This window comes from Engystomops pustulosus, chromosome 7, assembly GCF_040894005.1.
Source record: "Engystomops pustulosus chromosome 7, aEngPut4.maternal, whole genome shotgun sequence".
NCBI classification, from domain to species: Eukaryota; Metazoa; Chordata; class Amphibia; order Anura; family Leptodactylidae; genus Engystomops; species Engystomops pustulosus.
This window is the reverse complement of record NC_092417.1, coordinates 93,610,612-93,754,790: the sequence shown is the minus strand read 5'-3', so window position 1 is coordinate 93,754,790 and position 144,179 is coordinate 93,610,612.

Below are 144,179 nucleotides of genomic sequence, written 5' to 3'. Positions count from 1 at the left end.
GGGGGGGGGGGATCGCTGTTTTGGCACCTCTGGGGATCGGGACCCCAGAGAAGCCTGGAGGGTGTACCTTTAAGATGGCGTCTGTGACGTCATCTTAAAGGCAAAGTGTCAGCCTATGCATCTGCATAGGCTGGCACTGATAATACCCTGCAATACATTAGTATTGCAGAGTATTATCAAGAACAAGCAATCAGATGATTGCTTGTTCATATCCCATGGTGGATCATGTAAAAAAAAGTAAAAAAAAATGTTTTTCAATAAAAAATTACTTTATAAATCACTAAAAATGCCCATAAGCCCCAAAACATATAAAGAGACATATAGCGCTCAAAAAAGTCTAAATCATTACACAAACCCCACATATATAGTATCAACGCGTCCGTAACAATCCATAGAATAAAACGAAATAACTATTGAACCCATATGATGAACACCGTAAAAAAAAACGTTAAAAACCCGCCAAAAATTATGATTTTTACCTATTATATCCCACTAAAAATGCAATAAAAAGTGATCAACAAAACATATGTACTCCAGAATGATATTGTTGCAAAGAACAACATGTCCCGCAAAAAACAAGCCATCGACCAGCTCTGTAGCCAAAAACGTAACAATGTTATGCCACTTGGAAGACAGCGATGCAAAAATGATAGATTTTTCCCCACATTAGGGTTTTATTTGGTAAATTTAGTAAAACATAAGAAAAAATATTCATGTCTGGTATCCCCGTAATCGTATCAACCCATAGAATAAAGATAACAGGATTATTAGGCTATACAGTGTACACGAAAAAAAAAAAAAGTAAAAAATCCAGTACAGAATTGATGCTTTTCTACTCATGACCTCAAAAAAAGTTCGAAAATTTTCAACAATAGGTGATACCAACCCCAAAATGGCAACACTGGAAAAAGCATCTCGTCCCGCAAAAAAAATGCCGTCACATGGCCCAAATAACGGAAAAGCGAAAATTTTATAGCCTTCAAAAGGGGGCAACCAGAAAACTAAAATCCTGGCAGCTGCAGGGCCCTCCTTCCCTTCTGCGCCTTGCTGTGCCCCCATAACACAAGTAATGTCCACATGTGGGGGGTCTTTGCACTCAGGAGAAATTGTAGAACAAATTTTATGGTGAGTTTTCTCTTTTTATCTTTTGGAAATGTGTAAATTTTAGGGCTAAATGAACGTATAACCGACAAAATTTGACCATTCTAAATTTCACCGCCATTTTGATTCAATTACTATGAAGATCTCAAGGGGTTAACCATCTTTGTAAATGCTGTTTCTGATAGTTTGTGGGGTGCAGATTTGAAAATGGGTTGGTTATATAGGGGGTTTTGTTGCTAAATATGTAAAATTTGATTTCAAACAGTATTTATCCCCAAAATAATAAATTCCGAAAATACAGAAAATCGCTATTCGATTTGTAGGCCGCGTGACGTCAAAATAAATTATCCAAACATTTCAAAAATTATGAAAATGTAAAGTAGACAAATGGGAAATGTTATTCTGCAAGTTATTTAGGTGGTAAATCTATCTGCCTGAAAACGCGGTGATTTTGAATTTCGAAAATGGCAAATTTTTCTAAAAATTCATCATTTTTTTCTTTTTTTTGTAAATAAACGCAAAATTTATCAGCCAAAATTTACCACTAAAATGAAGTACAACATGTGGGGAAAAAACAATCTCAGAATCGCTTTGATAAGTAACAGTGTTCAAAAGTTATTACCACAGGAAGAGACACTGGTCAAATTTTAAAAAAAAGTTGCGAGCCTTAACCTGCAAACAGGCAGCGTCCTTAAGGGGTTAAAGGACATCTACCACCAGGATGAAGGATTGTAAACCAAGCACACTGACATACTGGTGTGTGCCCCTCTGGCAGGATCTGCTCTTATTTAAGCTTCTTATGCCCTGTTCTTAACAAAAAAAGGCTTTTAAAAATTATGCAAATGAGCCTGAGGGCTCTAAGTGTTAAAGGGGTTATCCGGGTTTTAAAAATTACTGACCGGGCTAGGGAGGGCTAGTTAAACATAATAAACATGTACTTACCTTGTCCGGCGCCGCTGATGTCCCGCGCCACGGTCCCTTCGATCCATGCCCCTGTTTGTTTACAGGGGCACGGAAGCCGCTCACAGGGAGCTTCCGGTCCGCGATGTGGCCGGCTCCTCCCGTCCGTCCCCATCTCTCAGCGTTGTAAGCGCTTGGAGATGGTGCCGGATGGGAGCTTCCGGCCGGCCGGAAGCTCCCTGTGCGCACTTGTAATGAAACCGGCGCACAGAGAAGACGGGCCGCGGCGCCGGACATCGGCAGCACCGGACGAGGTAAGTACATGTTTATTGTGTTTAAATAGCCCTCCCCAGCCCGGCCATAAGTAATTTTTTAAACCCAGATAACCCCTTTAATGGAGACTGGATCCCCTTAGACTCATCTGCATAATTTTAAAGCATTTTTTCCTTTAAAAACATGAAGCTAAAAGAAGTGCGGGTCTTGCGATTGGGGGAACACATCAGTATGTCAGTTTGCTTGGTTTACAATCCCTTAAGGTGTCCCTTAAGGTGAAAGAAAGTGACTATGGGGATTGAGGCAAGTTTACTTTATTCTAATGATTTGAGGGGGCAAGAATGAACGGGCGTATTTAATTATTTTTAAGGGGTATGCATTGTATGTATTGAAATTAGCTGTAGAGGTGGTGCTGTATTTATAATTCATATTCTTTGTACAATTTTTTATTGTATGATGTTTTCAGCATTTTATGGTATTAGGGCACAATTTGTCAAGTTTGTCATGCAAGCAGCTTGAAAACCTGGGTACAAAACTATATGGAAACCTTTATCATGGCCAATTGGTTGTTATCTCTACCACAAGTAAATTTATTTATAGATAAAAGGTATATAGGATTAGATAAAACATTATGTAAAAGCATTTTTGTTTTATGGCCAGTTTTTCATCTGCATTAAACAGCATGCAGAGCCATATATTTTATTGGAAGGAGTTTGAGCTGAGATGTATTTTAACACAATTTGGAAACTTTTGTTTGTGATTCCAGACTGGGGTCATTAAATTGTGCTCAAGGCTTGACGGAAGGAATCTCTTTTTATCGCTCACCAGCCCCAAGCTACCCTGAATCCAGTACTGACAGATGAGAGAAGCTGTTATGATGTGTACAGCGCATGATGATTTTTTTTGGCAAATTTAACAAAATGCTATTAATTGTATGTTTTATCTACATGGGTGGGACGAGGAATCTTGTTACCCAGACAGAAAAAAAAATTGTGCCCACACAAAACATTAAATCATAATGAAGGGACCATGTCAGCAGCTTCCTGGTGGTCTAACCACTGTACATATACATATATATAGTGACTGGAGGTTGGAATTTTCTCTCTTGCTCTCTCTCCTTCTCTTCCAACCTCCAGTCTGGGTAGCAACTATCCAGGGTCCGCTCCAGGTTTCAGTTGGATACTGGGCAACAGAGCCTCAGTAGGCCCATTTGCAGTGAACTCACATGACGGCATTAAAAAGTCAATAACTAAAACTGTCATCTGTTAATAGATAATAGATTTATCATCCCAAACAGCCCGCTCATGGATATATTATAAACACCCCCAATGGATTCATTATATACATTATATACTTTATATACAGACATTATATACTTTATATACAGACTTTTTAAAAATGTTGCAAATTTCACATCTGGATCTAGGTAATAATGCATTTCTGGAAGAGAAAGAGGGACAAAATGGTGGCACACGTAGCAATCCCCCTAAGACACAACCCCAATCATGCCCTGGCCACGCCCCAAATTTTTACCATAAAATCATAATAATAATCATCACCTCAATAACAATATTAAATAAATTTATTTATTTGGAACCCTCAACCTCCACACTCCACCTGCAATAGAGATAGAGAGCCTCTACACTCACCGGCCACTTTATTAGCTACACCATGCTAGTAACGGGTTGGACCCCCTTTTGCCTTCAGAGCTGCCTCAATTCTTTGTGGCATAGATTCAACAAGGTGCTGGAAGCATTCCTCAGAGATTTTGGTCCATATTGACATGATGGCATCACACAGTTGCCGCAGATTTGTCGGCTGCACATCCATGATGCGAATCTCCCGTTCCACCACATTCCAAAGATGCTCTATTGGATTGAGATCTGGTAACTGTGGAGGCCATTTGAGTACAGTGAACTCATTGTCATGTTCAAGAAACCAGTCTGAGATGATTCCAGCTTTATGACATGGCGCATTATCCTGCTGAAAGTAGCCATCAGATGTTGGGTACATTGTGGTCATAAAGGGATGGACATGGTCAGCAACAATACTCAGGGAGGCTATGGCATTGCAACGATGCTCAATTGGTACCAAGGGGCCCAAAGAGTGCCAAGAAAATATTCCCCACACCATGACACCACCACCACCAGCCTGAACCGTTGATACAAGGCAGGATGGATCCATGCTTTCATGTTGTTGATGCCAAATTCCTACCCTACCATCCGAATGTCGCAGCAGAAATCGAAACTCATCAGACCAGGCAACGTTTTACCAATCTTCTACTGTCCAATTTCGATGAGCTTTTGCAAATTGTAGCCTCAGTTTCCTGTTCTTAGCTGAAAGGAGTGGCACCCAGTGTGGTCTTCTGCTGCTGTAGCCCATCTGCCTCAAAGTTCGACGTACTGTGCGTTCAGAGATGCTCTTCTGCCTACCTTGGTTGCAACGGGTGGCGATTTGAGTCACTGTTGCTTTTCTATCAGCTCGAACCAGTCTGCCCATTCTCGTCTGACCTCTGGCATCAACAAGGCATTTCCGCCCACAGAACTGCCGCTCACTGGATGTTTTTTCTTTTTCGGACCATTCTCTGTAAACCCTAGAGATGGTTGTGCGTGAAAATCCCAGTAGATCAGCAGTTTCTGAAATACTCAGACCAGCCCTTCTGGCACCAACAACCATGCCACGTTCAAAGGCACTCAAATCACCTTTCTTCCCCATACCGATGCTCGGTTTGAACTGCAGGAGATTGTCTTGACCATGTCTACATGCCTAAATTTTGCATGTAGTTGCCGCCATTTGATTGGCTGATTAGAAATTAAGTGTTAACGAGCAGTTGGACAGGTGTACCTAATAAAGTGGCCGGTGAGTGTATGTTATAGGTTATGGGATTAGCAGTTTTCTATAAGTGGATTTTTTGTAACTAAAAGACTTACTGTTATACTGTGGCACAGGCTTAATGTACTGGTATATAGAAATACATCTTCTCAGAGATTATTATTGAGACTATTATTATTATTACTATGGAGACGATTATTATTATAAATAATAATAATAATCGTCTCCATAATAATAATAAAAATAATAATAATAGTCTCAATAATTACAATAATAATCTCTGTGAAGATGTATCTATATATACCAGTGCATTAAGTCTGTGTCACATTGTAACAATAAAACTCTTAGTTACAAAACATCCACTTATAGACGCCCATAGCCTAGTGGATAAAGGCTCTGTCCTGTCTCTCTATTGAGTGTGGAGTTTGTGGGTTTAAATCGCAGCCTGGGCAAAAATGTATTTAATTGAATTAAATAGAGATTCCTTGCGCCTGGGGAAGCCCTGGGAGATGTAGAGACGCCATATATGGACAGATGGTGATGTCTCCCTGATGATGTGGTCCCTGCTCTCCACTAACCTGACAAAAATGATTCCCTGCCAGATGTCTGTAGAAGTCATTTAGTAACACAAGTTCTGGCTTTGAAAGTATATACTAGGTGGGACACAGAGCTAGGACAACCGCAGCCAGCACGGGACCTGGAGGGAATATACAGGGCAATCTCCCAGCTGCTCATGACCGCGGGACAGAGGTGAAAAACCGGGACTGTCCCGCCAAATCTGGGACGGTTGGGAAGTATGTGTATAGTTTTCAGAGACGTTAAAACAAACAATTACACCCAATATAGCTATTGTGACATTTCTCACTTATTTCAGTAGATGTCACCACTAGAACAGACACAAATACAGTGTCATTTCATTGCAAAAATATATAATAATTAACATTTTTTTCCACTTTTTGGTCTGTTTATAATTACTGTAATTAATATAGTAGATGCTTGTATGGCCCCTTATACTAGAGGTCACTAGAGGGTGTTGACATAAAGAAATATTTGTACTTTCCAACTGCAAAGGGATCAGTAGAATGTTGCAATGATTATGCTAACAATTAATCAGAATGCATTGACAAATCTGTCGCTTTATAAAAGCATTAATGAGATTTTCCTAATTACAAATCCCCTATAGCTGCATAGACCTCTTTTACAAAATGTGTAAATATGGCTGCAAGGCAGACTCTAAATCTGTCTGCGCTGCTTTTATTGCCTGTTGTCAAAACAGGACCACAGATTGCAAGGTGTCCTTACCTAGACCCCAACGTGTATCCGCCGGGGGTGCGCACTAAGAGCGATCATACCTCTGAAGTTGATTTTATGCTTGATAAATTTTATGATGTTGGATTAAATCACATTTATGATGTGACATGACTACCATGGACTTAACATTTGCTTTATTGACTTTCCAGAGTTTTCTACAGAAAATTGCAGTCAAAGCGCTTAGTAACAGGACTGTCTGGTTGTTGTCCATACTGCAAGTAGACATAGTCCCATATTAGGCTACATGTACACTGACGTATGCCCGCTTGGCTATAGCATACATCAGTTGCAATGGAGAGGAGGAGGGGTGACCCCTCCCCTGTCAATAGCGATCCACAGCGCACGAGCTGTAACACGAGGAAAGATAGGATATGTCCTATCTTTTCCCCATGTATGGAGAGGTACGGTGTGCACATGTGCGGCACCGTATCACTCTGTGCGACCATTGCTGGTCTATACAAACGTCCCCCTACGGTCGTGTGAATGCGGCCTTAGTCTGCACCTTGTAGAACAGTTTATTGTGTTTTCTTCTATACACATCACACTGCGCTGCACAGATTTGGAGAAGTTACGAAATACGGAAATACTGTTCAGTTTCTATTAAAGTCATCCTGGCACTAGGGGGTACTATTCTTGGCACTTGTGATATTGTTGCTTGTATTTGGAATAACACTGCTGGGTGCATTTGTGGGAGAAATGTGCCTGTCGCTTATGGGGGCTAGCAGATACATGTGCTTTGGCTTACACTTATGAGTAGGAATCTGTAACAACAAAGACAGACAGTCTGACCATTCAGGAATCTAGCGGAAGGGGGTGTTATTTATGTTTGTTTCTTCTTTTTGTTTTCTGCTGTTATTTTTTGGGTTGTGTTTTTTGTGCCTAATTGATCTCTGTTTCTTTAATGTGTTAACTCTATCAATTCACTCACTGTCAATTTGCGCCTTATTCCACTTTCCAAAGAAACTTGCTTACATCAAGTTTTTGCTGGCACAGTTGTGCACCTTTTTTGCCGCACTGCAGATGATTTGCACCAAAAGAAGCGCAAATACAAACAAGCACATCTGCCCTTCTAAGATAAATAGGGCAGACTTGAGGCAGCCAACAACATCTCTAATTTTAAACAAATGGAATAGGCGCAAAAGAAAGGCACAATGCGCTAAAAAAAAGGTGCAACTAAAAAGAAAAAAAGAAGAGAAAAACTAAGATATGATCCCCTAGGAATGCTAAAAGGCAAATCCTGTTGTTGCGGCTCTGTTTGTAATAATAAATCAGTATTTCTGTAGCACCATCTTATTCCGCAGAAATTTAAAGATTATGAAAAAAAAAATAATGCATAGTGAGTCAAAAGTCCCAGGACTCCCTTTTACTTCAGAAATTAAATGGAAAATGACATAGTTGAATACTTCAGCAAGTAATAAGTGATAGAGGGCTATTTTTTTAGATGATTTCATGGAGAAGGGTCCCAAAAACTGATTGCCACAGTCAGATGTACAATATTTCTTTTGAATATGCATGCATGGTCACAAGTTACCATGCATTTGGCTGGATTGCATCAGTTTTTCTACACTTCTGAAAGTGTAAGCAAATGAGAAAATGTTAACACAGCTACTTACACTTCCAGGAATAAAGAAAAAACTGATTCAAACCAGCCAAACAGAACAAACTGCACCAGTAAAAAGTAGGAGGAGGAGTAGCTCCTTTCAATTATTTGTCTCAACTAGAGATGAGCGAACATACTTGTCCGAGCTTGATGCTCGTTCGAGCATTAGCGTACTCGAAACTGCTCGTTGCTCGGACGAATACTTCGCCCGCTCGAGAAAATGGCAGCTCCCGCCGTTTTGCTTTTTGGCGGCCAGAAACAGAGCCAATCACAAGCCAGGAGACTCTGCACTCCACCCAGCATGACGTGGTACCCTTACACGTCGATAGCAGTGGTTGGCTGGCCAGATCAGGTGACCCTGGGATAGACTAGCCGCTGCCCGCGCTGCTCGGATCATTCTGTGTCTGGATGCCGCTAGGGAGAGAGCTGCTGCTGGTCAGGGACAGCGTTAGGGTGCTAGTAGATTACTGTTAGGCAGGAGTGATTCAACAAGAACCCAACAGCCCTTCTTAGGGCTACAATAACGTTATACTTTTTTTTTTTTTGTTTGCTTGTGGCTGGGCTTGCTGGCACTAGTAGTGCAGCTAGTACCATATTGTGAGGAATTTGCAGGGGGACTTGCTACCGTTGTGTTTAGCTCTTAGTGACACACATATCCACCTCAAACACCAAAGTGGGAAAATTTATTAGGGGTTGGATTTCAATTAGGCACAGTCTGCCATTTCCTTTTTATTTTCCTTTTATTTTTTCATAACTCAGCGTCATCTCATCAGTGTGCTTTCATACTTGGCTAGAAAATAGCCAAAGGAGAATCCAAACGGCTTACTTACGCCTACAATAGCGTTATATATATTTTATTTCTGGTTGATCTGCTGGTGGCTGTCCTTGCTGCAGTGCATATACTAGCCAATTGTGAGGAATTTGGAGTGAGACTTGCGACCGCTGTGTTTAGCGCTTAGTGACGCACATATCCATCGCAAAGACCGAAGTGGGAAAATTTATTAGGGGTTGGATTTCAATTAGGCACAGTCTGCCATTTCCTTTTTATTTTACGTTTATTTTTTCATAACTCAGCGTCATCTCATCAGTGTGCTTTCATACTTGGCTAGAAAATAGCCAAAGGAGAATCCAAACGGCTTACTTACGCCTACAATAGCGTTATATATATTTTATTTCTGGTTGATCTGCTGGTGGCTGTCCTTGCTGCAGTGCATATACTAGCCAATTGTGAGGAATTTGGAGTGAGACTTGCGACCGCTGTGTTTAGCGCTTAGTGACGCACATATCCATCGCAAAGACCGAATCTCCAGATTGCTTAGCCTGGAGATGCTGCCCTATAGGCTAGTAGAGACCGAGGCCTTTCGCAACCTCATGGCGGCGGCCGCCCCTCGGTATTCGGTCCCCAGCCGCCACTACTTTTCCCGATGTGCCGTCCCAGCCCTGCACCAGCACGTGTCAGACAACATCATCCGTGCCCTGACCAACGCCGTTTCTGACAAGGTCCACCTGACCACGGACACGTGGACGAGTGCTGCCGGGCAGGGCCACTATATATCGCTGACGGCACATTGGGTTAACTTGGTGGAGGCTGGGACCGAGTCTGACCCTGGGGCTGGTCATATACTGCCGACGCCGAGGATTGCGGGGCCTACCTCGGTCCAGGTCTCAAAGGCCTACTATGCCTCCTCCTCCTCCCACCCCTCCTCCACCTCCTCCTCCGAACTACTACCCGTGGGCATGGCGCCATCAGTCGCTAGCTCTAGGCACAGCAGCAGTGCCGTCGCTAAGCGACAGCAGGCGGTGCTCAAACTGTTGAGCCTAGGCGATAAAAGGCACACCGCCCAAGAACTATTACAGGGCATCACGGCGCAGACTGATCTGTGGCTGGCACCGCTGAACCTGAAGCCAGGCATGGTTGTGTGTGACAACGGCCGTAACCTGGTGGCGGCTCTGCAACTCGGCAGACTGACACATGTGCCATGCCTGGCCCATGTGTTAAATCTGATAGTTCAGCGTTTCCTCAAGACATACCCCAATCTGTCAGATTTGCTCACGAAGGTGCGCCGCATCTGTGCGCATTTCAGGAAGTCCAGCACAGATGCTGCCACTCTCAGGGCAGCGCAGCGCCGCCTCCAACTGCCCGCTCACCGACTGTTGTGCGATGTGCCCACGAGGTGGAATTCAACATTAACCATGTTATCTAGAGTTTACCAGCAGCGCAGAGCGATTGTAGACTGCCAGATGTCAACTTCCACCAGAACTGGTAGTCAGGTCAGTCAGCTTCCTCAAGTCTACAATGAGGAGTGGACGTGGATGTCTGATATCTGTCAGGTGCTGAGTAACTTTGAGGAGTCAACACAGATGGTCAGTGGCGATGCCGCCATCATCAGCCTCACCATCCCGCTGCTTGGCCTGTTGAAAAACTCTCTGATCAGCATGAAGTCGGAAGCTTTGCGCTCGTCACAAGAGACGGGGGAAGAAGATTCCCTTGTTGATAGCCAAAGCACCCTCAGGTCTGTTTCTCAGCGCATATCGGAGGAGGTGGAGGAGGATGAGGAGGAAGAGGAGGAGAATGTTGGCGAGACACAAGAGGGGAGCATTGCTCAGACCTTCACTGTTCAGCGTGTATGGGCAGAAGAAGAGGAGTTGGAGGAGTTGGAGGAGGAGGAAATGGGCAGTCAGGCCAGTGAGGGGAGTGAATTCTTGCGCGTTGGGACTCTGGCGCATATGGCAGATTTCATGCTAGGCTGCCTATCCCGTGACCCTCGCGTTCAAAGAATTTATTCCAGCTCCGATTACTGGGTATTCACTCTCCTGGACCCACGGTACAAGCAAAATCTTTCCACTCTCATCCCTGGAGAGGAAAGGAGTGTGAGAATGCATGAATACCAGCAGGCCCTGGTGCACAAGCTGAAACAGTATTTCCCTTCTGACAGCGCTAGCGGCGGAGTGCGTAGTTCTGCGGGACAAGTAGCGAGGGAGAGTAGGCGAGCAGGCAGCTTGTCCAGCACTGGCAAGGGTACGCTTTACAAGGCTTTTGCCAGCTTTATGTCACCCCAGCAAGACACTGTCACCTGTCCCCAGTCTCGGCAGAGTATGGCTGATCTTTACAGAAAGATGGTGAGGGAGTACGTAGCTGACCATACCATCGTCCTAAATGATCACACAGCTCCCTACAACTACTGGGTTTCAAAGCTGGACATGTGGCACGAACTGGCGCTGTACGCCTTGGAGGTTCTTGCCTGCCCTGCCGCTAGCGTCTTGTCCGAGCGGGTTTTCAGTGCAGCTGGTGGCATCATCACCGATAAGCGTACACGCCTGTCGACTGACAGCGCTGACAGGCTGACGCTTATTAAGATGAATAAAGCCTGGATTTCTCATAATTTCCAATCTCCACCAGGTGAAGGAAGCTCAACCTGAATAATTTATGCACTCCTCCTCCTCCTCCTCATTTTCCTCCTTCTCCTCCTCTTTGTACACTAAAGCAGAGGAAACTGGCTATTTTTTGACAGGGCCCACTGGCTCTAGCTATAGTACTTTATGCATTTAATTTTTCTGGAGGGCCACCTACCCGGTCCTCTGTTTTAAACAATTTTTGGGAGTGCCACATACAGGCACTCAATCTATTCAATTTTTCTGGAGGGCCACCTACCTGCTCCTCTGGTTTGAAAACTTTTTTGGACTGCCACATACAGGCACTCAATCTATTCCAGTTTTCTGGAGGGCCACCTACCTGCTCCTCTGGTTTGAAAACTTTTTTGGACTGCCACATACAGACACTCAATCTATTCCATTTTTCTGGAGGGCCACCTACCTGCTCCTCTGGTTTGAAAACTTTTTTGGACTGCCACATACAGGCACTATCCAAATTAAATTGTCTCCATAGCAGCCTCCACACGTTGTCTCCATTGCTACCTCCAAAAGTCGTCCATATAGCTGCCACCATACATCGTCCCCTTATCAAACGAGGTGTGTCAGGCAGAAATTTGGGTTGTTTTCATGGATTCCACATCAAAGTTGTTAACTTTGTCGCCACCCTGCTGTGTTATCCACAAAATATACTGGCAAACTTTTATGATTAACCGATATTATTTCAGCGCTTCTTGCGCATCTGTTTACATTCCCCTCACCCGCCATATCCCAAACTTATAAGAACGCTACTACACTTGATCTTATACAAAAGGTTCTTAGAAGTGCTGTTTGGGGAGTAGCCTAGAGACAGGGGCTTGGATTGGCGAAAGCTCGCCTGGCAGCGGAGCGCCAGCTCCATGCCAAGATTCAACTAACATAGTTTTAACTGCAGCACCTTTAATCTACTACTAGTTCACTGCCTCCATACATGGTCCCCTTATCAAACGAGCTGTGTCAGGCAGAATTTTGGGTTGTTTTCATGGCTTCCACATCAAACTTGTTAACTTTGTCGCCACCCTGCTGTGTTATCCACAAAATATACTGGCAAACTTTTATGATTAACCGATATTATTTCAGCGCTTCTTGCGCATCTGTTTACATTCCCCTCACCCGCCATATCCCAAACTTATAAGAACGCTACTACACTTAACTTGGTGCAGGCTGGGACCGAGTCTGACCCTGGGGCTGGTCATATACTGCCGACGCCGAGGATTGCGGGGCCTACCTCGGTCCAGGTCTCAAAGACCTACTATACCTCCTCCTCCTCCCACCCCTCCTCCACCTCCTCCTCCTCCGAATTACGATCCGTGGCCATGGCGCCTTCAGTCGGTAGCTCTAGGCACAGCAGCAGTGCCGTCGCTAAGCGACAGCAGGCGGTGCTCAAACTGCTGAGCCTAGGCGATAAAAGGCTCACCGCCCAAGAGCTATTACACGGCATTCCACATCAAACTTGTTAACTTTGCCGCCACCCTGCTGTGTAATCCACAAAATATACTGGCAAACTTTTATCATTTACCGATATTATTTCAGCGCTTCTTGCGCATCTGTTTACATTCCCCTCACCCGCCATATCCCAAACTTATAAGAACGCTACTACACTTGATCTTATACAAAAGGTTCTTAGAAGTGCTGTTTGGGGAGTAGCCTAGAGACAGGGGCTTGGATTGGCGAAAGCTCGCCTGGCTGCGGAGCGCCAGCTCCATCCCAAGATCCAACTAACATAGTTTTAACTGCAGCACCTTTAATCTACTACTAGTTCACTGCCTCCATAATAATAATAATAATAATCTTTATTTATATAGCGCCATCATATTCCGTAGCGCTTTACAAATCATAGGAAACAAATACAAATGTAATGTAACAGAGCACAACATTTGTATGGAACAACAGGAGTGAGGTCCCTGCTCGCCAGAGCTTACGGTTTATGAAGATGATGGGGTAACACGAGGTAAAAGAATATTTAATGGTCAAGCCATTCTTCTTAGGGAATAGAACAAAATATAATAAATGGAAGTGCAGTCGCTTGAACCACTCAGCCGTCATCTTATATACCAGGTCCAGGGTGAATGGGACTGCAGAGAAGTCTGGTGCCTGTTGGTTGCTGGATAACAGATGGGAGGACGACACAGGACGGGTTAGTAGAAGAGTTAAAACTTCATGCAGTTAATGAGTGTTATAGGCTTGCCTAAAGAAATGGGTTTTAAGAGCACGTTTGAAACTTTGGAGTTTAGGTATTAGTCTGATAGTCCGGGGCAGAGCATTCCATAGAATTGGTGCAGCTCTAGAGAAGTCTTGGAGACGCGAGTGGGAGGTCCGCACTAGGGTAGAGCTTAATCTAAGATCACTGGCGGATCTAAGAGCACGGGTTGGGCGATAGACTGAGATAAGAGAGGAGAGGTAGGGGGGTGCAGCATTATACAGAGCTTTATGGATGAGGGTTATTATTTTAAACTGTATTCGAAAGGAGACTGGCAGCCAGTGCAGCGACTGGCATGAACTGTAAGCATACATGGTCCCCTTATCAAACGAGGTGTGTCAGGCAGAATTTTGGGTTGTTTTCATGGCTTCCACAACAAACTTGTTAACTTTGTCGCCACCCTGCTGTGTAATCCACAAAAAATACTGGCAAACTTTTATCATTTACCGATATTATTTCAGCGCTTCTTGCGCATCTGTTTACATTCCCCTCACCCGCCATATCCTAAACTTATAAGAACGCTACTACACTTGATCTTATACAAAAGGTTCTTAGAAGTGCTGTTTGGGGAGTAGCCTAGAGACAGGGGCTTGGATTGGCGAAAGCTCGCCTGGCAGCGGAGCGCCAGCTCCATGCCAAGATCCAACTAGCATAGTTTTAACTGCAGCACCTTTAATCTACTACTAGTTCACTGCCTCCATACATGGTCCCCTTATCAAACGAGCTGTGTCAGGCAGAATTTTGGGTTGTTTTCATGGCTTCCATGTTAACTTTGTCGCCACCCTGCTGTGTAATCCACAAAATATACTGGCAAACTTTTATCATGTACCAATATTATTTGAGCGCTTCTTGCTCACCTCCTTTGGTTCCTCTCTGCCACCCATTGGTTTGAAGCCTGAGTCCATTTAGGGTATGTCGCCATGCCACTCTCTAGCCTGCTGCCGCTGCCTCTGCATGCCGTCCCCTATAGTGTCAGGGTCAATTATTGGATGTTTTAGATGCTATCTAGCTTCATTCTGTCACTCTGTCATGGCCATGCTGTTGCCCATAATTTTGGCATAATGGTGCGATTATGCAGCCTCAGAGGCATCCATGCATGCTGCCCCTGCTGTTTCCTGTCCATTTCCGTGGTGTTTCCATCCTTTTCTGAGGTTCCCAGGTGTTTGGCCAAGCTTCCCTGTGCAGAGCCTTGGTTCCCTTGAAAAATGCTCGAGTCTCCCATTGACTTCAATGGGGCTCGTTATTCGAGACGAGCACTCGAGCATCGGGAAAAGTTCGTCTCGAATAACGAGTACCCGAGCATTTTAGTGCTCGCTCATCTCTAGTCTCAACCCATTCACACCTGCTTATGGTTTCCAAAACTGCAACTGAAAAACTGACCATGTGGATGAACCCATAGTCTAGGGGTAAAGGTAGTAGGTTCATGTAGGAAGGACTCCACAGCATAATACAGCAGCAGTATAGTGTATGGGATTTATAAAAAATACAAATATTAAGGAAAAATTGAAAGGGGAAACAGATTTCAGTTACAGATTTATGACCTGCAGCATGTCATGTAAATGCTGCAGATCAAATGTGAAAGTCAATTTTTGCAAAGCTTGGGCTTTTCCCCACTGTGACATAAAACGCATTAGAAAACAGAAGATTTTGGCTGGTTTTGGATGCCTTTAAAGTTGAATTACTCAAATTGGCAGTTGAATTACTACATTTTCAAACGCACCACAAAAAGCATATATGATTTGACCCGAACACGTGGTAATTAGGAGCATGTGTTTTGCATTGTTAATCATTATCATTAACTTTGAAAGCTAAAACAGATGATTAGAGATGAGCGAACATACTCGTCCGAGCTTGATGCTCGTTCGAGCATTAGCGTACTCGAAACTGCTCGTTGCTCGGATGAATACTTCGCCCGCTCGAGAAAATGGCATCTCCCGCCGTTTTGCTTTTTGGCGGCCAGAAACAGAGCCAATCACAAGCCAAGAGACTCTGCACTCCACCCAGCATGACGTGGTACCCTTACACGTCGATAGCAGTGGTTGGCTGGCCAGATCAGGTGACCCTGGGATAGACTAGCCCCTGCCTGCGCTGCTCGGATCATTCTGTGTCTGGATGCCGCTAGGGAGAGAGCTGCTGCTGGTCAGGGAAAGCGTTAGGGTGTTCTATTAGAATAGTGTTAGGCAGGAGTGATTCTCCAAGAACCCAACAGCCCTTCTTAGGGCTACAATAACGTTATACTTTTTTTTTTTTATTTGCTTGTGGCTGGGCTTGCTGGCACTAGTAGTGCAGCTAGTACCATATTGTGAGGAATTTGCAGGGGGACTTGCTACCGTTGTGTTTAGCTCTTAGTGACACACATATCCACCTCAAACACCGAAGTGGGACAATTTATTAGGGGTTTGAGTAGAATTAGGCAGAGTCTGCTGATTTTTTTTTTTTTTAGCTGTATTTCATTTTATAGCTCAAACTCATCTTGCAAAGCAGTGTGCTTTCAGTGTAGGCTACAAAATAGCCCTAGGAGAACCCCAACGGCTTACTTAGGCCTACAATAGCGTTATATTTTCCTTTTTTTTGTTTGCTTGTGGCTGGGCTTGCTGGCACTAGTAGTGCAGCTAGTACCATACTGTGAGGAATTTGCAGGGGTACTTGCTACCGTTGTGTTTAGCTCTTAGTGACACACATATCCACCTCAAACACCGAAGTGGGACAATTTATTAGGGGTTTGATTAGAATTAGGCAGAGTCTGTTGATTTTTTTTTTTTTTTTTACCTTTATTTCATTTTATAGCTCAAACTCATCTTGCAAAGCAGTGTGCTCTCATTGTAGACTCCAAAATAGCCATAGGAGAACCCCAACGGCTTACTTAGGCCTACAATAGCGTTATATTTTCCTTTTTTTTGTTTGCTTGTGGCTGGGCTTGCTGGCACTAGTAGTGCAGCTAGTACCATACTGTGAGGAATTTGCTGGGGGACTTGCTACCGTTGTGTTTAGCTCTTAATGACACGCATATCCACCTCAAACACCGAAGTGGGACAATTTATTAGGGGTTTGAGTAGAATTAGGCAGAGTCTGCTGATTTTTTTTTTTTTTTTACCTTTATTTCATTTTATAGCTCAAACTCCTCTTGCAAAGCAGTGTGCTCTCATTGTAGGCTACAAAATAGCCATAGGAGAACCCCAACGGCTTACTTAGGCCTACAATAGCGTTATATTTTCCTTTTTTTTGTTTGCTTGTGGCTGGGCTTGCTGGCACTAGTAGTGCAGCTAGTACCATACTGTGAGGAATTTGCTGGGAGACCTGCGACCGTAGTGTTTAGCTCTTAGTGACACGCATATCCACCTCAAACACCGAAGTGGGACAATTTATTAGGGGTTTGAGTAGAATTAGGCAGAGTCTGCAGATTTTTTTTTTTTTTTTACCTTTATTTCATTTTATAGCTCAAACTCATCTTGCAAAGCAGTGTGCTTTCAGTGTAGGCTACAAAATAGCCATAGGAGAACCCCAACGGCTTACTTAGGCCTACAATAGCGTTATATTTTCCTTTTTTTTGTTTGCTTGTGGCTGGGCTTGCTGGCACTAGTAGTGCAGCTAGTACCATACTGTGAGGAATTTTCTGGGAGACCTGCGACCGTTGTGTTTAGCTCTTAGTGACACGCATATCCACCTCAAACACCGAAGTGGGACAATTTATTAGGGGTTTGAGTAGAATTAGTCTGCTGATTTTTTTTTTTTTAGCTGTATTTCATTTTATAGCTCAAACTCATCTTGCAAAGCACAAAATCCAGTTGTGTGCTGTCAGTGTAGGTTAGAAACTAGCCATAGCAATAGGATAGCATCGTTTTGTTAAAAAAAATAAAAAACGAAAAAAAAATAAACACAAAATGTTTTTTTTTTTTCAAGTTTACACTTTAATTTGGAAAATGTTTAACCCGAGGGCTAGGGGTAGAGGACGAGGGCGTGGACGTGGGCGTCCAACTACTGCAGGGGTCAGAGGCCGTGGTCCTGGGCGGGGTGAGACACCACTTGCTGATGGGGGAGCAGGGGAACGCCGCAGAGGTACACTCCCTAGGTTCATCATGTCTGAAGTTACTGGGACTCGTGGTAGAGCACTGTTGAGGCCAGAACAGTGCGAAGAGGTGATGTCGTGGATTGCGGACAATGCTTCTAGCCATTTGTCCACCAGTCAGTCTTCCACGCAGTCCACCCATGTCACCGAAATCGGCACTCCTCCAGCTCCTCTACCTCAGCCTCCTTCCCCCCAGTCTGCCCCCTCCCACCAAAATTTGGCATTTGAACCGGCATACTCTGAGGAACTGTTTTCTGGACCCTTCCCACAGTCACAAACCACTTGTCCTGCTGCTGCTGAGCTATTTTCCGATGCCCAGGTTTTCCACCAGTCGCAGTCTGTGGGTGATGATGACATTATTCACGTAGTGGAAGAAGTATGTAAAGAGGTGTCGGACGATGAGGAGACACAGTTGTCAGACAGTGGTGAAGTTGTTGTCAGGGCAGGAAGTCCGAGGGGGGAGCAGACTGAGGGATCGGAGGATGATGAGGTGACAGACCCAAGCTGGGTTGATAGGCCGGGTGAACACAGTGCTTCTGAGACGGAGACGAGTCCTATAGCAGAACAGGTTGGAAGAGGCAGTGGTGGGGCCAGACGGAGAGGCAGGGCCAGAGCTGGTGCATCAGCGCCAAATGTTGCCCGTAGTCAAGCTCCCGTGGCGAGGGCTAGATTTTCAGAAGTCTGGAGGTTCTGTAAAGAAACACCGGATGACCGACGGACTGTGGTGTGCAACCTTTGCCAAACCAGGATCAGCAGGGGTTCCACCACTACTAGCTTAACTACCACCAGTATGCGCAGGCATCTGAATGCTAAACACCCCACTCAATGGCACCAAGCCCGTTCACCTCCGGCCGGGCACACCACTGCTCCTTCCCCTGTGTCATCTGCTAGTCAGCCCCCTGCCCAGGACCCCGGCCCAAACACCTCCCGTGCGAAAACCCCATCTTCGCCTCCACGATCCTCCACAGCATCCACCAGCGTTCAGCTCTCCATACCCCAGACGCTGGAGCGCAAAAGGAGGTATAGCGCAACCCACCCACACGCCCAAGCCCTCAACGTCCACATCTCCAAGTTGCTTAGCCTGGAGATGCTGCCCTATAGGCTGGTAGAGACCGAGGCCTTTCGAAACCTCATGGCGGCGGCCGCCCCTCGGTATTCGGTCCCCAGCCGCCACTACTTTTCCCGATGTGCCGTCCCAGCCCTGCACAAGCACGTGTCAGAGAACATCCTCCGTGCCCTGACCAACGCCGTTTCTGACAAGGTCCACCTGACCACGGACACGTGGACGAGTGCTGCCGGGCAGGGCCACTATATATCGCTGACGGCACATTGGGTTAACTTGGTGGAGGCTGGGACCGAGTCTGACCCTGGGGCTGGTCATATACTGCCGACGCCGAGGATTGCGGGGCCTACCTCGGTCCAGGTCTCAAAGGCCTACTATGCCTCCTCCTCCCACCCCTCCTCCACCTCCTCCTCTGAATTACCATCCGTGGACATGGCGCCATCAGTCGGTAGCTCTAGGCACAGCAGCAGTGCCATCGCTAAGCGACAGCAGGCGGTGCTCAAACTGCTGAGCCTAGGCGATAAAAGGCACACCGCCCAAGAGTTATTACAGGGCATCACGGCGCAGACTGATCTGTGGCTGGCACCGCTGAACCTGAAGCCAGGCATGGTTGTGTGTGACAACGGCCGTAACCTGGTGGCAGCTCTGCAACTCGGCAGACTGACACATGTGCCATGCCTGGCCCATGTGTTAAATCTGATAGTTCAGCGTTTCCTCAAGACATACCCCAATCTGTCAGATTTGCTCACGAAGGTGCGCCGCATCTGTGCGCATTTCAGGAAGTCCAGCACAGATGCTGCCACTCTCAGGGCAGCGCAGCGCCGCCTCCAACTGTTGTGCGACGTGCCCACGAGGTGGAATTCAACACTAACCATGTTATCCAGAGTTTACCAGCAGCGCAGAGCGATTGTAGACTGCCAGATGTCAACTTCCACCAGAACTGGTAGTCAGGTCAGTCAGCTTCCTCAAGCCTACAATGAGGAGTGGACGTGGATGTCTGATATCTGTCAGGTGCTGAGTAACTTTGAGGAGTCAACACAGATGGTCAGTGGTGATGCCGCCATCATCAGCCTCACCATCCCGCTGCTTGGCCTGTTGAAAAACTCTCTGGTCAGCATGAAGTCGGAAGCTTTGTGCTCGTCACAAGAGACGGGGGAAGAAGATTCCCTTGTTGATAGCCAAAGCACCCTTAGGTCTGTTTCTCAGCGCATATCGGAGGAGGTGGAGGAGGATGAGGAGGAAGAGGAGGAGAATGTTGGCGAGACAGAAGAGGGGACCAATGTTCAGTCCTTCACTGTTCAGCGTGTATGGGCAGAAGAAGAGGAGTTGGAGGAGTTGGAGGAGGAGGAAATGGACAGTCAGGCCAGTGAGGTGAGTGAATTCTTGCGCGTTGGGACTCTGGCGCATATGGCAGATTTCATGCTAAGCTGCCTATCCCGTGACCCTCGCGTTCAAAGAATTTATTCCAGCACCGATTACTGGGTATTCACTCTCCTGGACCCACGGTACAAGCAAAATCTTTCCACTCTCATCCCTGGAGAGGAAAGGAGTGTGAGAATGCATGAATACCAGCAGGCCCTGGTGCACAAGCTGAAACAGTATTTCCCTTCTGACAGCGCTAGCGGCAGAGGGCGTACTTCTGCGGGACAAGTAGCGAGGGAGAGTAGGCGACCAGGCAGCTTGTCCAGCACTGGCAGGGGTACGCTTTACAAGGCCTTTGCCAGTTTTATGTCACCCCAGCAAGACACTGTCACCTGTCCCCAGTCTCGGCAGAGTACGGCTGATCTTTACAGAAAGATGGTGAGGGAGTACGTAGCTGACCATACCATCGTCCTATATGATCACACAGCTCCCTACAACTACTGGGTTTCAAAGCTGGACATGTGGCACGAACTGGCGCTGTACGCCTTGGAGGTTCTTGCCTGCCCTGCCGCTAGCGTCTTGTCCGAGCGGGTTTTCAGTGCAGCTGGTGGCATCATCACCGATAAGCGTACACGCCTGTCGACTGACAGCGCTGACAGGCTGACGCTTATCAAGATGAATAAAGCCTGGATTTCTCCGCATTTTCATTCTCCACTAGGTGAAAGAAGCTGAACCTGAATAATGTATGCACTCCTCCTCCTCATTGTCCTCCTTCTCCTCCTCTTTGTACACTAAAGCAGAGGAAACTGGCTATTTTTTTTCCAGGGCCAACTGGCTCTGGCTATAGTACTCTATGTATTTAATTTTTCTGGAGGGCCAACTACCCTGTCCTCTGTTTTAAACAATTTTTGGGAGTGCCACATACAGGCACTCAATCTATGTAATTTTTCTGGAGGACCAGCTACCTGCTCCTCTGGTTTGAAAACTTTTTTGGACTGCCACATACAGGCACTCAATTTATTTAATCTTTTTGGAGGACCAGCTACCTGCTCCTCTGGTTTGAAAACTTTTTTGGACTGCCACATACAAGCACTCAATCTATGTAATTTTTCTGGAGGACCAGCTACCTGCTCCTCTGGTTTGAAAACTTTTTTGGAGTGCCACATACAGGCACTCAATTTATTTAATTTTTTTGGAGGACCAGCTACCTGCTCCTCTGGTTTGAAAACTTTTTTGGACTGCCACATACAGGCACTCAATCTATGTAATTTTTCTGGAGGACCAGCTACCTGCTCCTCTGGTTTGAAAACTTTTTTGGACTGCCACATACAGGCACTATCCAAATTAAATTGTCTCCATAGCAGCCTCCACACGTCATCTTTTTAGCTGCCTTCACACGTTGTCTCCATTGCTACCTCCACACGTCATCACCATAGCTGCCTCCAAAAGTAGTCCATATAGCTGCCTCCATACATGGTCCCCTTATCAAACGAGCTGTGTCAGGCAGAATTTTGGATTGTTTTCATGGCTTCCATGTGAACTTCTGCTGTGTAATCCACAAAATATACTGGCAAACTTCTATACTGGCAAAACTTCTATACTGGCAAATTATTTCAGCGCTTCTTGCGCATCTGTTTACATTCCCCTCACTCGCCATATCCTAAACTTATAAGAACGCTACTACACTTGATCTTATACAAAAGGTTCTTAGAAGTGCTGTTTGGGGAGTAGCCTAGAGACAGGGGCTTGGATTGGCGAAAGCTCGCCTGGCAGCGGAGCGCCAGCTCCATCTCAAGATCCAACTAACATAGTTTTAACTGCAGCACCTTTAATCTACTACTAGTTCACTGCCTCCATACATGGTCCCCTTATCAAACGAGCTGTGTCAGGCAGAATTTTGGGTTGTTTTCCTCATCAAACTTGTTAACTTTGTCGCCACCCTGCTGTGTAATCCACAAAATATACTGGCAAACTTTTATCATTTACCGATATTATTTGAGCGCTTCTTGCGCACCTCCTTTGGTTCCTCTCTGCCACCCATTGGTTTTAAGCCTGAGTCCATTTGGGGTATGTTGCCAAGACACTCTCTAGCCTGCCGCTGCTGCCGCTGCCTCTGCTTAGTCCCCTATAGTGTCAGGGTCAATTATTGGATGTTTTAGATGCTATCTAGCCTCATTCGGTCACTCTGTCATTGCCATGCTGTTGCCCATACTTTTGGCATAATGGTGCGATTAAGCAGCCTCAGAGGCATCCATGCATGCTGTCCCTGCTGTTTCCTGTCCATTTCCGTGGTGTTTCCATCCTTTTCTGAGGTTCCCAGGTGCTTGATCAAGCTTCCCTGTGCAGATCCTTGGTCCCCTTGAAAAATGCTCGAGTCTCCCATTGACTTCAATGGGGCTCGTTATTCGAGACGAGCATCGGGAAAAGTTCGTCTCGAATAACGAGTACCCGAGCATTTTAGTGCTCGCTCATCTCTACAGATGATGCTACTTAACAAATTCAGTAGAAATAAAAAGTTTACCTGCATTATATAAAAAGACACATAAGCATGTTTTTCTCCCCAGGGCCGGCGCTATGGGTAGGCAAAAGTGGCAATTGCCCCTGAAAGGGGAGAGTCTCTTCTTTCAAATGAATCTTGAATTGTGTTTCTAGGTGCTATGGATCCAGAGATATTCAGGTTTAAAGTGAGAATATCAGGTGCCATTTTTATATATAAAAATCCCTGACAACAGCAGTTAAACAGTTATTATCTCCATTTTCCTAAAACTTAGTAACACAAATTTAGATTCATATAAAAGAGGAGACTCTCTTCTTCCATAAGAAAAAAGAAGTGAGGTTCTATGTGTCACAGAACCAGAGGTACAGCCCTCTGAAATGTAGCCCCCTCCAGATTCTTATCCATCAGGCTACAGGGAGAATTTGGTGGACACAGGAGCTGCTGCACCTCACAGATAATGGAAATATTCACTTTATGGGGGTCATTTACTAAGGGCCCGATTTGCGTTTTCCCGACTTGTTACCCGAATATTTCCGATTTGAGCCGATTGTACCTGAATTGCCCCAGGATTTTGGCACATGCGATCGGATTGTGGCGCATCGGCGCCGGCATGCACGCAACGGAAATGGGGGGGGCGTGGCTGAACGAAAACCCGACGTATTCGGAAAAACCGCCGCATTTAAAAACCGAAAATGTGTCGCTTGGGAAGCGCTTACCTTCACCTGGTCCAGCTCGGTGTATTCCAGTGCGTTCAGATGATTTTCAGCGCAGCAGCGCCACCTGGTGGACGGCGGCGGAACTACCTTCACCTTCATAAATCCCGTCCGGACCCGAATCCTGAATCCTGTCCAGAGAACGCGCCGCTGGATCGCGAATGGGCCGGGTAAGTAAATCTGCCCCTATATGTTACTACATATTGAGAAGGAATAATATCAACTAATGTTTATGTTTTTAACCCTTCTCCATCCAGAACTATCTGAGAACACACTTTCTCTCTTATTCCCTTTTACTTTGTGATAGTTTTTTTTGTTGGGAAAATTGACTGATACGATGCACATTCGATCCTCTTCGCCTGATGTCGCTACATATTAACACAGCGACCCAGAACATGTCCATAAAGTTATATGTAACACCAAAAACACACACATGTTCTGGAATAAAGTTTTTATTTCTCACCATCCTCCATTACTTACACCTATGTTATGATGTTCTCACTCTCATTCTTATGAAGCGCGGAGGGTTCTGTTATTGTGCGGTTAATACAATGGCGCACATCTAAAGTGACTTTATTATCTCATTAGCTTGGTTAATGGATATATAGTTATTTATTTGGGTGACTATTGTGTAAGGAACATACAATGATACTGTATATCTGTGTGAATTTTCTGCAGTTCCATTTGCTGCATATTTTGGTGAATACTGTATATTGGTGTGGGGGTATGTATGATCTCCTCACAACTTACTGTTTTAGGAAATTATATTTTCTTTATATAAGTATTCTGGATTTGTACATATTTTAGAGGAAATTTTGAATGTTAATTGCCAAATGCATGGCCTGGTTCTCTGCTTTCAAAATTCTATAGGTTTTATGGTGCATTTACTTTTTATTCTGTTTTATTGGATATATTTTGCAGGTTGTGACTGTAAAAATTTCTAGCTGCAAAAAGATATCTAGTTATTACAGTTTTAGTGATATTATGTGGATTTATTTATGTGTACAGATCAATGTGGGACATTTGTGAACTCTACACATGTCCATCTATTACATTTAGGAGATGTGAAGGTAAATATTTTCTGTTTGGAGCACATTTGTTGCCATCAAAGTCAAATTTTAAGTATTTTTTTTGTAAAATGTTTCAGTTCGAATCAAAGTTGCATGAAAGCGTCTTTGTCTATAAACTCTTTGATGCAATTTTGAAAATGGGGCAAGTGTCTGCTTTCAGAAAATATGGGTCCCTCTCCCCAATGGGCCTCACAGTCCTACCAGTAATTTTTTGGAGTGTGGGAGGAAACCGGAGGACCCGGAGGAAACCCACGCAGACACAGAGAACATAAAAACTCTTTGCAGATGTTGACCAGACTGAAAGGCTGTAGTGCTAACCACTGAGCCACCATGCTGCCCATCAATCTCCCTATCATCTATCTATCTCCTATAAAATTCTCCAAAATTACAGTTTGTTTTACCATACTGGGGGGAAGGGGTGTCTCTTACTGACTGTGACTGGTCATAAAATAGTTTTATTTTGGGGCCCCACTTTTAGTTTTGCCCAGGGCCCCACTTTGTCTAGAACCGGCCCTGTTTCTCCCTATCTGACATGAAATGAGATGAATCCTTTCCCCTTTTAAGTCATCTAGATTTACCAAAATGATTTATATTTGCTAAATGCTAGAATAATGAGAAAGAATTTTTTAAAGGAAACTCACCATCTTGGATCTAATGTAAAATGTTTTATTGCCCTAATATGCAAATTAGTTTAAAAGGCTACTGGGGCATGGAGTAGACGGAGCTGAAGCTACACAGTGCGGCTACACGACGCCTCAGTAGACTATTTTGATCCTCCCAACCAGAGATCTTCAGCACGTAGCTCCTGGTAGCTGCACACACTTGTCCGTGCTTTGCATAGATTATGTATGCAGAAACGGCAGCTGCGCATACTCAGCTCCAAAGTCGGAGCTACTGCGGATGCGGCTTCAAACTGTACAATGTGACATTGCAAATCTGTTCGGATGGCGCACCTTCCATTCTATGCCTGGCTGTGTGGGGTATCAGTACATATGGGGTATCAGGACACTCGGAAGAAATTGGGTATCAAACTTTGTGGAGCCTTTTTTCATTTAATCCTTTGCAAATTTTAGTTCTCCACCCAAAATGAATGTATTGTCCAAAAATATTGCAATTTTTTCATACATTGGGTTTGAATTTTTAATTAATTTCCCTAAAGAAATGCTCTAAAAAGTGATTAAAAATTTTACACACTCTAAAATTGACAGCATATGAGTAGAGATGGGCGAATTTGTTGAAATTCGGTTCGACCCGATTCACCAAATTTTTTGAAAAAATGTAATTTGACCTGAATCGAATCATGACGATTCACATTAAAAAACAGGTATTTCCTGGCTGCAGAGCCTGTAGTTGTGCCATACTCAAATATGCATAGGGAGCGTGGTTTGGTCTTCAAACAATGCTGTGTTTTAGTATGAGACGCACATGACAGCCGCCACTCTTAGAATCACATCACTCTTTAATTCCATGGGCACTTACAGGGGCCAACTTCACCAAATAAGTGAAGCGGGAACGCAGCCTGACAAGGTAACGTCTGTGCCAGCTCGAAAGGACTGACTGCGCTGAGGGCCAAGATCCCACTATAACATCAAAGATTGCACTCTTGTTACACTGATATCAGATGATTCCATAAATTACGGCAGAACCTGTTCTGTTAAACGCGGATACATATTTAAAAAACCCCAAAAAGAGTAGAGAGGGTGTCGGCAGTAATTTTGCATTGACGTCACTGATCATTTTGCCCTTCATTTCATCCATCAGTGTCCACTTTCAATTGGTCAATAATCCATCAGTATTGCTAAAGCCAAAAACAACCAGTAAATAGGATATTTGCATGTCCTCTGTGTTATGTATCCACTCCAGCTTTTGGCTATCAATCCTGAGGCTTTTCATTCCTTCTGAAAGAAGAAATGAAGGGGTAAACCAAACATAGTGGCAACTTCATATAGTGGTGGAGGGTGAAAACAGCATTATGTAAATCACAGGGTGTTCCAGGGAGACAGCGGTCAGTTGGGAGCAGCATGAGTAGGCCGCAGAGTGGCACAATGACAAATTATGGAGGTGGCAGCAACCTGGTAGGCCCCAGAGTGGCACAATGACAGAGTGTGGAAGTGGCAGCAGGAGCATGAGGTCAGAGAGTGGCACGATGACAAATTATTTAGGTGGCAGCAACATGATAGGCCAAAGAGTGGCACAATGACAGAGTATGGAGGTGGCAGCAACATGGTAAGCCACAAAGTGGCACAATGATGGAGCGTGGAGGTGGCGGCAGCAGCAGGAGCCCACAGAGTGGCACAATGACAAAGTGTGGAGGTGGCAGCAACATGTTAAGCCACAGAGTGGCACAATGATAGAGTGTGGAGGTGGCGTCTGCAGTAGCAGCAGTAGCCCGCAGAGTGTCACAATGACAGAGTGTGGAGGTGGCAGCAACGTGGTAAGCCACAAAGTGGCACAATGATAGATTGTGGAGGTGATGGACAATTCCAGTCCCTGGTAAAAATGATGGGAGGCAGATGGAGCAACTGCCAGCAGATGTGTGGCATCAGGCGGGTGGCAGCATCAGAATAGTGGCTGAGGCAGGTAGTAAGAACGCAGAATCATTTCTCAACGTTTGGGGGAGGTGTCATGGCTGATCTAATCTGATGCATAAGGCATTGGTGTGTTGAAATCCTGGCCCCCGCTGCACTGAACACCCGCTCTGATGCCACACTGCTGGCTGGGCAGGACAGCTTCTCTACTTCAAACTTCAAAGTTGCGGCCACGCATCAAGTTTGGCTGACCAGTAGTCCAGGGGATCCTCTACCTGGGGTGGTAAAGTGCTGGGGTGGTAAAGTAGGCCAAGCGGCTACCCTCCTCACTAGGCAGGTGAAGGAAGTTGCTCATTAAGGACACCAGACTTAAGCTGCTGCTGATGGAGCTGCTACTGCTCCTACCCTCCCATCTCCCCACAGCAGCCGTAGCAGTAGTATGTGAGTGATCACTGCCTTTTTGAACTGTAGCAAGGGTCCAAGAGGGTGGAGAGCCAAAACTCATCCCTCATCCTGATGTTGACTATTCGGCTGTCACTAGTTAGATAAAGCAGCATGCTGCGGGCCATCTGCGCAAGTAACTCCGAGGGACTCTCGGCCTCCATATCTACAGTATACTGCCACGGTGCTTCTGGATCATCTGCCTCATCTTCCACCTCCTCTGGATGCTCCTGCTCCTCCTCTCTTGTCACCTAAATGAAAAAACCACTGATTTCACCAAACTCTGCTTGTACTCCAAATTCCTCCTCCTCCAGTTCATCCTCCACTGGACTCATGTGGCCATGAGATGTAGTCACCACTTCTACAGTGTCCTGACCAGAGAGATTTTGAAACATGAGTTCCAAGTTTTGAAGCAGTGTAATGACGTTATTCATCCCTCAGTCCTGGCGATTGACAAATAATGTGGCCTCTTCAATGGGCCTGAGCAAACGGCAAGTGTCACACATGAGCTGCCAGTGGCTGACATCAAAGTTACACAGGGGAGTATTCCGGTCCGCTTGCATCATCAAAAAAATCATTAATGTCTGTTCATATTGGCGGTCTAAATATGGAGGCTGAAATTCCAACGGGTGGAAACATCGCATATCAGACTATGTTGGGGGAGGTCGTTCTGCCGCTGCAACTCGAGTAGGGTGTGCTTGGCTTTGTAAGAATGGCTGAAGTGCATGCACAATTTCCTGGCCATTTTTAGAATGTCTTGCAGATGGGTGGAAGACTTCAGGAACCTGTTGACAACCAGATTGAACACGTGCGCCATGCAGAGCGCATGGTCCATCCCTCCTCGGTGCAGCGCTGACACCATGGTTCCGATTTTCAGTTGTCGCGGAGAAAGCCACAGATTGATTTCTTCTTGCATGACGCGGAGCGTTCACCCAAGCAAACCAGGCGTTGAACTACGTAACACCGCTGTGCCCTGCACATGTGGTATGATGGAGCAGCACTTAGACTTGTGGAGGCTGAGGTGGTGGTGGAGAAGGAGGAGGCGGACACTGGCGCATGAGCAGCAGTTTGACAACGTGGAGCAGAAAGCGGGGTCTCTTGTTCAAGTTGTTGATGTGGCTGGGCGGGAAGGACATTCACCCAGTGGGCCGTAAAGGACATGTACTGGCCCAGACCATAGTTACAGCTCCACACGTCTGTGCTGCCGTGCACCTTGGAAGAAACTGATAAGCTCAAGGACTGGCCAACCTTCTGTTCTACATATTTGTGAAGGGCTGGCACCGCCTTTTTGGGAAAAAAACTTCGGCTTTGAACTCTCCACCTCGGTTTTGCACAAGCCATTAGTTCTCTGAAGGGTGCAGAGTCCACGACTTGGAAAGGGAGGGACTGCAGTACCAACAACTTGGACAGGAGCACGGTCAGCTTCTGCATCTTAGGATGGCTGGACGCATAGAGTTGTCTCTTTGTAATTGCCTCATGCAACGACTGCTAGCGCCATGCGCAGTGAGCAGGATCATTTGGACCGGGAGATGATGTCAAAGACAAACAGCTCCCTTCGACAGAGGTGCTGGAGCCTTAACTGGCTGAAATGGCATGTGTGCCCCTACGTGTTGCAGCTGTTGCTGCGGCAGCAGGATGAACCTCCAAATCTGTACCACGTTTCTCCCAGGTCATTGGATGGTGACGCTGCATGTGTTGACGCAAGGCCGTGGTGCCAACGTTAGCTCCCTGGCCACGCTTCACTTTCTGCCCGCAGATTCTACATATACACATGCTCGGCTCCTCTGGTGTCTTAACAAAAACTGCCACACCATCAAGGTGGTGATTTTACTGCCAACACTCTGCACCAAGTGACTACTAACGCCGCTGCCTCGGTGAGCCCCTGTGCCACTGCTTACTTGGACCTGCGAGGCGGGGTTTGTACCCCACGGCCGTTTGGCTCTCATCCTCGCACTGCTGCCACCCTGATGACTGGTCTCAGTAGCGACTTGCTGCTTGCTTCGCTGCCTGACGTGCAAGCTGACACCTTCTTCTCCTGACGACGATGATGAATCCCTGGCTTCACCCGGCTCCCAGGTGCAATCAGCTACAACATCATCCATTTGTGTTTCCCTGTCACTGCTACTGTATGCACAGCCCGACTACTTGTAATTGCAACTTATTCTTCCATGCCACTCTCCACATCTCTACGTTCCCGCCTACTGCAGGGGATGTCTGCCCCACCTCTTCACTGCCAAGTAGCTGCTGATTGTCCTCAAGGAGTTTGTCCTCACTGTATAGTGGCGCTGAGCCCAGACCACCTAGTAGATCTCTGGCTGAGGGAAATGAACAGGACAGAGGCTGGTGGAGGACAGCTGAGTACCGCTGGCCTGCTTCTGGGCCATGCGAACTAAGTGTTGTATCTGACAAACCCACGGACTCTGGGGTTGTCAGATGTCATCTGGGAGGAAGTGGATGACCGAGTCAACCAATTGACAACCTAGATGACAACGGCAGTTCTGGCCTCACAAAGTCACCCCTGCGGTGACGTTCCCTTCCTGCTATTTGGGGTATACAGATCCCCCAAAATGGACACCCTGAGACACGAACAGAAATCACTACAGAAAGTATGTGGATTTTACACAGATTTCTTCCTATTCACTTCAGCAACAAAAAGAAATGCTATTTGGGATATACAGATCCCCAAAAAGGACACCCAGGGATACGAGAAGAAATCACTACAGAAAGTATGTGGATTTTACACAGATTTCTTTCTATTCACTTCAGCAACAAAAAGAACTGCTATTTTGGGTATACAGATCCCCAAAATGGACACCCTGGGATAGCAGCAGAAATCACTACAGAAACTATGTGGATTTTACACTGATTTCTTCCTATTCACTTCAGCAACTAAAAAGAACTCCTATTTGGGGTATACAGATCCCCCAAAATGGACACCCTTGGAGCAAAAATCACTACAGCACAGTACAGTACAAGCAGCTGGATGCTACAGACAGCACATGCAGTGTGAAGTGCATGTAAAAATGGCTGCCTGTTTTTATAGGGCTGTGTGACATCACATAAGCCTGGCGGTCGCTGATTGGCTTACCGGTCTGCATATGTGATCAAGGGTGTTCCTTTCTCCTTCCCAGAGTTCTCTGCCCCATGTAACACATTGGGGCACATTTACTTACTTACATTACATCATGCGCCCGAGATCTTGCATCTGTCCCTTCCCCACTGAGGTCCGCCGGAGTTCACCTTCTTCTTCCCGGTGCTTGTAAATGCATGGCTTGCAACACAATTTACGATGTTAAATCCTGCGCGTTGTCCAAATCGTCGGATCGTCCAACGGCCCGCCCCCGATTTGTGTCGCATGAAAGCCGACGCCAATGTGCCAAAATCCGATCGCGTGCGCCAAAAAGCCCTGTTAAATGCGGCGCTAATCGGAAATCGCCAGGAAACCCGGTGAAAATGCGGTCCGTGTTTAATACATTTTGAAAAATACACAAGAGGTATCAGACAAAAGAGGTATAAGAACTTGTTTAACCCCTTCCCGACACCGGCACCGGGTCCGGGTGCATGGAGAGGGCTTGCGGGCCGAGCCCTCTCCATAGCCGGTAAGTCTTTGCTGCATATTGCTTTTACTGCGATCGCCGCCGGCAATGCTGCCGGAGGCTTCAGAAATATGGCGCCGCATGGGCGCCGCCATCTTGCCGCGGATCATCGCTCCCCGATGACGTCACGGGGAGCGGTGATCCGTTGCCATGACAGCTTCGGGTCTCACGGAGGCCCGAAGATGTCTTGTTTTAACACATTCATTACAATGTGCTATCAGCACATTGTAATGAATGAGGAGTAAAATCCCCATATACTGCCATATTGCAGTATGGCAGTATATGGTAGGATCGATCAGACAACCTAGGGTTAAAGTACCCTAGGGAGTCTGAAAAATAGTAAAAGTAAAAGTAAAAAAAAGTTAAAAAAAAAAATTATAATAAAAAAACCTAAAAATTCAAATCACCTCCCTTTCCCTAGAACTGATATTAATATTAATAAACAGTAAAAATCATAAACACATTAGGTATCGCCGTGTCCGAAAATGTCCGATCTATCAAAATATAATAACGTTTTTTCGCTGCATTTAACCCCGTCCAAAGTCAAATATGAAATTTTTTTGCCATTTTGGAAAATATAAAAAAATTTATAAAAAGTGATCAAAAGGTCGCACAGTCCTAAAAATGATAGCAATGAAAACGCCATCAAAAGTCGCAAAAAATGACACCACCCACAGCTCCGTACACCAAAGTATGAAAAAGTTATTGCTGCCAGAAGATGACAAAATAAAAAAATTTTGTACAGGAGGTTTTAATTTTTTTAAATGTAAGAAAACATTATAAAACCTATACAAATTTGGTATCCACATAATCGTAGCAACCCAAAGAATAAAATAGACATGTCATTTGGGGTGCACAGTGAAAGCTGTAAAATCCAAGCCCACAAGAAAACGTCGCAAATGTGTTTTTTCACCATTTTCACTGCATTTGGAATTTTTTTCCAGCTTCCCAGTACGCACCATGGAATATTAAATACCATCACTACGAAGTGCAATTTGTTACGCAGAAAATAAGCCATAATAGAGCTCTTTATGTGGAAAAATAAAAAAGTTATAGATTTTTGAAGGTGGGGAGTGAAAAATGGAAGTGAAAAAACTAAAAAAGGCCAAGTCGTTAAGGGGTTAATGGTTCAGTCATTGTTTATAAGGGAAAATAATAAAATAATTGAATAAATAAAAATACTGCTGCTGAACCAGCCATTAGCTACCTTCTTAAATACAAATCTTGGTATCTGCTGTTTGCCCGATAGCAGATGAGAGGAGGACACAGGGTGGATTAGTAAACAGAGAGTTGGAGTTTCAAGCAATGTGATAGGCCTGTGTAAAGAGATGGGTTTTAAGAGCATGTTTGAATATTTGGGGGATGTGTATAAGTCTGATAGTCCGGTGAAGGGCATTTCAGAGTGAATGTGACCATGTGACACCTGTAATGAAACAGTATGGTATAGGTAGCACATGTCCACATTAACCCTTTTATGTCCTTGGACGTAAATGCATTTCCAGATCAAGTTGTATTTCCAGGGCCTGGGTGTGCATTTACCTCCTCCGTGACAACTGTCAACGGTGACAGGAGTGTGGGACCCCAGCTGCATGCATCAGCCGGGTATCCCCTATAACAGCTTGGATCGCCGCTATCCCAGCTGTTTAACCCTTTATGCGCCTCAGTCAAACATGATCACAGCTCCTATAGGGCGTCTATGTATGCCCCTGTCACAATAGTCCCCCACGTGCCGTTTTTGGGGGGGGTCGATCATCTCTGTGGACATCTGGACGTAGTCCCCAGAGCTGGATGCAGCAGCACAGTTACAGATCCTGTTGGAAACAATAAGTCCCCTAAATGCCCCGTAAATGGACAAAACCGAACATACCATGTAAAAAAGGGAAAATCACCACACAAGCAGTACATTATATTGACAGTACAGTAGATTATATTGATAATATATTGTTACATCTGTAATAACCCATACAATAAAATAAAATCATTACTACACCCATACAGTGAACATCATAAAAAATAATAAAAACACTGCAAAAATTTGGATTTTAGCACATTCAGCCAAACAAAAAATTGACCAAAAAGTCCCACAATGATTTCAATAAAAAGCACAACTCATCACACAAAAAATAAGCGCTAATACAGCTCAATCAACAAAAAAATCTACGGTAAATGTTAGAAGATGGCGATGCAAAAACAAGTGATTTTTCTCTCCAAATGTGTTTTTATTCAGCAAAATTATTCAAACGTAAAAGGAATATAAAGGGGATATTGCCATAAGCATACTGAACCAAAGGACATAAATATAATCATATCTATGCTATACAGTGTAAAAACCAAAAATAAGTTAACCCCTTGCCCGACCTTGGACAAAACTATAAACAGTGATAGTGGGCAGGAGTATGGCTGTATGCGTTGGCCGGGATTGCGATAGTCGATAGGCGTCTATAGGGCTTCCTCAGCTGCCCCCACCACGATTACCACCCCCTGTGCACCAGGTTTGGTAGTGGTGAGAGTCTCCATGGCAGCCCCAGGGTCTGATGTAGGACCACTGGACTGTCTTCAGCTGTTGAGTGAATGATCCTGTTATCGACAGGATCTGTCGATGTGCGTGTCAGCATATGTATTTGCATAGGTTGACTACTCTAATACACCGCCATACATCAGTATTGCGGTATATTAGTTTGAATAAGCAATCAAATGATTGCTTTTTCAAGTTCCAGAGTGACACAGTAACAAAAATTTACAAAAAGTGCTACAAATTTCTAAAAATAAAAAAATAAAATAAAAAATTCTAAAAGTACAGATATATTATAAAACTTACACACATAACAAAATCACCAAACAATCCGCATATATATGGTATTGCCATAAAATAAAATTATTTACTGAACCCGTATGGTGAATACAGTAACAAAAATAATTTAAAAAATGAGGAAAATTAGGATTTTTGCGCATCCAACTAAACAAAAGCAATAAAAAGTGATCAAAATGTCACATCTACACCACAATAATTCCAATAAAAAGTACAACTAATTCTGCAAAAAATAAGCCCTAATACAGTTAAATCAGCAAAAAAAAGAAGATGGGGATGCAAAAGCAAGAGATTTTTTTTCTCCAAATGCATTATTATTCAGAAAAATTATTCAAACATAAAAAAGCTACATAAATGGGATATCGTCAAAATTGTACTGACCCATAGAACATTAAAAACAATATATCTATGCTATAAAGTTTATAAAACAAAAAATAAAAGTAAAAAATCTGTATAGATTTGTTTTGCATTCCTGACAAAAAAGTAAATAAAATGTAATCAATGGGGTATAGCCACCCCAAAATAGTGTATACACCTTGATGTAGTTTTCAAATGGGGTAACTTTTTAGGTCTTTCTCTTGTTCTTCTATAGACTCATAGCCACATGCCACATAGCACCTGAAATTTGTTTCAGAAAAATTTGCCCTCAAAAAGTGTGATTCTCCTCTGTGCTCTGTTATGGCCCCCTTAACTGGTTTGTCATACTCATGAGAAACTTCATGAGTATGACATGACATGAACATGTAAATTTTAGGGCTAAATAAACATTTTATTGTCAAAATTCTACATAGAGCCTCCCTTTTGTTTTATTTCATGTTCGATTCTTCGAAAGGTTAAAAAGCATAACAAGGGCTTTTTTGAATAGTTTGAGGGATGCAATTTAAAAATGTGGTACTGTGTTTGGTATTTCTAATAAATAGATATATAGAACTTTTAAAACCCCCTATAAATATGAATACGCCTCCAAAATAATTGAATTTTAAATTTTTGTGAAAATCTGGAAAAGTGCTGTTTGGTTTGTTTGCATCCTAACATCCTAATAAAAAAAAATAAAAAAAGCATAAAAAAAGATGCCAGAATAAAGCAGATGTATGGTTAATGTTAGTTAGCATCCAATTTGGGAGGCTGAACTACCTGTATGATGAGCATAACATTTAGAAATTATGTTAAAAAATTAAAAAAATCTTCACAAAATGTTTTTCATTAATAAACACATTAAACGCATTTTTCATAAATAAACTTGTAGTAATGTAATGTGGAAGTAACAAAGTAACAATAGAAACTGTCCATTTTTGCTCTTTTAATGCAGGGAACCTGCACAGCAGCAGCCTCCTGCCTTCCTCGCTAATTTGGTGACAGTTAAATACAATTCCTGGACAGAAGAGTCTTTGATACAAATTGGTGCAGACAGCACATAATAACATGGCTTGGTGTTTTCCAGGCATAATAGTGAGGGCACCAACAATACAAGCCAGAAACAGACCTGGGGGCTTCAGTGTTCAGGTCTCTGCAAATCACAAAATCAAGCTGAATGACCCTCCCGGCGCTTCTACCAGGTAAAAAATAGTTTTACTTTTAACAAGGATACACCAGAGGGCAGTGTTTCATAAAAGTTGACAAGTTTAGGGTAACATTATCTTGAATCTGGGAATGATTATTATGAAACGTTCATGCAGCCATATTTAGTTATTATTTATGTTTTTTGAGAGAAAATATGCCTATGCAATAATATTTTTAGTTTTATCAGATTTCTATCAGTGACAAGCTGACAATTTTCCATAAGATTGCAGTCTGATTGTACATGTATTTATAAAGTGTCGGTGCCAGTTTATTGTCAATGTGCACCTAAAGGGGCGTGCTAGCGCTTAGACTGAATTTGCACCATATTTATTACTGACATGCCCACAATTCTGTCTGCGCCACAATTCTGCAGCATGACCAAAGTGCACCAAAAAAGATGGTGCACAGAGAAGCGCAGGGGTCGCCAGATTAATGAAGACTGTGCGCCAGTTTTGATTAATCTGGCGCACTCTGCACACTCCACAGGAAAAATTCACATAGTATAGTTTGCACTATATTTGATAAATGTAGCCCAATTGTCTATGGCACTCACAGAAGTAGGTGAGTACGCTCCGCTATTTCCATTAGCACAAAAGAAATGAATAGCTGCTCTGTTCATTTGCAGGTAAGAACCTAGGGCTTTGGTTGGGGATGTGTCAACACACGGCTGCAGGGTACAGTCTCACGTACCACTAGCGCTGCATTTCTAGAGTATGGGGGGCAGCCTTGGCCTTATCACATGTGTTTCTATGGAAACCAGAACTCACTATCTTAGTTTTATTGCATGACACTGGGGCAGATTTACTTACCCAGTCCATTCGCTATCCAGTGGCTCGTTCTCTGCCGTGGATTCGGGTCTTCCGGCGATTCACTAAGGCAGTTCCTCCGACGTCCACTTTTTAAAAAAAATGTGGTGGTTTTTCCGTCGGGTTTTCGTTTGGCCACGCCCCACGATTTCCGTCGCGTGCATGCCGGCGCCGATGCACCACAATCCGATCGCGTGCGCCGAAATCCTAGGGCAATTCAGGGAAAATCGGCGCAAAATGGAAAAATTTGCATAACCCGCCGGTAAAACGCGATTTGGGCCTTTAGTAAATGACCCCCACTGTGTTCTGGTTACCGATCGTATGTGTATCCATAGAAATACATGTATATTAGCGCTGCGTCTATAAACATAGCATAAGCGGTACATGTGACCGTACTCCTAATGTTACCATTAAGAAAATGCTGATAACATGAATAATAACAGATGACAATATTTTCTTGGGTCCTCCGGTTTCCTCCCACACTCCAAAACATGCTGGTAGGTTGATGAGATTGTGAGCCCCATTTGGGAGAGGGACCGATTTGCATAATCTGTGTGTGCTATATAAATAAAGGAATTATTATTATTATTATTATTATTATTATTATTATTATTATTATTAATAACCACCCCCACCCTGGACTCACCACAGAACATACAGAAGACTTGGCTCATTGACACCATGGAAATAGCAGTACACAGAATGAGAGTTGTCTTACAATAGAAGGTTATTTAATATCTGCAGTAGTTATCAGACACAAAGCACATCTCCACATTGTGCAATTAAAAACTTACAGTCACTTACAGTATGTCACCTAAATAACAATGTCCCACACTGCACCCCTAAATATTTACCCTCCACAACACAACTAACCACATTCTGCCCTCCATGTATGTCAATTATACCCCATAACTAAACCACAATGTGTACTAAAGGGGCTGTCCTGGTGTTCGTTTTTTAACAGAAGTCCTGGTTGCATGACAGCAAGAAATAATCTATACTTACCTCTCCCCTGTGCTCCTATTATTGCCAATCTTTGAATGCTTACAGAAGCTCAGGAGTGATGTCATAAGCATTGCTTGCACCCACTCCCGGTCCTGGTTGCGGCCTGTGTCAGATTCACAAAGGCTGCAGGCATAGACTTCAATGGAAACATAGTAAGGTTGTAAAGATGACTGCTGAGCTTCTGTATACATACAAAGACTGACGGTGACAGGAGGCACAGAGCTGGACCAGAGCGCAGGAGAGAGGCAAGTATAGCTTTACTCTTCATATAGCACCCTCACTTTATTTGATTCATTGTTTTGATGTTCTTCTCTGGGCCTCCAAAATACTACTATACATATAGCCTCCCCAAATCAACACTACAAATAGAGGCCCTCCAAATCAATAATATAATGTACATATAGCCTCCTCATCAATAATATACATATTGGCCCCCAAATAAATATACTGTACATATGGGCCCCCACATCAAAAATATACTGTACATAATGCCCCCCCAATCAATAATATACATATGTGCCCCCAATCAATAATATATTGTACATATAGGCCCCTGCATCAATAATCTACTGTATACATAGGCCCCCCAATCAATAGTATACTGTACATATAGGCACCCCAATCAGTCAATAATATACATATATGCCCCCAATCAATAATATACAGTACATATAGGCCTCTGCATCAATAATGTACTGTATATATAGGCCCCCAATCAATATACTGTACATATGGGCCCCCGCATCAATACTATACTGTACATATAAGCCCCCACAATCAGTAAAATACATATATGCGCCAGTCAATAATATAGGGTACATATAGGCCCCCACCTCAATATACTGTATATATAGGCCCCCTAGTCGATAATATACATATATGACCACCAATCAAGAACCCACTCAAGCACCCAATCAATCAAGTACTATTATTGGCAAGGTCCTCCTGAGCCGACAGAGGCCCTTGACATGCTGAAACAGGCCAGTCCAACCCGGTACGTTACTGCCTAGGAGTATTGGGTAAATGGGAGAAGATGAGAAGAAGAAAATTGTCCCTTTTGTATTTTGAGTTTTTGAAAAATTCTATAAAAAAATTTCAAGATTCAGGAAGCGGTTTAGAAGTTGGTAGACTTGCTTTTCGTTGATCTAAATGTGCAATAAAAATTGCTCCAAAATTGAGAGGCAGAAAGAAAAGGGTGTGAATGTCAGAAAAAACAGAGTTTTCTGTGGAGCTGGCACTATAAATCTGTTGGAAAAGTATTAATAAATTCCCCTCACAGCATCTACATGGGATGACCTGAAATCCATGGCAGTTTTATATATCTGTCCGGTAAAGGCAAATATGTTTATCTATAAAGAACAGTGAAGTCTATATTGCTTGGCTGTATAAACTCTTTTTTCCAGCGTGTACTTCTTTGGAGGCATAATAACTGGCTTAATATAATATTCATCATTTCTCCGGCCATCAAAGGTAAGACAAGCTTCATGCGCAACTGGGGTATGTTTGTTGCCTTTAATAATGCAGAAAGTTGCAGCTCCTACAATCCAGTTCCATCAAGCTATTGGGAAAGAAGCAGCAAGCTGTGTGTGGGAGAGAAAATCTCTCTAGTACCTGATCGCTGATAGGAGTCATCATGGCGTAACCAGCGGGTCTTGTTAGATTCCTGCAGAGATAACTGCTTCAGAGGATCAACCCATTATCACAAGCGTGTGATTCTCTTCTCCAGCTCTTTCAAACACCCTTGAAACTTTAGTTTAAAATTCTTTAACATCTGCCTCTGAACTGGTATCATTCCCCACAAGAGCTCTGCAAGATTGTGGGTGGGGGCTTTAATCCATTGTTTTTTTTAGAAACTCTCACTTTCTTAAAGATGCATTCTATCACAAATTGATGCCTTCTGTATCTTGTGCTTTGTTATCACCAGCCTCCTTTTATTATCATCTGGGCATTGAGATTTAATTTAATGCACCTGCCATATAAATACTTTTTTTCAATTGGATGTTGTTAAAAAATGTACCTGTAAGAAGAAAATTTCCCATACATGTAGCCATGTTGTTTCTTAGAAATTAGATTGTTGTGCTTGGATTAAACCACCCCTGTGTCAATTGTACAAAGAAAAACATGGTTTTCCCATATTCCCATATTTCCTATGTTGTCCAGGGGTTACTGCAGGTTCCAAAGCCATCCTGTGCTAATGGCAGTTATATTCCTGTTATCTGGCAGGTCTTAATGTAGCGTTTGTGATCACCACTGTTAGGGTATGGGGGTGGTCATATCCAAGGACAGCTATCTAGTTTTTAAGGGACAACATGCCCATATTTATTGTAAATTATCTTCACACATGTAAATGTTTTTAATAAATTGTAATTGAATGCACCCTCAGAAAACAGAACTGAACAGACATGCTGAGTTCAGTTTCTGAGTATTCGGGCCAGACTTTGCCATAAGCACACAATGCGAGTTTGGTGGGAGATCAACACATCAAACTCGCTCGTGGGCAAGAAGCCTACAAGAGCTCATTCACAAAATAATAATTATTGGGAGCAGAAAAGGATAAAGTATAATTATGTTGTATGCTGATCATTTGAGGGTGTGGCCAAATATGGTGTTTGTATTGCATTACAATACAAACATGGCACTGCATGGCAATGCAAATGATTGCATATGATATCATCATATTACAATTGATGGTTGTCATGGTGCACACCCATGCTCCGCGCCATTCAGGTGCCACATCCCAGGTCACTGGCACACCCGTACCACTCCACGGTCCCCAGCTCCCCTCCCTGGACCGCCCTTGTAAGGGTTAGGAGCAAAACTTGTGGGGCTTAGGGAATGAGCTACACTAGGGCTTATTAGGAAACACTTGCATCTGGATTTCCCTACCCCTACATACCTGGATGAAGATTGGGAGATCAAACCTATCTTTTTTACTTACTTTTCTGCCCTATCGTGTTATATGAAATTACTATTCCTCTCAAGGTTGTTTATGATCTAGTAAAAGCCATCCTTCTCCATTGGTGTCAATTGTCTCTTTATAGGTCACATCAGTGCTGGAGAATGAGTTTGTCTTGTCCACTTGTGTCGAACCCTTACACTAGGTTGCATCACACTGCGTGATATTGATATTGGATTATTGGTTATTTATGTTTTTATTGCATAGTGATTAAAAGTAAATTTTTAATAGTTTTGGGCATTTTGCTATTACACCATAGGGATCACAAGTTGAAACAAGATGTAGAACAGTGATGGTGAACCTTTTAGCCACTGAATGCCCAAACTGCAACCCCAAACCCCCCTCATTTATCGCGAGGTGCCAACCAAAAATTAAAGCAGTAACTTATTGCTCCATGTTCTTCAACAACGTTCAATCATGTTGGCCTCCTGAGGACACCAACACAGTAGAAAGAAGGAGGGAAAATGTGCATAATTGTAGCTTCTTTCCAGTGTCCCTCTGTGCACAGGAAATCATGGGGCCAGCAGCAGGTCCTCCAAAATAATTTGGCCCTGTCTACATATTCTGCCTCTTCCTACAGTCCCAAGTAACTTCTAGCCAAATGGGGTATAAGTCAATTCCCATCTGGGTGGAGTTTACAGGCATATGTAGCGGCATGGATTCATTATATACAGCCTCCTCACCCCCATGGATTAATTATATGCATTCACCTTATAAATATACATCCCAGCCCCCCCTCACCACCCATAGTTTCATTATATGCAGTCCCTCTCCCCCACATGGATTTTATGCAACCCCGTCACTGCCCATTATATGCAGTCCCCCACCTCAGCCCACATGCATTATATGCAGCCCTCTCCTCACCCCACATTTATTATATGCAGCCCCCTCCTCACCCCACACACATTATATGCTCCCCCCTCCATCAAATGGATTATATGCAGCCCCCTGCTCATCCCCCACATATTATTACATTCAGGCCCGGCGTCAGCACCCGGCTGACCAGGGCAAATGCCGGGGCCCCAGAGCTTCAAAGGGGCCCACCCACCACGGTTTATTACTTTCCCGGGGGCCGGTCCCACTACCTCCCCTGAATGTAGGCCGCATAGGAGGTGGGCGGAGAGGTAGTGGGACGGGCCCCCTGCCCTACCCACCTCACATGTGACCTGCCCCAAGCTACCCACCTCTCCTGTGAAGCAGCAGGTCCCGCGCCTCGCGTCAGGCCCGGCCTACGCTCTTCGAATTCTCCCGGCTTGCACACCTCGCGTCCGGGCTGCACAACTCGTGCCTGGCCGGCCTGTGTGCCTCATGTCCGGCCTGGCCTGTCCGCGTGCTGTCCACCTTCTCCTGTGCAGTCTCCTTCCTGAGCTTGCCACCACGTTCCCACCGGGGTGAGTATAATTGCAACATATGTAAATGCATGTATATGTGTTTGTGTGTAAATGTGCTGTGTATGTGTTTTTTTGTGTATATATGCTGTATATCTGTGTGTATGTGTTGTATATACTGGATGCGTGTGTATATATGCTGTATATCTGTGTGTATGTGTTGTATATACTGGATGCATGTGTATATATGCTGTATATCTGTGCGTATGTTCTTTATACTGGATGTGTGTGTATATATGCTGTATATCTGTGTGTATGTGTTGTATATACTGGATGCGTGTATATATGCTGTATGTCTGTGCGTATGTATTGTATATACTGGATGCATGTGTATGTCTGTGCGTATGTGTTGTATATACTGGATGCATGTGTATATCTGTACGTATGTGTTGTATACACTGGATACATGTGTATATCTGTGCATATGTGCTGTGTGTATATATTGGATGTGTAGAGTTCACTGTTAAGGGGCCCACTGAGGCTCTGTCGCCCAGGGGCCCACTGAAACCTGGAGCCGGCCCTGATTACATTATATGCAACCCCCCCTCACCCTCATATATTAAATGCAGCTTCCCTTCGCCAAATAGATCATATGCAGCCCCCCTATCCCCCATTCATTATATACAGTCCCTCCTCATACCCCATTCATTGTATGTATCCCACTCCTCACCCCCCATTCATTATATGCAGTCCCTGCTAACCCTCCCATTCATTATATGCAGCCACCTCCTGACCCCCCATTCATTATATGCAGCCCCCTCTTCACCCCCCATTCATTATATACAGCCCCTTCTCATTCCCCATTCATTATATGCAGCCACATCCTGACCACCCAAGGACTAGTAACTAGTAATGTGACCATTAAAAATAAAGAATAATACTCATCTTTGTCTTCTGCTCAGGTTGAGAGATTCTACTCCTCTGTCTTCCTCTTCCTGCCGGCAGTTGCACAGTGCAGATACGCAGGGCAGCGTCACAGCCAGGCTGTTGGGGATGAAGATGTTGCCAGGAATAGGCCCACCCAGCAGCTGTCGGGGTGTCGGGCCTCACACTTGCCCTGGTTTGCCCGTTGCTCATGCTGGCCTATCTAGAGATGGATAGTTGGCTGCTTCAGCAGCAGGATGATGCAAACTCCTAAAGGTGGATGTCTGCTTGGGCCTTGCCTCCACAAAGGCAAAGGGTGTCAGGGCAGTGTGCCACAGACATATGTGCTTCTATGAAGTTCTCTCTCAGTAGAAGTCTCCTGTACTGAGTGCCCCCGAAACTTTCAAACCACAAGGGGTTTTATGAGGTGGCAAGCTCATTTTCCAACCAGCATTCTTTTTACAATGTAAGAACAACAGTGCATCTCATTGGTTACAAGAATTATACATTCCTTCTCAGGCAGATACTTAACAGTTGCATTACCATTTCCAGACACTTGAGGTCTCCCTTGGTTAATCAGGCTTAAAGGGAACCTGTTACCAGGGACCTCATTTTCACTAAAGACAGATTGTAAAAGCCCATCACACCAGCAATGCACGTCTGCCTCTCTGCCTTTTCTAATCATTTGCATTACAATATAATTGTGTGTTATAACTTACTCTTGCTCCATGACAAAATCCTGGGGTAGTCCCAGGGGCTGGAGTTTGGTTTGCATGCATTTCAAAAAACAACATGTGACTTGTCTGTTACTCACTCCTCAGAGCTTGGCCCCCACCTTTGTGCTCCTGTCTAGCTCCTCCTCCTGCTCCTTCTCAGAGGTTACAGCTTGGTCAGCCTGACATCAGTGGGGGAGGGACAAGCTGTACAGGAGCACAAAGATGGAGACAGCCTGCAGCTCAGACAAGTCACATGTTGTTTTTTGAAATGCATGCAAACCAAACTCCAGCCCCTGTGACTACCCCAGGATTTTGTCAGGATGCAAGGTAAGTTATAATATACAATTATATTGTAATGCAAATGCTTAGAAAAGGCAGAGAGGCAGATGTGCACTGCAGGTGTCATGGGCTTTTACAATCTGTCTTTAGTGAAAATGAGGTCCCTGGTGACAGGTTCCCTTTAAAGAAACACTATCATATGGTGGAAGGTTTTGATTTTACAATACTGCTTTGGCAGGGGTGTTGCACATCTACCATAACAGTCTAACCCCACAGTGAATTGCTAAAGATCCTGCAGGTGAAGGAGAAACAAAACCTAGGTCCTCCATCTGGGAGGGATTGCACGATGATGTCCATATAGGGGGAACATGGCAGTCACCTACAGAGCAAACAGAGGGTCAGTCTATCCTATGAGCTAGTGTGAAGTTGCAAAGAGAGCAGTCACTCCACTAGTAGGAAACTGGGTAAAAGATCTAGAAAGTCCATTCCGCATCCCAGTGAGCTGAAGGCCATACAGACTGAGAAGGAGCCACTGCCTGGTGGGTGGTAGAGGTGAAGCAGGTGTGTGGGACCATTTAGGCAGGTTGGGAACAGACAGATTGAAAGTGTGACAAAAGTTCTGAAGATCCCGAGGATTGGGAAGGTTTACCACAACCCCAGCACTGTGTAAACAAGCTGAAGGGGAATCCCCATCTATATCGAATCTTCTGCTAAAAGAAAAGCGGATGTAGAGCTCATCTGTGTTGCAGTGTCATCCAGGAGATGAAAATCAATATGGTGTAATCGCCGTGCTTTAGCCATTATCTCATTATCTAATTCTGTTTTAGCTGCACATTGTAAAAGCAGGAATTCAAGCTATCATTCGAGCTTACCAATCCTTCAACCAGACATGTATATTCCTGCTCACACAAATGTACACTACTTCATCTTTGAGTTTTTAATTTATTATGTGTTTACCAAGGCATTGAAATTACAAAAGATAGGGGGATGGTATTGTTTACGATGGGTCATCTATAACCTGAGGCAGATCTGTTTGATGGAAACGTAACTCCTGCAGTGCCCCAAGGCACACCGAATCAATGTGAGCAAATTTCCCCATAAGCTGTGTTTTTTTTAAATACATTTACAGAGTCCTTTTGTTCTAAAAAGTCTTTGTGAACGGATTCTGCCTGGAGCAGATTGATACCTTCTGTGTGCGTTTGTTGTGCAGCCGCCATTGAGTGCTATTATATATTTTCTCATCTACTTCATCCAGAAAGATGGTGACCTGGTGTTATAAATGACTCATCACTATAAAAACTGCAGTAGTGTTTTGCATCAATAGAGTTTAATATAATATCACTCTCTTTGTGACTAGTGGCCATGTATTGAAATCTTTCATATGGTAAACTTAGGACAGGTACATTTGCAGATTATTTGCTTTTCTGGAATATGAAGAGTTCAAAGGGTTTGTCCTGAATCTGCTTTTTTATATGAAGCCTAAGGGGAGTGAAAATACCAAACACCCTATAACTGCACCTCCCATCACCAGTGGCCTCTGTTTGTATACTGAGGTTTAGCGCTGAGTATGAGTAGCACACACCCAGTACAGCCGCACCTGTAGCGGGCCACACTATTCACATGAAATTGTAGCTCATGCTCATTCACTTCAATGGAGGAGAGCTGCAGTGCACAACTTGTTGACATCTGTGGCAACGTTTTTAGAAAATGGGGAAATGTTTTTCTAATCCTGATTACTCATTAACCTCTTAACAACTCATGATGTTATCTTGTGCCACCATGTTGTAAAAAGTGGAGAGGGAGGGTTTGAAATTTGAGACCTCTCCATATACAGTGAGCATGTGCTAAATTGCAATCACATCACCCCTATTACCCCATCATTGTAACACCTAAACTTATAATTTCCTTTGTTGTTCTGCCCTTCAGAGTGGCCCACTTACAATGCTTCCCTATTGTGGCCTCTCACACTTCCTCCTATTCTCTCCTTATTGCTCTTAAAGCTCTCCACACTGTTCTCTGATGTTGCTGAGAGGAGCTCTGAAGCCATTAGTCACAATAAGGCCCCTTTAACACAAACATTGTGGTGATCTATATTCATAGACTCCTATGGCTTCCGGCTACGGTAAAGTGACCACACACATGTGTCACTGTACCATACCGTCCACAAAAAAAAGATAGAGCATGCTCCATGCCTCGCTATGGAAAGGTAAGGGGTGAGCAGTGCTCTTCAGCTCCTGGCTGTACGCTCGCGCGAGTTGCAGCCTACATTTGTGTTAAAGGGGCTTAATGTCATCACTTTGCACCTGCTGGCCTGAGAAGCGGAAACAGCAGTGGTGGAGACAGAATGGTTATTCAGGGAACAGATAGCTTACTGCTTAACAATTATATTCAACACAACCTACATCCTGACTAATGAATGTTACAGTGTTTGTACAGGGTTGGGTAAAAAAGCTAAATTTAAGATATAGGCCTAAGTTGTTACCAGAAACTGTGAAAACACATGCCATATTCCACCTCATACACTTCTCTGTAGATCCTGACCAAAGTAAATTTAGCTTTAATGGGGGATGGAGAATGAAAATGTAGACATCTTCTAAAAAATAGTCTAAAACATCTTCAGTGGCCCGGAAAAAGCAATGAGTGGGGGCGATACCCTTGGCCAGGCAAAGGCGTCAAACATGTGAGACTTGGATTTTATGATAAGCCTGATTAATCTGCTTGTTGTAAGTAGTACAAATAAGTTGAAGCCTTGGATATATGTGGATAGTTAAGCAGACAAAAGTGTTGCACACAGAGATTGGCAAGGTATGAAGTACAATCAGGTAGTGGCAGAGACTTACAGTAAGTAGACCTGCAGGAATATCTTTACTCTGGATCAATGTTACTTTGTGATACAAAACAAATCAGTTTTCCGGCATGCTCTTTGGCATAGAATAGTTGCTCAAAAAATTAACAGGTGATACTACTGTATTTGATAGACTGACCATATTAATGGTGAACCCAAAAACCTCTGCCTGCCCTCGTCCCCCACCCAAAAAACAACATAAGACACCGTCAGGATGAAAAAAGGGGGAGGTCGGCCACAGCTTTATTAATGACAATGTCTACATTTAAACTGACCTGTGGGAAAACCGAACCCTTTCCCAAACAATTCACTTCGCATGCCTGGCCCGTCCTCCGCGGAGGCATGTCCCGGTTGGTCCGTCAGGTGACTTTGCTACAACCCGAGAGGGTCCAGGTTCCACCACGGGCCAAGCTGTGACTACCAAACCAACAGAAAAAAACACAACTAAATTACACAAATCAACTTACAATCAAATGGATAGAACATTCATAGGAATAACAAAAAATTTACCTAAGGGAGGGCAAGTGGCAATCTCTTAAACGCGGAGCAGTCCAAAAGAGACAGGACTAGCTCCGCGCTCAAGGCTAAATAGCCCAAGGCTAGCGCCATCAAGTGGCCAGCTAAGTTAGCTAATTCTAGCTATATTAAAGAAAAAAAAATGTAAAGGTGTAAATACAAAAATACATTGAAGTAAGCACTAGCATAAGTGATATATTGGGGCTCATTTACTAAGGGTCCGCGGACTGCACTATCGTCGGAATATCCAACGATTTACAATGTGCGCCGCATTTAGAAGGATTTTTTTTGCACACGATTGGATTTTGGCACGTCGGCACCGGCTTTCACGTGACACAAATTGGGAGGCGGGCCGCCAGACGATCCTACGGATTCGGACAACACGGATTTAACATGTCAAATTGTGTCGCAAGACATGCACTCACATACACCGGGAAGAAGAAGGTGAACTCCGGCGGCCCTCAGCAGGGAAGCGACACATGCAGGATATCAGGCGCACAATCTTGGTGAATCGCGCTGGACTTCCTCGTCCTCGTCGGACAATCCGGATCGGGGATTGTGACAGGATTGGGTAAGTAAATGTGCCCCATGATGTAGTCTATTCTGCTTATTCTCAACATGTTGGAATAAATTTAAGGGGGGTTTTGAGAAAACTCAATAGGTGTCAGGATTTGTTGAAAATTGGAGGGTCATCCTACACCATGACCGGTTGCTCCCAGTCTCATGTGCAGTAAGTAGGAATGCTTTAATTCTGTATGTGACCTCTAAACCAATACCTGGCCTTTTGTTATGTAGCATTTAAAACATGATTTTCCATAAAAATCCCTGTTAGGCTACCTGCACACAAACATCGTTTTGGTCCATGTGCTACCCATTAAAATTCATAAATCAAACTGGAAGCAAACGCCATGCAGTACCAGAACCGTGTAAACAGGCATTGAAGGCTCACGTTCCCATATTGTCTCAGAAACTGAATGAGAGCAAGTAGTAGGCCACTTTATACAAATTGTTAGAAACACATCTGAGCCAAATGAGGTGGAGTGTTGGTGCAAGGAAAAACCTAAATAAATGATGTTTTCTACCAGTCAGAGGTATCAGAATATAGTTCATTCATAATATAGAAATATTAATCATGAGATTTATCTAATGTGGTTGCTTTTGGGTTACATTCTCTGCTCATGTAGTATATGCTGTATCTCAAACTATAACTCTTTGTCATCCTCCTGTTTCTCAACGATTGTTTCTCTCCTTGCTGCCCATCCTAACCTCTGTCTCTGTAATCCTTTATTCACACAGCATGATATCATTACTAGAATTATACACTTCCCCTATGGCGTATAGACGCTGAAGGCACTAATTGATAAATCAATTAATCTTTACCTTGCTTTGTGTACAAACTGTCCGTGGTATGTCCCATTTGTTTCCTTTTTACACCTGGGAGTAATATTAACTAATGGTCACTGTTTTCTTTTCTTGTTTTATTTACCAGTTATAGCCTTAGGAATAATTAGGTAGTCATGTGAAATATTGGACTTTTAAATTCCTCAGAAAATTAAAAACTAAAATGTAGAAAAAAGCAAAAAAAATTGGGAATGACATAGATAAGAGCCATACTATGGAGACAAAGTGCACCGTACACCAGTGGCGTAACAACAGCCTTAGCAGCCATAGCAGCTGCTACGGGGTCCGTGCTGCACATGGGCCTGGGATGGATGGCAAAACAAAATTTAAAAGTGTTGTTCTTCCAGGCCCTTCTCTCCCTGCTAAGAGCACAGCAGTAACGGGGGCCCTGGCTACTATTAAGAAGTGAATAAATACACTGCTTAATAGTACCTCGAAAGTTTAGGGGTCGCAGGCGCACCCGTGTGCCTCCCTGTGCCCGCTCATGTCAGCAACAGCCCATCTTATCTGTCCCCATTCCACAGGCTTTCCTCTCGCTCCGGTGCGCTCATCCCCTCCTCCTAGGGTGCACGCAACAACGCCCTGAAGAGCCAGCACGCTGATAATTGGCGCTGGCCGGCCGCCTTTCCTGTTAAATTCTCAGCCCCTTCCTGTGTCCTCTGCTTGATCTTTGTGCCTTGTGCCATAGAAAAAGCTAACACCGTGTTTCCCTGATTGTAAGACACCCCTGAAAGTAGGACGTAGTGGGGGTGTAAGGGGGGGACGTCTAATGTAAGATGTACCCCAAAAGTTAGACGTACCGGTAGAAAATTGTACGGTACCTGCTTTAGGACCATGGACAGCGGGGGGGGAGCCAGGAGCAGAGGGGGGATTGGAGTCTGCTGGCGGCAGCCTGCTGTCGGCCGGCGGGGGCGGAGGGGTGGAAAGCGGAGGTACTGTATGTGGGTGGCGGGTTGGAGCCGGCCAAAGGGTGGGCGGGAGCTTGATGCCGGCGGAGGCTGAAGATCGCGGGGCCCTGACATACAGAAACACGCAGCCTCTGTGCAGCCTCTGATTGGACCAGCGGCTCCTTCACGAGGAAGAAGAAGCCAAACCTCTACCCAGCACCGCAGAGGAATTGATCCCATCGCCATTACGGTACCAGGTACTGTAACCCTATGGGAGATGTGTGGGATACTGTATGGGGCTGTAACCCTATGGGAGATGTGTGGGAGACTGTATGGGGCTGTAACCCTATGTGAGATGTGTGGGATACTGTATGGTGCTGTAACCCTATGGGAGATGTGTGGGATACTGTATGGGGCTGTAACCCTATGGGAGATGTGTGGGATACTGTATGGGGCTGTAACCCTATGGGAGATGTGTGGGATATCGAAATTTTTTTCCAATATAAGACATACCCCGAAAGTAAGACATAGTGGGACTTTTGAGGGTAAAAAGAATGTAAGACACTGGGGCAGATTTACTTGCCCGGTGCATTCGCAATCCAGCGGCGCGTTCTCTGCGGAGGATTCGGGTCCGGCCGGGATTTATTAAGGCAGTTCCTCCGACGTCCACCAGGTGGCGCTGCTGCGCTGAAGAGCATCGGAACGCACTGGAATACACCGAGCCGGGCTGAGTGAAGGTAAGTGCAATTAAATGCGGCGGTTTTTCCGAATCCGTCGATTTTCGTTCGACCACGCCCCCCGATTTCCGGCGCATGCATGCCGGCGCCGATCCCGTGCGCCAAAATCCCGGGGCAATTCAGGGGAAATCAGCGCAAATTGGAAATATTCGGTTAACACGTCGGGAAAATGCGAATCGGGCCCTTAGTAAATGACCCCCACTGTCTTACTTTCGGGGAAACACGGTAGGAATTGGAGATCATTAGCCATACCCTCTTTAGTGGAAAAAATACTTTGATGGCTGAAACTTGAAAATATGTTAAAGAAGCATAAATACTTTTGATTTGTATCCATTTGGGGATGATGGTTCGAACTGCAACTTTTGGTTATTTTGGGATTAAAACAAAAATAATAGCCTAAAACACAGATTGAATGTGATGCACCAATGTGTAAAATATGTTGTTATGAAAGTGTCAGTGGGGTAGGGGTAAGGTTTTATGTTTTTGGTATTGGTTGACTGTACAATTATGTTTGTTTAAGTGAGTAAAAAGATTTTTATGATAAAAAAGATGTAGGAAGAGGCAAAAGACACAAGGCAATATATTTGGGAGAATTTTGGCATAGATTTCAATATAGGTTCTTTTTCTGTCCCATTGTTAGAATAATGGATGAACCTAAAACCTCTTCTTTTTCCTCAGTTCTGCCTCCAGAATCTTACATTGTTATCCAAAATACCTTGAAAATGGCCCAATAAAACATCCTACATTGTTTTGACTAAAATATACAGAAGAGGAGCGCTCCTTTTGCACTAAAAGGTCTGTATTTCTGATATCATTACACAAATAATATTAGAACCACAGGTCACGCATGTGCAATTAAAGGGATATGAAAGGATTTGGATGGATGGTAGGTGGACCTTTAGAAACATTTCATCTGGTTGATCAATTGCAGCCAGCACTTTGCTGCCAATACGTATAAGTTATAGATTTACAAGCCAAAAAAGGAGCCAAGCTGAGACAAACCAGCTCTCTAAGCCAATAAACAGGTTATCCTGGTGCACCTTTGTGATCCTCCTGCAGGCATCTTAGGTGGGTCAGGGGAAAGTGGTCGTAACTCCATGTTTGTAATAGAAAAAAAGAAAATATCTGAAAAAAGACAACATTTGGAGGTGAAAAAAACTAAGAAAAAATGCATTTGCTATAATGGCTATTGTTAAAGTAGCCCTTAGCCAGCAATTCCATATACCAGTGGTGGCATACCATTTAGCGACCGAGTGCCCAAACTGCAACCCAAAGCCCCCCTTATTTATCCCAAGGTGCCAACCAAAAATTAAAGAAGTAACTTACTGTTCCCTGTTCTTCAACAACTTTCAATCATATTGGCCTCCTGAGGACACCAACATAGAAGAAAGAAGGAGGGAAAACATCAATGTAGCTTCTTTCCAGAGTCACACTGTACATGGAGAATCATGGGGCCTGCAGCAGGACCTTTAAGATAATTCAGCCCTGTCCATACATTCTCCCTCTTCCTATAGTCCCAAGCAGCCAAGTAAGTATCACTTTAAAATATTGCTAAAAAAGCATATTTTAAGTTGCTTGGAACTGCAGGAAGATTGTTTAAGTACTGGCTGATGTGCTGGGGTGGTGGCCCGGGTGCCCAAAGCAAGGGCTCTGATTGCCGCCTCTGGCACCTGTGCCATAGGTTTGCCACCACTGCCATATACTGTATATGGATTCATACATAAATGCCTGCTCTGTATATTTGTCAGTGGATCTACTGTTTGATTCATTACTTACCTTGAAAGAAAGGATCAGTATTGTAAATATGCTAAGAAGATGCAACGTGTTGAGCCAATATATGTCTAAATAGACCGATAGCAAATAGCAGTCCCCACAGGCCCCAGAAACATACATGCCATAATATAAACCCACTAAAAATCAAAAATATTATGTAGCTTCTCTGTAGAGATCAAAAAAGTTTTTGGGTGGAGGAGGGGGAAGGAAGCAGGGAATGCTTCTCAAATGAGTCTGTTGTTTGCATATTTTAGCTTCAACCCCTAACCTCTCCTAAGGACAGATAGACGTCTGAGTATAAAGCCTCAGGGTGAGGAGCTGGGGATCTGTATTAATCCTCTCAATGCTGCCTTGCAATTCCCAGCGTGTATGAAGAATGTGTTAGTAGCCCAAGGGGAAACTGGCATCTAAAAGCAATAATGTATTTTTTGTGAAAAATAACCCTTTATAAATGTGTTTTTTCTTAGAATCTTGGTTACATATATTTCTTTTCATTTTAATTATAATATACAATGAAGTTAATAAAACATATATATATATATATATATATATATATTTATTTATTTATTAATGTATACATCATCCTATAACATCCTCGTATATTTTTGTTACAATCTCCCCCATCCTTGTTGCTCTCAGAATCCATCTCTTGTTTCTATGTTATTCACTCTTCGGAAAACAAGAGCCTCCAGCTCCCCTCATGGCATCTACAAGGTTGAGTCAGGTGCTGACCTAATTTTTATTCTTTTGCTCATGTGATCTTTTTAGCAGCAAACGCATTTTTCAGTGTTTGCTGTTAAATGTAACAGTTCTAATAATGGAATAATTGCTGGTCGGAGCATTGGTGGAGAGGGAAATTTGTGCCAAGCCAAGAACTTGTAAAAGAGGGAATGCACATGCTTAGGGCTTTAGGAGACATTTAACACATGATTATCTCCAAAACGTTTTTTAGATGGGGCTTATAAAGTGACTGCTCTGTGTGTGTGTAGTCACTGAGCAGAATGTATTGAGTTTGCTACAGAGACCACTGGATGGCACCTGAATGTCATGTAATGTAACACTGCAGAGAAAAACGGGCTGTCATTGTAGCTTTACTCTAAAGACAAGGATGGTGCTAAAAGGCATTTCACAACTTTCTTGCCTTCCCATACTGTGATGAGGGAGAACTTTCTAATGAAAACCTCATTCCCATTAGAGCTCCATGCACTGTTCATGGGCCATAATAAGTGTTCTTTTGTGGGCAGGAGGGCATGTGTCTGGGCTGGATTAATCCTAACAGCCAAAATGTTTTTCCTATTAAGGTCTATGTAAATTCTTAAATGAACGCTCCTGGTAAAACCAATACACTGTATTATGCCTAGTGCAGGGCCTAAGGGTATTGTGTATGGCGTCTCTATTAAGTGTTCTTCAACTTTATGCTCTGCCCCCTCAGGCCCTACACCCTATATAACACAATAAGAGAGGGAAAGTCGACTAATATCCAGTCGGTTTGGAGCCAAGTCATAAGCCTTGCTTTTTAATAGGTTGGAGTAACATGGCACTAGTGCTACACTCTGTAATATTTTAGCTGCAAGGCATCTACTTAATAGAAGCAGAGCAGGATGTTCTGCCTCTGTCCCATCTGAGCATTGTTGTATTGCTGTGACTTATACATACCTGTATTATTTTAATAGTCTGTCTATTAGGGCACATTCAGACAGCCATTATGGGGTATGTAATCTAATCGGATGATTTGTGACCAGATCATGGACCCCATAGACTTCTATGGTTCCTGGAGACTCTGCCGTGAACATCTACCAACAGGATGATTATAAACCAAGCACACTGACATGTTGGTGTGTGCCCCCTCTGTCAGGTTATGGCCTTCTTTTATCTTTTTAGGACCTTTTTTTTTACAAAAAAAGGTTTAATAATTATGTACATGAACCTGAGGGGGTCCAGGCTCCATAGATGCCAATAGGCCAGGAGCCCCTCAGGCTCATTTGCATAATTCTTAAAATGTTTATTTCTAGGGAAACAAGAGGCCATGGGAAAGCTTAAAGAAGAGTGGATCCTGTCAGAAAGGTAGCGACTTTCCTGCACAGGCTTTGTGATTCGTGAAATACCTCTTTAAGTGATCGCCATTTATTTTTTAAACCACTGCCTTATCAAAGTGTTGATAAATGTCAAACAATTAGTTACTCAGGGGTATTGGGGACATCATCACATTATTAATCACTTGTGTAGCATACTCCAACTTAGAAATTCCTAACCTTGATATTGCTTGAGATGGAACCCCTCCCACAAGAACATGGCCGTTCTCCAAAATCAGAATGCAACATTTACACATTGGTCCCTTCAAGATAAGTTCAAAGCAGGATTTATTTTGTGAACAATACTTAGGTATTTTCATGTAATTTCAGTTTTACAGCCAATCCAAAGAAAATGTTAGCAAGGCCAAGTAAAGGCAGTAGGTGACTGGTGATGTATAGGTCATCTGTCTTGCAGCAGAGAGGTCCTCAGGCCAATTCTCTGTATGCATCCATTCATTTGACCTGACAATATATTCTGTGTGATTGAGATGCTAAGCTCAGATTCAGCTATGTCTATTGACACCAGATGTTGCTGAAAATATATTGTAGCTGTGCTTATATGACCATCTCATTGAGGACATAGAAGGAGGTGTCACTCATATTAAGATCCCTCTATTCAAATCAATCCATTTTTGGCACTTGGTAGGTTGATATCCTAGTGTAAAACATAACAAAAGTTATGTGTTAGTGAACTGAAGAGCCCAAAATTAAAACATCCACCATAGTGTATGGAAAAGAAGTTTCCATTAATAATCATCCAAAATCAGAACTGGGTGAAGTGCTGTAATGGAAGAAGCATAGGAAGTTATACAGTGTCTAGTAGATTGAGAATGCAGATAAAACTATGAAAAATATTACTTCTAAGAAGCCTTTTATGTAATTTTTGCCTAAAACACATGTGGTAAAGCATTCTGCAATTTTTGTCCACTGCTGTAATTTAGCTAAGAGGTTTTACTGCTTTGAAGAGTTTGAACTGAGTTTGTATTCTCTGTTGTAATGATGAGCAATATCTGTAGTGTGGGGGTACTCATCAAGACTTAAAGGGATTAAACATATTTACCTAAAATAACCAAAGAACTCAGACCCAGTTCACACTTGCATTTGGACCTCCGCTATTAACCTCCATCACCAAAAATATATTAACGATAGTCTCATGGACATTTGTATCGGTTCAGTTATTGCTTTTGTTATTTGAGAGGAAACTTCGAGAAAAGCTGCAGCAATATTTTTCTGGCAAAATTCCATTCAAATCAATGGACATTTTACCACATCTGTCAGATTCCTGTTATCATTGTTTTTGTGATAAAAGTTAATAACAGAGGTTCAAATGCAGGTGTGAACTAGGTCTTAGCTCTGTCCTGCTCTTCGCTCTAGTGCAGTGCCTTCTGTCACTGTCAGTCTCCAGGTAAACCTTATACAAAGACTGTCCAGTGATAGGCTGCTTATGTCACGTGCTGTCGACATAACATATGGAAATGCACTTCCATAAATGATAAAAAAATGACTCAGTCTGAGACAGCCCAGGACAAAAAAAATTGTTGAAACATACACAGCAACACAAGGCAAAAGTCCATGATATGACACATCAAAGATCCAGCACACGTGATGTTTTAGATGGGATGTACAAAATATAGGAAATTCAATAAGTTAAAAAATCAGTCACCTAGTCATTAGCAGGTAATGTGCATTAAGTCAGTCTGCGTTGTCCCATGAGGTAATGACCTTGCAGGTGCCTTTTACATCACAAAACACATTATTGTGGCACATTTACTTACCCGGTCCAGTCACGATCCAGTGGCGCGTTGTCCGACGAAGATTCAGGTCTGCCGGGATTCACTAAGGTCGTGTGCTCGATATCGAGCAGGTGTCTTTGCTGACATGCAGATTTTGCATGTTACATCTGGCGCATGGTCCGACTGAGCACCAAAACACCCCCTCGAATGGAGAGTAGTGCAGCTGCGCCATAAAATGGTCACGTGCAACATAAATGTGGAACTTCTTAAATACCTGTGCAAGTAGTTTGCACATATATAGAAAACCGGCACACAGCCCTTAGAGAATGTTCCCCATTATACAATAGTCAACACAACTTAAAGTATACACAAGGAAATAGCAGTTATCAACCATACTGTGGTGGAGGAGCTCATTAACACACTAGGGCACATTTACCTACCTGGTCCCTCGGAGTTCCCGAAAGTTCACCATCTTCCTCGACACAATTTTAAAGTTAACCCTTTCACGACCCGTGACGTAATAGCACGTCACGGGTCGGCCGCGGGTGCATGGAGAGGGCTCACGCGCTGAGCCCTCTCCATAGCCGGTAAGTCTTTGCTGCATATTGCAGCAAAGGCTTACCGGTAACACCCGCGATCGGTGCTAGCACCGATCGCGGGTGTTTTCACCTCGATCGCCGCCGGCAATGCTGCCGGCGGCTTCAAAAGCATGGCGGCGCGTGGGCGCCGCCATCTTTTCTGGGATCGCCGCTCCCCGTGACGTCATCGGGGAGCGGCGATCCGTCGCCATGGTAACCTCGGGTCTCGCGAAGACCCGAGGCTACTTCTGGTTAACCCATGCATTACAATGTGCTATCAGCACATTGTAATGTATGAGGAGTAAAATCCCCATATACTGCCATACTGTAGTATGGCAGTATATGATAGGATCGTGCAGACCCCCTAGGGTTAAAGTACCCTAGGGAGTCTGAAAAGTACTAAAAATAAAAATAAAAAAAAGTTAAAAGAAAAAAAATTATAATAAAAAACCCTAAAAACTCAAATCACCCCCCTTTCCCTAGAACTGATATAAATATAAATAAACAGTAAAAATCATAAACACATTAGGTATCGCCGCGTCCGAAAATGCCCGATCTATCAAAATATGATAACGGTTTTTCACTGTGTTTAATCCCGTAACGGAAAATCGCGCCCAAATTCGAAAATGGCACTTTTTTTGTCATTTAAAAAAATTAAAAAATTCTATAAAAAGTGATCACAAGGTCGTACAGTCCTAAAATTGATAACATTGTAAACGTCATCAAAATCCGCAAAAAACGACACCACTCACAGCTCAGTACACCAAAGTATAAAAAAGTTATTAGCGCCAGAAGATGGCAAAATCCCCAAAAAATTTTTTGTACAGGAGGTTTTAATTTTTTTAAATGTATGAAAACATTATAAAACCTATACAAATTTGGTATCCCCGTAATCGTACCGACCCAAAGAATAAAGTAGACATGTCATTTGGGGCGCACAGTGAAATCCGTAACATCCAAGCCCACAAGAAGGCGGCACAAATGCGTTTTTTTACCAATTTCACTGCATTTGGAATTTTTTTCCCGCTTCCTAGTACACGGCATGGAATATTCAATACCATCTCTATGAAGTGCAATTTGTTACGCAGAAAATAAGCCGTCACACAGCTCTGTACATGGAAAAATAAAAAAGTTATGGATTTTTGATCATGGGGAGTAAAAAATGAAAATGAAAAAACAAAAAAGGGCCAGGTCCTGAAAGGGTTAAATCCTGCGCTTAGTCCGACGGCAGGCCCCCCCCTCCCCCGATTTGTGTCACATGAAAGCCGGTGCCACTGTGCCTAAATACTAATCTCAATACCTGCTCCAGTGTCGCGATCCCCGAAAACGTAGGGAAACCTGAAGAAAATGTGATCCGCGGACCCTTAGTAAATAAGCCCCATTATCCCAAGCTTATCACAAGTTTTCCCTGGAGCCCTGAGGAAGCCAGTGTAGGTAGCGATATGTCTGGGGATTTTGCCCAAGCTTCCCAACTTGGAGGGACCACTTAGTCAGGTTATTGATGGTATTATTCTTGTCCTTCATGGTGAATGGTGGATTGAGTATTAATGATATTTTGTGCTTTCTTGAGCACCTATTCTTCTGAATAGTTTGCTATCCCATGAATGCTGTGACAAAATATACAAAATTGTATATTTATCTACTGTTTCTATGGTCATTATCCAGGTGGGGGAGCAGGACTGCTGGCTCTGCACACACTATCATACTGTATGTTGTGCTTTCCCTAGAGATGTCATTTTGGTTAGTTTTCACCTTTTTAATTGATTTTCGGTCCTTTTATATTATTAGTATTGAATAAAGAGAGTATCCAGTAATACATGACATGTTTCTTTGTTTATTATCGCAAGGAGCCCTGTTTGGTACACGATCCCTTGACAGGGAAACTACAATTACCAGCATGCTAGTAAACCTTCATGCTGACAGGTCATCCTGGGGTACACTGGTTCACAGCAGCTGGCAGGTTCACCTTTCATGAGACCCCTGAGCTTCTATACTAGAGAAATAACTGCATCAATTTTCTTTTGGATATGTTATCTCTTTGAGTAAGGCAAGAGTTTTTTGATTTTTGCCAGTAATGTTATTACTGTCCAAAGCCTGACAAAGGGTCAATGAATCCATAAATAATGAGTGAGGAATTTTGGATCTTATGGAATCAAAAAACATGAAATGTGCTATGTAATGTTTGCATACAAATATTCTTTATATATAAGAGCTTCCATATTTTTGGATGATTGTGATGAGACAGTCTGATAAGTCCATATCATTTTACGGCTGATTTTATAATTCTGCAGCTGACCACAAGATGGGGCCATACTTTAGGTTTCTTTATCATTTTGACACTAACTTGTATTACAGGGAGAGTTGTCTTTTTTTTATCTCTGGTTCACTGTCTGATGATCATTTATACTGGAGGTATATTAAAAATGGTATATGTGAGCTAAAATGTTAAAAAAATGTGCAGTTATTTTTGTCCCAAACCTCCAATAATAAGCCTTCATGACTTGTCTGTTTATTCTACCTTTCCACTATTTTGGGTGATGAGATGCACATAAGCACAAGTTTTTAAAAAAAAAAGGATTTTATAGAATATATTTAATATATTATATATTTTTATTGATAGATCTATATAGGTTCTTTATGGATTAACTCGTCTCGCACCACCCACTGACTTTAGACGTCAGCGGGCGCAGGTCCAAAGTCTGCAGCAACGTCTTTAGATTTTAGATTTATTTATTTTTAGATTTAGATTTATTATACTTCTCCGCTCCTCACAGCATCACGCTGAAGTAGCGCGATGCATAGAGGAGCAGAGCCAACACTGCTGCCAGCTCTTTAAACTCATGTGACCGAGTTAGACCCCTCTGATCAGCATATCCAGTGACAGGTGGTTGTTTCCCCCTGTAACCTCATTATATGGTATATCAAAATGACTGAAACAAAATAGGGAATTCATTAGTAATTTTGAGTTAATTTGAAAATTTAAAAAATATGTACTATAAATTACAAAAAAGACTTTTTTCCACTTTTAGTAGTATTCCAAGTATTAAAACATAACTTTTATTTAAAATATAGCGTATATACTCGAGTATAAGCCGACCCAAGTATAAGCCGAGGCCCCTAATTTTACCACAAAAACCTGGTAAAACCTATATTTTGTTTACTCGAGTATAAGCCGAGTTTGGGTTTTCAGCACATATTTTTGTGCTGAAAAACTAGGCTTATACTCGAGTATATAAGGTACTAAAAGAAAAAATAACCCCAATGTTAAAATTGTCCGATAATCTTGTTCTGTGTGAACATTGTTTTATATGTTCACCTGGGCTAGATCACACAAAGGGTCTTGTGTATTATTCTGTCACCAGAGTTTTAATATCTCTATTAATGAGACCCCTATGTATCTCTCAGAGGGTGCTTCAACTAGGTACAGTATACCCAGCCCGCTAAGTCAGTATCGGAGCTGGTGTATGAAACAGGCACTCTGTAGGATATGGTGTAAGGGTGATCTAATCACTGCCATAGATTGCTACTAGTGTGTGATCACTGTCAGATCAGGGTAACACTGTCATTCCTTCATCCTCTCGACATCTATACGCGTTTCGCCCACCATCAATGGCATCTGAAGAGCCCAAAGATGGTGGGCAAAACGCGTAGAGACGACGAGAGGATGAAGGAATTGCAGAGTATAGGGGGATAGTAAAGATGAGAGCAGATTTGATTTAGATTTATTTTTCCATCTTCTGTGTTTCCATTTCATACTATTATCATTATCACCACACCATAAAGGGTAATTCCAATAGTGGAAGTTGACGAACATTTTTTCACATGGATTCTGACTGACATCCCCTTAACTTTAGCTGAAATCTGCTCGCAATAGAGTGCATGTCATTGCTGAAAAAAGACATGGGGTCTCCTATTGCAGTAAATGGGGGGATTTTTGATATTTCTGGTAGAAAATCTATGCTAAGATCTTCAATGTATACATGGCTTAACAATCTTTGAGCATGACCAGGACCAGCACCTGAATATAAAGAACAATGGATCCATTTAGTGACTCCATGAATTTGTCCTATGGATGGAAAAAATGACACCACCTTTGGAAAGGAATTTGCATAAAGGGGTATTCTAACAAAACAGCATCTGTTGTGTCCACTAGTGCATCCTGTAACTTGTTTGCCGCAGTGAGGAGAGGTGTTTATAAGATGGTGACCAAATAACCACACTGACTCTCTAAACAAACTTTTTCCAATTTCCCATTTTTATAGTATCACCACTGCAGTTGTTTAGGTTGAATGGGATCCCTGTTCAAGCATTTGGAGGGGATATAAAGTTGTAACTTTAAAAAGCTTTAAATATTTTTCCAATATTCTTTCAGTATCAATTCGTGATGGTTTTCTAGATCTCTGCTTGCTGTGATTTTGTAGAAAGCTTTATTGTTTCCTTCCAGCGGTTATGTGATGTCACACAGGTGCAGGGCTCCTTATATCACACAGATCTGATGACTCACTGTGATACTGACGAGCCATGCACCTGTTTGACCATGGACCGACTTCTCTGCACAGGACGCTTCCTATATAATTACAGCAAGCAAAGATCTAGAAAACTAGGAGGAATTGATGCAGAAAGTATATTTGAAAAAAATCGATTAACTTTTCATCATACAAACAGTAACAATTTGCTGAAACTTCCTGATCATACAATATTACTGAAGTGTTCACTGTGCAATGGATATTATAGTTACAGCTACAATGATCTGACCAATTTTGCATTACTTTTCACTCCATAATCACATGTGCCCCCCTCCTCTCACTGTCATATGTGGAGGTGACAACTAGGAAGAAAGCAAAATGTAGATGTGCTTCTTTATTGTTGTGATAACCTTGTAGCAATTTGTCGTTACTGTCTTTTTTCTCCCCTTTTTTACATCAATTAATCAACAATTTCTCAGCTGGTGATCATTTTACAAAGGACAGATGTATCAGATCTATAAGAATGTCCAACATTTCTAAAGCATCTCATCGTGTGACTCTGGCAATTCCTCATAATGTCTATTATAACCCCCTCCACATCTTTTCATGCTTGATGAAATGTAATAAAAAATACACCGAGTATCAAAGAAAGTCATGTCTCATGAATTCATTAAAACTTGGTTAAACGTGTATTGCACATACTTTTGCCTAATTTACTTAGCCTTTTTTGTGGCTAATAAACTGTTTTAATCAACTAGTTTCCATTTGTGCCTTAAGATAAAATCATTGCAGTGCCCCCTACTGGTGAATGGCAGCCCAGCGTGGCAGATGTGGCATTGATTGACTGAGACAAACCAATAGCTGACATAAAGCCAAGGGTGATGCTGAAGAATGCCAGTTCATTTTACATCACATCATTAAAAAAAACTGAAGTAAATATCAATAGAAAAATAACATTCACTGCACTCCTTCCATTTTCCTGGCACATGACGGTTTGCTGCTGTTGGATATTGTTGGGATTATGTGATATTGGCACAGAGATTTTTGTATTATTGTTTTATGGCCAATTGTTATCAATAATATTATGATTTTTTTTCCTGCATTTCTGTTTTATTCCTTATGATGTCACTATACGACACACTTATAAAATGTGTTATTTTGCCTTTAAGGTTTTCATCAACATAAATGGCACATTTTAGTTGTTAAGTGTCTAAGATTTATGCCCAAACTTATAAACCTCCAGCTGCACCCTCTACAAAAAGTGCAATTGTTCTGACCTGTGGTACACAATCTGACAGGTTTATGACATGGAAAATGTGCCTTTAACAAAAAAAAAATCTGTTGTAGTTTGTAACAAATCCTACCACACCCTAGACTGAAGAGGTTGAAAAATGTTCAAAAATAGCCACCCGAAACCTCATACACAATTCAGTCAGATTCTGTAACTCAGTCCTCCATGTAAAGAAAGATACACTTGGCACACAGTTGCACAACAGATGTGTACAGTATCAGAGCAACTCATTGGGCCAGAGTTTATTTGTACTTACACCCTGCCACGAATTGCACTTATTTCCCCCCATAAACCAACTCCACAACAAGCGGACGTGGAGGGGTGTGAAGGGGATGTAAAGCTATATTGCAGGCTGTATCGCGATTCTACGCCTGGACGGATCCGGCATAGAACTGCCTGCAAGCTCGGTGCAGCCCCCCGACCGGATTTGTAAGTAAATGTTGCACAGGGCATTGGGGGAACATTATACGCTTTAACGCCAGCGTATGATATATGTGCCCCACTGGATTTGACAGCTGGAGATGTGTATCTTTTTTTGTTTTATTTATGCATTTTTCAATTTTGTAATAATACAATAAACTTGAACTGGATAACAAGATGGCAAGCTATAGCGTATTATTCTCAGTGCTCAGATAAAATCTGGTGTATGGTGTACAGTATAATAAATCCACAGTATGGGTAGTAGTCACAAAAATTTACAATAATGAAGGAAAAGGTACTGTAGTCAACCCACACAGCAAAACGTAGAACCACATTGATGTAAGACAATCAGACATTCTCACATCCATACCCATCTTATGGTTGAGCTGCCCCTCCTGACTTATGACAGCAGGAAAAATGGGGTAGATAAGAATTTGGCAGTTTGATATACCAAAGATGTGTGACAGTGGGAGGAATGTGGTGCATATATTGTATCAAATATTCTAAGTGGCTTGTACACCTAGATTAATTCAACGCTGTGCCCATCCCTGCCCACATGGTGGGGGGGAAGATTATTTTTCATAGTCTGTTTTCCATAAAACTGACCTAAAAGCTATGAAAAAAATCCCCCTTTGACTTTCTCCGGCAGGCCCTGGCATTATATTAATCCAGGTGGACAAGCCTCTTAGTATTCTTTCTACAATGTGTGCACAACATTCCTCCTACTGTCAGGTATTAGACTTACCAAAGAAGTGTGACAGGGGAAGGAATGTGGTGCACACACTGGATTAATTCAATGCCAGGGCCTGCCGACACAGGCTACAGTAAATTTGGTGAACTCCTTGCCCCTTCCTATCCACATGGCGGGGGTGGTCCTTTTTCGTGGTTTGTTTTCCAGAAAACTGGTATACAACCCATGAAAAATGCTCCTCTTTGACTTTCTTCCATATGCATGCCCTGCCCAACCAACAGCCAGTTAAGGCATATGGCTAGCCCCAGGGCCCTTTCACACCAGCGTTACCATGTGAGACCTGTTTGCAATACATGGAACTCGCATTTGACACTCATTATATTTAATGTTTTTGCTTCAGACATGCATTTTTTTTAACACACATGAAACATTGATGTGTGTCAAATATACCCTATACAAGTCTATAAGGATCGATCAAAAACTCAAAAGCAGATCAAAAAATACTTGTGAGAAACTGACACAATTAACAAAATCTGCCAGAAAACTGATTGTAATCTGATGGACAATTATTAGTTTTTCACTGACCAAACTCTGATGATTAATCAAGGACCAAGCGCTGACTGGATTTTACGGCGCAGCCACAGTGCCAAGGACAGGACCCCGAACATCAAAGTTATATATGGTGTCTCTTCTTCCCCACAAAACAGCAGGAATGATCTCTAATCACCATTAAAATAAGGAATCCTGTGGAAAAAAATTCAGAACAGGACATTTTTGGTTGTCTGATCGCCCAATAATAGGACAAACTGTAACCAGCTAATCCATGAGGGACCTTTCTAAAAATAAAAAAAAACTAATTACTGTATACAGCCAATCTAAGGATTCTTTGGCCATATTCTGTTTTTCCTGAAACAAAAGAGTCTATTTATTTATTTGTTATTTCATATTTACATTTTATGGAATGTAAATGTATTTTGCTGGTTCTTTCCCAGTAGATATTTAAGGCAGCAAACAACCTGAAATAACAGACCTGTTCTCAGCAGTGTAGTTGTTACTCGAGCGTGCTTACAAGCTTATTAATAATGGCAGTCTACACAAGTCACTGTGTATCTGCTTAGCACCGCTATTTGCAATGTGATCCTTAATGAGTTACACTGATTGTGTGTGATTTTTTTTTTTCTTCTCTTTGTTACAGCTGTGAAGTGAAAGCACACTCAGGCGATGTGTCATTACTAGAGATGAGCGAACACTAAAATGCTCGGGTACTCGTTATTCGAGACGAACTTTTCCCGATGCTCGAGTGCTCGTCTCGAATAACGAACCCCATTGAAGTCAATGGGAGACTCGAGCATTTTTCAAGGGGACCAAGGCTCTGCACAGGGAAGCTTGGCCAAACACCTGGGAACCTCAGAAAAGGATGGAAACACCACGGAAATGGACAGGAAACAGCAGGGGCAGCATGCATGGATGCCTCTGAGGCTGCTTAATCGCACCATTATGCCAAAATTATGGGCAACAGCATGGCCATGACAGAGTGACAGAATGAAGCTAGATAGCATCTAAAACATCTAATAATTGACCCTGACACTATAGGGGACGGCATGCAGAGGCAGCGGCAGCAGGCTAGAGAGTGTCATGGCGACATACCCTAAATGGACTCAGGCTTCAAACCAATGGGTGGCAGAGAGGAACCAAAGGAGGTGAGCAAGAAGCGCTCAAATAATATCGGTACATGATAAAAGTTTGCCAGTATATTTTGTGGATTACACAGCAGGGTGGCGACAAAGTTAACAAGTTTGTTGTGGAAGCCATGAAAACAACCCAAAATTCTGCCTGACACAGCTCGTTTGATAAGGGGACCATGTATGCTTACAGTTCATGCCAGTCGCTGCACTGGCTGCCAGTCTCCTTTCGAATACAGTTTAAAATAATAATAACCCTCATCCATAAAGCTCTGTATAATGCTGCACCCCCCTACCTCTCCTCTCTTATCTCAGTCTATCGCCCAACCCGTGCTCTTAGATCCGCCAGTGATCTTAGATTAACCTCTACCCTAGTGCGGACCTCCCACTCGCGTCTCCAAGACTTCTCTAGAGCTGCACCAATTCTATGGAATGCTCTGCCCCGGACTATCAGACTAATACCTAACCTCCAAAGTTTCAAACGTGCTCTTAAAACCCATTTCTTTAGGCAAGCCTATAACACTCATTAACTGCATGAAGTTTTAACTCTTCTACTAACCCGTCCTGTGTCGTCCTCCCATCTGTTATCCAGCAACCAACAGGCACCAGACTTCTCTGCAGTCCCATTCACCCTGGACCTGGTATATAAGATGACGGCTGAGTGGTTCAAGCGACAGCAAATCCATTTATTATATTTTGTTCTATTCCCTAAGAAGAATGGCTTGACCATTAAATATTCTTTTACCTCGTGTTACCCCATCATCTTCATAAACCGTAAGCTCTGGCGAGCAGGGACCTCACTCCTGTTGTTCCATACAAATGTTGTGCTCTGTTACATTACATTTGTATTTGTTTCCTATGATTTGTAAAGCGCTGCAGAATATGATGACGCTATATAAATAAAGATTATTATTATTATGGAGGCAGTGAACTAGTAGTAGATTAAAGGTGCTGCAACTATGTTAGTTGGATCTTGTGATGGAGCTGGCGCTCTGCAGCCAGGCGAGCTTTCGCCAATCCAAGCCCCTGTTTCTAGGCTACTCCCCAAACAGCACTTCTAAGAACCTTTTGTATAAGATCAAGTGTAGTAGCGTTCTTATAAGTTTAGGATATGCCGGGTGAGGGGAATGTAAACAGATGCGCAAGAAGCGCTGAAATAATATCCCTAAATGGTCAAATTTTGCCAGTATATTTTGTGGATAACACAGCAGGGTGGCGACAAAGTTAACAACTTTGATGTGGAATCCATGAAAACAACCCAAATTTCTGCCTGACACACCTCGTTTGATAAAGGGACGATGTATGGAGGCAGCTATATGGACGACTTTTGGAGGTAGCAATGGAGACAACGTGTGGAGGCTGCTATGGAGACAATTTAATTTGGATAGTGCCTGTATGTGGCAGTCCCAAACATTTTTCAAACCAGAGGAGCAGGTAGGTGGCCCTCCAGTAAAATGGAATAGATTGAGTGCCTGTATGTGGCAGTCCCAAAAATGTTTCAAACCAGAGGAGCAGGTAGGTGGCCCTCCAGTAAAATGGAATAGATTGAGTGCCTGTATGTGGCAGTCCCAAAAATTGTTCAAACCAGAGGAGCAGGTAGGTGGCCCTGCAGTAAAATGGAATAGATTGAGTGCCTGTATGTGGCAGTCCCAAAAATGTTTCAAACCAGAGGAGCAGGTAGGTGGCCCTCCAGTAAAATGGAATAGATTGAGTGCCTGTATGTGGCAGTCCCAAAAATTCTTCAAACCAGAGGAGCAGGTAGGTGGCCCTCCAGTAAAATGGAATAGATTGAGTGCCTGTATGTGGCAGTCCCAAAAATTCTTCAAACCAGAGGAGCAGGTAGGTGGCCCTGCAGTAAAATGGAATAGATTGAGTGCCTGTATGTGGCAGTCCCAAAAATGTTTCAAACCAGAGGAGCAGGTAGGTGGCCCTCCAGTAAAATGGAATAGATTGAGTGCCTGTATGTGGCAGTCCCAAAAATTCTTCAAACCAGAGAAGCAGGTAGGTGGCCCTCCAGTAAAATGGAATAGATTGAGTGCCTGTATGTGGCAGTCCCAAAAATTTTTTAAAACAGAGGACCGGGTAGGTGGCCCTCCAGAAAAATGGAATAGATTGAGTGCCTGTATGTGGCACTCACAAAAATTGTTTCAAACAGAGGACCGGGTAGGTGGCCCTCCAGAAAAATTAAATGCATGAAGTACTATAGCAAGAGCCAGTGGGCCCTGTCAAAAAATAGCCATTTTCCTCTGCTTTACTGTACAAAGAGGAGGAGAAGGAGGAAAATGAGGAGGAGGAGGAGGAGGAGTGGATCAATTATTCAGGTTGAGCTTCCTTCACCTGGTGGAGATTGGAAATTCTGAGAAATCCAGCCTTTATTCATTTTAATAAGCGTCAGCCTGTCAGCGCTGTCAGTCGACAGGCGTGTACGCTTATCGGTGATGATGCCACCAGCTGCACTGAAAACCCGCTCGGACAAGACGCTAGCGGCAGGGCAGGCAAGAACCTCCAAGGCGTACAGCGCCAGTTCGTGCCACATGTCCAGCTTTGAAACCCAGTAGTTGTAGGGAGCTGTGTGATCATTTAGGACGATGGTATGGTCAGCTACGTACTCCCTCACCATCTTTCTGTAAAGATCAGCCCTACTCTGCCGAGACTGGGGACAGGTGACAGTGTCTTGCTGGGGTGACATAAAGCTGGCAAAAGCCTTGTAAAGCGTACCCTTGCCAGTGCTGGACAAGCTGCCTGCTCGCCTACTCTCCCTCGCTACTTGTCCCGCAGAACTACGCACTCTGCCGCTAGCGCTGTCAGAAGGGAAATACTGTTTCAGCTTGTGCACCAGGGCCTGCTGGTATTCATGCATTCTCACACTCCTTTCCTCTGCAGGGATGAGAGTGGAAAGATTTTGCTTGTACCGTGGGTCCAGGAGAGTGAACACCCAGTAATCGGTGCTGGAATAAATTCTTTGAACGCGAGGGTCACGGGATAGGCAGCCTAGCATGAAATCTGCCATATGCGCCAGAGTACCAACGCGTAAGAATTCACTCCCCTCACTGGCCTGACTGTCCATTTCCTCCTCCTCCAACTCCTCCAACTCCTCTTCTTCTGCCCATACACGCTGAACAGTGAAGGACTCAACAATGGTCCCCTCTTGTGTCTCGCCAACATTCTCCTCCTCTTCCTCCTCATCCTCCTCCACCTCCACCTCCTCCGATATGCGCTGAGAAACAGACCTCAGGGTGCTTTGGCTATCAACAAGGGAATATTCTTCCCCCGTCTCTTGTGACGAGCGCAAAGCTTCCGACTTCATGCTGACCAGAGAGTTTTTCAACAGGCCAAGCAGCGGGATGGTGAGGCTGATGATGGCGGCATCGCCACTGACCATCTGTGTTGACTCCTCAAAGTTACTCAGCACCTGACAGATATCAGACATCCACGTCCACTCCTCATTGTAGACTTGAGGAAGCTGACTGACCTGACTACCAGTTCTGGTGGAAGTTGACATCTGGCAGTCTACAATCGCTCTGCGCTGCTGGTAAACTCTGGATAACATGGTCAGTGTTGAATTCCACCTCGTGGGCACGTCGCACAACAGTCGGTGAGCGGGCAGTTGGAGGCGGCGCTGCGCTGCCCTGAGAGTGGCAACATCTGGGCTGGACTTCCTGAAATGCGCACAGATGCGGCGCACCTTCGTGAGCAAATCAGACAGATTGGGGTATGTCTTGAGGAAACGCTGCACTATCAGATTTAACACATGGGCCAGGCATGGCACATGTGTCAGTCTGCCGAGTTGCAGAGCCGCCACCAGGTTACGGCCGTTGTCACACACAACCATTCCCGGCTTGAGGTTCAGCGGTGCCAGCCACAGATCAGTCTGCGCCGTGATGCCCTGTAATAGCTCTTGGGCGGTGTGCCTTTTGTCGCCTAGGCTCAGCAGTTTGAGCACCGCCTGCTGTCGCTTAGCGACGGCACTGCTGCTGTGCCTAGAGCTACCGACTGATGGCGCCGTGCCCACGGATGGTAGTTCGGAGGAGGAGGTGGAGGAGGGGTGGGAGGAGGAGGAGGCATAGTAGGCCTGAAACACCTGGACCGAGGTAGGCCCCGCAATCCTCGGCGTCGGCAGTATATGAGCAGCCCCAGGGTCAGACTCGGTCCCAGCCTCCACCAAGTTAACCCAATGTGCCGTCAGCGATATATAGTGGCCCTGCCCGGCAGCACTCGTCCACGTGTCCGTGGTCAGGTGGACCTTGTCAGAAACGGCGTTGGTCAGGGCACGGATGATGTTGTCTGACACGTGCTGGTGCAGGGCTGGGACGGCACATCGGGAAAAGTAGTGGCGGCTGGGGACCGAATACCGAGGGGCGGCCGCCGCCATGAGGTTGCGAAAGGCCTCGGTCTCTACTAGCCTATAGGGCAGCATCTCCAGGCTAAGCAATCTGGAGATGTGCACATTAAGGGCTTGGGCGTGCGGGTGGGTTGCACTATATTTGCGTTTCCGCTCCAGCGTCTGGGGTATGGAGAGCTGAACGCTGGTGGATGCTGTGGAGGATCGTGGAGGCGACGATGGGGTTTTTGTGGCAGGGTCCTGGGCAGGGGGCTGACTAGCAGCTGACACAGGGGAAGGAGCAGTGGTGTGCACGGCCGGAGGTGAACGGGCTTGTTGCCACTGAGTGGGGTGCTTAGCATTCATATGCCTGCGCATACTGGTGGTAGTTAAGCTAGTAGTGGTGGAACCCCTGCTGAGCCTGGTTTGGCAAATGTTGCACACCACAGTCCGTCGGTCATCCGGTGTTTCCTTAAAGAACCTCCACACTTCTGAAGATCTAGCCCTCGCCGCAAGAGCCCTCACCACGGGAGCTTCACTAGTTGACAGTGGCGCTGATGCACCAGCTCTGGCCCTGCCTCTCCGTCTGGCCCCACCACTGCCTCTTCCAACCTGTTCAGGTCGAGGACTCTCCTCCGTCTCAGAAGCACTGTGTTCACCCGGCCTCTCAACCCAGCTTGGGTCTGTCACCTCATCATCCTCCGATCCCTCAGTCTGCTCCCCCCTCGGACTTCCTGCCCTGACAACAACTTCCCCACTGTCTGACAACCGTGTCTCCTCATCGTCGGACACCTCTTTACACACTTCCACTACGTCAAGAAGGTCATCATCACCCACAGACTGTGACTGGTGGAAAACCTGGGCATCGGAAAATTGCTCAGCAGCAACCGGACAAGTGGTTTGTGACTGTGGGAAGGGTCCAGAAAACAGTTCCTCAGAGTATGCCGGTTCAAATGGCAAATTTTCCTGGGAGGGGGCAGACTGGGGGGGAGGAGGCTGAGGTGCAGGAGCTGGAGGAGTGGGGATTTCGGTGACATGGGTGGACTGCGTGGAAGACTGACTGGTGGTGGACAAATTGCTCGAAGCATTGTCAGCAATCCACGACATCACCTGTTCGCACTGTTCTGGCCTCAACAGTGCTCTACCACGAGTCCCAGTAACTTCAGACATGAACCTAGGGAGTGTAGCTCTGCGGCGTTCCCCTGCTCCCTCATCAGCAGGTGGTGTCTCACCCCGCCCAGGACCACGGCCTCTGACCCCTGCAGTAGTTGGACGCCCACGTCCCCGCCCTCGTCCTCTACCCCTAGCCCTGGGGTTAAACATTTTTAAAATGAGAGTTATAACTTTTTTTTTTTTTTGCTTTTTTTTGTTTTTTTTGTGTTTTTTTGTGTTTTTTGTTTTTTTTTGTGTTTTTTGTTTTTTTTTGAGTTTTTAGAACCAAACAATCCTATCCTATTGCTATGGCTATTTTCTAGCCAAGTATCAAAGGAAGCACACTACTATGCCAGATGAGATGACACTGAGTTAGTGCCTAATAGAAATCCAACCCCTACTGAATTTTCCCACTTCAGCCTTTGCTATGGATATGTGCGCCACTAAGCGCAGAACACAGCGGTCGCAAGTCTCACTACAAATTGCTCAGAATTGGCAAGTACATGCACTGCAGAAACTACAGCCACCAGCAGATCAACCAGAAATCAAATATATAGAACGCTACTGTAGGCTTCAAGAAGCTATTTGTATTCTCCTATGGCTATTTTCTAGCCAAGTATCAAAGGAAGCACACTACTATGCCAGATGAGATGACACTGAGTTAGTGCCTAATAGAAATCCAACCCCTACTGAATTTTCCCACTTCGGCCTTTGCTATGGATATGTGCGCCACTAAGCGCAGAACACAGCGGTCGCAAGTCTCACTACAAATTGCTCAGAATTGGCAAGTACATGCACTGCAGAAACTACAGCCACCAGCAGATCAACCAGAAATCAAATATATAGAACGCTACTGTAGGCTTCAAGAAGCTATTTGTATTCTCCTATGGCTATTTTCTAGCCAAGTATCAAAGGAAGCACACTACTATGCCAGATGAGATGACACTGAGTTAGTGCCTAATAGAAATCCAACCCCTACTGAATTTTCCCACTTCGGCCTTTGCTATGGATATGTGCGCCACTAAGCGCAGAACACAGCGGTCGCAAGTCTCACTACAAATTGCTCAGAATTGGCAAGTACATGCACTGCAGAAACTACAGCCACCAGCAGATCAACCAGAAATCAAATATATAGAACGCTACTGTAGGCTTCAAGAAGCTATTTGTATTCTCCTATGGCTATTTTCTAGCCAAGTATCAAAGGAAGCACACTACTATGCCAGATGAGATGACACTGAGTTAGTGCCTAATAGAAATCCAACCCCTACTGAATTTTCCCACTTCGGCCTTTGCTATGGATATGTGCGCCACTAAGCGCAGAACACAGCGGTCGCAAGTCTCACTACAAATTGCTCAGAATTGGCAAGTACATGCACTGCAGAAACTACAGCCACCAGCAGATCAACCAGAAATCAAATATATAGAACGCTACTGTAGGCTTCAAGAAGCTATTTGTATTCTCCTATGGCTATTTTCTAGCCAAGTATCAAAGGAAGCACACTACTATGCCAGATGAGATGACACTGAGTTAGTGCCTAATAGAAATCCAACCCCTACTGAATTTTCCCACTTCGGCCTTTGCTATGGATATGTGCGCCACTAAGCGCAGAACACAGCGGTCGCAAGTCTCACTACAAATTGCTCAGAATTGGCAAGTACATGCACTGCAGAAACTACAGCCACCAGCAGATCAACCAGAAATCAAATATATAGAACGCTACTGTAGGCTTCAAGAAGCTATTTGTATTCTCCTATGGCTATTTTCTAGCCAAGTATCAAAGGAAGCACACTACTATGCCAGATGAGATGACACTGAGTTAGTGCCTAATAGAAATCCAACCCCTACTGAATTTTCCCACTTCAGCCTTTGCTATGGATATGTGCGCCACTAAGCGCAGAACACAGCGGTCGCAAGTCTCACTACAAATTGCTCAGAATTGGCAAGTACATGCACTGCAGAAACTACAGCCACCAGCAGATCAACCAGAAATCAAATATATAGAACGCTACTGTAGGCTTCAAGAAGCTATTTGTATTCTCCTATGGCTATTTTCTAGCCAAGTATCAAAGGAAGCACACTACTATGCCAGATGAGATGACACTGAGTTAGTGCCTAATAGAAATCCAACCCCTACTGAATTTTCCCACTTCAGCCTTTGCTATGGATATGTGCGCCACTAAGCGCAGAACACAGCGGTCGCAAGTCTCACTACAAATTGCTCAGAATTGGCAAGTACATGCACTGCAGAAACTAAAGCCACCAGCAGATCAACCAGAAATCAAATATATAGAACGCTACTGTAGGCTTCAAGAAGCTATTTGTATTCTCCTATGGCTATTTTCTAGCCAAGTATCAAAGGAAGCACACTACTATGCCAGATGAGATGACACTGAGTTAGTGCCTAATAGAAATCCAACCCCTACTGAATTTTCCCACTTCGGCCTTTGCTATGGATATGTGTGCCACTAAGAGCTAAACACAACGGTAGCAAGTCCCCCTGCTAATTCCTCACAAAATGGTAATAGATGCAAATTAAAATAAAAAAAGTAGAAAGTTATTGTAGCCCTAAGAAGGGCTGTTGGGTTCTTTGAGAATCACTCCTGCCTAACAGTAAGCTAATAGAACACCCTAACGCTTTCCCTGACCAGCAGCAGCTCTCTCCCTAGCGGCATCCAGACACAGAATGATCCGAGCAGCGCGGGCAGCGGCTAGTCTATCCCAGGGTCACCTGATCTGGCCAGCCAACCACTGCTATCGACGTGTAAGGGTACCACGTCATGCTGGGTGGAGTGCAGAGTCTCCTGGCTTGTGATTGGCTCTGTTTCTGGCCGCCAAAAAGCAAAACGGCGGGAGCTGCCATTTTCTCGAGCGGGCGAAGTATTCGTCCGAGTAACGAGCAGTTTCGAGTACCCTAATGCTCGACCGAGCATCAAGCTCGGACGAGCATGTTCGCTCATCTCTAGTCATTACCATTGTGCAGAATATATTTATTAGAGGTTGGAAAACTGAGCGCAACGCTATTCATATGTCTCTATCCATCCTGCCATTGCTAAATTCTGTACCAAATTCTACTATATCAAATGTTTCTATTGTATTTTTATCAATCCCCACCAGTTCTGTGAAAAATACATTAAAGTATCTACATTATGAAAGTATTTACATTAGGGAATTCCATTATTAGTAATAATTTTTTTTTTATATTAGGGAACATTGTCTTAAAGGGGTTTTCCCATTTCAACAAGTAATTGACATTGTTTGAATAATGAAAAGTTAAACAAATTTCCAATATACTTTCTGTATGAATTTCTCATGGTTTTCTGCATATCTGCTTTATGTCATCCTATAGAAAGCTTCATTAGAAATCTAACCATAGTCACACAGGTGCACGGCTCATTATATAACACGGCTCTGATTACTCTCTGATACTAGCGAGAAGTGCAGTGACCAGTGTGACCAGTGACAGATTTCTATCCCCTGGAAGTAAGCAATGAAGCTTTCTATAGAATTTTGAGAGATATATTTCTCTACAGATGCCATATTGGGCCAAGCAGACGCCAACTTGTTGGGGGTCATGCTGACCACTGTCAGCCATATTGTAAAATGTCTATTCATCTTATGATTCAAACATCATTTTGTTTAATCTACTAAGAGGCAGTTCTGTCCTTGACTCTTGTCCTATATTTTTGCTTCAGCACCTGCTTATGTTTTGGCCTCACCATCGGAGTCTTCTTCTCAGCACTTCTAGTAAAAACATTCTGTCTCCCTGGAGACAGTGTTCTGCGTGAGAAATAATATGTTAAGTTCATCTGCATGTTTTGGAAGAATGTCTTAAAGAGAACCCGTCATGCAAAATAACCCCCTAAACTAAATATATTTTCATAAACTGCCATTAGAGAGCATTGCCTCTATCCCTTCATTGTCCCTCTACATGCCTGTAAACCTAAGCAATGAGGTCCTAAAGCTGTATGCAAATGACCTGTGAAATGTCCAATGAAGCATTAGCATATTCAAGCTGTCCACCTTATTCATGAGTGGGAGGTACAGCCACACCCCCAGTGCATGACTGACAGCCTGTATAATGATGTGAGCCTGTGTGTGCATGTGTGTGTGTATAGGAGAGATACAGCAGCTCTAGGCAGCCACGTTACAGCAGAACATGTCAGATTCATGTGTAGCTGATGTCTGTGTCTCTCACCTGTATATTAGGAGGATGCAGCATGTCAGCAGATGCAGCACACACACTAGCAATGCTTTACTATACATTACACACAGACATGAGCAGGGGGAGGAGAGGGGAGGGGTAACAGGGGTGACATCACTGCCTCTGACCATGTGACCAGCCTCATTTACATGATAAAAAATAGATGATTTTACAATGAATAATGTATGAAATAACAAGATAAAGGCTGGGATGAGATCCATGTGAGCTGCTCCAACAGGTAGTAGTGACACAGACCTGATGACAGGTGTCCTTTAAAGGGAAGTTTTGGTATATTCAATCTGGCCTATAGCATTGTAGTATTTTTTCATCTTTTCACGCCCCTATGCAGATGATTATCTGTGTTTTATATTTGGGGCTGTGCACTAATAAAGATTGTGGGTCTGCATTTTCTAAGAGACTGGTGTGTCTTAGTGTCTGCTCTCATCTCACTACTGGTAGCTGTTTTGGGCTAAAAATGGTTAATTTGAAAGTCACCTTACAACTGATAAGGACTGTTTTGAGTCCTAGATAACGATCTTTTACAGAATCACAGCGCGGTCAGCGCGACGGCGGCATCTAACATGCAGCTGGGGGTTCTTTCCCCCACGATCGCCCCCCCCAAACCGTTTTCGGGGGGCGCCGATCGTTGCTATAGTAACTCTGGGGTCCGATCTGGACCCCAGAGTTACCTGCAAGAACTGCCAGTAAGATGGCGTCTGTGACGTCATCTTACTGGCACAGTGCCAGCCTATGCAAGTGTATAGGCTGACACTGATAATACTCTGCAATACATCAGTATTGCAGAATATTATCATGAAGAAGCAATCAGATGATTGCTTCTTCATGTCCCATGGTATAAAAGTGAAAAAGTAAAAAAAAAAAAGTTATTCAATAAAAAAATAAAGTAATAAATCACTAAAAATGCCCAAAAGCCCCAAAACATATAAAGAGACATATAACTCAAAAAAAAGTCTAAATCATAACACAAACCCCACATATATAGTATCAACGCGTCCGTAACAACCCGTAGAATAAAATTAAATCATTATTGAACCCCCGCAATAAACGCCATTAAAAAAAACTGTTATAAACCCTCCAAAAATTATGATTTTTACCTTTTCAATCCCACAAAAAATGCTATAAAATGTGATCAAAAAACCATATGTACTCCGACATGATATTGGTGCAAAGTACAACATGTCCCGCAAAAAACAAGCCATCAACCAGCTCCGTAGCCAAAAAAGTAACAATGTTATGCCACTTGGAAGACGGCAATACATAAATGATAGATTTTTCCCCAAATTAGGGTTTTGTTTGACAAATTTAGTAAAACGTAAGAAAATATATTCATGTCTGGTATCCCCGTAATCGTATCAACCCATAGAATAAAGATACCATGATTATTAGTCTATACGGTGAACACCAAAAAAAAAAGAAGTAAAAAATCCAGTACAGAATTGATGCTTTTCTACTCATGTCCTCAAAAAAAGTTCCTAAATTTTCAACAATAGGTGATACAAACCCAAAAATGGTAACACTGGAAAAAGCATCTCATCCCGCAAAAAAAATGGCATCACATGGCCCCAATAACGAAAAAGCGAAAATTTTATAGCCTTCAAAAGGGGCCAATGAGGAAACTAAAATCCTGGCAGCTGCAGGGCCCTCCTTCCCTTCTGCGCCTCGCTGTGCCCCCATAACACAAGTCACAGCCACATGTGGGGGGTCTTTGTACTCAGGAGAAATTGCAGAACAAATTGTATGGTGGGTTTTCTCTTTATCTTTTGGAAATGTGTAAATTTTAGGGCTAAATGAACGTATAAGGGAACAATATGACCATTCTAAATTTCACCTCCATTTTGATTCAATTACTATGAAGATCTCAAGGGGTTAACAATCTTTGTAAATGCTGTTTCTGATAGCTTGAGGGGTGCAGATTTGAAAATGGGTTGGTTATATAGGGGGTTTTGATGCTAAATATGTAAAATTTCATTCAATACTGTATTTATCCCCAAAATAGTCAATTCTGAAAATCTGGAAAACCGATATTCTATTTGCAAGCCGCGTGACATCAAAATAAATTATCCAGACATTTCAGAAATTATGAAAATGTAAAGTAGACAAATGGGAAATGTTATTCAGCAAGTTATTTAGGTGGTAAATCGATCTGCCTGAAAACGCAATGATTTTGAATTTCGAAAATGGCAAATTTTTCCAAAAATTTATCATATTTTCTTTTTTTTTGTAAATAAACGCAAAACTTATCTGCCAAAATTTACCACTAAAATGAAGTACAACATGTGGGAAAAAAACAATCTCAGAATCGCTTTGATAAGTAACAGTGTTCAAAAGTTATAACCGTATAAAGAGACGCAAGTCAGAATCCAAAAAATCGGGCTGAGCCTTAAGCTACACAATGGCTGCGTCCTTAAGGGGTTAAAGTGGGAATACCCCTTTAAGTAGAAGGGTTGCTGAGGATCTATTTCCTGTCACTGCTGAATATGTGACACATACTAAATCTACTATATGCCTGTGCCCTGCTGACAGGACCACACACTGGAACATTTTGGAACTCCCCAAAGTTTTGCTTAGTATAGAAACTAAAGTACTTCTTTAAATGGTGCATATCAGGCAGTTTTTACAGCTTGTGTAGAAGCAAATAAGGAAAATTACACTTATAAAAAGCAGCCTGGAGTGAGGGAGAGGGAGGTGACGTCACATGAGAGACATGAATAATTAGCAGCCCGGAGCACCGGACATTGCGTCCGTGTGCTATTTGATACTTTTTAGAAGTCCTTTTGATCAGGATCAAGATGAAGATGAGCATAGATGAGTATTTTCAGTTTAATTTGACTTATAGTTACCTTTAATGTAAATTTGCATATGTCAATCTCAAGGATTAAAGGATTATAACTTAACTTCTTCACAACAGTAAGATTGGTGAAGGCAACCATTGGAAATTAGTTAATACTTGATGCAATACATAATAAGCACCGTTTAGGGTGGAGACACCACCTCATAGATGACCTATTTACACCATTAAACACTGTTTTCTGTCCCCTGCTTTTTTGGCAAATAGGAATAGTTCTTTAATTTATTTTTGATTGTTCTTATTTTTTTTTTTTACCTCTTATGTAGCATTATAGTGTTTAGAGACCAAAATAAAACAGATGATCCTTCATTGTTATATCATTAAAGCATACCTCACCTTTCAACAAAATGGCTCATCTAGTTTGTGTACAACACTGTTTCTGGATATTATGTGAGTACTGTAGTCTCCTCTTTTGTCTGTTAATTCTGTTGTCTCAAAGCTGCTGGGTGGAGACTAAGCTGGTGACTCATTGCTCATTTTCCCATATTCATAGACTTTTGTCTTAAAAGTATGAATATAGATAAAAACAGTCTGAATATAATAATATGTAATGTGACAAATGTCATGTGCATGATAGTAATTGATCACATTAAGTATCAGTAGTGTAGGTAGAAAAACTGTGTAAGCCTCTGTGTTATGGACTTTTCCAAGAGCTAATTAACTACAAGGGGATGAAGCTGGAAGAGTTGCTATTACATGTGCTTAAATGAGAAAAAAGGCTTTTAAAAGGGTTATGAAAAATCTAATGTACAGAGAGAATGAAAAAATAGGATTCGAGAGTGTAAACATTTGTGCAAACAGAAATTAGAGGGAAATTTGAAGAAGAGTGAAGAAATCAGGCAAAACCTTTTTGAGGCCAACTCAGTATACTCAGTTAGCCTCAAAAGGGTATCGCCTTATTTTTTCACTCTTCTTCTGCTCCCCATGACTAACATGGTACAAATCTACCCTACTTGCAACTTGGAAGATACCACAATGTACCACACATGAATGGAACTGAAAACCCAGCTTAAAAAGTTTACACAGCTAAACAGCGACATTTACTATCAAATATACACAGTTAACCCTTTTAGGACCTGGCCCTTTTTGTTTTTTCACTATTTTTCACTCCCCATAATCAAAAATCTATAACTTTTTTTACACATAAAGAGCTGTGTGGTGGCTTGTTTTCTGTGTTACAAACAGCACTTCATAGTGATGGTATTTATTCTTCCATGCCATGTACTGGGGAGCAGGAAAAAATTTCAAATTCATTTGCTCCGGTTTCTTGTGGGCCTGGATTTTACGGCACCACAAATGACATGTCTCCTTTATTCTTTGGGTCGTTGCGATTACGGGGATACCAAATTTGTATAGGTTTTATAATGTTTTCATACATTTACAAAAATTAAAACCTCCTGTACAAAATTTTTTTTTCAGATTTTACCATCTTCTGGCACTAATAACTTTTTCATACTTTGGTATAGGAGCTGTGGGTGGTGATGTTACCAGCTGCAAGGTGCAGCAACTGGATAACAGGGAAAGGCTAAATCTCTCACAGGTACAGGTACAGAGACATGTCTAATGGAACAGATTTATTGAAAAGTTGCCAACCCCTTTTAATGCCAATCCAGCCATCCTAAGTAATTTACTGCCCTGCAGCTCCCCCCATTAATTAAATGCCCTGCAGCAGCCCCAGTAATGTAATGCTCTGCAGCCTTCCCCAGTGATGTAATGTTCCATGCAGCCTCCACAGTAATGAAATGCCCTGCACCAGCCCCACGTTATATATATAAAAAAATTTTGCTTACCTTTGCACTCCCCATGGCTACTCTTCTCTCTCGTCTTCATGTGTAACAGAGAGGGCTGAGACTCGTCCATGATATGTCTCAGCCCGCTCTGTTACACGTTAAACTGCAGGGAGAAGAGGATATGCAGGGAGCGCCAGAGGGTATATAAGTTTACTTTTTTTATTTACTCGAGTATGAGCCAAGCAAAAATATTGTGCTGAAAATCTCAGTGTATACTCGAGTTTTGGATAGATTCAAATGCAAGCATATCTTTGTACTGTGCAGTCAGGGGCTTAACTTGGGGTCACTTTCCTATCTGAGTAGACTAGTACTATAAATCATAGATTATAATCAGGGGCCTGGCACAGATGCCATTTCTCCTTTTGGGAATAAATAAAGTTATTATTATTAACATTTACTTTGGCCTGTACAGTGCAAGTACATGTACAATGGGCGTAACTACAATGGTAGCAGCTATAGCATCAGAAGGCCCCGGCATCCAACCTGCACACTAAAGAAAGAAGGATGTGCACTAGAGATGAGCGAGCACTAAAATGCTCGGGTGCTCGTTACTCGAGCCGAACATTTCCAGATGCTCGAGTGCTCGTTTCGAGTAACGAGCCCCATTGAAGTCAATGGGAGACCCGAGCATTTTTCAAAGGGACCATGGTTCAGGAATAAAATGTGTTATTTAATTGAAAAATAATGTCTTCTGATAATTTGCAAACATCTGCGATCTATTCTTCACTGTTCCGCGCGTATATTATCTCCCGACAAGTTAGCAGATGTAAAGAACAGTGAAGAATAGAATAAAAACAGTGAACACAGTGAACACAGTGAACACAGGATCATTTAAGATAAAAACACAGTGCAGAACACAGTGCAGAATAGATTACAGATGTTCGGCACATCTGCTTACTTGTCGGGAGATACGCGCGGAACGGCGCGAACAAAATAGCATGTGAAGAACAATATATATGTGTGTGAAGAACACATTGCAGATGTTTAAATACATCTGCAATGTGTTCTTCACACATATATATTGTTCTTCACATGCTATTTTGTCTCGAGTACCCTAATGCTCGACCGAGCATCAAGCTCGGACGAGCATGTTCACTCATCTCTAATGTGCACCACTAATTACATATTATACTACACATTGGACCACAAATCTCTCATTTCTCTTTCCTGCCATCTACTTACTCCATGCGGCCCTTCCTCTACTAGTTACGCCACTGCTAGTGACAAAGTATTCTATGAACAGATGAGACAGAAGCAGAACTTTTTAGCATACCGTGATATGAAGGAAAATGAAAACGACACACCATCACCAAAATGTCAAAATAATCATGGATCTGTGACATGTGAAAAAACACATAGTAAATAGGGGTTCTGTATGCTATGTATGAAAATCATGGATAGTATGCTAAGAAAAAAGATAGATGTGTAAAAAGACATGGAAAACAACTGCTGCTAATAGGCGATCTGGGAAATATTAAATCAAAGTTCCCTAGCTTTTTCTACTGGTCCCCTAGCTACCACAACAATGAGTCACTGAAAAGGTGATAAAGGTTTGCTCTATGGGAACAAAAAGATGAGTGGACTGAAATCCCGCACAGATGTGCGCTACATTTCCATTCACAAAAGTGACCAGAATACTGTCTGAGAGGCCAAGCCCCATTTACACCATTTTTAGGGCTTTTCCACCCTGTATGCCACATTGGCATTTTGGGACTTAGTAGATAATGGTTGCTGCGGGCAGGCGTGGGGCAGGGATATATAGCCTCATTAGGGCACATTTACTTACCCGGTCCTGTTGCTATCCCTGATCCGGATTGTCCGACGAGGATGAAGTCCGGCACGATTCACCAAGATCTTGCGCCTGATATCCTGCATGTCCCCGCTCAGGTCCACCGGAGTTCACCTTCTTCTTCCCGGTGTATATAAGTGCATGTCTTGCGACACAATTTGTCATGTTAAATCCCGCGCGTCCGCGCCCCCCGATTTGTGTTGCGTGAATGCCGGAGCCGATGCGCTAAAATCCTGTTGCGCATGACGCAATCCCTGGCGTGATCCCCGAAAACGTCGGATTGTCTTTTAGCAGTGGTGTACACAAACAGAAGAGGAACTGTGCAGGAACAGTAAATGGTCCTCTTGATACGTAACTCATCATACAGTAATATCATTAACTCTATAACAATCCAGTAGTAAGTAATAACCATAAAATTGCACCAATGATATGTTCACCCCCTGGTTTTAGCTTTACCTGGATATTGTAGAGTTTAACACTGCAGCTACAGTAGATTCATGCTTATAGCTATTAATGATGGGTTTATGAACAACAATTAGAAGTTCATAGTTAAAACAGGCTCATTGTTATTTGTGGCTACCAATCAAATTTTTGAGTTCTGTCTTGTAGCAAAATGGGCTAGGAGGTGTTTGTCTGACTCTCAGCCATATATATATGGCTATATATATATATATAAAATACATGTACCTGGATTATTCCAGAGACAGCCTCTCAAATAAATAAAACATGAATGCTGTTTGGGTGTAGCCATATTTTTCACACACCCGAGGTGTGGGATGTTTCATAAAGCCCTTAAGCTCTCCTCTCAGCGTTTAATTAACAAAGGAAGAGAAAGGAAAGAAAAAAAACCTCGGGTGTGGATACATTTTGTGGCAGCAGTTTCTCACCACCCTTAAATTATGCATAATTGCACCTGTAATACAAGCTTCTTTAGCCATAAATGATACAAATACATGCAGCTTCACTTATTGTTGTTTCCTTATTTTTACATTGTGTTGTCAGTAATTGGGAGAAAACCTGCATGAGGTTTTCAGTGTGTACTCATTTTCAGATGTAATGTGGGTATAGATATGGAAGCTGTTCTATTAGCACATCTACCATGAGATCCAAGGGTGAACCCTCTCCTATATGCACATTATACTCCATCAAGCCAACCGTATGAGGGCCTGTAAATATAAGATAGGTTTTTCACATTTTCAAATCCTAATCCTAATGGGAGGAGTAGACTAGAACTCAGCAGAACCATCTGATTTTTGCTCATTCATTACATTGGACATTTTATCATGCCACCATAGTACCAGGTATTATCAAACCGAAACTAAAAGTACCTCCACCTACAGTACATTTCCATGGCCACATAACAACAATGTAACTAAACAAACACATTCAAGCCAATGGAATAATTCTATATTTTTAGGAGTTCTTTTATTGAAGGGACTAAATATAAAGAAAATTGCAGAATATATTCTGTAGTATTTTCTTTCTAGCAGTCCTATGTATTCCTATGTGGTCCTATCCATTGGCCATCCAAGGAGAAGCTTTGGTTTTTCAAAAGACCTGACATGAAACTACAGGCGGTCTCCTACTTAAGAACACCCGACCTACAGACGACCCCTAGTTACAAACAGACCTCTGGATATTGGTAATTTACTGTACATAAAGGAAACCTACCACTTCTGAAGGTAGGTATGAGATGTAAACACCGCGATATAGTGGTTTAAAACACTAGCTAAGGTAAGCTCCGGCACCAGCTCACCCTGAGCTGGTGCCCGGTGTTTACATCTCATACCTACCTTCAGAAGTGGTAGGTTTCCTTTAAGCCCTAGGCTACAGTGATCAGCTGAAACAGTTATCAACGGTGTCTGCAATTAAGCTTTATTGTTAATCCTTGTTCTTATAACACCCCAACATTTTTGTTATGCTCTTCTTTAAATGAGGATATATTTTTAAAAGCTTTATATATCATTCCAATTTTTATTTTGTTTTTTCATGACATGTGAGATTTTAACTTGAAAGGATAGTAATTAAATGTTTCTTCACAGAATTAAAAAAAAATACTCAAAATGTAAAAAAATATGTTTTTTTGACATTTTTCCCATTAAAGTTTTTCAAGAAGTAGTAAAATTGAATGAATCTTTACCAAAATATGTTAAAAATATGTACATTGTTTACCTATTACCCTTCCCCAGGTTCAGCTACAGATGTACAGCCGTTCGAGGGGGAATACTGCTGTGTGGGGTGTGTGAAAATTGCTCATCTGGAAGCCCAGATTCTGGATCTAAATGAACAAGTTTCAAGGCTGCGGGCAATTGATAATATGGAACGAAGTTTGCTGCTCCTGGAGCACAAACTCTCTGGGGAAGATGGGTGTGGGGAGGGAAGTATGGAGGTGCAGAGTGAGGGGGCAGCTAGTTGGGTAACATGTAGAAGGCGGGGTAGAGGGAAGAGTTGTAGGGAGTCTAGTCCTGATCTGGTGCACCCCAATAAGTTTGCCAGGCTGGCGGATGAGGGGGATATCAGCTCTGGGGTAGCAATGCTGCAGAAAGATGTGGCCGCTAGCAACCAGGGGAATGTCTGCTCCGGTAAGAAGGGTAATGGGAGCACAGGCAAGGTCAGACAGGTGCTGGTAGTGGGAGATTCCATTATTAGGGGAACACACAGGGCAATCTGTCACAAAGACCGTGCATACCGAACAGTGTGTTGTTTGCCGGGTGCTCGGGTTCGGCATGTTGCGGATCGGGTTGATGGATTACTGGGAGGGGCTGGTGAGGAACCAGCGGTCATGGTCCACATTGGCACTAATGACAAAGTAACAGGTAGGTGGAAGGTCCTTAAAAATGATTTCAGAGATTTAGGCCATAAGCTCAGGGCAAGGACCTCAAAGGTAATTTTCTCCGAAATACTGCCTGTACCACGTGCCACACCAGAAAGGCAGCGGGAGATCAAGGAGGTAAATAAGTGGCTCAAAAGTTGGTGTAGGAAGGAGGGGTTTGGGTTCATGGAGAACTGGGCTGACTTTTCTGTGGGCTACAGGCTCTACAGTAGGGATGGGCTGCACCTCAATGGGGAGGGGGCTGCTGTTTTAGGGGAAAAAATGGCTAGAAGGTTGGAGGAGTGTTTAAACTAGAGACCTGGGGGGAGGGCAACTACACTTGTGCAGGGCAACTAGACGGTGTACATAGAGAGCTGGGAAGAGCCATAGTCCATGGGGGAGGAAGGGGGGCTGGAATGAGATTGGGAAATAAGGACAAAAGGAATATGGACAGGGAAAACCATATAAAGTGCATGTACACAAATGCCAGAAGCCTCACAAACAAAATGGAGGAACTGGAACTCTTGATGTTGGAACGGAAATATGATATAGTGGGTATCAGCGAGACATGGCTGGACAGTAGCTATGACTGGGCTGTTACTATAGATGGATATAGTCTTTTTAGAAAGGATCGTATAAATAAAAAAGGGGGAGGGGTTTGTTTATATGTGAATTCTTGCCTCAAGCCCGTCTTGCGAGATGACATCAGTAACGCACATGTGGAGTCCCTATGGGTGGAGATAAGGGGAGGGAAAAAGAATAATAAAATATTACTAGGGGTTTGTTATAAGGCTCCAAATATAGTGGAGGCAGCAGAGGAAATGCTGATAAGTGAAATGGATGCGGCTTCAAAGCATGGTGAAGTACTTATCATGGGGGACTTCAATTACCCAGATATTGACTGGGGGGCAGAAACCTGCAGGTCCTTCAAAGGTAGCAGGTTCTTGTCAACAACAAAAGACAATTACCTGTCGCAACTAGTCCTGGAGCCAACAAGAGGGGGGGCACTGCTGGACCTTATCCTTACCAACAGACCTGATAGGGTATCAAAACTACAGGTTGGGGGGAACCTGGGGAATAGTGATCATAATATCATTGATTTTGTATTACGCTTTACTAAGCACGTTAGTGAAGGGGCAACCAACACTCTAAACTTCAGGAGGGCAAATTTTTATCAACTAAGGGAAGACCTTAAAGGCATAGACTGGGATAATGCTCTCAAAGACAAAAGCCCCCCCCAAAAATGGGACTTTTTCTCATATATTCTGAAAAAGTCCTGTGAGAAACACATACCTTATGGGAAAAAGCATAAAAGGAACAAGAAAAAGCCTATGTGGCTAACTAGTCTTGTAAGGAAAGCAATAAGCGAGAAAGATAAAGCGTTTAAGGTGCTAAAACGTGAAGGTAGCGATGAGGCATTACAGGATTATAGAGAGAAAAATAAATCATGTAAAAAGCAGATAAAGGCCGCAAAAATAGAGACTGAAAGAAATATTGCCAGGGAGAGCAAAAATAATCCCAAATTATTTTTCAAGTATATAAATGATAAGAAACTAAAAACAGAGAGTGTGGGTCCCCTTAGAAATAACATGGGGGTCATGGTGGAAGGAGATGAGGAAAGGGCCAATCTACTGAATGTCGCCTTCTCAACTGTCTTTACCCAGGAAAATCCCCTGGTGGAAGACACAATGAGGAATAATGGAAATTCTTTTTATAATGTCAACAGTTTAACCCAGGAAGAGGTACGGCGCCGCCTCGCAACCACTAAGATAGATAAATCACCTGGGCCAGATGGCATACACCCCCGGGTTCTGCATGAATTATGTACGGTGATAGACAGACCGTTATTTTTAATATTTGAAGATTCACTGAGGACTGGTTATGTTCCACAGGAATGGCGCATAGCAAATGTGGTGCCAATATACAAAAAAGGATCAAATAGCGATCCTGGAAACTACAGACCCGTGAGTCTAACTGCTGTGGTGGGGAAAATATTTGAGGGGTTTATTAGAGATGCTATCCTGGAGTATCTCACTGTGCACAACCTTATAACCCAGCGTCAGCATGGGTTTATGAGAGATCGGTCCTGTCAGACTAATCTGATTGGTTTCTACGAGGAGGTAAGTTCAAGACTGGATCTGGGGGACGCTGTGGATGTTGTATATCTGGACTTTTCAAAGGCATTTGACACCGTGCCACATAAAAGGTTGGTATATAAAATGAGACTGCTGGGAATAGGAGAAAATCTGTGTATCTGGGTAAGTAATTGGCTTAGTGATAGAAAACAGAGGGTGGTCATTAATGGCACATTCTCCGATTGGGTTGATGTTACCAGTGGAGTGCCACAGGGGTCAGTATTGGGGCCACTTCTTTTTAATATTTTTATTAATGACCTTGTAGTGGGTTTACACAGTCAAGTTTCAATATTTGCAGATGATACTAAGCTGTGTAAAGTAATAAATACTGAGGTCGATAGTTTAGCATTACAGAGGGATTTGTGGAAGCTTGAGGGATGGGCAGAGAAATGGTTGATGAGGTTTAATGTTGATAAATGTAAAGTTATGCACTTGGGCCATGGAAACAAAAAGTATAATTATGTTCTAAACGGTCAATTACTTAGTAAAACTGAGGCTGAAAAGGACTTGGGGGTATTGGTGGATGGTAAACTTAATTTTAGTGACCAGAGCCAGGCGGCTGCTGCTAAAGCAAATAAAATAATGGGATGTATCAAGAGAGGAATAGATTCTCATGATAAAGACATAGTTCTGCCCTTATACAAATCCCTGGTCAGACCACACATGGAATATTGTGTACAGTTTTGGGCACCAGTGTATAAAAAGGATATAGTAGAGCTGGAACGGGTGCAGAGGAGAGCAACCAGGATTATTAGGGGAATGGGGGGACTAGAATACACTGACAGATTAAAAAATTTGGGATTATTCAGTTTAGAAAAAAGACGACTGAGGGGAGACCTCATTACAATGTACAAATACCTGAACGGACAGTACAAGGATCTCTCCAAAGATCTTTTTATACCTAGGCCTGTGACCAGGACAAGGGGGCATCCTCTACGCCTGGAGGAGAGGCGATTTTACCATCAACATAGACAAAGGTTCTTTACTGTACGAGCAGTGAGACTGTGGAACTCTCTGCCGCATGAGGTTGTTATGGCGGACTCTATGTACCTGTTCAAGAGAGGCCTGGATGCCTTTCTGGAGAGAAAAAATATCACGGGTTATGGGGATAAAACATTTAATTCTTGAAGGTTGGACTTGATGGACTTGCGTCTCCTTCCAGCCTCATATACTATGTAGATGGTGCAAGTAATTCTGCTAAGTGTCAGTTCTGTCTCCCTGCAGCTTCTTCTAAATTCTGCTGTCAGATGATAGGCTGGAGGGGGCACAATTCAAAAGCATGTATCTTCTGAACTCAGGCACCTACAAACACAAATTATTATTTATTTATAGAGCACCATTAATTCCATGGTGCTGTACAATCAGTAAGGGGTTCACATACATTACATTAAGACAAGAACAAATGCAAGTACATATACAACACTACAGTGATCGGGAGACAAGTGGTAGGAGGACCCTGCCCGTGAGGGCTCACAATCTATATGGGGGGGAGGATGGAGACATGAGGTGAGGGGGCAGTGCAGTTATTGTGTATTGTAAGTGATCCTGAACAGGTGGGTTTTCAGGTTCCACTTAGAGGATTGAAAGATGGGGGATAATCTGACACATTTTGGTAGAAAGTTCAAGAGTATGGGAGATGCACAGGAGAAGTCCTGCATATGGTTGAGAAAAGAGCAGATGATAATAGATTGAAGCTGGTGGTGACATGAGTGCATTGGCTAATTAGTTTAGAGATATATGGGGGAAACAGGTTATGGACAGCTTTGGAAGGCATAGTTCTAGTACTATGGACATGGTATTTTAAATAGAATTTGCCTTGTATTGGGTAACCAGTGGAGAGACTGGCAGAGAGAAGAATTGATGAGGAAGATGGATTTGGCGGGAGGCAGAGTTTAGGATAGATTGGAGGGGTGTTAGAGTATAGGCTGCAAGACCACAGAGAAGAGTGCTGCAGTAGTCCAAGTGGCAGATGATGAGGTAATATCCTAGAAATTTTGACTGTGTCAATTTTAATGGTGTCATAATAAAGTTAAGTATCTCCCCTTTCATATAACATCACATATCTTTGAATTTTTTTTTCTATGTGCCAACTTGTTAAAGTTATAGTCGTGAAGGGAAAGCTTTATATAAAAAACACATTTTTTTACTGCAAGTTGAAACACAATCCTGATATTTTCCTTTAAGGGTGACACAAGAACCTTGTTACCAAGTGTCATGATTCTGAATACAGTATACAGCTGAAGTGTGTAACTGTCATGACATCTATACACATGCTATCTGCAGGCTAATTAAGAGATAAGAGAGCTGCATGAAGTTGTGAAAGGGGTTTAATGGTCATGGAGGTTGAATCTAAGACCTCATGCACATGGCCATGTGTGCAATTTGAGCTGCAAACAGGGAAAAGAGGTAACCGTTTTGGCTGGTGAACACTGCTCGGCCCACCTGTGTCCATAGGCAATAAGTGGCGCATTCACTCATTGAGGGGCACGAGCACCAGCATATGATAGTGGACACGCATCCCCCCCCCCACACGTCCCACCACATACATCAAGAGCCTTAGGTGGGCACAACTATGACAGGTTTTTCAAAAGTATGCAGGCTAGGGGTGGGAATGCCCTAGTGCCCACCCACTTCATCAGCCACTGCGCCGCTCTACACCCCCTCCATCCCCATGTGTGGGTGGCATAGTCGCTATTATAATGGCAAATTCTTGCAGTGCACAAGAATTTCTGATTATTTCACTGGATCTTTGCCAAAAAATTGGCGTAGAAGTAGTAATAAATCTCCCCAGTTGTGCGGTGAGACACAGTGCATGCATCATGCCTCACTGCACCGTGACTGTACACAATAGAATGGGAGCCTTGAGCTAGCTGCAACTTTTGTAGCTAGTTCAAGGCCCCCTAATATGGTCATCTGGCTTATTATAGTTATCTGCCTTAATATGAAAAATAATAATATATCTTTATAGGAAAGGGTTTTTTTCCTCCGGTTGCAGGATCCTCTTATGCTTGCTTTCTTCCTGGCAAAAAATAGTTTAACTGTGTAATCTTTGCTGAATCTCATCTTGCTAGCAGGGGAAGTGGGAGGTAGGTAGAACTGAAAAACACAGGCTACAAAAGGGAGAACTATGAAGTAGTAAAAAAGAATACGCTTCATATAATGGCCATAAACAGTGTTAATTGCACAAACTGTACACACACTTTTTGCCTTTTTGAAAGGCTTGTCAACAACTATGGGAGTGGTCACTATTAACACATGGGGCACATTTACTAAGAATGTGGAAAACTGCACTAAGGCCTCTTCTACACTCGATGAACTCGCGTCACTCTCGCAACACATGCTGCTCGGATTGCACGGCCCAAACTGAACCGGAACTGAACTCAGCATGTCAGTTCAGTTCCGGTTTGCAGCGTCCGGGCCGTGCGATCCAAGCAGCACGCGTTGCGAGTGTGATGAGAGTTTGTCGCTTCATACTCGTGAGGCAGTGCTATGCCTGTGTATAATGCAAACAGAAAACTGGTGCATAATGTTTGGGAGCTGAATTGTTTTTTCAACAAATAAGTAGTACATGAGATAGTATAGCATATGTGATATGGTCAGAATTTATGTGTCCATATTATTACAGTTAGTGCAGTGTTACTACTAATCCTATGCTCAGTGGGTCTGTTTGGTGCTTTTTAGCAGGTGCCTCTACCCATTAAAATTTCCTGAGAAATTTCTGTTTTTCTGGGAATGGTCTGAATAGAGGGGGGGGGAAGGTTCCAGGGCAGGAATGAATTTTAAAATATTACACATTAGAAAATCTGTAGCAAGCATGTTCTGGAAATGTGTGTCCTATTATTTTAAAAGATGGAGCCCTTGGAACATGGCAACATATCTTATGAGTTATTTCACCACATTTGTTTTTTTTATTTCCACAGCTGCATGTTTAACAGTTTGCAGGGTCAGGCCTACAGACTTGAAATTGCACCTCTGTTATTTTGAAACATCCCATCTCCAACACTTTTATCCTGTTTTCCTGTCTTGGCTGTTTTTTAACTTACTGCAACAGACAAAGGTCTTTATCCATCTGTTAACCTGGGCTTTTTTTGCTCCTGTTTTTTTTTCCATTTCCTTTTTTCCATCTTGAGCAGTTCCTCTCCAGGCTAGATTGCTCAAGGCAAGCTCATCTGAAACAGGAAAACGGAGGTAAGCAGATCTGGAGATATTACAATTGACATATCAAGGCTTTACACCGATTAATGTTTTATACCCCGCTCCTTGCATATCATTAATAGAAAATCTGCCGAAAAACTTTTTAGGATATATTTGTTGCCTTTTTGCGTTTTGATCTTAATGTTGGCAAACTAATACATTAATATATAGCGACCACCCGAGGGGAGAGTATTTGCATGCGTTACACTTTCATTTCATTCCAGGTAGCTTGACTATCACCAAGGCTGTTGATGTCGGCTCAAGTTTTTATTTTGAAATAGAGCAAAAGATATGCATATGTAATTTGCTGCTAATGGGGAAAACTTCTCAAAACAGAAACACTAATCACTCAGAGCTTGTTTTCTTCTTTACATGATATGTAATATTTAGCCTGATGGATGAATGTTACAGAGCAGGTGACCATTTGAAAACCCTCTGATCTTAATAAAGCCCTAAATTCTTCATTAACTTTTTATTTATTTTTGAATAAATACTAGTTATAATACTATATATATATATAGTGTGTGTGTTCCTGTTGCAGGAAACCTATTGCAATATGGACCACGGTTAATTAGAAAAGAGAGAGCTGACTGTGATGTAGGCTTCCCAGAAAAGCACTAACATTTTTTTCTTCAGGTTTTAGCATTGCATTAGAGTCATTGGGGCAGATTTACTTACCCGGTCCGTTCGCGATCCAGCGGCGCGTTCTCTGCGGTGGATTCGGGTCCGGCCGGGATTCACTAAGGTAGTTCCTCCGCCGTCCACCAGGTGGCGCTGCTGCGCTGAAGTTCCCCGGAGGCGCGCTGGAATGCCCTGAAATTCACCGGCCTATACCTGGTGAAGGTAAGTGTAATTTTCGCGACACATTTTTTGTCTTAAATGCGCCGTTTTTTCCGAATCCGTCAGTTTTTCGTTCGGCCATGCCCCCCGATTTCCGTCGCGTGCATGCCAGTGCCGATGCGCCACAATCCGATCGCGTGGGCCAAAAGCCTGGGGCAATTCAGGTACAATCGGCGCAAATCGGAAATATTTGGATAACACGTCGGGAAAACGCGAATCGGGCCCTTAGTAAATGACCCCCATTGCATGTTTGAACTGTGGGGGTACTGTGAAATACATAGAGCATGGCAAAATGAGTGGTGGAATGAGAAGTGGCAAAGAGTTAGTTGGCCACCCAATACAGTATTTATAGCTCAGGAGCTGAGAGAGGTACTAGCATCGCAATAGCAATATAGTATTAAGGCATCACAATTTGCATAAATATTGCCTTTTTGTTTTGTTTTTTTGTATTGGTTCGCATTTTGTATTTTGAGGATTTAGAAGATTCCTTCCCAAAATGTGGCAACCAGAATAATTGACACGATACTATAGTATAGTTCTATGCTATATCTGGTATGTATGATCCAGGTCATACACTAGTATACAGCAGTCATAGCTAGTATATATGACCAACAACTATGACTGACAACCAATTTTGTTAGTAGACTTACAAAATAGTCCTACAAGAAATGTACATAATGTAAATACATATAAACCATTCTTGATTAAATGCAGATCTGAAAATATTCCAGACCAGAGTTTTTAAGTAGCCCAAGATATTCCAGGTTTTTGTGGCAACCCTAGAGTGAATATAAAAGTGGCAACACAGGTTCAGACATGATCTTGCCACTGAGGAAGGAAAGAGTCCCTCCGAAACATGTTTTTTTCAAAGCTGCTGTATCTGATTGCCCATTCCACTATTGTACAAGAACTCGTAAGTTACAATCAGATACAGTATATACACACACCATATATACATACATACAGCATATTCACACATGCAACACCACATACACCCATGCTTCATATAAACATCACATATGACCACACATATAGATCAAACACACATCACAGACACACATATAGCAAAAACACACATACATACAATATACACATGTACAGCATATACACACATACAATATATACACAACACCCACACATACAGTATATTTGCACCCAATACACATCCAATACCCCAGATGCTGGGGCCTCCTGACACTGTGTGCCCCATTGCAGATGCTATTGGCTACCCCTGTAGTTGCGCCCCTGTGAAGACGCATACTTACCATGATCTGTTCTGAACAGCTGGGCATTTGTGTGCTGCATTTGAATAAGCCTGAAACCTGTAGTGCACCGAAAAACTTCATTGCACATGAGCACTGGATTACGTTACCAACCTGGAGAGTTTCATACAAGGTAATAGGCTCCATGCTTGGTTCATGCATGCATAGTTATGGTATCAACCTCTTTACATTTTGCAATATCAACAACCTGAATAGATACTATTTATACTTACACTGATCTTGGGCTGCCTTACATTCATCAGCATTCAGCAGATTGTATCTTCAATTACATAACATTAATTGTCAACATTTCATTAACATGTTCCACCAAGATACTACTCCTATGAATTTCCTACAAAATTCTATTTTGGGTTTTTAATAGAGATGAGCGAACATGCTCGTCCGAGCTTGATGCTCGGTCGAGCATTAGGGTACTCGAGACGGCTCGTTGCTCGGACGAGTATTTCCCCTGCTCGAGATCGAGCATTTAATTAAAAAAAACACAGTGAAGAACAATGAAGAATAGAATAAAAACAGTGAACACAGGATCATTTAAGATAAAAACACAGTGCAGAACACAGTGCAGAATAGATTACAGATGTTCGGCACATCTGCTTACTTGTCGGGAGATACGCGCGGAACGGCGCGAACAAAATAGCATGTGAAGAACAATATATATGTGTGAAGAACACATTGCAGATGTATTTAAACATCTGCAATGTGTTCTTCACACACATATATATTGTTCTTCACATGCTATTTTGTTCGCGCCGTTCCGTGCGTATCTCCCGACAAGTAAGCAGATGTGCCGAACATCTGTAATCTATTCTGCACTGTGTTCTGCACTGTGTTTTTATCTTAAATGATCCTGTGTTCACTGTGTTCACTGTGTTCACTGTTTTTATTCTATTCTTCACTGTTCTTTACATCTGCTAACTTGTCGGGAGATAATATACGCGCGGAACAGTGAAGAATAGATCGCAGATGTTTGCAAATTATCAGAAGACATTATTTTTCAATTAAATAACACATTTTATTCCTGAACCATGGTCCCTTTGAAAAATGCTCGGGTCTCCCATTGACTTCAATGGGGCTCGTTACTCGAAACGAGCACTCGAGCATCTGGAAATGTTCGGCTCGAGTAACGAGCACCCGAGCATTTTAGTGCTCGCTCATCTCTAGTTTTTAAATTTGATCTCCGACTTCATTACATCAGTCTGTGTTCTCTCATAAATTGCCTGTTTCATCTTAAAGACTATCTGCATCACCTCCAGGATATTCAAGTAGATAGACTACAGGAAGATTTGCATCTGTAGCTACCCAGTAGTATTATTTTTGTCGGGAGGTGTGTACATGGTGCGATAGCACACATATATAATGATGGTTCTGTGGCAAACATTATCTCTTTTTTTAATGGCTGGCTTATTATTTTTAACTTGCTTTATATTTACAGTATTTTTTAAAAATTATTATTAATTTGGTTCAGGGGCCGTGCACCTGAAGGTTTTAATTTTTTTTCTTGTGTATTTTTTAAAAATGTATTTACATCATTACTTTATGAACACTTTTTGTATGCTTTTACGTTATTTACATTTGTTGTGGGGCTATTAAAGTCTTCTAACAAAATTGGTTGTCAGTCATAGTAAAGAACTCTCCAGTGACAACACATTACAAAATACCCTTTACTTTTAATTCATCTAACTGAGAAACCCAGGTTTGTGTTAGGACATAGTTTATTTTTCCCTCTGTGATGCCCCAGTTAAACCCTATATCCTCAGTATAATGCCAGTATCAATATTTTCCACCAGATGTCCAACTCCCAGAGCTTTTTTCAAAGATTTCCCACTGACCTGTTATGAACAACATTTATTATGGATTCCCATATATACCTGAGTATAAACCAAGTTTTTCAGCACAAAAAATATGTTGAAAACCCAAACTTGCTTATATTTCAGCTTATACTTGAGTATAAAAAAAATACACTTAATACTCACTTTTCTGATGCCCCCTGCAGGTCCTCTTCTTACTTTCAGCAGTGGCAGGTCTGTGCATGCTGTCCATGTACACAATGTGATGTTAGCCGCTTGCTGAGATCTGGGGTTGAATACCTATATACTTCGTGGAGGCTGTGAACAATGCTTTGTCCCACCCTGGGCATATACTCAAGTCAATAGGATTTCCCAGTTTTATTGTGGTAAAATTAGATACCTTGGCTTTTATATATATAAATGTTGTATGGCCTAGAGGGTCTGAAAAATAGTAAAAAAATAAATTTAAAAAAGTTATATATTAAAAAAACCTAAAAAAAAGTTGAAAATGGCACATTTTTGCCATTTGGAAAAATATCAAAAATTCAATAAAAAGTGATCAAAAGGCAGTACAGTCCTAAAAATAGAAGCATTGAAAACATCATCAAAAGTCGCAAAAAAATGACACCACCCACAGCTCCGAACACTGAAGTATACAAAATTAAAAAAAAAAAAAATTGTACAGAAGGTTTTGTATAAAAACATAATAAAACCTATACAATTTTGCTATCCCTGTGATCGCACCAACCTAAATGTTATAAACCACATATAACATTTTAGTTTTTTTCCGGAGTATCCCGGTAAAATGGATATATTTTCCAAAGCTTCTCTTTTTCTCACTTCTATCTCTACTACTTCCAAAAATATGGCCCCTGAGGTCATCGATTACATGGGAATGCTTCCTTCTACTCAAAAGGTTGTTTTTTTAAGATGCCATTATATTGATTAATGATAGATTAATTAGAGTATATCTGACTTTGGTCAAATTTAAAATACAGGAAAATTAATTGGCTTGGTAGGAGTTATTGGTCATTGGAGATGTAATACAAATGAGGATTGAGAACATAAAGGTAAATTATTTTAAAATAATGTAATACTGTCGAATTTGAAAATATGAGTGTGTATTTTTCCTTTTTTTTTTATCAAACTGAAAAGGGTAGAGGACACCCAGTGGAGTTGTACAGCAAATGTGGTGAGATGTAGCTTATCGAAAGCAACAAAAACTTCAGCCACTTTGGGAGTAAGCCTGAATAATAAGTCTTACTACCTGTTGGCAGTGCAACTTTAGACCTTTTTTTGTGAAAAGATAGCTTGTGAAACTTGTGATAAAAGAAAAATGTACTGGTAACTTGATGCACAGATCAATGCACACCTTCTTTTACTGAGTAATTTTTTTTAACATTACAATAGAACAATGTGGACCAGTAATTTTTTCATTTGGTCAAAACTGAAACTTATCACACACTAATGTTCTAAGAATATAACATTTTTCTAGGCTTCTTTCCCATATGGATTGTGGTGGCAGATTTAGAATTTATTTTAGTTACATGACCTGACAAATTTACACTTTAGACACAGAGAATGCTGCATTTGTTTTTCACCTAAAAAAACCCACAACAAAAGTAAATAAGCCACAAAAACATACTGCAATAGATTAATCAAAAGTATCTTAAGGTAAGAGCTCTAGATGATAAATATGTCGTAGTGTAAGACTGTCTAGTCATACCTTGCATCATTTAGTTTTAGTTTATGCTAGAAAGCTGAGCCAAAATTGTGATTTGGATAATTTTTGTGCAGAGTCTTCTTCTAGATAAATGTGGCAATTACAATTCTGTCGTAAATAGATTGAGACATCTGCCCTATTACCCGCATTTCATAATTCCTAATTACCTTGCAGCTAACATCTGACAGCAGTATTTTTGACACAAAGAAGATACCTGAGTGAAGTTGACCCCCCCCAACTTGTTCAAATCAAACAAAATTGGTGTCAAACGTTTGTGCTACGTTTGTGCTGGTTTGTGCAGCAGAAATTTTCGTTTGTGCCGCTATCGTTTTTAACATATTAATGAAAGTTTCCAGAGGTCATCAGAGGTCAACCAGCCCCCCCACATTGCCCAAACCAAACTGGTGCCGAACAATTCTGCTACGTGCTGGTTTGTGCTGCTCAAATTTTTGTTTGTGCTGCTTTTGTTTTGAATATATGAACAAAAAATTAAAGGTCAAAAGTTCAAGCAGCCCCCCCACATTAACCAAATCAAACCAATCTGGTGTCAAACGTTAGTGCTACCTTTGTGCTGGTTTGTGCAGCAAAAATGTTCGTTTGTGCCGCTATCTTTTTTTACGGTATGTTCAGGTGTTTACATAGGTTAAAGGTGTTTAGGATGAACTGGTAAAAAACAAACTTGGTGACACTTCCCTGGTTTGATCACCAGGGGGAGCTATCAAACATATTGTACTTTGGAAGAAATGAACTCTGATCACCTCTGGAAAAAAGTATGAATATATTAAAAATGATAGCAGCACAAACAAAATTTTTTGCTGCACAAACCAGCACAAATGTAGCACTAACGTTTTACACCAGTTTTGTTCGATTTGGTTAATGTGGGGGGGCTGCTTGAACTTTTGACCTTTAATTTTTTCTTCATATATTCAAAACAAAAGCAGCACAAACAAAAATTTGAGCAGCACAAACCAGCACAAACATAGCAGAATTGTTAGGCACCAGTTTTGTTTGGTTTGGACAATGTGGGGGGCTGGTTGACCTCTGATGACCTCTGGAAACTCTCATTAATATCTTAAAAATGATAGTGGCACAAACGAAAATTTTTGCTGCACAAACCAGCACAAACGTAGCACAAACGTTTGACACCAATTTTGTTTGATTTGAACAAGGTGGGGGGGCCAACTTCATTCAGGTAAAGAACATTGCGGTGTTTTTGCAAAGGATATGTGTAAAAACTAATACTTTTTAATGTTTCAATAATAATATGTTTTGTTCATATGCCATCTAAACCTTCCTTCAGTTTGATACCATAAAGAAATAGTGGCTTAATAGTCCTTAGTCCCTTATCCACAGGGACGACCAGAAGATTAGGAAAATAAGTACTAATAGTCCCCTAAAGTGCTACATACGAAATGGCATATAGTTGGCATATAGCTAAATAAATAAATCATTATGTAGCGGCATCATATTCAGCGGCACTTTACAGATCGTGGGGTACATATACAAAACAATAAGACATTACAGAGCAATGGATCACATGGAACAATAGGAGTGAGAGGCCTTCTTAAAAGAACTTACAGTTCATATATTGGAGCATCGCTCCATTCCCTTCTGCAGGATTGATGTTTTTGTAAACTTCTGGATGGAGATAAGTGTCCAATATGATACAACCTCTTTAATTGAATTGAGCTAGTGTAACATGTGTGCCAGCATTGTCTTCTGTCTGTAGAACACAGTTTAGAAGGTGTTGATCCTTTTCAGTGTTGTGTGTTTGAACCGTGGCTAAGGTTTCTGCTGGGCTGGGATTGAATGAGCCAAAACCGGTTGCTCTGCAGCCCAGCCTTGTCCAGCAAGGGTTACTGGAATGATGGATGACCAATCTAGTCATTTGCTGGGGGCGGCGTCCAGGAACTCTTTCATATACATGTCCAATCCCCTTTCACCTTGCTGGTTCTACTAGGCTACTCATACCTACAGCCATTTTGTGCTGTTTATTACCTTGCTATTCTGTGCATCTGACCTCTGCTACATTTACTTGACCTCTCTCTAGTAATTTGATTTTGTGCCATGCTATGTTCTGTTCTGGTCTGTAGGGACATTGCAGGGACATTGTAGAGTGAGTTCACCACTGCCCACCTAGTCTGACAACTCTAAGTTGTCTGTAACCAAACCCAAGTCTATGGAAGCATGTTCTGCTACAGAAAGTCCAGCCAGTAATCACTTTATCATCTATTGATGAATAAGTCAGAAGCAAACACTATGCATTTTCAATGTAGGGGTGGGGCTTCTATTTTTTATATAAAATTATTGACAGGACAGAAAACCTGAATGTCTTCATCTCGTAGCCTTCTGCATTCTTACATAACATATTATTGCTTTCTTTTTATAGCCCCTTTTGAGAGGTGAAGTATCGGTCACAGCCACAGAATTGAAACTAACACCAATTGTAGCCATTATTAGGTGGGTGTCAATACCTTTCTGCATAATAAGTAGTGACAGTGGGAAAAAAAATGTTTCTTGTTTTTGATTCTTACTCTAAATCTGTGCTGCAAATCTTGCATTGAAGAGTCAATGCCGAGGAAGGTTTTTGAAGCCTGCAATAACCCAGCCATCCCCCCGCAGCTATGTAGAAATTCAATGTCAGGTTCAGGTATCTCAAATCTGTGACTCTCTCCACCTATAAATTATACTCAAAATGCTTGTATATCAGAAATGATAATAGCAGTTCTCTCAGATATGTCTTGAGAGAAAAGAAGTTACAAACAGGAGACAGAATTTGTTGCTTACAGTGGGATGATTTCCAACATCTTTTCATGTTTTTTTATCTTAACATGAATGAGCTGTTATACTTAACAGATAAGTTTATTGCCTAATTATAAATTTAAATGTGACTGCTTGGCATATGGGCAAAGGCAACCAACCATACAATCCTATATTATATGTAGCTGCCCATTTCAAGGCAGCTCATGCTCCACAATTCAACTATATGGACTACTTAGATGAAAGGTCCTCATAATGTAGTTGCATTGCATGAGCTTGTGATTGGCAGTCTAATAATGATTAATGCATTCATAATCTAATTGTCAAGACATAGAAGAGTTGCAAGTCTTGAACTTCCCACAACATCTGTTCCTGCTTACTTGCCCACACTAAGCCCACATGTGACAACTGGATGACAGCCCTTACTCTGGGCATTTGCATAAAACATATAAAAAAACAAACTGAAAGAAAGCAAACAAAAGTGAGGTCAAGCTAATTGGGCCTAGATGGTGGCGAGGTACATAATTGTGAGAATAGTCAAAAAGGTACAACCAAGGCTCAGAAAACACAGCAAAAGAGGATTAGTAGTAGAGCTATTACAATAGAGGATATAGTAGTACTACAAATACTAGTGTAAACAGAACTAAAACGAGTGATGGCTGAGTATAAATAAAATTCCTGGATGCTGCCCCAGCATCTGTTGGTTTAGCTGTCCGTCACTCCAACTGCACCTGGGACACAGCCCCAGCTGTAAGGTGTAGCAAGAAGAGTACACAGCTCTCTGCAGAGGAAAACATCTGGGTATGGTACTAGCCAGAAGAAGTTCTATATTGATGCTCCTGAAGTAGATGTGACACTAACTGTATGTCATGTAAGTGGTCATTAGCAGTTCAAGACTTATGACTATATACATAAAGACCACACCCCATTCATATGAATCCTTTTACCTACAATTTAACTACAATTTCAATGATAATGTCTAGTAGGTCCAATGGGGCTCAGCAAGTTAACTAGGGCTTTTCAAGCCTGATAAGCTACTATTTTCCAGCACTCCATAGCTGACCCATTGTCAGTTCTCCTATTGACCCAAATACATTATCCTACCTAAATATTAGCTATTTAAGAATAATAACCACTTAGAGTTATGTCCTTTGGCTGAACATATTTTACATGTCACAAAATGACCAATTTTTTTTAAACAAGATGATTTGTCATTACAAAATATTCTATATGCGTTTATGTGAAGCTAGCTATCTGAGATTTGGCTAGCATGTTTTTATATTGCTATGAAATTATGTTTCATCAAAATAAAGCCTGGCAAGGGTAGATACATTTACACGGGAGAGCCAATAGCTGACTAGAGATGTGATAGATGTGCTAGCACAGATCCCAGGTTTTGACCCCGTAAAGGCAGATAGTGCCCAAATGTCTGAAACACCACTTTTACGCCATTTTGTAACATATAAAAAATTCGATAAAAAGTGAGCAAAATGTTGTACAGTCCTCAAAATAGCAAATATTTTTCCTTGCACACAAGGTTTTAATTAATTAAAATGATCATATTGAATTAAAATCTGATGGTTTTTATTTTTACCATATGTGCGTTGGAAGAGGGGTAGTCTTATACGGTAAGTATATCCCAAACTCTATATTTTAAGAAGAAAAGTTGGAAGCCGTCTTATATGCCCAGGTGTCTTATGTGTCGGGAAATAGGGTAGTAGCATTACTGGAGTCAGTATGAATCTTCTACCTCCTATTGAAGACCACATGAATTGGCTGGTATTTTTCACCCTTTTTGTTGTCTGCATTGGATTGGCAGCTTCATACCCTCTACCTGTTGAAACTATTGGGTCTGTGTGAAGTGCTCAGGGGACTTGCACTTGATTTTTGCATTGTGGCCTGTGACCCCCTGGAAATTAGTATGTGCCTCCACAAGTTGGGAAGATATGCTTTATATTGTTACTAATTGGGGGATCTGTATTATTTAGCTAGATTCTTGTACCTAAGAAGTAAGGCGGCACTCACCAATGTGTGCAAGATTTTTTATTACAGACATGCCTGACAGGAACAGTCAGCCTGGTAAACGGCTTGAGAATGCACTAGGTGGCGTGAAAGAATCTGGAACACATCGTTGAGTACCACCATACTTCATCTCGGGTTGGGTTCTGTATGGCCTATTATTTCTGGGCTGAGCACCGCTGTTGGCATGCTTGGGAGTGACCCATATGCTCCTGCTTTACCTGCAGTGTTCCACCTGTGATGCCGCATTGTGTCTGATGTACCTCGATGGTTATAAGAGCACTTTTTCTTCTTTGATCACATCCTTGTACCTAGTTGAGAACGATCTCTACATACAAAAGTAACCTTTATTGCACAACGTCTTCCTACTTAGTCAATAACTACATATATGCAGTTTGCCCCTTGCTCTTCCCCAACATCCCGATTACTTGATACTTGGTAGGGTGAAGATGTAGCCCCATGTATTTGACGCCGCATAGGCTACACAATTTTGGCTCTAGAAGAAATACTTTCCCTCTGTAACTCTCATAAGACAAAATACAGTTATATAATATATTGCTGTGTTCAATTCATCTTACAAATCAACTATGAAAGCTATGTAAGAGTCTCAAATCAGAGGAGATAACCTTTAAAGGAAATCTACCATCAAAATCCATCATGATAAACCAGGGACAGTTACTCATAGATCTAGGCACTGCATGTGGTAATCTTCTTATATTTGTTATCCATGGCCTCCTTCCTTCTAAAATCAACTTTTAGAATTATGCTAATGAGTATTAGGGGCTCTGGTGGATGTTTCAGTGATGTCTTCACAGGCTGCTACAATGGGCAGAGCAGCTCTCCACTCCACCTGCACTTCCTGCTATGACTAGAAGAATACACAGGCAGAGGAAGGAGGGAAAGAGATTGAGGCGGAGACATCTGATCAGCCTGTGAATCTGCTGCAATAAGGGGGCTCTGGAAACACCTACCAGAGTCCATCAGGATCATTAGCATACTTTCTAAAAGTTGATTGTAGAAGGAAGTTTCACGGGTGATCCCGCGATCCATGTATCGGATCGCGGGTGAACCCGCGTTCCCCCCTGTGGCTCGGCCCCAGCCCGGTCCCGAGTCATGGATTGCTCCGCGATCCATGTTGCGGATCGCGTGTGCACCCGTGCTCCGATATGTAAGGTCTCCCCCGGTCTGGTACTTACTTCTCTGGGCTCCAGGCTGTGGTCTTCGGCCAGGCTGCACGCTCGTCTGGCCGCGCGCTCCCGATGCTATGGCGCGCGCACTCTTCAAGCGCTGGCTTCCCAGCTCTGCTATATAGCCTGGCGACTCCCAGCATCCCCTGCCGGGTCTTCAGGTCATTCTACTGAAGAGGAAGCCTCCTGAGTGTTACCAGACGCCTCCGTGTTCCTGTGGTATTTCCGTGTTCCTGTGGTTTTTCCGTGTTCCTGTGGTGTTTCCGTGTTCCTGTGGCGTTTCCGTGTACCTGTGGCGTTCCCGTGTTCCTGTGGTGTTCCCATATTCCTGTGGCGGTTCCGTAATCTTGTGGCAGTCCCGTAATCCTGTGGCGGTCCTGTAATCCTCTGGGGGTCCCGTAATCCTGTGTCGGTCCTGTAATCCGTGGCGGTCCTGTAATCCTGTGGCGGTCCTGTTATCCTGTGGTCTTCCGAGGTCCTGCCAGTCGTCCTTCCGAGGTCCTGCCAGCCATCCTTCCGAGGTCCTGCCTTCCCGTGGCCTGCCTAGTCGCACCCGTGGAGCGACCTGGTGGCTCCCCACCGCAGCAAGACCATCTCGCTTTGCGGCGGGCTCTGGCAAAGACCAGGAGTCCACTTAGACTCCGCTCCCGGGTTGCAGCTACCGGCCGCTCCAGAGTCTCCACCAGGCTTCCCATGAGGCCGCTCCAGAGTCTCCACCGGCCTCCCCTGAGACTGCTCCAGAGTCTCCACCGGCCTCCCCTGAGGCCGCTCCGGTGTGCCAAGAGTCGCTCCAGCCTGCAGCTACCCAAGAGTCACTCCAGCCTGCAACCAAAAGACTTCCTCAAGATGCCCTTGGCTTGTTTCATGCCAGGTACAGGCGCAACATGGTTTGTCCAGTCTCATCTCCAAGAAGGATTGGAGGAGGCGAAGAAAGAAGAACAGCGGGCTGAAGAAGAATAGAAGAGGGGCCCTAAGGGAGGGGGGGTACTCTCACGGTTGATCCCGCGATCCATGTATTGGATCGCGGGTGCACCCGTGTACCCCCTGTGGCGCAGCCCCGGACCGGTCCTGAGTAACCCATGTTCCAATATGTATGGTCTTCCCCGCTCCAGTACTTACCTCTCTGGGCTCCGGGCTGAGGTCTTCGCGCGCTGCCTCTTCAAGATTTAAAGGGCCTCCTTATTGGCGCTGGCATCCCGGCTGTGCTATATAGCCTGGCAACTTCCAGCATCCCCTGCCGGATCTTCAAGTAATTCTACTGAAGAGAAAGCTTCCTGAGTATTTCCAGATGCCTCCGTGTTCCTGTGGTGTTTCCATGTTCCTGTGCTGTTTCTGTGTTCCTGTGGCGTTTCCGTGTTCCTGTGCCGTTCCCGTATTCCTGTGCTGTTCCCGAATTCCTGTGGCGGTCCCGTAATCCTCTGGTGGTCCCGAAATCCTGTGGCGGTCCTGTAATACTGTGGCGGTCCTGTAATCCTGTGGTGGTCCAGTTATCCTGTGGTCCTCCGACGTCCTGCCAGCCGTCCTTCCGAGCTCCTGCCAGCCATCCTTCTGAGGTCCTGCCAGCCATCCTTCTGAGACCCTGCTAGCCGTCCTTCCGAGGTCCTGCCAGCCATCCTTCCGAGGTCCTGCGGTCCTGCCTTCCCGTGGTCCTGCCTGCCCTGTGTCCCTACCTTGGCTGCCGCCGCGGGACTTGTCACACACATGGAGCAACCTGGTGGTTCCCCGCCGCAACAAGACCACCCCGCTTTGCACAGGATCTAGCAAAGACCAGGAGTCCACTTAGACTCCGCTCCCGGGTTGCAGCTAGCATCTTTCCCCCCACCACCACCAGCCCCCACGGTGGTCCAGGGAGTTCACTGACTTTAGTCCCAAGGGACTATTCCCATAGACTGTGACAGGAAGGAGGCCATGGATAATAATAAAAGAAGATTACCACAGTCACGGTGCCTTTATTTATAGGTAAGTATCCCTGGCTTATTATGATGGATTTTGATGGTAGATTTTCTTTAAGTACACAGTTAACCTAGTTATAAGCTTTTTCATAAGCCTTTTAACAGTGTAAAATGTCTGCATGAGATTTAGCCGAGACTGCAACCACACTCTGACCTGCCTATATCTTACAAAATGTTCTATTAAGACCTTGTGAAGCATAATAGCTCTAATTGTTGTTTTTGTGTAAGGCACTTGTCACGCAGACTTCAATATTTGTGTGTAAACATGGATTGTGAATTACAGTTGGCTTGTATTATAAGCACACTTCACAATCCTACTCATCAGGGGACTGATGCTTGTCACTAACATCCAGATTTGCCTTTGACACTTTTCCTGGTTTTGTGTTCTCAATCTATCAAAAGTTACGAAGCAGACAAGACACATATCCCATCCGCAGCAACACACACAGCAATTTGTCAATTAAAGTGCAATTTGCAGTCAGCAAATACTAATTATGTGCTGGAAAATTTGTGTATGATTGAAGATGTTTAGACAGAAGTTCACATCAAATCTGATTACCCATATTTTCGCAGTGAATACATTTATTTACGAATAAATATGTTCTATCAATTAACAGCATAACATCTGCAGCATTAAAGTGAAAATTAACGTCATTATCTTTTCCGGTTCCTAATTACTGTAATTCTTAAATTTTTAGATGCACACAAAATGCAAAGTTAGTAATTTTGTTATAATTCATTAAATAGCTATTCTGTTCCCCATAGATTTCTGAAGAGCAGCATTGCTTACTGGTGTTAATCACTTTTTATATTAAAAACTATTTATTTATCTTGCCACTGAAATCTATCTGCTACAATATTTTTCCAATACTATCCTCAGTGGGTAAGTATTGTAAACAAACTGGGGTACATTTACTTACCCGGTCCCATGGAGTTCATGAAGTGCGGAGTGTCCAACAATCATGCACTGTGCCGCGATTCACTAAGATTGTGCGCCCGATATCCTGCATGTGTCGCTTCCCTGCGCAGGATGTCCACGCCCCCCCGATTTCCATTGCATGAAAGCCAGCACAGCTGTGCCACAATTCAATCTCGCGTCACACAATCCCAGCGCAAACCCCTGTTAAATACCTGTAAAAGACGTGCAAATCCCGTAAACCGTAAACAATCTGACGAAAGTGCGATCCGCGACCTTTAGTAAATAAGCCCCACTGAGGTGTTTTTACCAAATGCTGCACTTTCCATTATGTTAATTTCTGACAGAGGAGGCACTTAAATCTCCCATTCCCGCCAGTTTTCTGTCTTCTCCTCCCATGTTGGGACGGAGTTGGGAGCAGGCGGTGAGCAGGCAGGGGCATGGACGTTAGCTCTACTAACACGACTACTAAGGGGCCCAGAGCCTCTTAAAGATTGGCGTCTAAAATGCTAGTCTTAATGAATTCCCTCCATTGTTCAAGAAGTTGTGCAGCTTGAAATATACAAGATATGCCATAAATATTAAACATGGGAATACCCCTTAAAGCTGTACCACCATGTTCTTTTAGAAAAAAAAGGCTTTCTGCTACAATTGCTTCAAAACAAGCCATACTAGTCCTGTCTTTTTTGATTGTAGTATAACAAACTTGAATATAGAATCTAAGATTTTCCTTTTGGGTAATTTTGCAATTTCTCTGAGATTTTTATGATTTTTATGTCTCTGAGACATCTACTTCTGGAAAGGCTGTAAACGTTTTTGAATGGTTTCTGCCTGTGAATAATCTTTCTTTGATGGACTTCAAATTCTTTAGAATTGGCCTTTCAATCCTTGCCAGATTGATGGGCAGCAATACTGATGACTTTCCTCCTTGGTGATAAAACTGAATAATAAACTTCAAAAATTGTCACTTTTTTTGAGGTGGTCACACTGGTTGCTGATTAATAAATGAAGGGAATTTGATTAGCATGACCTGGCTTATCCTCTTACTTACTATAGAAGCAGTACGGGTGTACTTAATTTTCCCACACTGATGCTGCATTTTGGTCTAGCTTTATTTTTAAGTGGCAATAAAAATGTGTAATTTGTAATGTGTTATTGTCCAGTTGAGATTGTACAGGCAGTTCCCGACCTAAGAACATCCGACCCTACAGATGACACCTTGTTACAGACATACCTTGTTCCCATGACAACCTAAAAATCTGAAACTCTGATTATCACAAGGATAATGAAAATGTGTCTGGATTTACATGTACAAAATATACCAGTATGACTTAAGAACAAACCTACAGAATCTTGTTAGTGACCCATAGACTGTCTAATTTCAATACCTTTTAAGCACCATAAAATTCAAAGAGGTTGCACTTTCTTTTTCTCATGACTTATGTGTATGTGACCTTCTTATGGAAAACATTTTCTTTCTTGGGCATCTATTACATACATCTATGTAACTGTACCTCATCTCATATCCTGAATATCCTTATTATCACTTATAGTCCTACATATGTTACAAGTGTCACATGTATAGTCAAATGATATGCTTAATGATTGCTATGTCATGAATATGCTAATCTTTAGGACAATCCTATGCTTAGCTTATAGCTGTTTCACTTAGAATCTAATTAGATACATTTCCAGCCTCCAGACATTTTTCCAAGCTTGGGGGAGAATACATTGCATCCCATGGCCGAGGTCCCATTACAAAAAGTTCTTGAGTTCATAAAGTGCCCCCCATCAAGTATACCATAACTACAATGGCTATTAAGGGGTTCAAGACATTTAATGCCCTTGAGTCTGCTGCTGCTTATTGGTTGAATATAAGAACATTTTATTTAAGAGCTTTCCACGGATAACAAGAGATCTTGTTCATGGGCTTTGTTTTGAATTACAACCAAAAAGCTATGGACACCTTTGTATGCTTATCCACACATATGGTAAAAAGAGCCTGTAACAAAATTAATCTCACTTTATTTTGTTGTTTTACACTTATGGCCTTTCATTTCCAAAATGCAGCATCTTATACTTTCAGAGGTTTGGCTGTGAGTGGTTAACTAGCACTGGAGTGTGCTTTCTGTAAAGGCGGCAGTCCATACCCACTGGAATTTGTCTGTTTGATGCCTCTCCCTGACTTTTGGCTGGTCACCTACAATCTCCTGGTTTGTTTGCTGCCCTATATTATTGATTGTTTTTGACTACATTTGCCTGACCACTGGGGCTTGGCACTGGGGTCTCCTAACCTGATATCCACACTAGAACCACCACTAGAGAAAGTGGCCTTGTGATCTTTCTGCAGCGAAGTCCAGGTTCCTGTATAGGATTCCAGGAAAAATTGCCTTAGAATGTGGCCCAAAGTCAATCTGGTTGGATAGCACAGTAGATCCACAACCTACTTTTCATTATATTTTCCTGCCCTATTCACACTGCATTGCTAATATGACAATGGATATATCCCCTGTGTTATACTGATATACTGAAAGAGAGATATTTATCACAAGATTTAGTTTTTAGTGACACTGCTACATGTGGGGAAAGACAGAGCAGTTCTTGCCTCTTCTTGCCTATATCATATGCGAGAGGTTTGGAGTGTAGGACTGCAGGACTTTCTGTGTATTGAAGCTGAGGCTGGTACATGAGGGGAGAGAGGGAGTTACCCATCTGCATCTTACAGACAGATTTTAGTGAATGAGGAACAATGGAGCTGTGCTGTTCACAGCCATACATGCAAACTGTCTAGCACAAAGGGTATAAAATTATGAATACATCCCTTGGTAATTGACTTAAACTTCTTCATAGATACTATCAAGGAAAATAAAGTTGTGCATAGCATTCAACGTTAATGTATCCAGATTCATAGATATGTCTGTGATCATTCAATAATGGCAGAGTAAATTCATCTTCCTTAACAGTCCAGTATCTTTGTATTCTTCAACTGTTTAGTTGAGTTGTTCATTCAGTGATTCACTATACTCAGTCCTTCAAGCCAGAGTCCACAGCCTGTAACTGATCTATATACTTTCCTTACTTCACACACTGTACACATAGTTAAAGTAACACTTCCAGAAAATATTTTCTCCTCCGTTATGTATGACACAGGGCCTGAAGAGTTTGTGCTTGACATATGGATTCAAGGAACTTTATAAATAAGACACCTGGACCAAGCACCTCCATCTCAAACCCTACATTAGGCATAACACAGCGTGCAAGTAATGCTCTCAGTGATTGATCTATTGTCACACAGGATGTATCTAAGCAATAGCCTATAACTTGAAGATATTCAAAACTGCCTTTTTCACTGTAAATGATAATTCACGATTTTCTATGCAGAACAACAGTTTGCATAGAATAAAAAAAAATGTGCCCACAAAAAAAGTATTTAAATAAAAACAAAATATCCAAACCTATCTGAAATCTCCACCAGTGTATGTATAGGCATTTATTGGTTTAGAGTCCCTCCTCTGATGTTCTTTTATTTTGCACAGGTCACTCTAGGCTATTTCCTATGCGCTTACAAGATGCCTTTATAAAATAAATATTATTTATGTACCAGAATGTTTAGCATTTTTATCACCCTCTACCAAGGTTTTAAGCAGAAGGTCATTTCTTACATAATGTTCAAGGTAACAGAGGCTTTCTTATGTCAAAAAAAGGAATATTCTGTTGCAATGTTCTCAATTATTACCAATGTCTCTCTTACAGAGGACGGGGGGAGGGAGACTATGCTCTGGTTTATCCCTGAAAATTTCCTTTGTTCTGCCTAACGCTTGGAGCAGCAACTTCTGTCACTTAAGGAAAAGGGAAGGTTTGGTACTGATTGCTGCTCCTGGGGCAATCTTGGTTTTATACCGCACATATAGCTCCTTTTGCCTTGGCACAGACCCATTGCAAAGCAATGTATAATTCATAGCAGATCCAGGAAAGTATACTTTCTACGTTTGAATGATCAGTGTCGAGAACAAGCCTTTGATTAGAGTTCCTGAGTTCTTGATAAATTATTTCATCTCCTTGAGTCGGAGAAGTACACAGTGCTACCACAATTTGTATAGTGAAGATAAAACGCATACAGGCTGCCCTAATTCATCCTGCTTGTATACATTCCATTAAACTACTGTCTCTCCCTTGCAGGACTTCCAGGACATTATCTAATTAAATAATGAGGTATTGCACTTGAGAAAACGCTTCGGACCCTCTGGTGTTATCGTTTTTAGCAAGTAAACAACCTGCAATATTAACATTTGCAATGTAAACGGCTCGGTCACTTTCACTTTTCATGGTATCTTAGTGGTGTGAATTTTTTTTTATTTTGTACAGAATTTGTATTTCTGCTTTGGCTTCAATTTAGTAGAGACTGCACATAGCAGCTGGAAGCTATCCTTCTGTGCGACACAGGATACAAAAATATTGGAACCTACAATGTTGCATTGGGACTGTCATAGATGTCACTGTTCATGTGCTAAGGGTAACTAATGGTTCCACGGTGCCCTCTCTTCTAAGAACTTTGTTGTCAGTATGATGTAAAGAAATATTGAAGGCAATTTTAGTGGTACATGGAGCAGCATGAGCAGTGTTACTGCAGCTACACACCCTCCAATGTCATGTGGATTGCACAGGCTAAGAAGCAGAGCCAGTGCAATCCATGCAGGAGGCCGGTTGTAGGTGACAGCCGAGCCTCTGCACGAGCAGCCAGGATCGTGATAGTCGTGATCCTGGCTGTTTAAACCTTTAGGTGCCGCAGCACCTAAAGGGGTTACCCACCTCTCCTTCCCAATAATTGTCCACCCCCGCGCCAAGTATGGGGGTGCCAATCTTCTCTATGAAAGCCACAGGGTCCGATGAAAGACCCCAGGGCTGCCTTACATGACTGCCTTCTGGGTTTGCCTAGGCTGACTGTTCTAATATACTGCCATACATCAGTGTGGCAGTGTATTCATTTGAACAAGTAATCAGATGATCATTTGTTCAAGTCTCATTGGGGGACAAAAAACCCATTTAATAAAGATGTTTTTAACACAAAATGAGGGTCCCCTAAACGTGGGTAGCAACACGTCCGTAACAACAAGTACAATAAAATAAAATCATTACTGACCCATACGGTGAAAGCCTTAAAATATTTTTAAAAAACACCATAAAAAAATTATGATTTTTGCGCATCCAACCAAACAAAAAAAACACCATAAAAAGTGATCAAAAGTCACATACACTCCTGCATGATACCAATAAAACTCGTCCCTCAAAACATAAGCCCTAAAATAGCTCAATTAACAAAAATAATAAAAATATTACAGCACTTAGTAGACAGCAATACAAAATCAAGGGATTTTTCGCTCCAAAAGAGTTTTTATTTTGTAGAAAAAGTCAAACATAAAAAAATAAATAAATGGGATATCGTTGCAACCGTACTGACCCATAGAATATATTATGGTATCATGTTATCTATGCTATTGTGCATAAAACAAAAATAAAATGTAAAAATCAATTACTGAATACATTTTTTGCGACTGCACCCCAAAAAAGCTTTTAAAGGTTAAACAATGGGGTATTGCAAGCCCAAATATAGTGTTACTGCAATCGTTGAGGGGTCTAGTTTTTAAAATGGATCCACTCTTTGGAGGTTTTTACTGCCCTACCCTACTGTATTAGGGGCTCAGCAAAAATGACAATCAGCCAATCTGTTCAAGCAAAATCTGCCAGTAGACGCTCCTTTCCTTCCAAGCCCCGCAGTGCGCCCATACAGGAGTTTGTCATCACATGCGGGATATTACTGCATTCGGGAGAAACTATGGTGTACATTAACTTCTTTAACTCTTTCTAAAAATAAAAATTTTGGGACAAAAGCAAGGTTTTTTTGGAAAAAGATTTACACTTAAACGAGCCAAAGTAATTACCGTATATACCCGTGTATAAGCCGAGTTTTTCAGCACAAAAAATGTGCTGAAAAACGTCCCCTCGGCTTATACACGAGTCATGTACGAGTTAAAAATACTTAAAAAATAATAAACGTATATACTCACCCTCCGGTGGCCCCGATGTGCAGCGCTGCTCCCCCGATGTCCGATGTCCGCGCGGCTCGTCTTCAGGCTTCCTTGCCCGTCTTCTTTCTTCTGCAGGGCGCCGCCATTGTACTTCCCCCAGGCGGCGCCTAGTATGACGTCAGCAGCGGCAAGTCATACTAGGCGCCGGACGAGAGAGAGAGCAATGGCGGCGCCCGGCAGAAGAAAAAACCGGGCGCGGAAGCCTGAAGACGAGCCATGCGGACATCGGGGGAGCAGCGCTGCACATCGGGGCCACCGGAGGGTGAGTATATAAGTTTTTAATTTTTTTTAATGCTGGGGCAAGCTGTATACTACTGGGGGCAGGCGTATACTACCGGGGGAAGGCTGGGCTGTATACTACTGGGGGCAGGCTGTATACCACACGGGGCAGGCTAGGGTGCTGTATACTACTGGGGGTAGGCTGTATACTACTGGGGGCAAGCTTTATACTACTGGGGGCAGTGCTGTATACTAATTGGGGCACGCTGTATACTACTGGGGGCAGTGCTGTATACTACTGGGGGCAGTGCTCTATACTACTGGGAGCAGTGCTGTATACTACTGGGGGCAGTGCTGTATACTACAGGGGCAGTGCTGTATACTACTGGGGGCAGTGCTGTATACTACTGGGGGCAGTGCTGTATACTACTGGGGGCAGTGATGTATACTACTGGGGCAGGCTGTATACTACTGGGGGCAGGCTGTATACTACTGGGGGCAGTGCGGTATACTACTGGGGGCAGTGCGGTATACTACTGGGGGCAGTGCTGTATACTACTGGGGGCAGGCTGGGCTGGCTGTATACTACTGGGGGCAAGCTGGACTGGCTGTATACTATAGGGGCTGGCTGGCTATATACTGGGGGGGGTCTGTGACCAATGCATTTCCCACCCTCGGCTTATACTCGAGTCAATATGTTTTCCCAGTTTTTGGTGGTATAATTAGGGTTCTCGGCTTATACTCGGGTCGGCTTATACTCGAGTATATATGGTACTTTCTATAAAACACCTGTGCTGGTAAAAAACTCAATATGAACCTTGATAAATTCTATGGGGGGTGTAGTTTCCAAAATAGTACAATTTATAAGGCGGGGCACTCTTCTCCAAGCTCAGGAACTTTTCAAATATATAATGGCACCTGAAAACAACGTCATCAAATTCTGCCTCAAAATCTCTAAAAGCTCAATGCCTCCTTCCTCAATGCTCTGCTGTGCGCCCCTAAAGTATTTTACATTGACATGTAGGGTATATCTCTACTCGTAAAAAAATGAACAACAAAATCTGACATGTGGATTCTCATTTTATTCTGCTTTAATGTGCATAAAAATAGAACCTCCATTTTGTTTTAATTCTTGTGAGTAGCTTAAATGGTCAACCAGATTACCAAAGTCTGTTTTCAATAGTTTGAGGAGTGCAGTTTTAAAATGGGGAGATTTCTGGGGAGTTTCTGATAAATAGAACTTTGAAAACCCTTCCGAAAACAAATTGTCCTCTAAAATTATTGAATCAGAAATATCCTTGAAAATTTGGAAAATCGCTGTTTGAAATTTAAGCCTCCTAAGGTCCTAATAAAATAAATTAACATATAAAATTATTTCAGCATAAAGCAGACATATGGGTAATGTTAGTAAGCAACCAATTTGGGCTGTTAGACTAACTGTATAATAAGTATAACATTTAGAAATCAGAAAAATAGGAACATTTTTAATAATTTGACCAAATTTCCTTTTTTTAACAAATAAGTGCAATATATTTCAACTAAAATATAGCATTAATGTGAAGTACAATATGTCAATACTGTTTGAAAATAAACTGGGTAAGTTAAGCGTTCCAAAGTTATAACTGCATATCACAGGCAGATTTTAAAAATGCGTTGTCCGACAAGGATTCGGGTCTGCCGCGATTCACTAAGCTCGAGCGCCCGAGTTCCTGCAGGTGTCGCTGCTTCGCCGAGGTACGCGACACAAATCCTTTTTTAAATTCTACGGTTTGTCCGAATTCCGTTGGGTTGTCCGACAGCCGCCCCCTGATTTCTGTTGCGTGCAAGCTGGCGCCGATGCGCCAAAATCCGATTGCGTGCGCCAAAATCCTGGGGCAATTCGCCACAAAACGGAAATCAGCAGGAAAACCCGATGAAAATGCGTCTGATGGACACTTAGTAAATGAGCCCAATTGAGTAAAATCAAAATGCTAATTTAGCTATTAGGCTTTATATCCCACTGTCAGTTTAGTAAATTAAACCAAAGTAAGCTTATACAGTAATATGTTCAATCCATTATTAGGTCTATAAAATCCAATGCAGATGACCAATGTTCTCAACATAAATGTTTATGCACATTAAAACTGCCCTTTTTTCTTGGTGCAGACTCTTCATTACTTCTTTACTACCTTTTTCATTCATTCACCATAAATGAAGACTTAGTACCTGTATGTTATAGCAGGGTGTTTAATAAAAATAAAGCCAGCAGCCGAGTGACACTTCAGTCTCCATGACGCTAGCAACTACCATGTCTACGCGGGAATATTAATATCTCACAGATGCAAAGCATTCAGATGTGTTCTAGTAAACTCTTTGGAAAATTACGCTTTGACTTTATAATTCTGTGCATTCTTCTACCCGAGGACTAGCTTGGGGAAATGGTGGGTTGCATTAAATTTTCTACACCTGGCAAATTCACTTTAACTGTATTTAGCCTGGAACGCTGCCTTCATGCTAAAGAGATTAGATCTTCAGTATGCCCCAGCCACTAAACAGAGGGTCCATACATGAAGGGAGACTGACTGCATGTCCCTGTTCAAATTATTCCATTTCTAAATATTGTTAAGGTAAAAACATGTTTAGCCAGAAAAGGTTATCATTTTTAACCCCTAAAAGTATGAATCAAATTGTTTCTGAAATTGTCGTTGAAGGTTATTTTATCTATAGTAAAATGCAAAAAAATAGAATAAAATAAGATATTTCAACATTATCCTAAACAGGTTTATATCCTATTCTCCTGTGCAGATTTTCAACAGTTCTCTTAGGAAGTAAGTCAATGATTACAACTTTATGGAACCTGTATATGCATGTTTCAGATAACAGGTGAACATAAACCTGATTTTGTATACAGCATATTAGCAGAATAAGTCTGTTGATGAGGTAGAATCCAAAATTGGTCCGAGAGTTGATTTTATATCTTTTTATGTCCACTTACTTCCCAGAAGGTTCTTTGAGTTGAGAAGAACATGTCACTTTTCAATGTATGATCTCTGGTCTGAAAGAAGCCAAATAACTCAAACACAGAGATGTTTCTGAAAATAGCATGCAATGAAGGTTTCTGACTTGAAAACAGCATAACTTTCTTATAAGATATCTTCATTAATCTAGGGAAAGTTAGAATGACACAATCAATCGAAGTATAAAATAACTTTTTTGCAGTGGGCAATCTGAAGATTTGAAAGATGAGATTCTTACCTTCAATGTTACACCAATTAACTCAATGGGGGGAATGTAACATGGCTTGTCCACCAGTGGACAAGGCATGTAAAAAGCCCCATTTCCCCATTTACAGGGAGCATAACTGGGGGTGGCGTGGTTGGGGGTCGTAAACGCCTCCACCTTTACTTTAGTTTCCACTAGAAAACCAGTGGAGACTACATCTGAAATCTCTGCCATGTCTAACCTGCTGGAGACTTCATTCCGGCAGCAAAGCACACCTTAGGCTATATTAAGATACTAGTGGTCGGTATGGTCAAGAAAATTGCCAAACTGAACCATGTGTATACCATGTAAGTTGGAAGAATACAAAATTAAGTCTGCAAGTGGTGGATATCCAAGCAAAACATCAGCTTTGAGTTGACTAATACCATATGTTATCAATTCACAACGGTAGAAGTAAATGACATGCGTTGGAAGTCTGGAATGGTGGCTCAAAAAAGTGAGGAGATCATCATAAGAAACGGTGGGAGTGCACCGGCTTATGATGGCAGCTATGTCCCTCCTTGTTGTGCCAGATACATCAAGAGGCTTTGGTCGCCAGGCAAAACTACACCAGGTCCGACCTGGCAAAGTTTTGCGTAAAAAAACAAAACAAAAGTAAGTTAGCTGGTTTCTCAAAAGAACACAGGCTATGGGCAAGAATGTGCCTATATCCTCCACCGACCACTGTGCCCCTCTACATCCCCTCCACTCCCACATGGCATGGAAGGGAAGTATTCACAATTTTAATTGCAAATTCTTGCACTGTGATAACTATGATATGAATCGTATAACAATGCAGTTTTTTATAAAAACATTGAAAACATTATAAAATGCAGTTAATGTTTGATATAAGAAAACCTCTTTTTAAAGGACAATTTTCAACCCTTCTAGACAAAGTTAACTGTGTATGTTAACAAAGGAGAAACATTTTCCGCTCTATTTAGCTACAAACATTAGGACATTTTCACAGGGTCTAAAACTTTACCCATATATTACCCAAATCTGAAAATGTATCCTTTTCAGTGCCGTAACATGAAGTTAATGGACCCCGAATATAATGTTTTATTTCAAGTACTAGTCATTTCATATGGGAAAGTGACACCTTAAGGGCCCACTAAACCTCTTGGGCCCAGCTGTGACTGCACCTTCTATACGCCCTCAAGTTATACCCCTGAACCTTTTGGTCTATAGCCATAGGAGAACCCCAACGGCTTTTTTTTTTTTTTTACGTTTATTTTTTTTTATAACTCAAAGTAATCTGGCAAAGCAGTGTGCTTTCAGTGTAGGCTAGAAAATAGCCATAGGAGAACCCCAATGGCTTACTTAGGCCTACAATAGCGTTATATTTTACTTTTTTTTGTTTGCTTATGGCTGGGCTTGCTGCCACTAGTAGTGCAGCTAGTACCATATTGTGAGGAATTTGCAGGGAGACTTGCGACCGTTGTGTTTAGCTCTTAGTGACACACATATCCACCTCAAACACCGAAGTGGGACAATTTATTAGGGGTTTGATTTGAATTAGGCACAGTCTGCTGATTTATTTTTTTTTTACGTTTATTTCTTTTTATAACTCAAAGTCATCAGGCACAGCACAAAATCCAGTTGTGTGCTGTCAGTGTAGGTTAGAAACTAGCCATAGCAATAGGATAGCATCGTTTTGTTAAAAAAAAAAAAAATAAACACCAAAAAAAATATTTTTTTTTAAAGTTTACACTTTAATTTGGAAAATGTTTAACCCGATGGCTAGGGGTAGAGGACGAGGGCGTGGACGTGGGCGTCCAACTACTGCAGGGGTCAGAGGCCGTGATCCTGGGCGGGGTGAGACACCACCTGCTGATGAGGGAGCAGGGGAACGCCGCAGAGCTACACTCCCTAGGTTCATCATGTCTCAAGTTACTGGGACTCGTGGTAGAGCACTGTTGAGGCCAGAACAGTGCGAAGAGGTGATGTTGTGGATTGCGGACAATGCTTCTAGCCATTTGTCCACCAGTCAGTCTTACATGCAGTCCACCCATGTCACCGAAATCAGCACTCCTCCAGCTCCTCCACCTCAGCCTCCTTCCCCCCAGTCTGCCCCCTCCCAGCAAAATTTGGCATTTGAACCGGCATACTCTGAGGAACTGTTTTCTGGACCCTTCCCACAGTCACAAACCACTTGTCCGGTTGCTGCTGAGCTATTTTCCGATGCCCAGGTTTTCCACCGGTCGCAGTCTGTGGGTGATGATGACATTATTAACGTAGTGGAAGAAGTGTGTAAAGAGGTGTCGGACGATGAGGAGACACAGTTGTCAGACAGTGGTGAAGTTGTTGTCAGGGCAGGAAGTCCGAGGGGGGAGCAGACTGAGGGATCGGAGGATGATGAGGTGACAGACCCAAGCTGGGTTGATAGACCGGGTGAGACGGAGGCGAGTCCTATAGCAGAACAGGTTGGAAGAGGCAGTGGTGGGGCCAGACAGAGAGGCAGGGCCAGAGCTGGTGCATCAGCGCCAAATGTTTCCCGTAGTCAAGCTCCCGTGGCGAGGGCTAGATTTTCAGAAGTCTGGAGGTTCTTTAAAGAAACACCGGATGACCGATGGACTGTGGTGTGCAACCTGTGCCAAACCAGGATCAGCAGGGGTTCCACAACTACTAGCTTAACTACCACCAGTATGCGCAGGCATATGAATGCTAAACACCCCATTCAATGGCACCAAGCCCGTTCACCTCCGTCCGGGCACACCACTGCTCCTTCCCCTGTGTCATCTGCTAGTCAGCCCCCTGCCCAGGACCCTGGCCCAAACACCTCCCGTGCGAAAACCCCATCTTCGCCTCCACGATCCTCCACAGCATCCACCAGCGTTCAGCTCTCCATACCCCAGACGCTGGAGCGCAAAAGGAAGTATAGTGCAACCCACCCACACGCCCAAACCCTCTACGTCCACATCTCCAAACTGCTTAGCCTGGAGATGCTGCCCTATAGGCTGGTAGAGGCCGAGGCCTTTCGAAACCTCATGGCGGCGGCCGCCCCTCGGTATTCGGTCCCCAGCCGCCACTACTTTTCCCGATGTGTCGTCCCAGCCCTGCACAAGCACGTGTCAAAGAACATCATCCGTGCCCTTACCAACGCCGTTTCTGACAAGGTCCACCTGATCACGGACACGTGGACGAGTGCTGCCGGGCAGGGCCACTATTTATCGCTGACGGCACATTGGGTTAACTTGGTGGAGGCTGGGACCGAGTCTGACCCTGGGGCTGGTCACCTACTGCCGACGCCGAGGATTGCGTTGGTCCAGGTCTCAAAGCCCTACTATGCCTCCTCCTCCCACCCCATCTCCACCTCCTCCTCCGAATTACCATCTGTGGGCATGGCGCCATCAGTCGGTAGCTCTAGGCACAGCAGCAGTGCCGTCGCTAAGCGACAGCAGGCGGTGCTCAAACTGCTCAGCCTAGGCGATAAAAGGCACACCGCCCAAGAGCTATTACAGGGCATCACGGCGCAGACTGATCTGTGGCTGGCACCGCTGAACCTGAAGCCAGGCATGGTTGTGTGTGACAACGGCCGCTATGCAACTCGGCAGACTGACACATGTGCCATGCCTGGCCCATGTGTTAAATCTCATAGTTCAGCGTTTCCTCAAGACATACCCCAATCTGTCAGATTTGCTCACGAAGGTGCGCCGCATCTGCGCGCATTTCAGGAAGTCCAGCACAGATGCTGCCACTCTCAGGGCAGCGCAGCGCCGCCACCAACTGCCCGCTAACCGACTGCTGTGCGACGTGCCCACAAGGTGGAATTCAACATTAACCATGTTATCCAGAGTTTACCAGCAGCGCAGAGCGATTGTAGACTGCCAGATGTCAACTTCCACCAGAACTGGTAGTCAGGTCAGTCAGCTTCCTCAAGTCTACAATGAGGAGTGGACGTGGATATCTGATATCTGTCAGGTGCTGAGTAACTTTGAGGAGTCAACACAGATGGTCAGTGGCGATGCCGCCATCATCAGCCTCACGATCCCGCTGCTTGGCCTGTTGAAAAACTCTCTAGTCAGCATGAAGTCGGAAGCTTTGCGCTCGTCACAAGAGACGGGGGAAGAAGATTCCCTTGTTGATAGCCAAAGCACCCTTAGGTCTGTTTCTCAGCGCATATCGGAGGAGGTGGAGGAGGATGAGGAGGAAGAGGAGGAGAATGTTGGCGAGACAGAAGAGGGGACCATTGTTCAGTCCTTCACTGTTCAGCGTGTATGGGCAGAAGAAGAGGAGTTGGAGGAGTTGGAGGAGGAGGAAATGGGCAGTCAGGCCAGTGAGGGGAGTGAATTCTTGCGCGTTGGGACTCTGGTGCATATGGCAGATTTCATGCTAGGCTACCTATCCCGTGACCCTTGCATTCAAAGAATTTATTCCAGCACCGATTACTGGGTATTCACTCTCCTGGACCCACGGTACAAGCAAAATCTTTCCACTCTCATCCCTGGAGAGGAAAGGAGTGTGAGAAGGCATGAATACCAGCAGGCCCTGGTGCACAAGCTGAAACAGTATTTCCCTTCTGACAGCGCTAGCGGCAGAGGGCGTACTTCTGCGGGACAAGTAGCGAGGGAGAGTAGGCGAGCAGGCAGCTTGTCCAGCACTGGCAGGGGTACGCTTTACAAGGCCTTTGCCAGTTTTATGTCACCCCAGCAAGACACTGTCACCTGTCCCCAGTCTTGGCAGAGTAGGGCTGATCTTTACAGAAAGATGGTGAGGGAGTACGTAGCTGACCATACCATCGTCCTAAATGATGACACAGCTCCCTACAACTACTGGGTTTCAAAGCTGGACATGTGGCACGAACTGGCGCTGTACGCCTTGGAGGTTCTTGCCTGCCCTGCCGCTAGCGTCTTGTCCGAGCGGGTTTTCAGTGCAGCTGGTGGCATCATCACCGATAAGCGTACACGCCTGTCGACTGACAGCGCTGACAGGCTGACGCTTATCAAGATGAATAAAGCCTGGATTTCTCCGGATTTTCATTCTCCACCAGGTGAAAGAAGCTCAACCTGAATAATGTATGCACTCCTCCTCCTCATTGTCCTCCTTCTCCTCTTTGTACACTAAAGCAGAGGAAACTGGCTATTTTTTGCCAGGGCCAACTGGCTCTAGCTATAGTACTCTATGTATTTAATTTTTCTGGAGGGCCACCTACCCGGTCTTCTGTTTTAAACAATTTTTGGGAGTGCCACATACAGGCACTCAATCTATTTAATTTTTCTGGAGGACCAGCTACCTGCTCCTCTGGTTTGAAAACTTTTTTGGACTGCCACATACAGGCACTCAATTTATTTAATTTTTCTGGAGGACCACCTACCTGCTCCTCTGGTTTGAAAACTTTTTTGGACTGCCACATACAGGCACTATCCAAATTAAATTGTCTCCATAGCAGCCTCCACATGTCGTCTTTTTAGCTGGCTCCACACGTTGTCTCCATTGCTACCTCCACACGTCATCGCCATAGCTGCCTCCAAAAGTCGTCCATATAGCTGCCTCAATACATGGTCTCCTTATCAAACGAACTGTGTCAGGCAGAATTTTGGGTTGTTTTCATGGCTTCCACATCAAACTTGTTAACTTTGTTGCCACCCTGCTGTGTAATCCACAAAATATACTGGCAAACTTTTATCATTTACCGATATTATTTCAGCGCTTCTTGCGCATCTGTTTACATTCCCCTCACCCGCCATAACCCAAACTTATAAGAACGCTACTACACTTGATCTTATACAAAAGGTTCTTAGAAGTGCTGTTTGGGGAGTAGCCTAGAGACAGGGGCTTGGATTGGCGAAAGCTCGTCTGGCAGCGGAGCGCCAGCTCCATCCCAAGATCCAACTAACATAGTTTTAACTGCAGCACCTTTAATCTACTACTAGTTCACTGCCTCCATACATGGTCCCCTTATCAAATGAGCTGTGTCAGGCAGAATTTTGGGTTGTTTTCATGGCTTCCACATCAAACTTGTTAACTTTGTCGGCACCCTGCTGTGTAATCCACAAAATATACTGGCAAACTTTTATCATTTATCGATATTATTTTAGCGCTTCTTGCGCATCTGTTTACATTCTTCTCACCCGCCATAACCCAAACTTATAAGAACGCTACTACACTTGATCTTATACAAAAGGTTCTTAGAAGTGCTGTTTGGGAAGTAGCCTAGAGACAGGGGCTTGGATTGGCGAAAGCTCGCCTGGCAGCGGAGCGCCAGCTCCATCCCAAGATCCAACTAACATAGTTTTAACTGCAGCACCTTTAATCTACTACTAGTTCACTGCCTCCATACATGGTCCCCTTATCAAACGAGCTGTGTCAGGCAGAATTTTGGGTTGTTTTCATGGCTTCCATGTTAACTTTGTCGCCACCCTGCTGTGTAATCCACAAAATTTACTGGCAAACTTTTATCATGTACCGATATTATTTGAGCGCTTCTTGCTCACCTCCTTTGGTTCCTCTCTGCCACCCATTGGTTTGCAGCCTGAGTCCATTTAGGGTATGTCGCCATGACACTCTCTAGCCTGCTGCCGCTGCCTCTGCATGCCGTCCCCTATAGTGTCAGGGTCAATTATTGGATGTTTTAGATGCTATCTAGCTTCATTCTGTCACTCTGTCATGGCCATGCTGTTGCCCATAATTTTGGCATAATGGTGCGATTAAGCAGCCTCAGAGGCATCCATGCATGCTGCCCCTGCTGTTTCCTGTCCATTTCCGTGGTGTTTCCATCCTTTTCTGAGGTTCCCAGGTGTTTGGCCAAGCTTCCCTGTGCAGAGCCTTGGTCCCCTTGAAATATGCTTGAGTCTCCCATTGACTTCAATGGGGCTCGTTATTCGAGACGAGCACTCGAGCATCGGGAAAAGTTTGTCTCGAATAACGAGTACCCGAGCATTTTAGTGCTCGCTCATCTCTAGTAAAGAAGGGTCAGACATTTTGGACTTCATTCTCTTTATTCCTACAGGAAATAAACCACTTTACTAATACTTATCTAACTTGCTTATGGAGTCTTCTCCAATGCTTATTTAACTTGTAAATGCAGCTTTAGACTACATAGTATTAATACAAACTATTCTGCATTTTTAAATCCCTAAATTAGAAGAAAGTTATCCAAATCTGCCAATATTGGAGGGTTCAGCCTATTATCTAATAGGTCTTGTCCAATCTCCTACTGGCAAATTTTGGGGGAGATGTGGATCGGGCCAGTTATGAGATGATGATTTCTGCATATATTACACATAGCCTCACGCTGAGCCAAGATTAGAGTTGTGAGAGATTTGACCAGCAGCTTTCTCACTTGTTTGGAAGCCCTGAGGTACAGAATATCCATCATCTTATGTTCCCCAGTACAGGAAAAGTATGGTTATCACCTTAAAGGGAACCTGTCACCAGGAGACCCATTTTTAGCACTCCCCCAGTCCCCACAGAGCATAGTACATAGACTGCCAAAGTGTTTTTGTATAAAAAATTGGTTTTACAGAAAAAATGTTATATTGTACCTTTCATTAGCATCTGCTGTGTGACTAGGCAGTTGCCTTTTAGGAGGGGCTGGAAAAGAGCAGTTCCCCCCACCCTTGGGAAACATGTGATCTTTTCAAATATATGAATAACTCCCCACACTCAGGATTGGCTGTAGTGGAGCAGGGGGCGTCGCTAAGCCCAGTGATGGGTGTTTTCATATATTTGAAAAGGTCACATGGAGAAGCTGTTCCCCAAGGGTGGGGGGAACTGCTCCTTTCCAGCTCCTCCCAAAAGGCAACTGCCTAGTCACACAGCAGATGCTAATGAAAGGTACAATATAACATATCTTTTTTTCTGTAAAACCAATTTTTAATACAAAAACACTTTGGCAGTGTATGTACTATGCTCTTTGGGGACTGGGAGAGTGCTAAAAATGGGTCTCCTGCTGACAGGTTACCTCTAATTCTCTAATGAACAGTGTAGTAATACTCCAATAGTCTTGTAGATTATTCAACTATGCTAGAGTTCAACTAACATGGTACTTATTGAAAATAATTAAGGTACCAAATTTTGACACTGTCCAAAACGTTGCAGATGCACTAAATTGTTGCTTGAGTTCAGGTTAAATTTTACAAATTCTTAGAGAGAAGTGTTTTTATTTTTAAATAGCTTATAGGGTGACTTCTCAATGTTTTTTCTTTCCTTTAGCGTGAGAATTTATCCTAAATCAGAGGAAATCTTTATTGAGTGACTGCATATTTTTGACAGACTTTCCTAGACGTGCCTTTTTTACAACATTTTCTCTTTCTATTTAGACATTTTCATTGCTCTGTAGCCAAAGGTTGGATTAACATGTCAAGCCGCATAAAATCTCAAAAGCTGAAAAGAGATAAGACATATCCATTGCAAGAATAAGGTGTTCTCAATATCAGGTGAATGTGTCAGACAAGTCAATAGGCTCTAAGGAGGTGTCAAAAATACTAACTAGAAAATCAGGTGTTAATTGTATTCAGGTACACAGAAATCGCAGCATAGTAGCTGTTGACATTAAGAATTGTGCTAATTTTGTTTACTCCATATGAACCCGTTTCGAAGACTTCACTGTAATAATGCCTTAAGACTTGGTGCTTTTCTCAGCGCAAGAGAGGTTAAATTTGCAAAAATTTTACCAGTAGCTAAAATATGCAGTAGTGAAAAGTCTTAAAGGGAATCTTAAAGGCTTGATCCAGACAAAAATAAAAGTCTTACAATCTTTTATCCTTCAGTTTGTAATGGGAAGAGGATGTAAAGAGGATGAACTTTATGGCTCACATCGCTTTGCCGCACATGGGTTCTGGATGTTTACTTGAATATTGGTTTTCTGTTGCTTTAAGCTGCCTGAATAATCTAAAAGACATGTGAGACGTTTAACTGCCCCTGCCTTTTATATAAGCATCTACAGGGCCGCATCTGCCATGAGGCGAGATGAAAATCTCGCCTCGGGCGGCAGAATGCGGATCCCTTCAAAAGCGGCATTTTGCCGCTCCAATGTGGACGATTCGGGCGCCCGTTGGCGCCCGAATCGCCCACCAGGTAAATCGCACCTGTCTCTTTAAGACACAGGTGCGATTTACATTCGGAGCGAAGCAGCGCCTTTAAGGCTGCTGGCGTCGCTCCGTACCATGCAGGGACACAGGCGGCGGATGATGACGTCACGCCGCCTGTGTCTCTGAGCTGACGGGAGCTGCGTGTAGACGGGACCCGCGTGTAGACGGGACCCGCGCCGTGGGAGCAGCCTGCCGAGGTAAGTATAAGTTTTATTATTTTCATATACACTTTTTAATTAAATAGATATAAGTGGCTAATACTAATATAATGGAGTGGGGGGGGGGGCTGTATACATTTATACAGGGGCACATTATTCTTATACTGGGGGGAGCTGTATACATTTATATGGGGGCACATTATTCTTATACTGGGGGTGGGGGGGCTGTATACATTTATATGGGGGCACATTATTCTTATACTGGGGGTGGGGGGAGCTGTATACATTTATATGGGGGCACATTATTCTTATACTGGGGGTGGGGGGCTGTATATATTTATATGGGGGCACATTATTCTTATACTGGGGGTGGGGGCTGTATATATTTATATGGGGGCACATTATTCTTATACTGGGGGTGGGAGCTGTATACATTTATATGGGGGCACATTATTCTTATACTGGGGGTGTAGGGGGCTGTATATATTTATATGGGGGCACATTATTCTTATACTGGGGGTGGGGGCTGTATATATTTATATGGGGGCACATTATTCTTATACTGGGGGTGGGAGCTGTATACATTTATATGGGGGCACATTATTCTTATACTGGGGGTGTAGGGGGTTGTATATATTTTTATGGGGGCACATTATTCTTATACTGGGTGTTTGGGGGGTGTATACATTTATATGGGGGCACATTATTCTTATACTGGGGGTGGGGGGGCTGTATACATTTATATGGGGGCACATTATTCTTATACTGGGGGTGGGAGCTGTATACATTTATATGGGGGCACATTATTCTTATACTGGGGGTGGGAGCTGTATACATTTATACGGGGGCACATTATTCTTATACTGGGGGTGGGGGAGCTGTATACATTTATACAGGGGCACATTATTCTTATACTGGGGGTGGGGGGCTGTATATATTTATATGGGGGCACATTATTCTTATACTGGGGGTGGGGGCTGTATATATGCATTGGGGGGTGCTATATATTTACATTGGTCAGGGGGAGCACTGAATATAAAATCATATGTAACATAACAGGGTGGGATATATTAGTTATAGGATACAATAGATCACTTTGCATCATGTAGACCAAATGTTGGGGTTGGGGGGTCTGTATTGGATTGGAGTGCTGTGCAGGCTGTGCATAATTCCAGTAGAATATATATATATATATATATATATATATATATATATAATGAAGGGATGTTTTATATGTGGGGAGAGTGTGGTCAGTTGTGTTGTGAGGGGTATATATTATTTAGGAGCACAGTGTTGTTATCCAGGAGACTTCTTACTGTAAGTGACTGTGGTATTTTTAGGGACGCCGGGTGGAGATGCTGCATGGAGCTGAAGATATCTGGTAGTGAATTCAGCAGTGATACGTCATGAATGGAAGAACCCGGAATAAAGTCCTCCTGATGGAAGAGATTGTCATCTATAAGGTACTAGATGCCACTAATGACTCCCAGAACCTGTAGCCAGTCACACAGTTTTCAGCATTTACTGAACAGGGAGCGAGGGGGGGGGGGGCAGCATTTTAATATTCGCCTCAGGCAGCAAATATGCTAGAATCGGCCCTGAGCATCTATATGACTGTATCCTTTACTTATACTTTACTTTGTTGCTTTGTAGGTTGTTCAGACAATGGGGGAGATGTATCATAAATGTCTGAGAGCAGAAATGTTCTTGTTGCACATAGCAACCAATCAGAGCTCAGGTTAATATTTTTGAACAGCTGTGGGATAATGAATGATGAGCTCGTATGATTAGTTGCCATGAGGAACTAGAGTAGTTCTAAAGCAAAACCTCCAGGGGCATTTAAATGCCAGCGGTGCCATCTTGGCCTGGATCATTGCTGACACCATCAGGGTATGATGATCCATTCTGTCAATATGAGACTCCCAGGATTGTCAATCAGCACGACCTATAACAGCGTGGTGGTTGCAAACTGTTATGGATCAGTAAAAAGATCCCCAACAACTACAATGTAGTAGCATTGCACTGTATGTTAGGCTCATTCAGACCAACTAGTGTTCAAAAACCCCAGGGGTCTAAAAATACAGTATAATTTTCTTTTAAAAAGTAAATTATATAATGAATAGGAATTAATACCTAAGTTCAAATCATTGCCCTTTTCTTAGAACTCATATAAAAATAAAAATGAAATCATAAACATTCCCAAATGGCTGATTTATCAAAAAATAAAAGTAGTTATTCCTGGAGGTCAACCCTGTGTCATAGGTTTGTACAGTCTCCACAAAGATATCAATGAAAACGTCATTTAATCCTGCAGAAAATGACACTGAACACAGCTCTGTACACTGAAGTGTGAAAAAGTTATTGGCTTTAAAATATGTAAAAATGAGCCTTAATAAACTGAAAAATACCTAAATAAACCTTATTAATATCATAATAAATTTAGTATCTCTGACTTAAACAAGTAAAGGGACGTTGCCATTTGGAGCGCACAGTGAAAGCTGTAAAAGGAGGGCCCTAAACAAAATTACACAATGGTGTTTTTTCCTCAATTTCCCAGTGCATGGCATGAAATATTAAAGGAAACCTACCACTGCTCGCATGATGAAATCATGTGAGCAGACCACCCTGTAGGCTGCTTAATGCTGATGCCGGCACATAGTGTAGTTAGGCTCGGCAAACTTTAGTTTAGCTAAAAAAACGATTTTCTTACATATGTAAATGAGCCCTCTGGTGCTACCCTACGTCATCTTCGGGCTGGCAATGGCTTCCGATGTTTAATTATTCCTGCCTTCTTCATATTAACCGTCCTCCTTCAGGTGCCGAGAGCCATGACGTCACCAAGAAAACAGCTTTGCTCATGGAAATATAAAAAAGTTATGGAATTTTGGAGTTATAACTCTCATGTACATTTATGTTGTGATGCAATAATTAACTGCAGTCCCTGACCTATATGTAGGTCAATTGTGATACCACCAGGTCGTTCCACAGGTGTGACTTGTCCGCGGTGGCAGCCAAGGTTGAGGTACAAAGTCAGCAGGCAATCTCGTGGTTAAAAACAGGCAATATTTCAATGCAGGCGGCAGAGATTCAAGGTCAGAGACGAAGCAAGAGGTCAGGGCAGGCAGCGGAGGAGCAAACTCAGGAACAGAACCGGGGTCACAACGGACAATCACAATAACAGCGCAGGGCATCAGACAAAGCTTTCTCTAAGGCACAAGGCACGAAGATCCGGCTGGATGTGCAGGATGCTTATATGTTCTTCTGAAAATGGCCAGCACTAATTGATGGCGTGCTGGCCCTTTAAATCCTATAAAGCCAGCATGTGCCAGGAACGTGTGTACACGGCGGAGGGAGTCGAGCCAGGAGCCGAAATGGGTAAGGAGCGTGGGCATCCCGCCAGCGGGGGAAGAGTGGCACGGGTGAGCCTATGACAGTACACCCCCTTCGGCCTCCCCTTCTTCTTGGGCTGGAGGAATCTCTGCAGGAGATCATGGTCCAGGATATTGTCCTCAGGCTCCCAAGATCTCTTCTCAATTTGTCAAGACGTGGAACAGATGGAAGACCTGGAAGGGGAACAAAATGGGACATCTTTGAAAATCGGTCTGTCACCACCCAGATTCTGGTTTTGCCAGAAGAAGGTGGAAAGTCTGTGACAAAGTCCATAGGCACGGTATGGTAACCGTGGCTATGGTAACGGAAGCAAGAGGCCAGCCGGTTTCAGGTGAAAAGGCTTATTACAGCCACAGGAGATGCAGGATCCCACAAAATCCTGAACATCTTTGACCAAGTCAGGCCACCAGTAGCAGCGGGAGATGAGGGCAATGGAGTGTCGCTCCCCAGGGTGCCCAGCCAGACACGAAGAATGTCCCCAAGACTAAATCCTCTTCCGCAGTGCAAAACAGTTGTTCCAGAGAGATAATATGCTGGGGAACCGACTCTTCTCCAACAACATCAAAGGCACGGGAAACTCCACCCCCTTTCATATTCTTCTCCGCAGGATGAAAGTGGATTAACAGGTTGAAGCGTGAGAAGAAGAGAGACCAACGGGCTTGCCTGGGATTAAGACATTGGGCTGTCTGGAGATACAAGAGGTTTTTATGATTTATATATACGCAGATCGGATGGCAAGCTCCCTCCAAAAGATATTGCCATTCTTCCAGGGCAAGTTTGATGGCTAAAAGTTCTCTATCTCCTAAAGAGTCATTACTCTCTGTGGGATAAACATTTTTAGAAAAGAAACCGAATGTGAGAGTTCAGCTATTTCTGGCTGAGCGTTGGCCCAGAACCTACGGAAGATGCATCCACCTCTAGATGAAAGGGCTTCTCTGTGTCAGGCCTCGTGAGAACAGGAGCCAAGGCAAAGGCAGATTTTATCCTTGAGAAGGCCTCTTCAGCCACCGAGGGCCAGATGTGGGCATTGGCGCTCTTCTTGGTGAGCACCAGAGTAGAGAAATGCTGAATAAACTGCTGGTAATAGTTCGCAAAACCTAGGAACCTCTGGATGGCTCATAGACCTTATGGACCACTGCAGACAGTTTGGCTGGTTCCATCTGGAGGCCTTTGTCAGAGATTATATAGCCAAGGAAAGGAAGGTGGAACTGACATTTCTCCAGCTTGGCGTAGAGAAGATTGGCCCAAAGGCGATTGAGAACTTGCCGCACGTGGGACTGATGAGACTCAAGGGTGGAGAATACACCGAAACGTCTAGGTAAACTAAGACACACGTGTACAGCAGATCTGAAGATGTCATTGACAAATTCCTGGAAGACAGCTGGCACATCACTTAGTCCAAAGGCATCACCAGGTATTCAAAATGTCCATCTTGGATGTTAAAAGCTGTCTTCCATTCGTCACCCTTGCGGATGCAAATGAGGTTGCAGGCCCCACGAAGGTCCAGCTTGGAAAAGATCTTGGAACAATGCAGGTGGTCAAAAAGCTCAGTAATCAAGGGCAACGGGTAGTGGTTCTTAACTGTGACCTTGTTTAGTCCGTGATAGTCAGTACAAGGACGGAGTGACCCATCCTTCTTGGTCACAAAAAAGAAGCCTGCACCATCTGGAGAGGAGGACTTACGTATAAACCCTCTCTGCAGGTTCTTTTTAATATATTCTGACATGGCAGCGGTCTCAGGAACAGAGAGAGGGTACACCGACCCCGTAGAGGAGAGGTACCCGGCAACAGATCTATAGGGCAGTTGTAGGGGCGGTGTGGCGACAATGTCTCTGCCTGCTTCTTGGAGAACACATCAAAGTCCTGGTAACATGTTGGTATGCCCTGCAAAGACTTGGGAATCACTAAGGAGGCCAAGACGGGTACTGGTAGGGACACCACAATGCAGTGGGACTGACAGTCTGGCCTCCAATGAAGAATTTCCCCTGTCATCCAGTTGAGAACAGGTGCATGGAGCTGGAGCCATGGAAGACCCAGCGGTAGAGACGAGGTAGAGCATGGCAGCACGTAGAAAGACAGTCTATCCTTATGCAAAACACCAACCTACAGGGAAATTGGCTCAGTGCGGTATCGGACCGGTAAGGATTTGTCCGCTGACCAAGGAGAGGACCATAGGGATGTGGTGCTGAGAGACCAGAGCGGCATCCACAAAGTGCCCCGCAGAACCCAAGTCCAAGAAAACAGAGACCTGGATCTGGGTGCAGGTGCCAATACTGAGAAGCACAGGAATGGTCAGGCGTTGGGAAGCTCTGCTCACACCTAGGGACGCTTCTGCCAGGATAAGAAATCAAGGCTTCAAACAACAAAAATGTGGGAAAAATAATTTATATTTATTTATTCAACATAGAACTAACAAAATACGTCATAAAAATGAAGGCATCTCAAGAAGAATGAATATATGCACGCAGGGCCGGCTCCAGGTTTAAGGAGGCCCCTGGGCGACAGAGTCTCAGCGGGCCCCTGTGCTCTTTACCTCCCGAATTTTGCGGCAGAGAAATTCCTTCATACATAGTATACCCCCATTAGTGCCTCCAACCTCCCCCTCACATTGTGATACCAGCTCTGTGTCTAGGCTCGCGTAGCATGTGAATTACATGTGCTGTACTGTGCAGGCTGCAGAGCCATGTCCTGCTTTCTGAGGCTGCTTTTAATCCACAAATAGTAGCATAACTGAGGTTGGGGTCTCCTACAATATAAAGGTTACACCTGCAGCTAAGTTTGTCAGCTTCTGTCATGCCAGCAGTCTGAGTTGTTTTTTCCATTATATAATACAGAAGCTGCCCTGCATACAGCACATACCTATTACGCACGTATATAATATGTACTCACATACATACATTAAATACAGGATAAACCTATTATACACGCATATAATATATACTCACATACATACATACATTACATACAGCATATACCTTTTATACACGTATATAATATGTACTCACATACATACATTACATACAGGATAAACCTATTATACACGCATATAATATATACTCACATACATACATTACATACAGGATATACCTATTATACACGCATATAATATATACTCACATACATACATTACATACAGCATATACCTATTATACACGTATATAATATGTACTCACATACATACATTACATACAGGATATACCTATTATACACGCATATAATATATACTCACATAGATAGATACAGTATATACCTATTACACATGTATATGATATATATACTCAAATAAAGCATATACCTATTACACATGCATATAATATATACTCACATACATACATTACATACAGCATATACCTATTAAGAATGCATATAATATATACTCACATAGATGCAGCATATACCTATTACAAATATGTATAATATAGACACACGTACATAGTACAGATAACAAACAGGTACAGGTTACAGACATCTATTACACATAATAAACATCACTCATACACTTATCCCCTTCACACAAACACATGATGTATATATAGCAGACATTACTCAGATAACAGGCTGTAAACACACACATACAGATATAATGTACAGTCACACATGTATATTTGCTCACATCACACACATATACACAACATGTAAACATACAAGTGCAGTCACATACTTACCTCTCCAGTTGATAAGCTGTAGGTGGACCTTTGCTTCCCAGGAGAAGAACCAGCAGATTCAAAGCTACTCCAGCACCTGGGTCACTGCACTGCTGCTTTCTCACCTCCAGACAGCTGGTTCTTGGTGTTCCATTGCAGGCACAGGGCCTGTCACACATGCTCCAGGCCTTATGCTGCCAGGAAGAGCAGAGTACAGGCCACTTCCTGGCAGCTGCACAGACGGCCCAGGCTGGTGGGCGGGGCCTCCACCATGAAAGGAGGAAGCAGGTAATGGGAGGTAAAATCAGCAAATGGAACATTCCAACGCTGCATCACAGGCACTGCTCTCTGCAGAGTGATTTCAATTAACACCCCCACCTCAAGTGGGCCCTCCCAGCAGCTGTGGGCCCCGGCACTTGCCCGTGTATGCCGGGTGCTGGAGCCGGCCTTGTATGCACGCCAGGGAATAGGTCATATATAAATATAAAGTACTTTAGTAATAGTAGCCAATACCACACTGAAATAAACGAGTAAGTACAAAGGTAAAGCGACTGTATACAGTGTAAACGGCACAAGTAAATTGTACAGTCAACAGGACACAAAAGTAAAAGGTAAATAGTAATGTAACACTGCATGCTAAAAGCAACGTAAAAGTGAACAAATGAATAAGTAAAGTGAATGGGGCTAAAAGGACAGACTATTGACAAAGACATGTTGGGTTTGAAACACGCATCGGGGTTGCATGCCAGGTAATAGTCTGTCCTTTTAGCCCCATTCTCTTTACTTATTCATTTGTTCACTTTTATGTCGCTTTTAGCGTGCAGTGTTACCTTACTATTTACCTTTATACTTTTGTGTCCTGTGGGCTGTACCATTTATGTGTGCCATTTACACTGTATACAGTCAATTTACCTTTGTACTTACTCGTTATTTTCAGTGTGGTAATGGCTACTATATACTTCCACCATTACTAAAGTACTTTATATTTATTCTTCTTGAGATGCACTCATTTTTATGATGTATTTTATTAGTTCTATGTTGAATAAATAAATATTAATTATTTTTCCCACATTTTGGTTGTTTGAAGCTTTGATTTCTTATCCTCTTGTTCTTTTTTTGTTCAGTTTTCTGTTTCTTTTTTAAAGGTGGCGGTCAGAACTGCCTTGTTCCAGGAAAGTTCAGAGGTCAGGGTGTGGAACTGTACTGCATATTCTCCCCTGGACCTGGCCCACGGTGATGGTTCAAAGTTGGTAGGCAGTCTCGTGGTTGGGGATAGGAAATAGGTCAATGCAGGCGGCAGAGGTTCAAGGTCATAGACAAAGCAAGAGATCAGGGCCTGCAGCGGAGGAGCATAGTCAGGAATGGAACCAAAGTCACAACAGGGCATCACATAAAGATTTCTCTAAGGCACAAGGCACGAAGGTCCGGCAGGGTGTGCAGGAAGAGGCAAGCTTATGTTCTTCTGAATGGCCAGTGCCAATTAACAACACGCAGGCCCTTAAATCTTGTACACGCGCCCCACGAGTTGGGAGCACCAGCAGGGGAATAGGGGCATTCAATTTTATTCAATAGGTTCTGGAGAACCTTTTGGAAGGACTGGTAAATATGGTGATGGAGAACTCACCTTATGAATGAAGTATAAAACTACACTCACCGGCCACTTTATTAGGTACACCATGCTAGTAACGGGTTGGACCCCCTTTTGCCTTCAGAACTGCCTCAATTCTTCGTGGCATAGATTCAACAAGGTGCTGGAAGCATTCCTCAGAGATTTTGGTCCATATTGCCATGATGGCATCACACAGTTGCTGCAGATTTGTCGGCTGCACATCCATGATGCGAATCTCCCGTTCCACCACATCCCAAAGATGCTCTATTGGATTGAGATCTGGTGACTGTGAAGGCCATTTGAGTACAGTGAACTCATTGTCATGTTCAAGAAGCCAGTCTGAGATGATTCCAGCTTTATGACATGGCGCATTATCCTGCTGAAAGTAGCCATCAGATATTGGGTACATTGTGGTCATAAAGGGATGGACATGGTCAGCAACAATACTCAGGTAGGCTGTGGCGTTGCAACGATGCTCATTTGGTACCAAGGGGCCCAAAGAGTGCCAAGAAAATATTCCCCACACCATGACACCACCACCACCAGCCTGAACCGTTGATACAAGGCAGGATGGATCCATGCTTTCATGTTGTTGACGCCAAATTCTGACCCTACCATCCGAATGTCGCAGCAGAAATTGAGACTCATCAGACCAGGCAACATTTTTCCAATCTTCTACTGTCCAATTTCGATGAGCTTGTGCAAATTGTAGCCTCAGTTTCCTGTTCTTAGCTGAAAGGAGTGGCACCCGGTGTGGTCTTCTGCTGCTGTAGCCCATCTGCCTCAAAGCTCGATATACTGTGCGTTCAGAGATGCTCTTCAGTGATTTGAGTCACTGTTGCCTTTCTATCAGCGCGAACCAGTCTGCCCATTCTCCTCTGACCTCTGGCATCAACAAGGCATTTCCGCCCACAGAACTGCCGCTCACTGGATGTTTTTTCTTTTTCGGACCATTCCCTGTAAACCCTAGAGATGGTTGTGCATGAAAATCCCAGTAGATCAGCAGTTTCTGAAATACTCAGACCAGCCATTCTGGCACCAACAACCATGCCACGTTCAAAGGCACTCAAATCACCTTTCTTCAACATACTGATGCTCGGTTTGAACTGCAGGAGATTGTCTTGACCATGTCTACATGCCTAAATGCACGTCATGTGATTGGCTGATTAGAAATTAAGTGTTAACGAGCAGTTGGACAGGTGTACCTAATAAAGTGGCCGGTGAGTGTGTATGTTGGCTGTTGGCTGCAATAGCTATTGATTTGTCAATTTTATATCCTATTTTCATTTAACCACAACCTTAGGCCTGAACTGCCTATTCGGTCTTAAATCAGCTCACATAACACGCAGATATTTTAGTTTGTGTGTATTTCTGCGTTTGTGAAATGACACATAGTGACTGGGTGATACAGAGGAGTCAATGTTTTTTCACAACCTGGAAAAGTGTGACATTACACAGACTCAGCAAGCAGTAAACTTTTTCAACTTTTTTTCTAATTTATTCTTCACCTTGTAATGCATGTAGTAATTTTATGGATCAACTGTTTTAGTGAGGTTTTTGTTATCAGCTACACTCCCATTTGCATTTCTTTCAACTCCATGGGGGTCATTTATAATCGCTTTTTAAATGGAAAATTGGCGGAAATTCCCAACCCCCTTGCTGCACCTATTGTTCCATATTTATGAAGTGTCTGCGCCTCAATTTTGGTGGTTTTTCGACACACACTCGACATTGTGGTGCCGTTTGTGAATATGACACTTTACCGGCGCTTGTATTTTTCCGTCTGGTTTTGTAGCACAATTTTTGGCACACAATTAGAACAGCTACAAACCTTTTGGTTTGTGCGCCAAATCATTAATCCCTTGCACTACAAACTTATATCACACTAATTACAACACACTTCCAGCGCCACCCTGCGGCAAAAAAAAATTCTGCCAGTTTTCTGGCAAATTTATATAAATTTTTTATGCCTTCAAAGCTTTTTAAAAAATTTTAAACTTTTTAAATTTACTTTCTTGTAGAAACATATTACCGTATATACTCGAGTATAAGCGACCCGAGTATAAGACCCCTAATATTGACACAAAAAACTGGAAAAACCTATTGACTCGAGTATAAGTCGAGGGTGGGAAATGCATTGGTCACAGCCCCCCCAGTCAATATATAGCTATCCAGCCCCCTGGAGTACATAGCCAGCCAGCCCCTGTAGTATATAGCCAGCAAGCCCCATCGAGTATATAGCCTGCCAGGCCCCTGGTATATATAGCCTGCAAGCCCCCTGGAGTATATAGGCTGCCTGCCTGCCCCCTCGAGTATATACGAGTATATAACCTGCCTGCCCCCCTCAAGTATATAGCCTGCCAGCCCCAACCAGTCCGTCGCAGACACCATGACGTCAGCCGTAAGCGGACATCATGGTGTGTGCCGATGCGGCTGACGTCACGTACATTAGCATAATTCAAAAGTTGATTTTAGAAGGAAGGAGGATGTGAATAACATTACCCCGGACCAGGACCCGATGTCAGAGCCGCGATGGATGCTGGGGAGCGTCAGAAGGTGAGTTCACTTTTAGTTTTTTCCTTGACTCGAGTATAAGCCGAGTTAGCGTTTTTCAGCACATTTTTTGTGCTGAAAAACTAGGCTTATACTCGAGTTTATATGGTATGTTTTCCTTAATACCATTTCTAACACCTCTCAGATTCAGTGGAAAATGCAGGCATCAGTGATGAGTATTACAATTGTCATAGCAATTTAGATAATACTTGGTTTGCTCACTGGTACAGGACTATTTGTCTTCATATTTTATCCAGGATATTTGATATAAAAAGTCTGTGTTAGTGTTTTGGTCTCTACTAATCTTTTATAAATAAAATATAATTTAATATATTTTGAGCAACCATTGAGACAAAGTGAAATAACATTGATGACAGAGTATACAACAATGCATAAACATGAGTTATTTTATTTGTAATAAAGAAATATTAAAATCGTACAATGATATATCATTGTTTTAATAAAGAGATTAACTGATCAATGGAAAACAGAACTGTAACCACTAACTACTAAAACATTCTCTATATGGATTTATGTGGGGATTATGTTTATGAAAACAGGAATCTGCTGCCAATAATCTGCTATGTTTCTGGTCTTAAAACACATGGTTAAAAATACTTATCTAACAGTGTCTCATTTTAGATGGTTTGGAATTGGAAAAATCTGCAATATCCAGCAAAGTGGTATGAATAGGCTGCAGTGTTTGACAAAGTACCATACTCTATTTAAGTTGATTGGTGGCTTTACCAGGGGTCTTACCCCACTGATCTTCATGTGACAGGCTAAGGATAGGCCATCACTTTAAGTTGTCAGAAGAATTTGCCCCAATAAACCACAATCACTTTGTTGGTAAAGCAACTTAAAGGAAATCTACCTTCAAAATCAAACATGATAAATCATATATCATAGATCCAGACACTGTGACTGTGTGACCTCTTATATTTTCATCCATGGCCTCCTTTTTTCTAAAGTAAACTTTAAATATTATGCGAATGAGACTGAAGGGCTATGGGTGTCTTACAGTAGCCCTGTGACTTCATAAGCTGTTATTACACTGTCTCAGTCTCACCCTTCCCTCTGCAACCTCCCTTGTTATCTCAGCATCAGTGAGCACACAGTAGGAGGGAGAAGTGCTCCTTTAGAATTTAACAGCCTGGGTATCTACAACTATGGGCGCACCTGCCATGAGGCGACTTGAGAATCCCGCCTCAGGCGGCGTGCCTCCTGCTGGACAAGGGGGCGGCACTGTGCTCCTGCCCCCGCTGGCTGGCACTGAGTTTAAGCCCTCTGTCCCGGCACCGTGCTCCCGCCCTCTGGCCAGCTTTGAGCACCTGTCCCCCACTCCCCGCATACCTCCGCTCCCAATTTTCCCCTCCGCTCCCGGCTTCTCCCTCCTCCTGGCTCTGGCATCAAGATCCACCCCGGCCAGCTGGCAATGATCTCCTGCCCTCCGGACGGCATCAATCTCCTGCCCCCCCGGCATCAAGCTCCAGCCCTCTGGCCGGCATCAAGCACCCGCTCTCTGGCCGATATCAAGCACCCGCTCTCTGGCCAGCACCGGCTCCTCCACTCCCGGCCCATCACCTCCCCTCCGCTCCCGCCCCCTCCGCTTCCAGCCCTCCCCCCTCTACTCCCTGCACCTTTCCTCTGCTCCCGCCCCTCCGTCCGCTCCCAGCTCCCCCCCACCGCTCCTGGCTGTCCCCCTTCCCCCTCCACTCCCGGCTCCCCCAGCTCCTGGCATCCCCACTCTCGGCTCTAGAACTAACCCATCCACCTCCGCCACCACTGCCACCTGAGGAGGACAAGGCCAAACCTGCCAGGACCATAAAAGAAAGGTAAAGTGACTTTATCTGTGTATATTTATATACACTGTGTATGAATGTTTATGTATATTCTGTATAGGGTGTGTGTATATATATGTGTGTGTATTTGCTGTACATACTGTTTGTATATATGTATATATGCTGTATGTATATGCAGTATTTGTGATATTTATCAGGGCTTATATTTTGTACTACATGGAGGCACACTGTATGCATTATATACTATATGGCTGTACGCTGTATGCATTTTATACTACATGGCAGCACCCTGTATGCATTTTATACCACATGGCTGTACGCTGTATGCAGTTTATACTACATGGCAGCACGCTGTATGTATTTTATACCACATGGTGGCACGTTGTCTGCATTTAATACTACATGGTGGTATGCTGTATCTATCTTATACTACATGGCAGCACGCTGTATGCATTTTATTCTACATTGCGGCATGATGTATGCATTTTATACTACATAGTGGCACACTGAATGCATTTTGCATTGCTTTATTTTAACACCAAACCAATATGATGGATTTGGTCCTGACACTCCCTGATATATTACATATATGGGGGGGAGCGGCGTCTCTCCATGGCTCGCCTCGGGCAGCAGACACTGTATGCATTTCATACTACATGGCGGTACGCTGTATGTATTTTATACTACATGGTAGTACACTATATGCATTTCATACTACATGGCTGTACGCTGTATGCAGTTTATACTACATGGCAGCATGCAGTATGTATTTTATACTACATGGCGGTATGCTGTATCTATCTTATACTACATGGCAGCACGCTGTATGCATTTTACTCTACAATGCGGCATGATGTATGAATTTTATACTACATGGCGGCAAGCTGTATGCATTTTATACTACATGATGGCACAATGAATGCATTTTGCATTGCTTTATTTTCACACCAAACCAATATGATGGATTTGGTCCTGACACTCCCTGATATATTACATATATGGGAGGGAGCGGCGTCTCTCTATGGCTCGCCTCGGGCAGCAGACAGGCTTGGTACCCCCCTGGCTACAAGAAGGAGGACTTCTGATAGCAGGTCCATAGCCCCTCATTATTCTAATTAGCATCATTTAAAAAGTTTATTTTATAAGGAAGGAGGCTATGGATAACAAATATATTAGGTACTCCATAAGGGTTTGAGGTGAGCTGGATTTTTCATTGTTCACAGATTTCTTTTAATACCTTTCATTGATGGCCAAAAGTGGTGGCATCATCCAGTAAATAAACTTTAAAGTGAGTTGTAAACAAAGTACATAAATTCATGATGGGAGGAACTGAGCACCGAAGTCAATCTCCTTAATGTAATTGATAGCTCTCCTTCAACGGATATCACTTACCTGCTCTTATGAAGTCTGATGCATGATGTCAATAATATCAGAGGGGGCATTTTGAGGTGGGTAGAGCTTGACTTCAGTGCTGAGCTCTTCCCCTCCATAATTTTATAAGACAAATTTGCATCTCACTTTAAGGTTAATTTTTTTTAGTGTAGATGATGCTACCACAGTGAACCATAAAAAAAACATGATCTGAAAGAAATTTAGCTGCTCAACAAAGTACTGGTAGTGGTTTATTAGTTGAATATCTGTTGACGAGATCCTTTTTAAAAAACATTATCCAAGACTTGAAAAAAGTTGAAATTAAAAAATTTGAAATGATGCAAAGCGGTGGTCTGTTTGAATTTTTTTCAAGTCATGTCTACAAAGTTAGGGAGCACGGTTCTAAAGTCCTGGTGCCCAACTCTGCCATTCAACCTTTCAAGAACCCTCTGCTTTCCCTTTCAAGAATGGAGTTTCCTTGGTTATACTACATGGCAGCACGCTGTATGCATTTTATTCTACATTGCGGCATGATGTATGAATTTTATACTACATGGCGGCACGCTATATGCATTTTATACTACATGGTGGCACACTGAATGCATTTTGCATTGCTTTATTTTCACACCAAACCAATATGATGGATTTGGTCCTGACACTCCCTGATATATTACATATATGGGGGGGAGGGGCGTCTCTCTATGGCTCACCTCAGGCAGCAGAAAGGCTTGGTTCCCCCCTGGCTACAACAAGGAGGACTTCTGATAGCAGGTCCATAGCCCCTCATTATTCTAATTAGCATCATTTAAAAAACCACCATGACGTATTCTGGCAGAAGGCTGCAAATACAGCCAATCACTCCTGTCAATTCTGCTGCTATTGTTGCTGCCAAACATCCAATTAGTAGATGGTATCATTTAGTGATAAGTGAACAAGCAAAGTGGTTACATGATCTCAAGAAGATATTAGGGGAAGTCCCTTGCAGTCATATAGTACTGTAAAAAGTGAGCTTGCAAAGTTCAACTTGTGGAACACAGAACTTGAACATATGTTAATAAGGTGTTTGGGGAGTTTATTTTACTACTCAGCATTAACCCCTAGGCGCACCACGACGTTATACTACGTCCTCGGTGCTACATGCTTAGTGCACCGGGACGTAGTATAACGTCCTGCTTCTGGCACCGGCTCACGAACGGAGCCGGTACCAGAAGCAGCGGCTGTCAGCTGTCTAGTACAGCTGACAGCCTGCGCTAACACCCGCGATCGGAGCCGACTCCGATCGCGGGTGTTAACCCCTTACACGCTGCGGTCAAGCATGACCGCGGCGTGTAAGGGTCTTCCCCCTATGGATCGGATCCCCCGTGCCGCTTACCGGGGGATCCGATCCACTTCTGGGTCTGACTGCAAACTGTCTGAGCATGCGCAAGCTTGCTCAGACAGTTTACACTGCTCTACAATAAAATAGTATTGTAGAGCAGTGTATTGGACTTAAACCAGTGATCAGGGCATCGCTGGTTTAAGTTCAAGTATGTAAAAGTAAAAATATGCAAAAACACTTAACACTACACATTATAATAAATAAAAAATAAATACATAAAAATATAAGCCCCTAAAATGTCACTTTCCCATAAAAACACTTAATAAAGTATAAAAACCATAAAAACACAAAAAACCCCCGCATATTTGATATTGCCGCGTCCGTAACAATCTGCATAATAAAACAGAATCAAAACTGGACCCGTACGGTAAACGCCGGAGGAAAAAAAACGCAAAAAACGGTCCGAAAAAAGATAATTTTTAATTAATACCCTATAAAAAATGCTCTAAAAAGTGATTTAAAAAGTTTTATGCACTCTAAAATAAACCCACTAAAAAGAACAACTGTTCTCGCAAAAAATAAGCCCCTAACCAGATTTGTCAGCCAAAAAATAAAAAAGTTATGCATATGAAAAGATGGTGATGCTAAAATGAATAAGATTTTCTCCACATTAGTTTTTATTCAGTACAATTGAATAAAATACACAAAACCCCCACATATTTGGTATCCCTGCGTCCGTAACAATCTGTATAATAAAACAGAATCGTTATTAGATCCGCAAAGTGAACCCCGTAAAAAACAACCTCAAAAAACTCTCTCTGAAAAAAAGATGATTTTTTATTAATGCCCTTTAAAAATGCTCTAAAAAGTGATTTTAAAAAGTTACGCAATCTAAAATAAGACCACTAAAAAGAACCATCCTTCTCGCAAAAAATAAGCCCTTAAACCAATTTGTGAGGTGAAAAATAAAAAAGTTATGCATATGAAAGTCGGTGATGCTAAAATTAACAACAATTTCGCCAAATTACTTTTTATTCAGTACAAATGGGAAAAAATAAAAAATATATATAAATGAAGTATTTTCGTAATCGTGGCGACCCATAGAATAAAAATAGAAAACTGTTTTTATGGTATGGTTAACGGCCAAAAAAAAAACACATAAAAATTTTCCTAAAAATTGATGATTTTCATTTCCTCCACCAACAAAGAGTTAATTAAATCTCACCAATTAGCTATAGATGCCCCAAAATTACGTACCAGAAAAGTGCATCTCATGTGGCAAAAGAAATAAGCCCCTATAGGTCCACAATAAAAAAAAGAAAAAAATTATAGCATGTACAATGTGACATAGCATAATCTGATCTGGATGGCGCCTCCTTCCCTTCTATGCCCGGCCGTGCGCCCATACAGCAGGTTACCACCACATATGGGGTATCCGTGTACTCGGGAGAGATTGGGTAACAAACTGTGTGGAGCCTTTTTTCATTTAATCCATTGTAAATGTTTAATTTTCCACCCAAAATGAGTGTATTGTGAAAAAATATTGCAATTTGCAGACTGCACCTCCATTTTGTTTTAACCCCTATAAAACACGTAAAGGGTTAACAAACTTCTTAAAAGTGGTTTTTCATACGTTGAGGGGTGTAGTTTCCACAATGGGATAATTTGTGAGTCTAGCTATTATATAGGCCTCTCAGTGTCAATTAAAAGTTGAGCAGGTCCATCTAAATACAGGTTTTGGTGATTTTACAAAAAATGTGAAAAATGGCACCTAAATTCTGAGCCTCATAACATTCTAGTAAAATATGTGGAATCTTAAAAAACCATGCCAACATAAAGCAGACATTTGGGAAATGTAAGTTATGAATTTATTTGGGTGCTTTGACTATCTGCATCAAAAGTAGAGAATTTAGAACGTTGAAAATAAAGAATTTTTCCAAATTTTTGCCAAATTTTGTTTTTTTTCATAACTAAACGCAAAAGATTTCATCCAAATTTTTAAACTAATTTGAAGTACTATGTGTCACGAGAAAACAATCTCAAAATCCCCTGGATATCTCATAGCGTTCCCACGCTATAACCACTTATAGTGACACAGGCCAGATTTGAAAAATGGGGCCGCGTCCTTTAGGCCAAAAGAGGCTGCGTCCCCTAGGGGTTAATGATGCCTTGTGTCTATTTCTATAGTATCCACAACTGAACACCCAAGCTCCTCAGCTCACTTTCCTCTTTGAAAAAACCTGTGGACACACACAAATATATATATATATACTTTGCCAGAAATATTGGCATCCATAGATAGTTGTCTCCTCAAGGGTAATTCTAGAATTGCAGATCCTGCAATGCATTGCATTAGAGTAACACAGGAATCAAAATGGTTAAATGACTTAATATAGGTAGTGGGCTTGTACATTTGTCAACAAAAACTGCATTGTGGAGACACTGGGGCAGATTTACTTACCCGGTCCATTCGCGATCCAGCGGCGCGTTCTCTGCTCTGGATTCGGGTCCGGCCGGGATTTATGAAGGTAGTTCTTCCGCCGTCCACCAGGTGGCGCTGCTGCGCTGAAAGTCATCTCATCGCGCCGGAATGCACCTCCTCGGACCAGGTGAAGGTAAGCGCTCCCCAAGCGACACTTTTTCGGTTTTTAAATGCGGCGGTTTTTCCGAATACGTCGGGTTTTCGTTCGGCCACGCCCCCCCGATTTCCGTCGGGCGCAAGCCGGCGCCGATGCGACACAATCCAATCGCGTGCGCCACAATCCCGGGGCAATTCAGGAACAATCGGCGCAAATCGGAAATATTCGGGTAACACGTCGGGAAAACGCGATTCGGGCCCTTAGTAAATGACCCCCACTGTGTAACATATGCTTCCAATTGAGGCGGGTTCTCTCAACTCATAATTGTCTTCTGCTGTTGGGTCATATTTTGAGAGACATTGGTGGTTTGCTTCTTGGGAAAGTAAGTGCTTGTGACATGCCGTTTGCTGTATGTTTTGTACTGTACATATGGCAGATTAGGATTCAGATGCTGGCAGATTTTATTACGCTCTGCCTTCGTGTCATGCTGAAGGAGAAACACTTAAGACTATTAGTATTCACTGTTAGGCAACTTTCATGCAATAGCTTTTAGATCAGTATTGAGCTTTTCTATCTGTAAGCCAAACCCAACAGCGGAATCTACTCCCGATTCCATATACTGAGGCACATTGTTGACCCAAGCACTGAAATGTAAAAGTTGCCTCATACTATCAAATCATTTAAGAGATGAATTCTTCTTAACTCTCTGCAAGTATTGGTGGATTCTTGTAATTTGTTGAGTGCATCCTCAGAACTAAAACTGAATATCCCTTAATCCATGAAAGGAAAGCATAGAATGATGTACATCAGTAGCTGTGCCAAAGCAATGAATGCCGATATGTTTGGCAGTGTCGGACTGGAGTACCTTGGGCCCACCAGAGAAAATCTTTTTTGGGGCCCACCTTTCATGTGAATAGAAAGAATACTACAGAACCGAAAACACGTTGGGGCAGATTTATCAGAAGCATTGAACATTAGACAGCGATGTACGAATCTGGATGATAAATATGTTGTAGTAATAAAAAATAATTCTTTATTTCATATAGCACCTACAGATTACGCAAAGCTGCAAAAGCATGACAAATTGGTCTCTGTCCCCTATGGGGCTTGCAATCTAAACGACCTACAATGTATGTTTTGGAGTGTGGGTGGAAGCTGGTGGACCCGGAGGAAACTCACGCAAACACAGAGAGAACACCAAAACTCTTTGCAGATATTGACCTGGGTGGGACTAGAGCCCAGGAATCCAGCACTGCAAGGCAGAAGTGCTAACCACTGAGCAACCGTGCTGCCCCAAGTATAAGTCTTTTTAGTATAAATTTGCACCTTCTATTAGTTGGTTTAGATTACATGAAAAAATAAGCCTGATTTTGGGAACTTTTGAAACTGGTACTGAGGCACAGCCCTTCAGTCATATTAGTTGCAAAACTGTTTAAAAACTGCACTGCAAAGCTTAGTAAATAACTGCAGCACACCAGCAAAGCTCAGTACACAAATACAGTACCAGAACCATACAAAATACAACATTTATACATTGCCAATGACAATCTTGGTCATGACAACACAGGTGACATTACTGTACTGGAAGCCCCAGGCAGTGAATATAAGGTTAGTGTATCCACCAACCTTAAGATGAGAGACAGACCTAAGAGGGGCTCTGCAATTCGCTCATTCTCCATGAAATAACAATTCAAAGACACCTTTTTCTCCAAATCCTGGATTGAGCATATGTTATTTATCCATATATGTATGCATAATGTGACAACTGGGTGTTCCCATTTCTTCTGTTAGAGACCTATGCTCAATATACACTACAACAATGTCAAGTCATCACTGGGGACACATCCTATTTGGCTTCACTTAAAGGAAATCTACCACCAGGATAATGAATTGTAAACCAAACACACTGACACGCTGGTGTGTGCCCTCTCTGGCAGGATCGCGTTTTCTTTTAGTTTCTTAGGACCTTGTTTTAACAATAAAAAGATTTCACAAATTATGCAAATGAGCCTCAAGGGCTCCAGACTATATAAATGTTAATAGAGCTTGGAGCCCTGAAGGCTCATCTGCATAATTTTTAAAACCTCTTTTTCTTAAAAACAAAGGCATACAAAGAAACAAGAAGAGAAGCTTCTGCCAGAGGGGGAACACACCAGGATGTCAGTGTGCTTGGTTTACAATCCTTCATCCTGGTGGTAGATTTCCTCTAACAAGACTTTATGAAGTGCTACATAACTATAGAGTCACAGCTGCAACTCTCAAGCTTGAACGGTACTCCTGTAGCTCCATGTATGGCTGTGCACTGCTCCTGTAGCTCCACGTATGGCTGTGTACTGCTCCTATAGCTCCATGTATGGCTGTGTACTGCCCCAACAGTAGCCAATATAATAACAGTGTCCCCCAATGTAGCCAGTATAGTAAAGGTTTTCCCACAGATGTTAAAACTTTAACAGTGCCCCCAACGTAATCAAGATGGCCAAAGAATACCCTTAGTAACAAATATAGTCACAGAGCCCCTCACAGCAACCATTACAGGGCCCCCCTCCCCCCACAGCATCCATTCCAAAGACCCCCACAGCATCTATTACATGGCCCCCTCTTCCTCATCCCCCCTCCCCCCATAGCATCCATTACAGAGCGCCCCACCCCCTACTCCTCCCCACAGCATCCATTACAGGGCCCCCCATAACCCCCACAGCATCCATTACAGGGCCCCTCATCCCCCATCCACAGCATCTCCCCACAGCATCCATTCCAAAGACCCCCACAGCATCTATTACATGGCCCCCTCTTCCTTATCCCCCCTCCTCCCATAGAATCCATTACAGGGCCCCTCCTCCCATAGCATCCATTACAGGGCCCCCCTTCTCCCATAGCACCCATTATAGGGCCCCCTCCTCCCATAGCATCCATTACAGGGCCCCACTCTACCCCCACAGCATCCATTACAGGCCTCCCTTCCCCCCATAGCATCCATTACAGGGCCCCCTCCTCCCATAGCATCCATT